The 144179-nt window shown below is 44.0% G+C and overlaps 5 protein-coding genes and 1 pseudogene across 7 annotated transcripts; 4 read left to right on the top strand and 2 right to left on the bottom strand.

Annotated features, from left to right (window-relative positions):
* The first annotated feature begins 7645 nt into the window (after positions 1-7645).
* Positions 7646-52477, top strand: LOC8042059 (MFS-type transporter SLC18B1). Of its 3 annotated transcripts, XM_029972645.4 has the most exons (15): positions 7646-7728; positions 7926-7977; positions 12675-12957; positions 24934-25029; positions 31117-31190; positions 31952-32099; positions 34738-34806; positions 40131-40233; positions 42829-42986; positions 45224-45322; positions 45793-45881; positions 46998-47093; positions 50920-50994; positions 51088-51181; positions 51878-52477. In XM_029972645.4, exons 2-15 carry the CDS (start codon positions 7934-7936, stop codon positions 51965-51967), a joined length of 1518 nt encoding a protein of 505 aa, XP_029828505.3. In that variant the 5' UTR covers positions 7646-7728; positions 7926-7933; the 3' UTR covers positions 51968-52477. The 3 variants fall into 3 exon arrangements, with proteins under 3 accessions (XP_029828505.3, XP_042147188.1, XP_042147187.1); XM_042291253.1 differs by lacking the exon at positions 7646-7728 and having other exon boundaries at positions 7908-7977; XM_042291254.1 differs by lacking the exons at positions 31117-31190; positions 31952-32099 and having other exon boundaries at positions 7650-7728.
* A 29423-nt stretch (positions 52478-81900) lies between these two features.
* LOC121836466 (MFS-type transporter SLC18B1-like) lies at positions 81901-94040 on the bottom strand. Its single transcript, XM_042291367.1, has 4 exons — positions 93967-94040; positions 92729-92876; positions 82141-82209; positions 81901-82056 (listed from the first exon to the last, which is right to left on the bottom strand). The coding sequence occupies exons 1-4, from the start codon at positions 94038-94040 to the stop codon at positions 81901-81903; spliced, it is 447 nt and encodes a 148-aa protein (XP_042147301.1).
* A 1550-nt stretch (positions 94041-95590) lies between these two features.
* Positions 95591-117182, top strand: LOC121836465 (annotated as a pseudogene).
* Positions 117183-117559: 377 nt separating this feature from the next.
* On the top strand, positions 117560-118249 carry LOC121836464. The gene has a single exon (XM_042291366.1). The coding sequence runs from the start codon at positions 117560-117562 to the stop codon at positions 118247-118249; it is 690 nt and encodes a 229-aa protein (XP_042147300.1).
* Positions 118250-118744: 495 nt separating this feature from the next.
* On the top strand, positions 118745-119562 carry LOC121836463. The gene is made up of 2 exons (XM_042291365.1): positions 118745-118789; positions 118972-119562. The coding sequence occupies exons 1-2, from the start codon at positions 118745-118747 to the stop codon at positions 119560-119562; spliced, it is 636 nt and encodes a 211-aa protein (XP_042147299.1).
* Positions 119563-120646: 1084 nt separating this feature from the next.
* On the bottom strand, positions 120647-123209 carry LOC121836358. Its single transcript, XM_042291252.1, has 2 exons — positions 123118-123209; positions 120647-122198 (listed from the first exon to the last, which is right to left on the bottom strand). Exons 1-2 carry the CDS (start codon positions 123207-123209, stop codon positions 120872-120874), a joined length of 1419 nt encoding a protein of 472 aa, XP_042147186.1. The 3' UTR covers positions 120647-120871.
* Positions 123210-144179: the final 20970 nt, after the last annotated feature.

Here is a 144179-nt window from a genome sequence, read left to right as displayed (position 1 = left end):
GATCAATGTCCTCATTGGGAAAGCGCCAAAACGTTCAGAAACACAGTGTTGTGCCCGTTACTGAAAATAAGTAACGAAATAGCGTTATTCTTTAGCGTGGAAAATATCTAACGCGTTACAGGGCTCCGCTACCTGTTTGCAAATGCAACGAAATGCCAGTAACATTACTTGCCATGACTAACGGACGTTACTTTTACGTTAGTTTGTCGTTACTTTGCGTTTCACTGTTAGTATGTGATAGCTGTTTATAATAAACCGACTTTGTAAACTTCGGCAACGACACACTTGTTCCGAGTAATTACTATTTATTTATTTATTGGTACTCTGCAGCGCCGAAGCATTACAGCCAGAGTGGGTTACAGATCACATTTACACGTTGGAAACTCGCACAAACAGCGCAGCCAGCACACAGTACTATAAATAAACAATTCAAAACGTCACACAATAATAAAATTTTTAATTTCAAAAACGTCAACAATACTAACAAAGAAATTCACATTGCAATCATCAGGTTAATAAAAGATTCACTGTCGGCAGGATGATGTAACGTATGTCCTCGAACACCTGACGCTTCGCGAGCGCGATTCGGAAAACTGTCATGTATTTCCTCAACACGTTTATCTAGTCCAGCTTATTTTCTCGCTTTGGCAGGATGTGTAATGTATATCCACGAAATGTGACGCTCCGCGAGCACGATTCGGAGAACTCATCCTTGCCCATAGAACCTGCCTGGGAGGAAGAAACCACTCTGAAAAGAACGACAGGATGCACGCCACCAAGGGACGCAAAATAGACATCTTCATGCAATCAAAGTTAATCTGGTCAAGCAAACGTTATTTTAATCCTTCAAAAAGCAACGCCGCATTTCCAGTTAACGACACGTCAGCACTCTCCAACCGCTGGCACACTTGTTTTAGTTCAAAGCGTGGGAACGTCAACACTTTCGAGCATGGCCAGCTTTCTGGGACACGCTCTTTTAGTTCCTGATTTTCACGACACGTGACTTATCAACATTGAGCAAGATAAACGGAGCATTCGAAGCGCGCGACAGTTATCTGAATATCCTCCCCTGTGCATCTCTCCTTTCTGTTGTTGAGAGAAGGAAAATTTATTTGTTTTGATGAGAAGGATGTGACCAGCTGGGGGGGGGGGGGGGGGGGGAGGCAAAATCGGAGCGTCGGCAGACTGTTGCCTTCTGAAGGGAAGACTTTTTCCAGCGCGACGGCTGTTCCTCCATGGTACTGCTGCGGTGACCTTAGGACACTTAGGGGGTTCCGCGCAGCGACAGTCTCGCAACTTTTCGGCCATATCGTGGCAACGTTAAAAGTTTATTCTGGAGAAGTTTGAAATGACGTTACTTAAAGGGATGCTGAACCGAAATCTGGATTCCCCAAAACACGCGGCAAAAGCGTGCGACGAGATGCTACAAACACCAAAACATCACTCATACAGCGATATGTTCAACGGATGACCGTATTTTTCAAAACAACAGGCGCATTTGGCAGGAATGTTGACGTCATGTTTCTCCGAGAAGGAGAGGGAACGGCCTCGCGTCTTCTCCTCCTCACCGCCTTGTAGGTGCGAAGCAAAGAGAAGAGGTAACAAGATGTCTTGACGTCACGCGTGCGCCTCGTCGTCCTGCTTCAATCTCGACCTCTTTTTTAAAAAATACCGTCGTCCATTTGAGATATCACCTTACGAGTAGTGTTATAGGGATTGTAGCGTCCCGCCGACATCTCCTGCACTGTTTTTTTTAATCCGAATTTCGGTTCACCATCCCTTTAAAAATAGCTTTGTTCGGGTTCCACTGCCACTTTTACGTAGTGTACAGAATAAAAATTATTTTGTTTTGGAACAATCATGCGGCCATTTTTAATCAAAAGTAACGAGTAACGGGTAACGCAATTTGATAGAAGACACCTAAACAAAGAACAACATTACTTTACTTGTAAGTCATTTGGGATTCTAACGAGCACGTTAGTAGGTCAGTCAAAAAAAAATCATGAGCAATTCCATTCTGTGAAGGTGGATGATCAGCGAAGCTGCTTAGCACACGACACACGCGCGACACAGAATTTAGCGTATGCTCCATTAAAGTTGTCCAATTTAGCAGCGTGGTACCTGCGTCGCTTTGATGCGTTCTCAGCCCCGCGACGTTCGTCGGCTTTTCTGTCTTGCCGCAAGCACTAAAGGTTTTGTGCACGATCTTCATCGGTGGTGTTTTCCGCCCGCCACCGCCGCTGCCATTCTCGGAACCGTTCCCGTCGTTGCTCTTCGTAGGCACGTTGCTCCTCGGGAGTCCGGACTATACGCCACCTCCCCATTATGACGAGATAAGTGAAATAGACCTATCGCTAAATTACCCAGCCATCAAGGAGAATGCGGGGAATGGTGTTCCACGCGCCGCACGTGCCGGCGCCTACAGCAGTAACTGTTCTAAAGCAAAAGTCCAAAAACAAACGGCATCTTGCACGCGCGTTCGTCAACGCTTTACTTTGGTCATTTACTTCGGATCTTTTACACGGGGAAGGCGTGCGTGTGCAGCGTGTGCGGCGGTGCGAACGCAGAGTTTTTGGTCACACACAAGAACAATTCATGGAACCTTAGCCATAAACAGCTTCGCTGTAAAACTAACGCGTTACCAGTCTTTGTTACTTGTAACGCGTTAGTTTTAACACTCGGAAACAAGTAACCAGTCAAGCAGGCTAAAATTATTTCAGTTTCGTGAATATTATTCAAATCTTTATTTTGTTTATGCGCATATTACAATTCCATGGGCCTAAATCGGGCCTCTGCATTGTCATTTTGCAAAAACGAATATATGGAGAGAAACTCCAAATCGTTCGCGTATATTTTGCTCAGTACCAGAAACGTTATATTCACTACGCGTGGGCGAACACTGCACTTATGTGATTGTCCTTTTACATTGGTCCCAAAATAAAGAGGAATCAGTCCATGAAACGCAATACTTTATTTCATATCAAACTGCGTAATTCTATGTCGTTAGACTGTTTTTATGCTATGTTTGAAATCGAGAGAACTCAAGATGAAGCAGCGATAACCTTTGACCAATACGTTTCGGCCCCCCTTATACGCAATAAAAACCAAACCGTAATAAAACAAAGGCCTTCATCGCGAAATACATTCGAAGAAACACGCCGGATGTGAAGGTAACCATGCAACGCTTTCGGAAAAAAGGCGCTTGAGCAGAATGGACTTCTTCCAAAACCGACGCGCCCCATCGCGGCGAAATACCACGCAGTGCACTCTGGGAACTAGTTGGCCACTCAGTTTCGGTTTCGACTGAGCAGCTTCATCTCATGCTATCACGCCGCGACCGAACGCGCTGCTTCCGTTTTCGATTATCTGACTTTTCACGAAAGTACAATACACTCATTATCGAGCGATACAAAACGAAGACCGGGGCACTTTCCTTGGTTCCCGAAACACCAGATATTGTGCGTGCGTATGCGAACGTAGTAAGTCGTGGCTTAGTCACCTCACCCGACGAATGCATCTTTGAGCTCAATGTCAGTAATCCCGTCTAGTACCAGTCAACTACAACTGAAATTTGTTCGTCTGGAGCCTTACACGCAATTTGTTTGCCAAACGTCCGCTTCTTGTTACTTCATTGAACGAAAAGCAAGCCGCATCCTCACGGGGTATCAAAGTTGAGGACAGCGTTTACGCATGAACTTTTAAGGAAACGCAATAAATTCGACCTCACTACTGCACAAAAGTTACTATGATGTCTTCCTCGTGTCATCATATATCTCCCACTCAAACTTTATGCTGATAGTAGATTAACTTTCCGCAAACGCTGAGATCGGCTAGCTACGACGGAGGCCCTAACAAGCGTCCCCTACTCCTCGCTAAGCCTTTTTGGACGAGCTTTTACTGACGCCCGAGATCTGTGCCGGGAACGGTGTGTCTGAAATTATCTCGGCATACTCAGGCAGGAAGAAAGCAAACAAATAACAAATATAATGGCCATTAGCAACCGTCAAATACGCTTTGAATTCGTTCGAGCACTTGTCTGAAGAATGTCGCACCGTGCGCCGGACGGGCATGAACCCCAATGCGGTGCGCATATAGGGTTCATGCCCGTCTGACGCACTTCCGGCGAACGGTGCGACATTCTTCACAGAAGTGCTCGACTTTTGCATTCTTAAAACGGTCTGTGTGCGCAAATTCGCCTATATGATTGCAGGATAACTCTATGCGCATACGCGATGTTGAATATTAGTGAAATGCAAGCGGGTGGGGACTTCACTTCGTGCAGTGCTGCGGGTCAGTGCAAATAAGAGATAAGGAGTGTGTTAAAATTGAGCTTTTCAATGGCACCTCCGAGTTTTACCTCGCATACTCAGGCACATTAAGAAAAACAGTAGTTGCAAAAAGTTATATTTCGTCTATGGACGCACGAAGCAAACAAACTTCCTGATCAACAACACTAATGTAAAGGCGCGAGCTCGATGTATGCATACTTATTGTTTGCTACAGCTTGTTGATTCGTTCACAAGCAAGATCCCCGAGCACCCGAGCTTCGCAGCGTCGAGACTCCCAGCACTGGCTCGTCCACATACCTCGATTGGAACGCTAACAGGATGGCTCAAGTACAAAAATACAACAAGCATGTGTTAAGACAAGCTATACATCTCGGGCTTATGCTAAAGCTTCGAGGTCTGACCATTTAGGCTATAGTTTAGAGACCACAAATGACGCTCTCGGGACCAGAAACCAATCTCTTGTCGACGTGTCGATCGAAACCGAAACCATGACACCCTCCTCCCTGGCCAACTAGTTCCCACAGTGCAACGGGCGCCGTGTTGCATGCAGGGCTTTATGGAAGTAGTGTATTGGCGGAGTCGTTACGCGCACGCACAAAAACCACGATTAACTCTCCCTAATGCTCTTAGTATAGCTTGTTATATCCAATGTAAAGCAAAGTTTAACCCACGCCTGTTGACACTGAAGAGCGCTGTGGGTAAATAACGCTGTCATTGTGGGTAAGTGAATAAATAAATAAACATAATAAATCTTCTGAATCTACACTCTAACACTTGTTGACCATCTGTCGACCTTGACAACTTTCGTTTTGGGATAGTGCTATCTCGGCAAGCGAAGGGCACTGACGAACATCAGATCGACTTTTGCGCTTTTACGGCCACTGTGAAGACTGAAGACTGCCCCATGAGAATCATCCAACCATCGAGCACACAGTCCGTGAACAAGATGTTCTCGGAGTCAAGTAGGAGCGAAGCTTCTTGGAGGGGCCAACTTACGCCACTTGGCCTGCCGAACGATCACTGTCGAGCATTGGATCCTGCGACGAACGGACGCAGGCCGGGCCTTTTTCGACGTCTTGTTGCCGCGTGGGTTTGGTGGCATATCAAGTTGCCCGTTCTCCTGTAAAATCACCGCGTAATATCAGTTCTCGCGGTGTTTGTGAGCGTCCGTCCGTCACCTACATTGCGAACCTACACAGCAAAACAATCCACCTTTTTTTCGTTTCTGAGGTTGGCCGCAAGGGCGGCGACACGCTAGGTGGAGCTTGCGAATACACTGCTCGGCGGGGACTGTTTTACTTCTCATACATGACAGTACATGTAATCTAGTTATGAGCGACCCGTGGAATTTCCGGGCGGACTGCCGAAAATGGATCGCGTCGGTATGGAGTGCGGTCGACGGCGCGAAACCGCAAAATGTCCCACTATACTCTTGTCTCATCCTACGATGGACTAAAGGTCAAAGCCACAGGCGCCAGGTCCAATCACGTCGCACGTTAACATTGATCAGGGTGGACGAATAATGCTCCGAGTCAAAAAGTGCTGCATCATTTCTGCAGCTTCAACACTGCAAAGAGCTTTCTTTGCGATGTAAAATTGGTGAGTCACACAGTGCTATTCAATTCGAACCACTGTCCGCCCATTCCCAATGGACGCGGGCACCGACACGTGCATTGAAGCCAAATACCAGACAATTTCCATGTTGCTCGTGATTGGATCTGGTGGTCTGTAGCTTTTGTCTTTAGTCCATCGTAGGGTGTATCCATCGTAGGGAACTATCAAAGTAAAAAAGAAAATGAAACGGTTTAGATTTAGAAATAAAGTTTACAACGCAAAAGTGATCAAGAAGCGAAGATGTAAAAAAAGGAAATCGGTGTCTAGCCGTCAACGTCATTAAAGCATCTAAGGCTTGTTTCTTGATATTCAATGCGTTATCTCTGATGACTTTGCACTTTCTGATAAGGGCATCACAAAAAGGCGTCACTCAAATTAAAATTACAATATGATGGATAGTGGTCCCCTAAATGTGGCGGGCAATCTCTCGCTCATTGAATCTAGCGGAGTTCGTTGACTTGGTACATTCCCAATTCCCATTGGCTAGCGTATACAAGTGATCGCGTGACCGTAACGATGACTAGTGGCGTTCTTGCCATACTTCGTTTCAGCTTCGGTCCGAGCGCGGCCGACGTTATGAGCCGAAGGGCCAATCAAACAGCGAAAGAGGCACAACGTCATGGCGTGCTCTATGCGGTTGATAGGACCAGCCGGTATTCGCCGTCTCTCTGTGCGTGCTCCTCCGCCGGCTAGTCCTATCAAGCAGAGAGAGCACGCCATGACGTTGCGCTTTTAACGCTGTTTGATTGGCCCTTCGGCTCATAACATCGGCCACGCTCGGACCGAAGCTGACACGAAGTTTAGAAGCCGCGTAGTAAGTATCGGTGCATAAACGACTCCTCAAATATTTGCAGCTCCAAAGCACGTATATCCCTTTCGACGATTTTCACAGATAAGATTACAATATTTTTGTTTGTTATCTAGCCGTGTCACTCGCCCAGCTTTCTTTGTAAATCGCGGGTCCTTAACCTACTACCTTGCGCGCAGTGAAGCTGGTGGCTTCCTTTCTAGAATATATAGAGTGATCGGCACTCTTATGCGGAACAAGCAAACTGTGTCTTGCATCGCGGGAGTGCTCTCCAGGCGGCAGCAGAATGGCAGGCAATGGAATAGCTCGAACAGGCAGTGACACAGAAATAGTCAATTGTGGTATGGCTGATCGAGTAGAAACATAAAAGGCCCCCTGATTGAGCAACAGGATGTTTTTAAACACACCGAAAGTTCGACCCTTCAAGATGACGAAATCCGCGAAGAAAAGGCCTATAGTGTAAAAGCGTTGCGGAGGACAAACCCACAAATCAAGCAACGCCGGAAGTGCAACGTCACGGCTTACCTTCTCTTCCCAGGGTACCTTCTTCGCAGCTAATCCAAATAAACCGAAAAGTGCGCCGTCATAATCAGCTTTTTGGTCAGGTTGCTTTTTTTTTGGTGTATGTTTGAGCCTAGGACGGCACTTGGACCCAAGTTGAAACTACAGGAGTGTATGCTGCCTGCTATCTCGGCACAATTTATACGATGCTCGAGTGTGAGAGAGCAAAGAGTATAAAAAAAGAAAACGATGCAGGCCTGAGGTGGAGGGAGAAGGTGTTATTATCTTGTTTTATCTAGCGCCTCTAACGCTGAGCTTAGATCGCCTAGCCGACACAATTGCGCCCGTGTCCCAGGTCGAGTCGCGTTTTCGGTTCCCTTTGTCGGGCACTTTCATTGTGCTGCGTGAAGCAGCCGTTGTCCGTCGGTTACCGGGATAGCGATAGATAAGACACGTTTCGCGTGGTACGCACGTATCCTCTAACTGGACAAAAGAAACGAAGTACGCGGCGCATAGGTATGAAAGGTCAACCTGAATCTAAATATTTATCTTTTGCAGCTTATTGTATGTCTTTGTTTCGTATCCAGCTGGCAGTCACCCAAAGTTCGATTCGCTTCTTTTTTTTTTCCTCTTAGATTGGTGCATGCGCTAGATCCCAATGCCTCTGACGTGCCCACGATTGTAGAGTTGTTGTTTTGTCTTTCTTCCGGCAGTCTCTCTGATGACGTCGTCGTCGCCGCCTGCAAAGTGGAGACCGCTGGAGTGGTAAGTCTCACTTTTTTTTACGTTTTAAAGAAATTACGATGAAAGGTAGTTATGCCGGCTATACTTCTGAGCTAAGTCTTCTGTAGAATTTATATTTTGGTTATGCGCGTTTACTACTACTCAAAATACGCATTGAAACAATCGCCTTGACACTCGCCAATGTCTGGCACGTAATCTGTAGGACGAGAGGAACAAAAGGGTCAACTTTCCTAGTAGCGACACTTATTTTCCCCTTTCTCTCTTTTTGGTATGGTAACGACAGTCGAGCGGCGGACTAATCTTTGCAATTTGCCGGTAGCGCTTCACTGATAATTTTTTGCAGTGTATGTGTCCCTAGACATTTCATTTTTGTATACATTCATTTATGATTCCTTATGAACCCCGGCATGTACACAACATAAAGTGCAATACAAAGAAGAAAATGTTCCTGTCGAACATCGGTATGAAGATGAGGAAAAATATTAAAACATATCAGTATAAAAATAATGTAAAAATATTAACATTGGCAAACGAAAAAAAAGGAAAATAGTGAAAAAGATTTAGGATGCAAACCAAGCGGCGGCCATATATGAGAGCAAAACTGGTTACAAATATTATGAGCAGTGATAGAGTGCAGGTGAGTTGCTAATAAATCGACATCTTCTAGACCCTGAGACGAAAATAACATTTGGTTGCGTACGTCCTTTGTTTTAGAGCGCAGCTCTTAGGCGCCCGTTTCTGGCTTGAGCGGCGTCGGCGCCGCCGCCGGCGTAACCGAGCGCTGCATTATGGGTAAATCACCCCGCTAAATTTAGCGGAAAAATTTCCCCGCTAACCATAGCGGAAAAATTTCCCCTCCAGATCTAGCGGAAAAATTTCCCAGCTAAATCTAGCGGAAAAAGTTGCCCGCTAGATGTAGCGAAAAATTTCCCCGCTAAATCTAGCGAAAAAATTTCCCTGCTAAACTAGCAAAAAAATTTCGCCGCTAAATCTAGCGAGAACATTTTCCCGCTAATATAGCGGAAAAATTTCCCCGCTATATCTAGCGGAAAAATTTCCCTGCTAGATCTAGCGGAAAAATTTCCCCGCTAGATCTAGCGGAAAAATTTGCCCGCTAGATCTTGCGGAAGATTTTCCCCGCTAAATCTAGCGGAAAATTTCCCCGCTAAATCTAGCAGAAAAATCTCTCTGGGGGGTCACGTGACCCGCCTCCCCCCCCCCCCCCGCGAGGTGACGTGACACCCCCTAAGGTCACGTGAACCCCGAAAGGTCACGTGACCCCCCCCCCCCCCCCCTCCCCGAGGTCACGTAAGCCACGCCCCCCCCCCCCCCCCCTCAGTACCGTTCCCTACTTCTCCTCCAGAGCTGCGCTCTAATTTGGCATTACAGGGAGTTGTAAACGGCTTTCACTTTTTTTATTCTTCCCTACCTTAGAGTCTACAAGATGTCGAAAATATGAAAGAGTACAGCATTTAAAATATATATCTATATATTAAAACTCGAGACACATGTGATAGTATGCTAGCTGCAATGTGACTTTCTGTTCGGCCTATGGAAGGGAGATTTGTTAAAATGACCCAAACACCATGCGGCCCAAGTGGGGGAAAAACACGTGAGGCCGCCTGTCTTGCCAACGAGACTCAGTGACCATTGAAGTCTTAATTGGTGGCCATTCCAATTGGTAAAAAGGAGTAGGTATTACACTCTAAAGGAATCCTGCGAACCTCGCTAAGAACTTGACAAAGCCAATCGCGGAACCCTACAAAGGGAGAGTGTCGAATGAGGATACGGAAAATATGCTTAAACCTAAAAAAATATGAAAAAAAAAAACTGTGCTCCACGACATTGAGCTTGAAAAAATGTCATAATCCGTGTCACAGTGCACAGTGTTCTTTCAAGCCTGAAAATATTTTCAACATCGTCATTAGCCGAAATCCCGCCATAGATTGCAGCGATTGAATTTCTGGTGTTCTTTGGGGTAATGTAGAGACATAATGGGCTCTAGACTCGTCAGACATAAAGTTGGAGTCGGAGGCTCCTTGAGGATGCTCATTGGACGTCGGCGACAAAAGCGCGGCGTCATCCCCGCGAGAGTCAAATCGCCGCGCTCCGTAAACTTCGGCCCTAACTTTGTGTTCGACGAACATAGGGTCGCTGATTTCTTAGCGTTTATTCAAGGGTGAGTCAAAAAGTAAACGCAAAATACTTATAAAAGACTACATATACTACGACAGACTGGTGTGCTTCAAATATTCTTTGGTCCTCCATTGAAGTAAGTTGTGCACAGCGGCCCAGCGGCCTTCTAGAAATTGTCACGTGATCACAGCCCACGCGAAATGGCCACCCCCTTGAAAGCGCGCACCAAGGAGGAGCATGCTCCCGGTAATCCGGTTTTTGGGTGCAAAGGGCACGCGGAAATTTTTCGCAGGAAGCAGTATGAGGGTGTCTCTATGTGACTTCGGCAGGTGTATGAGTGGAAGATATATTTTCAGAGCGTAGTGTCAAGTCTGATGGACACACCTCGCTGCGGTCGGTCTCAGATTTCAACGATGCCGCACTCCATGCCAGACGTTGAACGGCTTGAGAGGAAAACCACCGTGTTTCTATCAATGAAATGGCTAAAGAATTGAACATTAGTCACGGCTCGGTGCATCGGATGATTAGCGATGTTCTGTAGTACCATAAAGTGTCTGTCAGATGAGTATCAATACAACTTACAACATACATTAAGGAGCGCTATGTGGACGTGTGCGAGACGCTGATCTGGCGCTCAGAAGCTGAGAGAGATACTTTTTGAACGCATTACCACCGGGGACGATCTTGAATCCACTACGCAGAGCCAAAAACGAATCGCGCAAGCAAACAGCACACTTTGTCAAGGAGACCAAAAAGGTTCCGGGCACTTTCCACTCGAGGCGAGGTTATGCTAACAGTCTTTTGTCACCATGCATAAAGGACCAATAGTCGAACATTATGTGTAGAGAGACTCGGTGTCAAGGCTGTGTCTTATTGTTACTTCCTAGAGACCAACTCCGTGTTTCGTCAGGCTAAAGCGCTATGGTCTGCTGAACTTTTGGCGTTTTTCTGCGGCACGACAATGCCGCTGTTGCACGTGCCCCACACGGCACGTCCGACAGCGGACACAAATCAAGGGTCTACGTATTCAGTGCATTCCGCATCCACCATATTCAAAAGGACCAAGCACCGAGCGAGTTCGCTTTGCTTGACTCACTCGAAGCAGGTCTCGGCAGAGTTAACTCCGTACTGGGAATGAGCTCAAAGCGGCGCCGCACCCCTGACTTCGGAGTCTCCAACTATATGTTTTCTTCCGAGTCACCCACACTTTGGTAAAGGGTTGGCGCAAGCGATTTGAACGCGGGGTATCTCATGCCGAAAATCAGGAAATTTATTTTAATTTTGTCGTCTTTATTATGCGAACAAAAACATATTGCGGTCACCTTTTTGCCTGTGCCTTGTATATAGTCCCTGACAGCCTAAGAAGCTTAGGGTGCGGTGAGTCCCGTGCACCTTGCTATCGGTACGCAGCCGATCAGGTTACACCATTAGCAGATAAAAACTTGGAAGGACGAAGCACGAATCAATGACCCTGAGCATATCAAGCCGCACCTTTGTTTCTTGAGCTCTCCGTAAAAGATAAGTGTTGTTCGGAGGGCAACTGATAGTCTACGGGCAGTCTTAGGTAGTAACGCGTTACTAGTAACGCGTTACTGTAATTTCGTTACTTTTTTGGCAACTTGTAATTGTAACGAGTTACTTTTTTAAAATGTAACTTGTAACTGTAGTTCTATTACTTTTTTTTTAGGTAACGATGAAAGTAACGACGTTACTTTTCTCGTTACTTTCCAGTGTTTTATGAATAATATATCACTGAACGAGGTACAATTTATTTATTTTTTTTGTCGCACTTTTCAAATCGTCTATGCCGACATTTCGAGTGTCAAGTTGGCCTTGCACAAACTTGTGAATGCGTTCTTTCACACGAGTCACGACCCGATTATAGCCACGTGTAGATTTCATGAAAAACAAAATCTAGTTATCTTTACGCACGCGCTTGCACTTGGTGACTGAACACTTACTCTTAGTGCCTTGAAGCACTATTTATGTTGTGGTTTTCCCTTTTTCTGTGAAAACGCTTTTTAATCGGGTGAATCAACCGTGAAACAACAGTACACGCGGAGGGCACTGCGTATGTTTCGTATTTTGATTAGCGCCAGTACCTGCGCATGTTTCGTATTTTGATTTGCGCCACCACTCCGGCGTGGAAATTTTCGAACACTAATTTCGAGAAGCAATTTCTGCTAAGTTACAATATGGAGTAAAAAGAGTACTTTTTAATTTTATGCAATAAATCTTGGTGAGAGGCGTTTTCTAGTTTCTCCTAATTTTTTTGTGCTATAGAAAAGTAACTGAAAAGTAACATCGTTACTTTTTAAAAGTAACTGTAACTGTAACGAGTTACTCTTTTGTTGCGGTAACTGTAACGGTAACTTCACTACTTTTTTTCTGAAAGTAACTGTAACTGTAACGAATTATTTTTTAAAAGTAACTTACCCAAGACTGTCTACGGGTAAGTGAGCTCAGGCCGATTAAACTTAGCCAAGAATATATACGTCAGATGAGATATTGTTACACACAAACAAATTTACTCTGCACAACTTCTGCATTACAACCTTTCATTAATCCTAAGCTTACCGCAGTCTGGAAGAAAAGACACGGGAGAAAGACGTGCCAGCCGATCCCCAGCTGGACAGGCTGTTGGGAAGGATGGACCGAAATCCCACTGGCATAACGACGTCAGCCGCGCAAAATGTGACGTTTGTAGGACTCCAACGAGACGTCGACACCCAATACATGACTGGCTCCAAGATGTACGAAGTTCTTGCTGCACTCAAGAGGATGGCTTGGATTGTGCCGTTAGCGTACACTTATCTATGGACAGCCGCCATCTTTGCCATGTTCCCGCCATTTTATCCGGGGTTGGTGAGTAAACGAACTATTTTTTATGCCGACTTAAAAGGGTAGTGCAACGATGTTGGTCACTTTACCCAAGCTTGCTAGCACTAGTGTGACCTAAATGACGACTGTCACCGAGAAAAAAATAGTAGTACAGATGTAGCGTGAGCGTTCCGTTCAAGATGCCAAAGTTTTAGGACTAGCCTTTATCTTATTTAAACGCTGTGAGCGATAGTCTAAAAGTTTGAATGAGAAATAATGGCCGACGAGGTCCACGAATACCTGGGGCTGAATGGCGTCAGAGCAGGTCCCGTTACAAGATAACTTTTGAATAAGATAACGGTTATTTCTGAAACTTTGGCGATTGATCCCCACCGCTAGCACTACATTTGAGCAAACTGAGCGTTTGGCGATGGGTATTTTACTTCTACCATAAAATAAAGACCTTGAAATTATTATCGGGGTCACGCTATCCTACATCGCATGCAACGCCCGTGAGCAAGAACCTTTGTTTTCACAGTGGAATTTCAAGAATAAAAGCGGACTCTTCCTTTCAGTCTCTCCTTCACAGAGCTTGATGACGTAGTCATGGGCATTGCACTGTTGGCGTATTCACGGGGAGTACCTTATGGCAACAGTATTTTACAGCGGCTCATATATACTACAATAGCACTGCGTGAGCACTCTATTCGGGCTCGCGAGAAGCATTGGCACGACGAGCATTCGGGTGGTGGCTTGTGTCCAATCGCCGCATGCCATTAGGAGAATAGTGAAATCCAAGACTGTCAGAAATTCAACACTTTCCTTGTGCTCTGCTAAAGTGTGTTCATCGTAGCCAGTATTTATCGTAGCCAGCGCGTGGCTACGATAAACATTGGCGGTGACTAATTGGTCGCAAGCCACGCGACCACCTGTTCTGGATGGAAGTTTGACGGGAGGGGGGGGGGGGGGGGGGATGGTAGCGCTGCTCGTTTTCTCTAATATTTTCTTCGCGAGTGCCATTGAGTTAAGAAAGAAAGCTAACGTGTGTTTTCTAGGTTATGGACGTCAAACAAATAATTCTAAGTAGTATTTACTGAAAGTACAAAAGTCGTTGCCCCTCCCTTTTGAACTTGCGTCGTATATGTAGTCCTCGGCTAAATAATATACTTTCAGAAAAAAAAAAAAAAAAACCAACCAAAAAACTCCACTTATCTAAGGTAAGGTTTAGATGGCAGAAAGCCGTCTGACAGTAACGTCTTTTTAGCTTTTGTTTGACTGACAACGGACAATATTAGATAAGACAAATGTTCTTGCTTTTTGTAATATTTACTAAACCTTGTGAGTAAGCAACACACTAAAAAAAGGTGGGTGTAGCCCTTGCACTCCTTGTCATATATACGACACCCCTAAAACTCGGTTGGCCGTAGAGCGCACTGACGTTCAACCGACGCTACCAACTTTCACAAGAGGCTTGATAGCTGAGTTGTACAACTTACTAAAATATTACGTAAGTGTATCTGGCTGTAAAAAAAAGTTATAGGGGTTCTCTTGGCCCTACTGTAAAACCTCAGCGTTTTCTTTCTATACTCTTTGATGCTTACTTTAGTTGTTTAATGTCTTATATCTAGGGCTCCGTGTTTTCGAATAAATCCAAAAAACTCCGAAAAACACCCGCCTGTAAAATGTTTGTCCATTAGGATTTATCCGATAAACTACGAATTGTTATGTTGCAAAGCCACCCCCCCCCCCCCCCCTTCTTTACAACAAGAAAAAAAAAAAGATTTTTTTTTTTTTTTTTCATTTGAGCAGCGCAGCATTAATGGTCTTGTGAAATTGACACCATAACTATCTTTCAAGCCTCGGACCGTTGTCAAAAGAGGGTCTTATGGCTTGTCTCGTCAAGGTTGCTTCAGGGAAACAGGTCAACGTACCATTCGTGTCACGACAAAAGCCACTCTTTTGGTTTCTTTCCAATTTCGGACATGGGATTTGGGATTTAGAGAAAGGAGAGGGTGTGTTTTTAAAAGGGGGGGGGGGGGGGGTAACAGTGGGCCATAGAGATGGTATAAAATAGAGAAGAGGGGCAGTGGAAACTTCTCCATTACATCCTTAACCACTCCACCTAGCGCGGCCGCGGTATAGATTGATGGGATGACTACGGGCTTGCTTGCGGATACCTCCGGCAGTTTATTGATTTTAAGGTATCGACGTTTATCGAAGCCACATTTGTGTGCGACTTTTGTCGTGGGACAAATTAGTATAGCCAATGTCACCAACGCCAAATTCAACTGAAAAAATCTTCATTGATACAAGCGCGTTTTATTTTTTTATCTGGCATACGTTTGCATCTGGTTCTTATGTATTATTATTTAATAGAAAACACTGCGAAATTCATCTCCGGATTTCGGAGAATCGGGGATGTACGAAAAATAAACTCCGATAAACACCGAATTTTTTCTAAAAAATAAACTCCAAAAAACACCCTACGAATTTCACGAAAAATAAACTCCGAAAACACGGAGCCCTACTTTTATCTCGCCGTCATCAAACCTCTCGTAAAAGTTAGGACCGTCAGCTTGATGTCAGTGCGCTGTACGGCGAACTGAAGTTTTGGGGTGTCGTATATGTGACAAGGGGTGTAAGGGCTACACCCTTTGTTGTTATAGTGAAGGGCAGAGTTTTACATCTATGGCTGATATATTTCCCCGTATATTAGGTACAATCTAAATTTGCAGTTTATGAATTGTATCCTGTGTTTGTGTGTTTTTCCTATTCCGCACCCTCTCAGCCAGGGCACAGTACATTCTGACAATCTCCTGCATTCGTGCTGCCCTGCTAGGCTTTCGAAACTCCAATAAACTGCCTTCCTGTTTTCAACTGAACCAATAAACCAATAAGAAGTGCGATCAGTATTATCAAAAATCTACCCATTCCACTGCGAAGAAAAAAAAAGTTAACTCCGATTCGCTATTTACATCATTGGGGCGCAGTTCAGCTGCCCAAATGCAATGGCTGAGCTGCTAGTAGGAAGATCAACGATTAATTCTTCAAATGGATCTCAGCGTGTGGTGTGCACTCGGGATGTCCTGAGCGCGCGACATTAACAAAAAACCTCGATTGTTTACTTTCCCGCAAAGCACTAAAGAGAGTCAATCACTTTAAGGAGGAAAAGGAGCGAATGACCAAGGTGGCAATGTGTTCATAGTTAACAAAGAGCAGTCTTCGCCGTGATGTTGAGCATGGTGAAACGCCATGCTCAGTGCGACAGCGCAGGCATCTTTTCTATTTTGTTTTCTAAGTGTAACGACATTATCAGCTTCAGATTGTTAGAGTGCTTGGCAAACAGTCAAGTGAACATGTTTCACAAAGTGCAGGCCAACTAGGCCGGGTTTTCTTTTGTTTATTCCAGATAAAGTTTATTACGTTTGTGACCATAAAAAGGGGGAGCATGTTAATGACCGCGTGGCGCCTACCTCTGCCTAGGTAACCGGGACTGCTCAGCTAGGCGTGCCACTGCATTCCTCTGCTCCAAGTTTTTATCTACTGAAACATCTAGACGTTTTATTTGCATAGGATGGGTACGTTTTCTTTTTTTTTTATGACGCAGCAGCAGCTATGTAGAAGGCGTTTTACGTTACGGGTCAGATTAAGGGCTGTAGCAGGTCACAGCACCATTGCAAAAACTCCACGGTGGTTTGTAATTCATGCTGCCTACGACAGCAGCCGTCGGCACGTGTGCGCGAGAACTGCGAACGCATGTCGCAGCCGGTCCACGCGATGGAGTACCATCGGCGTGTGACGTCACCTAGGTAGGCTGTGTGGACACAAACAAGAAAAAGAAGGAGACTCGAGATGAAGAAGTTTCGGAGGTAGGTACCCGTCTGGGTGACGAGCGGGTGTCGTATTGATAAACTGCTTGTTTGCTTTTTTTAAGAAAAGCGGAGACGAGATGTTTGTTTGACTACATACAAGCTCAGAAATGGAACCGAGATGCCCCGACTTCAGAAGCAGTTCGGATTGAAGGCTACAACTTAAGTAGCACTCTAGGAATGCTCGCTTAACCCGACATCCTCAACGAGAGCTTCTTCCACATAAATCACGAAGTCGAAAAGACGTAAGCTAACGACAGGAGGACAGGGGCAGGGGACCACACGACAGGATGATTCGACGACCACAGATATGCTTAGCAGTGCGGAGGTGCGCGACGAACACCCCAACCGCGACGATCACCAACACGACAATTTGACGATGGAGGCCAGGGACACCGCGACATCGAGCGACCACGGCTTGGTTCCGGACGGTGCAACTTCCGGAGTCCTTGGCTTTCAAGTACTCATGCAGGCCGCGATACAAACTGCGTTACGCGAGGCCATTCAAGGAGCGGCTCAGCTTTTCCAAATACCTCAGTCGTCAAGGATGGACGGCTGACTACGACCAGCGCCCAGTTGGTGCCAGTATATTAACTTTCATCGGACACCCAGCCTACGGTGGAAGCGTGGCTCAACAAGGTTCACAATCTAGCTGCGGCCTATGAATGGAGTGATCGACAAACGACCTGATTGGTTCTCACTAAGTTTCACGGCGTCGCAGAAACATGGTATGACGGTTTGGCCTCTCTTCAACGAATCCAGGACGAGTGGAAAGTGGAAAGGAAAAAGGCCTTTCCGTCGGCATCGAGTTTTCAACAAGTCTTTAGGGACATAGAGAAAAGATAGAAAAGATGCCACGAGACGATCGAAGCGTACTTTTATGACAAGCTGGCGAAAGCATGACGCAGCAACCTGGATGACTTGACGTGCATCCAGTACCTGATCGCTGTACTAGAAGACGAAGATTAAGCGCGGACCCTGAGCGTGCGAGATTACGTCACCGCAGTCGAGCTACTTCGGTGCATGAAGCGACTGCATGAACGAGTCGATGTGATCAAACAGACCCGGGCCAAAACCTTACATCAACCGCCGACTGATCAACGTCTAAATCGCACTTCAGACAACAACGAGCAGGCGACCAGGGCTCCACGAAAAAAATTCAACGAAACTGGCGAGCCACTTTGTTTTTATTCCTTGACTTACGGGTACTCAGCGAAACCTCGGCGAAAACCGAGATGCGCCAATTGTGGGACATCTGGTCATGAGGCGACAGACTGCTTTAAAAGAATTAATTCAACGAACACGAGCGACAAGAAATCAGCCGTTCTAACCCAACAAGGTAACAAGAGGTGCGACTGCAAGGCACAAAACGAGAAGTATTTCATGCAAGCGATCCTAAACGACAAGCCAATCAATGCTTTCGTCGACATGGAAAGCCAGTGCGTAACGTTACGAGAAAGCGAAGCGCAGTTGATGAACGTGACCTACGAACCGCTGTATCGTCCATTCAAATCAACGGGTCTGGCTCTGGAAAAACGACGCCTTTAGGCAGTTTCCAAGCAACATTGACTGTCAGCCTAGCCAAGGCCAATGTCAAGGTGCACGTGGTGCGCGACGCAGTGCATGTTGTTTCGTTGCTTTAAGACATCCTTTTACTGAATAGTCGCATATTATTGTAGTACGTCGCGAGAACAAACTGCGCATTTTTGAAACTGTGACAGGTCTGATTGTGAGGACGGGACTTTGGCCAGTCTTAAGATATCGACCCTGCCTTCACAACGCTTAAGCCTCCGGGTCAAAAAAGCGGTCGTAATTCCTCCAAGCTACGTCGGGATTATTGCGGTCCGCTCCGGAGAAGTGACACAAAAGACTCACGGCGACGTCTTCATTGATGGCACTATTCACTAATCGTTTGGGCATTACGTCCCAGCCTGGGTTTTGAGAAGAAACGAACTGGAAGAACTGTACATCGCCGTAACTAACATATCGGTCACGCCGCTGATCGTCGCTGAAGACGAACAGATCGCTAGAAGAACATGCTGCACGGAAGGACACGCCAACATCAACCTTGATGCGTACGTAAACTAGAGCGAAAGGAAGCCGACAAGCATGATTGCTACAAAGGACGTAGATGTCGGTCCATCCGTTTTTGACACGCAAAAGAAGCACTCGTCACCACGATTAATAAGTACCGCGACTGCTTCGCTACATCCCTATCGGAAGTTGGGTGCGCGATGGGAGCAGGAATGAAAATAGGGTTGACGGGAGACACTCCCCTGACGTACCGCTCATACCGTCTACCGTACTCCGAGAGGCAGACTGTTCGGGCAGTGATCGATAAACTAAAAGAGACTGCAGTTGTAACGGACTCTACTTATGACTACGCGAGTCCCATCTTAATGGTCACGAAAAAGAACGGAGAGAGGCGACTATGTGTCGACATTCGCGCTCTCAAGAAAATCACCACGAAAGACAGTTATACGATTTCTCTCATTGACGCGCAACTCGACAGCTTCACGAAAATGGTTAACTATCCTGGATCTTTCATCTGGGTATTATCAAGTGCCCATCTCCGAGGAAACCCGAGAGAAGGAAGGGTTCATCACTCCGGATGGCCACCACGAATTCACTAGCTTGCCTTTCGGCCTCGTCAACGCACCAAGCGTATTTCAGCGCTTGATAAACACGGCGTTCGGCCCACTCATGAACACGAAAATTATGGCTTATATGGACGACCTGTTGATTTCATTGATTACGCTTGAAGAAAGCATGGTCGTTCTACGCAACTTTTTTGATGTATTAAGAGACTCTGGCCTCACGCTGCGCTTGAAGAAGTGCTCTTTTTTCCCCAAAAAGATAAGTTACCTGGAATATGAGATTTTGGCTTCGTCCATCAACCATAACCAAGTCAAGTTGAAGGGCCTCTCTGATTTTCCGACGCCAACAAACGTCCATGATCTCCGCCGATTTCTCGGCCTTTGTAGCTATTTTGAACGCTTTGTGGCCGGATTCGCCATGATGGCGAAACCACTCACCACGTCGCTTAGTAAGCCAGAAGATTGGCACTGGACGAAAGATTCAGAAGTGCATTCCAAAAGCTGCAAGGCAGTTTAATAAGCAAGCCCACGCTGGCACTCTACGCACACGGTGCTAAAACAGAGGTACACACAGATGCATCCAAGTTCGGCATCGGAGGCGTACTGTTGCAAGAACAAAAATACGGTTTAATGCATCCGGTCATGTATGTCAGTAGACGCATGACGCGAGAAGAACGCTGCCACTTGTGCGAGCTTGAAGCGTTAGCTGTTGTTTGGACGGTTGAGAAACTTCAGCCGTACTTGTACGGGATCGAGTTCACACTCGTAACGGATTCTAGCTCACCAAGAGCCACACTGTCTGAGCGAGATTTGATGCCACGCATAGGAAGGTGGTATCTGTAGCTGCAGGACTATACGTTTGACATGGAACACATCCCAGGAAACAAGATGAACCACGTCGACGCGCTCAGTAAGGGCTCCTGCTTCGGGACCCGATGAAATGTATGTCGCCACGTGTGTCAGCGTTTCCGCTACAGAGCTTTCTGACGATGACTGATTTGTATTTGCCCAAAAGACCGATCCAACGTATCAAGGAATCAAAAACTACTTACAGGGGTTTCCAAGAATAAAAGTGTCGCAGAGTCTCAAGAGCGAGTTTGTGCTAGCAGAGGGAAAGATTTTTAAGAGAACCCATGACAACGGAGAAGATCGTCCGCTATGGGTTGTGCCCAGAAGAGCACGTTGGTAGTAGCACGACGATGCCATGATGATGTTTGTAACTTTGCTGTTGAGAAGACCATGGCACTACTCACCAAGAAGTATTGGTCTCCAAGAATCCGTCGTTACCTCAAGCGACACATTGCGTGCTGTCTGGAGTGCTTATATCGCATGGTTCCACCCGGGAAAAAGCCAGGCAAACTACACAGTATTGAAAAAGGCGCCGTGCCCTTTGACACCGTTAATACGGAGAACTTAGGCCCATTCGTCTGCAGCGCAAGTGGCAATACATACTTAATAATGGCAGTAGATGGTTTCAAAAGTTCGTTGTCATTCTAGCCGTGCATAGCAGCACTTCGTCAGGCTACGCAAAAACTTTCTAAGGGACCTCGTTAGCATTTTTGGCACTTCATGAAGATTGGTTACAGATCAGGGCACCGCTTTTAACAGGTGACAGTTCGAGCAGTACAGAAGTCTGTCAACGTCGCCTACGTGACAAACGCCGCCTGGACACCCCGACATAACTGGCATGTCGAGAGATACAACAGAATCATAACACCCACAATGGCCAGTCTGTCAAAAAGAAATGATGGAAAGGACTGGGTTGAATCGCTAACTTAAGTCCAATGGGGAATGAAGAACATGCTAAACCGAGCAACTAAAGCAACACCCTTCACTCTGCTTTTACTTTCGTTCCCCAAGCTTGACAGGTGACAAAGTCGACAACGCTGTTGCACAAATTTCGGACGCTACTCTGCTCATACAGCGAGAAAAGACAATAGAAAATATACGTCAAGATCAAGAGAAGCAGAGGAAATATCACGATAAGAAACGAGGAGTCGCGCCAAGTTACAATCCAGGTGATATCGTGATGCTCCAGAGAGAGCCAAGGTCAACGGGCGAGTCGCGTAAGCTGCGCCCCAAATACCAAGGCCCGTATATCGTTGTGAAAAGCAACCTCACGATAGGTATAAAGTTCAAGATCTACCGGAGACCCAACGGTCGTGACGTTTCTACGAAGGTATTGCGGCTGTTGACATGACGAAGCGCTTCACGGTCAACGCCGAGAGTAGCGCTGAGACCAACGAGGACGGACTGTCAACGGAAGCGTAGAGCGACACGGATATAGTAGAGGTAGAACCTCAGCAAAAGGTAGCGTGAGTCGGATGATCATTTCACCGAAACATTCCAAGTTCCAGCGACAAGGAGTCCCAGACGGGCCGACTGGGATGGAGGGTAGCCGTGTTGTAAACGGCAGGAGCCGTCGGCACGTATGTGCGAGAACCGCGAACGCATGCCGTAACGGTTCCACGCGATAGTGTATCATCGGTGTGTTACGTCACTTAGAGAGTCTGTTTGTGGACACAGAAGAAAAAGGAGACTCGATATGAACGAGATTTGGAGGCAGGATACCCGTCTCGGTGACGAGGGGATATCGCATTGATAAACCGTCTGTTTGTTCTCTTTTTAGAATAGGGATGACGAAAATACTGTTTGACTACATTCGTATCAGCTGCAATGTTGTTTTCTCCTGCCAACATATGGTGTCGAGACCGTGAGTTTTGTCGCCTACCATATGCTACAAACGTTTTTTTTTTTCGCCCACCAACACCCCAGTGATTGTCTCACTTTCAACTTCCACTGTCTGTTTCCAGCTCAGAAAGAATCCTACGTACAACCGTACTTTCTGGTATATATACCGCGCTGGCGTATAAATCGCGCTCCCTATAAACCTGTGTTTTTTCAACAAAGTTGTTATATAAGTCCAACATTTGTATAAGTCCCACCTATAGTATATTGGCACATTCGGCACGGTTGAGTCGCACCGAAGAATTCATGTATATTTGCACCGTGATGGCGACATATCCGCAAGTGGGAGCAAGTTTCAACAGTTTGGTCAACGAATTTAACGAAAAATAAAAACCACGCGGCTGGTTTGCATAGTTTTGATCCATACATCTAGAAACAAACGCAGATATGTCGCATCGTTGTATGGGACGCATCGATGGAAAAATCGAAAAAATACGTGACATATACACAAAAAATGCCATAATTTCACAAATTACTGTGGCACTCATATGAGATTACTTGACATTTCCCATTTCAACCGCATGTAAACTAACGCTTTTAAGGCCATTTGGACGGCCTGCAAAATTTGGATTATCAACTTTTTGCGCTTAAATTTACTACTGAGGAGCAAGCAGGTGGTACAAGCTTACCGTGAAATAAATAAATCATAAAAAGGCTTAACTGGTTAAAAAAAGAACACAGAAACCTTTTCTGTGCAATCTACTACTCCACTTTGCAGACAATGCACGCGTAGTGAGAAGTGCTGCGGGCAGATGGCGTACCCCGCGCCGAGAGAGCGCCGGCCCATTCGGGTTCTTCACCGGGAGCTGCTATAATAACTCGAATCGGCCGACGCACCCTAGAGAGCCTAGAAAGAAAGAGGGTTCCATTTCAAACCACAGGAGCGTTGGATAATTAATGGTGGACACTTCGAAAATTGCCAGTGCGCATGGGCTGCGTTTTCGCATAGAAAGGAGGGAAGAAGTATAAAAGGCGGGGACGTTTGCAGACTGTCAACTCTTTCGTTTCCTCCTCGCTGCTGGTATAAAAAAATGGGCCCATGAACCACGCGAAGCCTATCCAGCAGTTGGGTACTCTCCGTAATGCAGGCTCTTTAGCAATCCCTCGACGCGGCGTACACCATCTGTCGGCAGCACTTCTCACTACGCGTGCATCGTCTGCGAAGGGGCGGCGTTGATTGCCCAGAATAAGTTTCAGTTCTTTTTTTTATTTGAACGAGGTAATTTAATCTCTTGGTTTTTTCACTATAAGCTTTCATCTCCTGCTTGCTCCTATGTTGTAAATCGCTATGCGATCCGTAGATAAAACGATTTTTTCGGGCCGTAGAATAATTATTGCGAATATTTTATCTTAAAACTTCCAGACGCTTTATTTATACGCCTACTCATATTTCGTACAGATTCTATATTTGTAGACTGACATACAAAACTGCATGAAACGCATAGAAACTGACTAGCATACAGCACTGCGAGCAACGATTTTAATCAATAGGAGTGAAAGCACTAAATTTTATTATACAATTTTCTGAACATGTTACCAATTGATTAGTGCCTCAAATGCCATAAAACATATACATACGGCTTGCACGATTAATCACCATGTTTTCTGTCTATATGTCCTGCTGTCTTTAGTACACGCTCATCAACCGCCACAGACACATACCTCGTGCACATGCATACATATACGCCTTTTACCCTCCTCATCTGCACTCATATACATACGCTTTTGCCCCCCTTTTCTGTGCATCTGTCGATCTACAATCATGTCCCGGATAATGTAGTTCACATGTGATCTTTAGCGTTGAATAACTGCGTATATTTTCTTTTTGTTCTGTTTTTTTTATGTTTAGGTGTGTGCTTCGTTCTGATTGGATGTTAAGCATTATGATACTAATAATTCCTGATGAAGGGCTTCCCCTTGTCCATGGAATTTTATTCTCATTATTCGTCACGAGCACCCGATTATCTGTGTGCAGTCATTGGTCCAGCTCGCTTGCACCTCTGCATTAATTGCATTATCAGCATAACCTTCAAGTTCAGGCCGTTCACACTTGGTACTAGACTGGTGGCAGCTGTTAAAACCCGTTTGCTCCAGTGACGTCTAACTCCTGGTTAGCTCATTCGTGGAACGCTCCTCTGGAAATGGAGAGGTCCCTGGTTCGATACCAGGACCAGGCGGATATTTTCTGTCGCGTACTAGTCACGTAGCTTTGTTTGGAGATTTCTGTTTGTGGTTGGTCCGCTTCGGTCCCTTTCTCCGGCGATTATTACGATCGTTATTCTTGTCCAGCTCGCTTGCACCTACGCGTTACATGCAGTAGCATCGTTCTCGCAATTTTTTTCTCTAAAGTTTTTCAACTTTATTGAAGTTTTTATATCGACAGGTTTATTTGTTTCTAATTTTGGATTTGGATTGTTTATTGTTAATTTTTATTGCTTTGCAGTTAGTTTTATATTTGTATCGTTTATGGGCCACTCATGTTCTTTTCGTTTGTGCGACTTGGTTCTCATTTATATACGATGTTGTTCCTTTGATGGACACTAAATGCTGGGCCAACATTTTATTGCAAACTAACCCTTTATTACCAAGGGGTCCTACCAACAGTTTTAAAATTTTTAAGACACCTGCCTGAATACATATCTTATGAGTACCTTCTTTGAAAGTGAAAACATTTTAGTTTGTCTTGAAGTGGTTAACGTGGTATAATATTATTTAAATATTTACATAATGGAGACCTAACGTTTTGAAAGATAGAGGCAAATAACCAAGAATTCACATTCTTGTTTTTTCCATGATTTCCCCCAAAGGCTACATCTCGAGGTCTGGAGGCTTGGAAGTTTGGCTTCGTGTTTTCCGCGCTCAAGTGCGGAATGAGTTTGGGATCGTTTTCAATAAGAAAAATGGTATGTACTTGAAATTTATTCCTTGAAATATAAAACAGTACATTTGCAATAGACGTGAATATGGAATAGCCGCAAAACCAATATTGAGTCGGTTTGTGCAGCAGTGTCTCTTACCCGCGAAGTGCGGATTTAAACGCTCCATCTTTTATTTTTTTGTTTTTTATTATTATTATTCAGCTTGAAGAGTTTCCTTTCTGTCACGTTATTTAATGTCAGAAAATGCACTTTCAAAAGCTCCTGAGGGAGCGCTCAATTAAAAAACATGTCCGTAAGTTCACTTCCCTCTAGAAAATGGGGACAGCTAATCACAGCGAGCAATGGCAGGATCCCAGGGGATTAAGAAGCTAACAATAATATTATACCTCAAAACCTGCGATGTGCCCAGAGACAATGCGCTTGACTGGAGTCATTAAATACGCTACGCTTCAGAGTAGCGACCCTTCAGACATCTTGGTGTTTAAGATCATGGTCGCCAGTTATCTGAAGCTTTATTTGAAATTGCAAGAAACGCTTTCCCGTCCTCCCGAAATGTTAAAACAGTTCGCGACAAAGCAAAACATTCTAACCTAAGCTTCCTGCCACCATTTCTGAAGCATATGAAGTCAAATTCTTGATATGTGACAGTCGACAGTTGCGTCTGCTCTGTACTAAGCACCAAGATGGCGACGCTCACTAGCAGATCGGGGAATGGAGTGCCGATACGTAGCTCATTTACTGGCTTTACGCTTGGCGTTTCACTTGCTCACTGTCACTGCGAACATCGCATTTATCAGGTCTAAGCATATTCTAAGCTTCTTATTTGACGGAATTATTTTATTGTGCACCGTCTTTGTATTCTGCAGGAAGTAAACTCATAGACTTTCTTCAGAGTGTTCTACACCAAGATGCAATCGAAACAAAACAACAACAACAAAAAAAGTCTTCCTGTTAAATCGGTTTAATCAATAGGAAGATCGATCATTATGACGGTCCGATGGTTATGTCGTTGCTTTGACAAGGGACTGAAAGTGCAGTTTTACCACAGTGCCTATGACCATTGAAGGATGATTACGATCACCCTCTTGATTTACGCATTCAAATAAAGAAACCAACATTGATTTACGTTTTCAATGCATCGCGGGTCAGTGTACACGCAGAAGCTTTTGAGGACGCATAATCACAGGACAGCCTAAACTTCTCGGGGGCGCGGTCAGTCACGAGCACCCGATTATCTGTGTGCAGCCATTGCGAAGTGAGAAGGAAGGTGCGTGGCCATAATACTGTTTGCGTTTCATTAAGTTGTCCGTGCCTGTGAAGTCGCCGACTTTGACAAGCCGCAAAAGACGACTCGAGCGGCTCGTGCGAGCTCCGGTGCCGCAGGTGCGAGCGCGAGGAAAAGAAATACAAATTAAAATAAATTAGGAAAGTTCTGCATAGAATCACGGAGGTTGACCTGTCTGTCTTGAGCTCGGAGCCCATTTCTCTTGACGACGACAACCAATCGACACATATGGCGCCCGAACGGGGACCCGAGTCTTCAGAAAATTCAAGTAAACAACATAGGGAGGGGGGGGGGGGGGGGGGCTCTGCTCACTTCGACCACGTCTCCATCGACCCCTGTCGCTTGACGGCCAAGGTTTCAAGGTAGCTCCAAGATGGCGGAACGCTCCATCGAAGCTTTCCGAAAGCTGTATGACGACGCCAAGGACGCCGCATATTAATCATTCGTCAGCGACACAGAGATCCTGAAAGATGAGGCGAAGCAGCTACGCTCACAGCTAGCAGAGCTCAAGAACGCGACCTCTGCGCAACCGATCGACCGGCAGGAGGACATATCGCGCCCTTTTGACGACGCCACCAAGAGACAGCTGCAGGCAATACAGAATTTAATCTGCGAACGGTTGGCACCTGTCGTGGGTCGTCTTGATCAGCTGGAGGCAAATATCGGGAGGACATCATCGGCTGAATTGCTGTGCAGCGTGATCTCTATTCAGAAAGTTTCCGAGAACAAAACCGTCAAAAAAAAGAGGCTCAACGCACCCAAGAAGAAAGCTTCTGTTCAAGCTGAGTCAGCCACAGACATTGCAGTCGCATCCGATCGGCCGACAAGGTTGTAGGCCAAAGTGGCTGTCAGCTGGGTTCCTCAGTTAGGCAAGGACATCACCGCCTGGTTTCACCAGAGTAATTTCTGGTTCCAGACGTTCAAAGTCGCACCAAGTGAGGCCATCTCATTGATTGTATTTAAGTTACCATCTAAGGACCTCATGTGGGTGAGGTACACACGCAGGCGATATGAAGAAAACCCGTCATCTCGACCAGCGGCTCTACCCTCTGATGCTACTGTCGGAGTCACTATGGGGGTCAGAAGTGTCGAAGACATCAAGCCTAGCGACGACGAAACTGCGTTCATTTTAAGTTGCCCAAGCCTGCCTTCGCCGGAGGACTTGGATTGTCCCTAATGCTTTGGAAATCGCCAGCCCTAAACATCAACCGTTATCGGTTGAGGGTGTCGCGTTCAACATTGGTTCAACGCTGGCACCTGAAGAGCTTCAAAAAATTCAAGAGCTTTTTGCGAAAAACATGGCTTGCTTCGCGCGAACCAGCACTGACGTTGGAAACTGTCAGCTTGAGCAGCACTCCATTCCGACAGCCAATGCGAGACCTATCTCCCAGAGACTACGTCGACTGTCGTTGGCGCAGCGTGATCATGTCAAGGCGATGATCGACGATCTCAGTGACGCCAAGGTTGTGCAGCTATCGCGCAGTCTGTGGACATCCCCCTTGGTCTTAGTCACGAACGAGGAGAGATCAACACGAATTTGCGTTGGCTTCACAAAGATCAACGCGGTCACTGAAGTCACTGTGTACCCCTTTCCGCGAATTGAAGACGCCCTGCAGACACTGACGGGGAGCAAGTTTTTCTCTGTGATGTACCTAGTTTCTGGTTTTTACCGAATTGCCATGCGGCCAGAAGATGTCGAAAACGGCCTTTGTTTCTCTGTGGGGCCTGTATGAGTTCTTGAAGGTGCCGTTTGGACTCAAGGGTGCTCCGTTTAGCTGTGAGCGTGCGGTAGACAGTATCATCGATAATGCAAAGTCGATAACGCACTTGTCTGCAGGGACGATTCTGTTGTCTACAGGAAGACATAGGACGAGCATATGACGCACGTGCAGAACATTGTTTCGAGGTTCCACGAAGCGAACCTGAAGATAAAACCACAAAAGTGTTTTTTTGTCTTTTGCACGTCAGTCATGTACCTTGGAGACATTGACAAGAAGCATGGAGTTTCTCCAGGCCCGTCAAAATTGGCAGCTGTTCATAGGTTTCCGGCTCCCCGCAACATCCAGGAACTTCAATCCTTCATAGGCCTGACATCTTACTTCCGGAAGTTTATTCTAAATTATAGTGTTTTCGCTGCTCCTTTGCCTGAAATTCTCAAGAAAGAAACGAACTTCCTCTGAAATAAAGAACAATATACAGCGTTTGGCGCCCTCAAGGATGCCCTGCGTGAGCCACCGCTTCTTAAGCTTTTCTCGGAAGATGTACGCTTTGCCGTCCAAGTTCACACACACGCTTCCAAGCTTCGGCTGGAAGCATTGCTATTGCAAAAGGACGAAGACGGAAACTTCAGACCTGTAGCGTACTTGAGTTGCTTCCTCAAAGATTCCGAGTCCAACTACAGTTTGACAGAGATGGAAGCTCTTGCCGTCTAGTAGGCTTTAGATGAGCTTCGCCCTTTTCTCATAGGTCGTACGTTTTAAGTTGTTACCGACCACCATGCTCTTTGCTGGGTGACGCTGCGGTACAAGGAGGGGAACCAGCGCATACTGCGCTGGTTGCGCCTCTTGCAGGAGTTCGATTTCGAGGTCATCTACAAGTCAGGAGCTCTACACAGAGCGACGGATTGCCTTTCTCGGACTCCGCAGTCAACACGGGAGCTAGTTGACAAAGTTCTATGTGTCACATCTCCGGCCTTCCTGCAACGGGCTGAGGATCTTTCACGTGACCAACATGAGGATTCGTATTGCCAGGACATTTTCAATCTTCTGGACGGTAGTACCGGCGCACGTAGACAGCAGAGGCGAGCACAGAACAAGCCCGTCGTTTATGACGGAGTCCCTTACAGGAGAGATCAGGGCCCTGCCAATCAACGTTTTTTGTCTGCCTTTTAGACTCGAAGGGAGCCGAAGATTTTGCGCGAATTCCACGGAGGAAAGTACGGCGCATACAATAGCATCAGACGCACCTTTGGAGCTATTCGGACAGAATAAATTTGGCCGAACTTCTTCAGGGACGTAAGAACTTTGTCACGCATTGCGATTTCTGCCAACGTATAAAAATGTCTTCTGCGGCACCTCTTGGACTGCTACAACCGATTGAAGCCCACTACCCGTTTCACACGGAAGGGCTAGATATTGTTGGACCGTTTAGGACATCTCGAGGCTACAAATACACCATCGTTGCCATCGACTGCCTCACATGATATGTTGACGTTAAGCCTGTGCGGAACATTGAAGTGGTTACGGTACAGAAATTCATCGAGCGTCGAATCATTCTAAAGCACGGTTGCCCAGCAGTGATTAACACTGATTGCGGCACTTAGATGATGGCACGCTCGACTTCGGCGTACCTTCAACACCGTGGCATCCAGCACTCGCCTACGACAGCCTAACATTCTGCTGCGAACGGCCTCTTGGAACTGGCGAAAAAGACGGCCAAGCAGACGATCAATTTGAGTACAGCCGGAGGCGACAAGTGGGCTGACGTCCTTCCCTAAGTTGTCTTCTGCTATAATACCGGATTCCAGGACACCGTCCATCAGTCACATATTTTTCTTGTCTACGGCTGTGATCCTGTGCTCCCCCTTGGTATCGTTTATGGCCGCCAGGAGCTCGCTGAAGTACGTGATACATCGGACTATTTAGTCGTTGTTCAGGAGAAACTGAACTATGCTCGAAACTATCCGTTAAGCACATCAAATTCGCTAAAAAAAAAAAAAATTGCTACTTCGACAGGGGACGCAAGAACGTCACCTTCGAGAAGGGCCAGCTTGTGTTGTTAAAGACACCACCCGTGGGGCTCAAGGCAGCAATACGGTTCACTCGCCCCCACCGTATTGTGAGCCGGCTTTCTCCTGTGAACTACGAGATTGAGCTCATGGACGGTAATGGCCGCAAAGTAGTGCACGTGGAGAAACTGAAGCCGTATCTTACACCAATCGCTGATTTTTCAGTCTCTACCCGATGACTGAACTTTTGGAGTTTATAGTGTGTGCACTTGTTTATAGGGTGCCTTCTCATTCAGCACCTTGTATGCACATGTTTATTCACTCGCGTGCCTATCTCAGAGTGCGTTATTTGTTTTAATCTTGTTTTCTCTTTGTCTCATCAAAGCGCGCTGTGGGTAGACAGTTACTAAAACCCGGGCATGTGACGAGCCACAAAAGACGACTCGTGCGGCTCGGGCGAGCTGCGGTGCCGCGTGTGCGAGCGCGAGTAAAATAAATGAAATGAAAAAGAAAACAGGAAAATTCTGCATGGAATCACGGAGGTTGACGTGTCCTTTCTGAGTTCGGAGCCCATTTCTCTTGACGAGCACAACCAACCGTTGAAGGATGATTACGATCGCCCTCTTGATTGACTCATTTAGATAAATAAAACAATGTTGATTGGCGTTTCGAATGCATCGCGGTTCAGTGTACATGCGGAATCTTTCGAGGACGTATAATCACAGGACAGCCTAAACATCCCCGGGGCGCGTTCAGTCACGAGCACCCAATTATCGCTGTGCCGTCATTTCGAAGCGAGAGGCAAGGCGTGTGACCCATAATACTGCTCGCGTTTCATTAAGTTGTCTGTGACTCTGGAGTCACCGAGAGTTTAAGAAACGCGAGATTTTCTCATTATGTTCGTGCTTCTTGCGTCGTGAACTGTTCTTCGGAATCCTTATAAATGAATCCCACAGTTCTCATTGGTTGGGAAGCAATGATAACGTGCCTAGGTTTACATTGCTGTCAGTGTCAAAAGTGGATGTACAGTTTGTGTTACCATGCACACGAAACAACACTGTTTTTCAAGTAACCCGCGTTCCTACACGCATGCTTGCAGATGACCTGGCTCTCTCCAACAAAGACCTACCTACTCGGCCAAGCTGGGGCGCTGCTATTTTGCCTGTGTTTCGGGTATTTTAACGCATTTTCGTTTTCAAGAGCACGAAACGTAAATCTATGTCTAAAGCAAACACTTCTTCAACTGTTTTTTTTTTAAATAATAATTTAGACGATTACCGATACATCTTCCTCTGCGTGGTAATTCAATTTTATGAGTTGTTTTCCGTGATGAAACGTTAACTGTTTTACAGTTATGATAACTTTCAGACCCGAGTTAAGTTATACTTTAAGGGCGATCTCGAAGGTAGGTAATTATCAGGTCATCATTTTTAACGCAATATCGTTAAGGAAGGAGCTCGTGTTACAGAAAGGCCGGTGTCGGTGGCTTGACGCTAAAATCCTTATTGGTCGATAGGTTAATTATGTCAGAGCCGCATGACCTCGAGCGGAACTTTCAAGCAACCCACAAGAATCACGTGAAACGTGACGTTACGCGTGCAATGAAAGTGTTTAAAACATGACATATGATGCAAATATAAAAGTCGCTGCATGTCTCAAATGTTTTCACTTTATGACAACATTCACCTGCCATAAAGAAAAAAAAAATTGAAGAATTTAAGACGGGATTCGGACCCACAGCCCTTGGGTTGCAAGCGAGACACGCTACTGACTATTCCAGGCAAGGTACGCTCTTAAAGCAAATGTCAAGGCGATGCGAACGGGTTCGATAAAGCTATAACGTTCCACTCTTAAAGGTGAAGCTTAAGCGTTTTCTAAATTGTTTGCAACTCTTTATCTGAAAGATTAATGACAATTTGTTTCTGTGTGCGCAGGTCGCTGTATTGGGCTCCGAGTGCCAATAGCCTGCTGTGGCTATCGCTCTTTACATTTATATTAGGAGGGATTTTTCTCATGATTCTAATTGTTACCATGTATGCCGCCGCAAACAGCGTCTGCTCTAGCAACCCTGGTGTCTTAGCTGTGAGTTATTGAAGAACATTTCTCCTCTACTAGGCATTTTCGGTTGACAAACCTCGTTTGTCGTGCGGTATAGAAACGGTTTTTCTATCAATAGCGAAACTGTCCGAAAAGTTACCAAGCTGTGAGGTATTGACCAACATTCCTCATCTGTTATGCATTTTCGGTTGACAAACCTCGTTTGGTGCACGGTATAAAAACGGCTTCTTATTAATAGCGAAAATGTCTGAAAAGTTAACGTACCTATCGTGGAACCACCAACTGCACTGAAAATGACGGGAATAAAAAATAGCTTCTATTTGACCTATTATCCTATCATGTTTTCTCGAAGCGAATTGGTTATTTTTAATATTAGTTGATTGGGATGCTTATAATTGGATCCATGATCACAATAACAAAAAGACGTTGCTTTCAGAAAGGCATTTCACCTGACACGGAAAGAATTTTCTGCTGTTTCAGCAGTGATTTCTTGCGTCTTTTACTTCTAGAAATAAGAAAACCTAGATAAAAAAATGAAAGACGTTAGGACACTCTGTAACGCCGAAGTAGAGCGCAGCTCTTGAGAAGGAGGACGGGAGGGGTACTGAGGGGAGGGTATACCCCTTCTCCTCCCTTCTCTTCCTCCTCCTCGTCCTCCTCTTCCCCTCCTCTTCGTCCTCCTTCAACTCCTCCTCGCCTAATCCATCAGGCTCCTCCCCTCTTTCCTTCTCATCTCGCCCAGCCCTCTTTTCGTCAAGGGCGCCTCCTGATTTGCCTGCAATACTTCCGAATGAATGACCATATTCTGTATATATACGGCTCTGGGTTGGCCTACAGCTAGCTGCCTTTATCTCCACTGAAATTCTCGAACGTGTTAAAACGCGGAATGGCGGCGTTCCGCGTTTGGTTGTCACATTTGAACGCGTTCGACGGGTGCAGTGGAGACAAAGGCAGCTAGCTTTAGGTCTACCCACTAATCATTCGAACCAGAGCTCGGCGTTCTGACGTCCCCTCGCGCTCTCGCCTCCTTGTCTCCCTCAGTTTCTCGGTGCCTTATTTTCATTATTTCAAGCCATACAGTGAAGGTGCAGTTAATAGATTATGATTCAATTCCCACAGTTAGTTGAAATAAGCTTGTAAATGGGTCTTCGTATGTGGACTTAGAGGCTACTGGAGGACCTCGCAGCACCCATACTTTTAACTGAACTTTTTTTCCGTGCGTGCTCGAGAACAGAACAAATTTGTTTTCATCACACTTCTTTTTAATTTTAGGAGATAAATAGGAAAAAACATCGACGATCGCCTATTGGCTCTAATTCTCACGTTAAGTATATTGAGCGACACTGCTACTGCAAACAAGCAATCTCCGTTTATTTATGGTTGGTATTTTTCAAATGAAAGAGACCATGTGGATACATCTTGTGTGTTAAAATGGGAATATTTGGGTCAATAACTTAAGTGGTATAATTTGACGTCTGTCAAAACGCTTCAAAAGTAAAATGGCAATGTGTGCCAGTGTTCCGTTCGCGCTACCAATGATGCGCAGTACGTCATGCCCCGCAATGAACTCGAACAAATGAAGTCAGTGGACGGCATCGTGTACTAGTGGTGCAAAACTATCGATAGTACTATCGATAGTATCGATAGTCGCGAGAAATCTGAATATCGATAGCAAAGAAAGAACTCTCGATAGTACTATCGATAGTCGAGTATCAAAAGCTATCGATAGTACCATCGATAGCCGAATATCGAAAAACTATCGGTAGTCGACTATCGTAAACCTATTGATGGTACTGTCGACGATATACTATCGATGGTTTTGCGACACTAGTAGTTTGCGTCGCTCCCTCTTCTCTTTTTATCGCTTAATTTTTTCAAATGGGACACCAACTAGCCCAGGCACTTGCCATCCCAACTTTGGTTCAGCTTTCTGTGATGACGAAGACGGGAGTTTGGGCGAGGACAGGAGAAAGGGAGGCGAGCGGCGGTGCGGCAACTGTGTTCGCTCTATAGTCCGTTGCAACTCAAGAAGGTGGGGCGAGGGTAAGACAGGCCGGGGAGAAGGAAGCAGACAAAACGCTGGAGAAGAGATAGGGAAACCTCCTTCTCTCTTTAGCGTTCCGTCTGCTTCCTACTCCCCGGCCCGTCTTACCCTCGCCCTACCTTCTTGAGCTGTAACGGACGCAGTGGTGCAAAACTATCGTTAGCCGCCAGAAATCTGACTATCGATAGTAAAAAACAACTATCGATAGTCGACTATCGACAAGCTATCGATAGTCGACTATCGATAGTTCTGAGACACCGTCGATTGTTTTGGAAAAACATTCGATAGTATCGATAGTCAATGTATCGGTAGTTCTGCATCACTAACGTGCATCCCGAGATTATGCAGCCTCAACGACCACAAACGTGCCTTCCCAAATGGTCACTCTGATTAGGTAATAGAAAAGATGTCAACCCGTTCGGCCACCAAAGTTGCGAGAATGTTGGCGCACGACAACGATCGTCCGTCTCATTGATCGAGCTGATCAAGAAAACACTGACGCCTGGTGTTCCGAGTATATTTCGGGGCGGTTGAAACTCGAAAACTTATTAAAGCTTAGTTGTATACAATTTACGTCTTCGAGCGCAAGTGTTTAATACAATTTCGACGCTTTTTCAGGGAACGATGGAGGCAATTTATGGAATAGGAAATATGATTGGATCAGTCACCGGAGGAGCTCTGATTGACGTGAGTAGATAAGCTATAATGTGAAAATCATTATAGATTATATTGTGCAACCTTTATAAACTCAATGGCTGCTTCGCAAACGCAAGGAATGAATTACCATGGTCACGTTTCTTACTTTGGAATATTTTTAGTGTTCTTATTTACTAATTTTACAATCTCATTGATATAAAGGTGACGACACGATGCTCGGAATGTGCCTTGCCCTGCGCTTCTGTAGTTAACTAAAGTGGCCGACGCCTTAAAAAAGACAGAACGTGGCGATACCCAATCATTTTATTATCTGTAGCTAACCAACTAAATTGTGACATTCACTAAAAAAATGAAAGCCGTTTACAACTCCCTGTAAGGCCGAATTAGAGCGCAGCTCTTGAGGAGGAGTAGGGAAGGGTACTGAGGGGAGGGTATATCCCTCCTCCCTCCTCCTCACGTCCTCATCCTGTCTGCTACTCCTCCCTCCGAGCGGCATCGCCGTCGCCACACGAGGGGCACGTGACCTCACGGGGGTCACGTGACCCCTATGAGGTCACATGACGTCACTGTTGACGTCATCAGTAACGTCATCAGTGACGATGACGATGCGAATGCCGATGACGTCATCAGTGACGATGCCGATGGCGATGCCGTCATCAGTGATGTCACTGATGACGTCATTAGTGGCGATGACGATGACGATGCGGATTCCGATGACGTCACTGATGACGTCATCAGTGACGATGCCAATGACGTCACTGATGACATCATCAGTGACGTCACGCGTCTCATAATGCACCGCGCGGTTACGCCGACGGCGACGGCGACACCGACGCCATTCAAGCCGGAAACGGGCGCCTAAGAGCTGTGCTCTAAAAAAACGAAAAAGATAGAAAAGATAACTCCGAAGCGAAAAACGGTAAAACATGAAGCCATGCCCGCGTGTTTTAAGCTCTCAGTGTCATTCAAGACAGAACAGTCAGTGTGAATTAAGCAGTGTGGATCGCGAGTTCGTCTGCTTCTTTTGCAAGAGGTTGCAGTGCCAACGAACCGTGGGGCTCTGATTGGCTCATATGCAAGAATACTCGGTAGACCTCACTGCTACCTTCCTTAATGCTGCTTGCATTAAAGGACACATGCAAAGGAAAAAAAAAATTTTTAGACAGCTTAGATGGAACAAAGCATGTCATAAAACGGTTTTACAACGAAGAAACAAAATTTTTAGAGCTATATTTACGGCGCTATACGAATTTGTAGTCGGCGCTCGCGGGAGCCGCCGCTGGTCACGTGGTAGGCCCGCGCGCCGCCGCGCTGCGTCGCCGCCGCACGCTGAGCGTTGTGCGAACGCCGCTTCAACGCGTTTCTCCACGCCGCCGTCGCCGCCGCCGCACAAGTTCGTCTGCTTTGGGGCGCCGCCGCGTCGTCTGACCGGCGCACAGGTCTATCACGTCTGCTTGCGCTTTTTCAGGAGTTTCCTTTGGGCTCTAAAAGTTACTTATTCGTCTTGGTTTTTTGTTATACTTCAAACAAAGATGAATAAGTTACTTTTAGAGGCCATAGGAAGCTTCCGAAAGAGCGCAAGCACCACGTGATAAATAAAGACCAGTCACGTGATAAATACAGACCACTTTTCCGCGGTGCCCGCGGGCGCCAACTACAAATTCGTTTTGCGCCGTAAATATAGCTCTAAAAATTTTTTTTCTTCGTTGTAAAATCGTTTTATGGCGTCCTTTTTCCATCTAAGCCGTTTAAAAAAAATGTTTTTTTCCTTTGCATGTGTCCTTTAAGGCAGGCAGCATTAAGAGGTTGCAGTCACATCATACCTTAGGGCTTGGATTGGCTTTTATGCAAAAATAGTCGGCAGACCTCAATGCTACATCAATGTACCTGCCCTACATTTTTAAAACTCACTACACTTTCTAGCGCTATTCAGTACAACGAAATCCATAGCAACTTCGTATTTTTTAAAGTAATTCGATACCTCATATCGTATATATTTTCAAGTATACCAGTGAGATCACAGATATTTGTCATGTGATTGTAGAACCGATTGTTGTAATTTACTCAGTGATTGGCTAACTGGAGATCTACGAAAAGAACGAGACCCACGGAAATTTGTTGAAGTGAACCTGTAACCTGCAATTGGTCGGCCGTTTGTTTCACTTTGGCAGTCGCCACCATTAAACAAACCAAATGTTCGTCGGATGTGGATACTTCGCAGGAACACGACCATGAACAAGCAAAATATAGACTGGTGTAACATAAAAAGTGAAAGCTGCTTACAACTCCCTGTAACGCCGAATTAGAGCGCAGCTCTTGAGGAGGAGGAGAGAAGGGCACTGGGGGGGGGTTAAACTAACCAGGGGGGGTCACGTGACCTTGGGGGGTCACGTAACCTTGGGGGTCACGTGACCCCCAATGCCGATGATGTCATCACTGACGTCACTGATGACGTCATCAGTGCCGATGACGATGCGGGTACCGATGACGTCATTAGTGACGTCACTGATGACTTCACCAGTGATGATGACGATGACGATGCGAATGTCGGTGACGTCATCAGTGACGTCGCTGATGACGTCATCAGTGATGATTACGATGACGATGCGGATGTCGGTAACGTCATCAGTGATGATGACGATGACGATGCGGATGCCGGTGACGTCATCAGTGATGATGACGATGACGATGCGGATGCCGGTGACGTCATCAGTGACGATGACGATGACGATGTGGATGCCGGTGACGACATCAGTGACGTCACTGATGACGTCATCAGTGATGATGACGATGCGGATGCCGGTGACGTCATCAGTGATGATGACGTCATCAGTGATGATGACGATGACGATGTGGATGCCGGTGACGTCATCAGGGACGATGACGTCATTGGGGGTCACGCGACATCGGCGGGGTCACGTGACCTCAGGGGAGTCACGTGACTTCGGGGGGTCGCGTGACCTCGGAGGGGGGGTCACGTGCCCCCACGAGGTCACGTGACCCCGGTGGGGGCTCGCGCGGTGCATTATGGGACATTTCCCATGATGCACCGGGGTCACGTGACCTCGGGGGGGTCACGTGCCCCCACGAGGTCACGTGACCCCGGTGGGGGGCTCGCGCGGTGCATTATGGGACATTTCCCATGATGCACCGCGCGGTTACGCCGACGCCGACGCCGACGCCGACGCCGCTCAAGCCGGAAACGGGCCCCTAAGAGCTGCGCTCTAAAAATACATCGAGCAAATATTGCCGCGCGCGCAGCTGGCCAAGTAGGCAGCGTTAGCGTGGACAAACTATTATCGAGCCTGCCTCCCACGCGAAAAGCCAAGGTTCGATTCCTGGAAGCGACGTGTATTTTGTTCATTCTTGCAATTTCATGTTTTGAAAAATTCGCGAATCCTGTTGCTTGTTCGAGATCCGAATGTTCTACGCGTCGAACTTTCTACACCGATTATTCCAGAAGCCCACGCGTGTACGAAAGGGGTTTCGCGTGGTGAGCCAAAGTCAGTCTCGCCCAAGCTGTAAGATAGACAGGTGGGGAAACGGCCCATAGAAGCCTACCTCAGTGCCGTGATCGGATTGTGTATTCGCCTTCTTGCGGGTACCCCCGATTTGCGGCAGATGGCGCTGCGGCGAGAGGAAAAAAAATCGGAATCGGATTTTCGTGCGAGCACGGCAGTCCTCCATTGAAAATTCACGAGAAACCATCTCCGTCAGTTTAGCCGGTCGCCACCGGTGGCTCAGCCGGTCGCCACCGGTCGCCCACCCGGAGTGAGAGTTCGCGGTGCTCCACATAGATGGCGCCACAGCAAAAGAGAAAACCGAGAGGGACACAATCCGGTCGCTCATTTGGCTCTCGTTTCCCCACCTGTCTATCCTACACCCTGGTCTCGCCCCATTAAACGTTTAGTTTACTTCAGTTTTCGTCGCCTCATCACTTGTCATTCGTGACAATATGAGCAAGATATTTTGCAGTTAAAGAAATCATCTGGGAAGCTACTTAATGTCATAATTGAGTAACACGGACAGGCGGTGTACACCGTAGCGATAAACTCGCAGCCTCCCGCATTCTTTTTCACCAATTGGCTTGTCGGTTTCTGCAGGTAGTTATTTGTCTAAAGAGAGGAGGCCATTCTGCCATATAAGTGTCGCAATCTATGCGGAACGCCAGTTCGTCTGCTTCTCCCTCAGGGGTTGCGGAGACGTCAGAACCACGCCGAGCTGTGATCGGCTCTGATTGGAAGGATAATGGGCAGACCTTAGCGCTAGCTGCCCTGAGGTTCTACCCACTATCCTTCCAGTCAAAGCCAATCGGAGCTTGGCGTTGTGACGTCACCGCAACCCCTGTGCGAGAAGTTCACAAACTTGCGCACCGCATAGTCACGGAAGGCATAGGAAACGCACAGCGTGTCCCGCTATGTTCGAGATTTTGCTCTCGTGATTTTTTCGGGATTTCTATGGGCAAATGCTAAAATATCTTTGGCTGCGAAGCAATAACAAGATGCTCGAGGCACACCATAGACTGAGTTTCCTTAAGCAATCAGCGACTTCACTCTGAAACATCGAATACATCTACTTTCCCGCCAGAGCGGCTGTTAGAACCAATTGCCCCAGAAAGGGGCTTGGCAAATGACGAGGTTGAAGATATATTAGGTCTCCCAAGCGGACCTTCCGACGTGAAACGTGCCGGAAAAATCGGAGCATGCCCATAGAAAGCTTAAGCTTTTACCGTACGTGCACTGATCAGGTCAGTTTTGACGTGTGAAATTTGAGGCCGTAGTTCTTAGCGATGCTATTCACTTGTGGTGCCATCTTCCGTTAGGCACAGCGAGTTAACAACAGAGTGTGACGTCTGCTCGCTGCACCTATCGGGAGATTGCGCCACAAATGAATAGCGTCGCTAACTCGGTCGTCTGCAAACGCGCTCAACCTTAACTTTAGCAATATTTTATACTTTATATTTTTTACGACAAGATATCTACGCTTTGAAATTTCACACGGTAAAAGCGATGTGCGCTGCGCACATACGGGGAAAATGTGAGCCTTCCATGTGCAGGCGCCGATTTTTAAGGCTCGCTTAACAGCGGAAGGTTCGCTTGGGACATCTTATATTTAGTTCTAAAACCAGAAGTCTGCACTCCGACGCTTAGCACTTCCTTCGTAGAGAGCTCCGATTGGCTCTCTCAACTGCTTTGAGGGGAAGTAGATGCGCTGGATGTTTTAGAGTACGACATTGTTTCTAAGGAGTATACATCGTGTAAGTCCGAGTGTCCAACATTTTACACCGGCCGGCATTGCACCTTTCTTTCTTATGAAATGACATTCACAATTATGATCATGTTTTTGCCCCGCAGCTTTGGGCCTTTCCACTGCCGTTTTTTGTGGTGGGTGTGGTTCAAGCTCTGTCTTCACCATTTGTTGCAATCTATGGAATAATTCCCAAAGAACGGCCGCAAGGTAAACATTATAAAAGCGCGATTAAACAAAACAATATTTCCATTGCAATTGCCTTGCGTCTATCGCAACTAAATTTGGGCCAAGCAATATTCCTTTGTGGTAGTGGCTTTGAGACTTAGGATTTTTTAGGATTTTTAGGATTTTTAGGATTTTTGGGATTAGGACATTTAGGATAAAACCAGGGAGATAGAAAGGTCCTTGCGACATGCGGTGCCGCCTCTCAACAGAAGTAAAGCCGACAGTCAATCCAACTCGGGCTACCGCTTCTAAGTCAAGTACTCAAAGTTCCAATAAGTAAAATTAGAGCAATTCCTTCAAGCTTCACGCAGTAAAACTTAACTTTAAGATACACTTTAAATAACAAATATCTACGTACCACGGGAATGCGCTCAGGTTACAGTTTATACAAAACCCCAAGACTGGTGTAAAAATTAGTGTGTAAAAATTACGCGACATTGTTTCTACAGAGTACACATCATATGAGTGCTAGTGTCCAAAAATTTCACACCGGCCGGCATTGCACCTTTCTGTATTCTAAAGTGACATTCACCCTCGTTTCATTTTAAATGTGATTGATCTCTAAGCCACACTAGAACAAAGCAATATTGCTTTCTACTTCAATGCCAGTCCTTGACCCAAATTTGGTTTCGTCTAAAAGGCCAAACATTCACCAGCTTGTTTGCGCCCTAACTTTTTGTCACGTTACTGTTGTTTGATGTTCACGCCAGCCTCTATACATGATATATCTTTTTTAGAATGACAAGATTTATTAAGCATGGGGACTTGGATTATTATTTGTTTAGCTCTAGGGCCACTAGAAAAATGTCAAACTTGATTAAGTGCCATCCTGAGCCCCTTTTGTTCGCTTAGGTTGGATTTGAAGCCGTGTGCAAGTGTGACATTTTCCGCTCTGTTGCGGCCACTACGAATTGTTTAAACAAACATTTTCTCTAACCACTACACCATAATGAGTTCGATCGTATATTTTTCAATTATATTCTGCCTCAAAAGATAAAGATTTCAAAAAGTCGGGAGCTCGTTTAGCCAATTAGGCAACTAAAATCATTTTTAGGCCTAGTTCCAGTAGCCCCGATTGCTTCCAGCTAAGCACCTATGGTGAAATGACCCCACGCATTTTCAAGTCCTCGAAGAAGAAACAAAAAGAACACTTGGCATACACAAGGTCTCCTAATTCACGAGCACAAAGTTTGTTTTTTTAATGAGCATTTTTCGCTTAAATGATGCCAACTATATGTGACCATATGGCTTTGGGAAGATGCCTGCGAACTACGTGCCGCTGGTTTCATTCGCGTTGATCGCACCCTGATTATTCTAAAACTTAGTTCATGAAATTGAGGCACTATGCACACTATTGTAGTATAATGATGACGTGCAAGTTCCACATGCGTGATCGGGGGCCTCCTGTAGTAAGACGACGTGTGTAAGATCCCACACGAGAAAGCTCACATTCTGTGCATTATCGTAGACTGAGATTTTTTTTTTCAACGTTAAATTCTTGGTAAATAAGAAGGACTCGGCAGATCTAATTAATTCGCAAACTCTTTCCTCCCAATGCGGGAAATAGTATGAACAACATTCAACTTATGCCGCAGGTAAATTCAGAGGAGAAATCTTTATTTTTTATATTTTACTTCAGACATGTTAGTTGGCGCAGTTAGCTGTAGCTCCAGGATTGAAAAAAAACAAACAATAACGATGTGTGAAATATTTGGATACGTCTTGCTCGGCCATTTTGGATTAATATTAGCCTGATGCCACAACAACTGCATTGCACGCCAATTTCTAAATGCATACGAGCTTAGGGAGCTGACAGTATTCGTCTAGATTCGGGGTTTCCAAACCCCTGCCCGCGGGCCAAATCTTGACCGCTGAGGTCTTCCAACCGCCCGTGGCTGACGCGGTCCTTCCCATGAACCTGGCCTGCGGCCCGCTTCCATCTAGAGGGCTGGCTGCTAACGGCGCAAAAATAAACGCACGCATAGAAACGGTGCAACGAGTGTTCCTCTCGCCATATTATTCATTTGACATTTATGACCAGCATCACCATTCTGAGTCCCCTTTTTCGTATCTGAGTAACTATGTTTCTTAAAATTCCTTTATGCTCCCTAGTTAAGTTGGGTTTAGGGTGCTGTGTTGTATCTATTCCATATTGTCGACATCCGTTGTCTCCTTCTAATTTATGCTCTGCCATGTGTAAATACGCCAAAGTTCCTATGTGCTTTGACTTATGCCCATGCATTTTCTGAGTCTCAAGTATTGTGTAATGTCATATTTAGCTAAATATAAAGTTTTAAAATGAAGTATAGGTATTTATTCCCCTTAAATATTTTTTTCACTTTTGCTCTATCATGTAATACTGCAATGAAATATTTATCTAGAATTACTTAATAAGTTTTTCAAATTTATATTTACTTACTTATTTTCCCACCCTCGAGATGGCGCAGGTCTCCGATCCGACCATTTAGCCAAAACGTTTGCAGTGCCCTGGTCTTGACGGATGAGCTTCCAGCATGGTTTTTCCATTTAATTTCTAAATAAGAACTAAAACTTACAGACGACTCTGTGTGTTTTCAGATAGTGCACCGAAAGCCCGGATTATGCAAAAAATCGAAGGCGCAAAATTCTGGTTCTTGCTCACTGACCCCGAGTTTTTGGTTTGCGCCATAAGTTTTGCCTTTAACTGGATTCTTATGGGATTCAACCAAACTACCCTGGAACCACATCTTTCGCAGGTAAGTTATTGATAAGAGATGTGGTAATAAATAATTTTAACCGTTTACTGTATGCGCTTAGATTTTAAACGAGCCATCGGTGTTTTTCAAATTGCGTTTCGTAAAATTGCAGAAATTTTACGCATTATTATGTAAAAAATATGCATTTTTATGTAAAAAATTATGCATTTTTTAATGTGTATGAACAAGATTGTGGTAGACTTTTGTTATATTACGCAGACACTTGACAATCCAAATTGTTAAAGTGATTAAATTACAGTCAAATATACACTAGATTTACTAGATTAAATACATTATATCGATTAACTCCATTATATCAAGAGGTGACATATTACATGTGTCACATCTCTATAATAGGGCCGAATCTACCAATCCTTCAGGTGCGGAGGAAGTAGAAGCGGCTTAATATTTTTTATAACATAATAAATAACCTGGTTTTTGTAAATAAGCAACAGTATATCAATGGGAGCACGTCGCGTATAACCGCAACAAGCATGCATGTTCGGTATGCGGAAGAGCGAAAGATTTCCAAGGTCTGTCTTAGGTACTCGTTCTTATTGCAAACAGTGCGAGAATGGAACCATCTCCAAGCATATGTCGTGACCGCTGGAACTCGTGAAGAGCTTAGTTCCCTTATTTCAGAGATATCTGCCAGAAGTACCTAGAGTTGTCATTTCATCGTTGTGTTGTATGTGTTATTGACCTGTGCATTTTAAGCGCGTGTTTTTGTGTTAGATAAATCCACTCCTTTCTTGGTCCTGTGTAGAACCGATAGTATTTCAAATAAATAAACAAAACTATTCAGTGACAGCTTAAAAAGGAAGGGTGGGACGAGCGTCGAGCGCCCCATTATTTTCCTGCAGCCAAAGTGATGGCATCATTAGCTGACGAGAACGCATGATAACAAATCATCAAGAAAAGAATAAGTGGGCCCCCAGTAATTCACTCGTTGGATGGCACGAAAAAAAACTCAACTTTGGATGACGCTATTTCGCGGTTACTGGTGAGCTGCAAGCAGCTGTAGGAGCGTGCGAGTGACACACTCCACAAAAGTGGTCCCAGCAATTCATGGATACGCTACCACAAAGGATGTGCAAGGATATTTGGCCTTATTGGGTTGCAGTAGAAAAGGTGGACACACGCACATACCTCTAAATACCCGTTATTTGCCGCAAAAAAGACCCCGTTTAAATTGTAAATCATTCTGGTACGCCGTTCGTATATTCTTATTGTGTAACAATATACAGTGATAAGAAAAAAAAGCATAAATAAATTTCTTAAAATGTTAAATGTTTTTTTATTATTATGACGGAGTAAGGTTTCAAAAGGGCGTGTCCCCAAACTTTATCTGCATAACATTCAACATTCAGGAATTAACTTTTTTTTTGTCAACGCAGCGGTTCTGAGAGGAAGCAAATGTACTAAACTTTCAGTTTATTTGCTTTGTTAAGCGAAAAGAGCAATTTTTACCCACGATTTTACAAAAATTAAAAAAGAATATGTTTGGATGTGGTTTCGAGTTACAGATTTAATCTATGACTCTCGTTCAATTTGCTCAGACCAAACACCTTATACTTCGTTTCACCCTAAGTCGTTGCGTAGCCCGCGCAAGGCCCCGTTCGTTATCCTTTTTCGCTTTTGATATCATCGACCAGGCTAATCAACCGAATTTCTCGCGCTTTTAATATGTCGATTCGTGTTCGTGTATGTTCTAGTCTAGCCCTTGACTGCGCACCGACGTATTACGAAACGATGTATGGTGCTACGAAAGTAGGACACCCTACTCCATTGCACGTCTCGTATTTTTTATAAATGCCATTTCAAGGTGTTAAAAGGATTCATTTTATATACTCTCCCATGGTACACTCAGAACACCAGTAATCTTTTTTGGTATAATTATTCTTGTCAAAGATAACGGCGAAGCGTTATTATGTTTTAATGCTCAAACGGTTTTAGAGGTAAAAATTCAGGACGGCTTTCTGACACTGGGAGGGCACAGCCATTGGAGGGCGACAACCCTCAATTTTTCATTAAATAAACTAGTTAAGAGATGCCCAACGATGTGCTTTCTCAGTGCATTTAGGAAACGCATACAGGTGACCCACGATAACGTAACCCTAAACTAAAAATCTAATAGAGGTTTTAGGTTTTTTTTAGTAGTCGTAGATAATCAAGTTGAGATATCTGTCGCTCATATGGGTAAACGGCATTGAGATATATTAATGATCTGCCTAAAGTTTCAGTTAAGCAGCACTCATCTTGGTGAAATCTACATGGTGCAATCTGCAGGTTACGTCATTGCGTCTGTGCTTTCTGCTATTTTCTGCAACATGCAGGTAAGTGCCCTCTTCTGTACATTTTTATAAAGTTATGTGTGTATTATGGCCTTCAACATATTTCAATGTTAACCCTACAAAAAATTTAGCGGCTTATGCCATGGTAAAATATTAGTGGTTTCCCTTACTATAATATTTTAAGCACAAAATAAATGTTGCTTCCTTCTGATAGTGTGAAAATCGAGGATGGTATACCGAACAAGGAGTGTTGTTTACCACTTGCCAAGAATTGTAACTGAAACGCCATCAATCATGTTTTGGAGGCTTTCAGCCTCGTTAAGCTTAGTCCTATAGGTGATGGTATATCTAAGGCGAGGTGAGAGCATTTTTAAGGCGCGACAATGTTCAAGTTACCTTTGACGTCGCGCAGATTGGTACGGTTTTTTTTTAATGTTTGGTTAGGTGGCATGGTGATTTCATATCCGAATGAGCTAACTCGAAGGGCAATCTTTTCCTTATGTTTCTCACAGAAGGAACGATCATTTTTGTTCGTTTGCCACGTCATGGCGGTGGTTGCATACTTGATTGTTGGGCCCATTCCGTATATTCCAATTTCACCGTAAGTTACCGTCTTTCCTAAAACTAATAAAATATTTTTTCCACAAACAGAAATCGCAAACGCCTGATTTTAGAGTTTTACGCCAAAATGGAAAAATGAGTTTTCACATGTCGCAATAACTATCTGTAAAGTACGCAAAGATTTAGGGCTGCGCTGAAAGAAAATTAATTTTTATTGAAACAAATAGATCTTAGATTTGTGGATGATGCTGCTTGTCAAAATTAAGCTCTTAAACAATGTTTTATTAATAAAATTATATTCGCAAAAATCAGTGTGCCAACTTTTTAAAAATATTTGTATGTCATAATGCAATATTTGTGAGAGGAGATCATGATAAAAAATATCTCAAAAAAAGAAAGGTTTAATATTCAGATGCTAGATGCTATGCCGGTTACCCGATGACGAAGTATGCATAACGCTCAAAATACCAATAGTTTGACTGGTCGTCTTCGTGCACATCTGCCACTCCTTGTTCCGATATCAAGCAATAAGTTGCGTCGCAAACAAACTAAAAAAAAAAAAGAGAAAACAAAGAATATCATCTTTGTAGAAATGCTTTTTGTCTCTCAAAGGTCGCCAAACCTTCATGGCGCACTTTAGCTCAGAATTACCACTATTTTTGTGTGTTTAATCTAATGCAAAACACTCATGAAAAATAACGCTGAGTTCGTTTTTCCGTATTTATGCTGCACTTTATTCTCAGAAACTCTACGCCGGTATCGGAAAAAGAAAAGACGAAAGTCATATATGCCTGGAAGTATTTCGTACACACATTGCTTCGACGTTCATTTTTTTTCTTGTTAAAACTAAAAAAAAAGCTACGAAAACTACACTGATCTATGTATAAAATCGTTTGCAGAAATGCTCGACAAAATTAGTGAAGACTTGTCGCTCGAAGCGTCAGCGCTGTACAGAAGTATTTTTTGGAGTAAAATGATAACTCTCGCATTGTAGAAACATAAGAATTAAGTGACGACCAAGGATGACATATGGGGTCCAAAGCATGATACATGCGGGTTGTGTTCGTTAAATCATTTTAGGCGTGAACTAGTAAATAAATATTTTGCGGCTTGTTTGTTTTCTATTTTCATGTTTAATTTTTTTTTTTTTACCAAGGAATCTATGGATGGCAGGCTCGGCGCAATTGGGCATTGGAATCGCAACGTCTGCATACTTCGTTTGTTCCAGCTGTCTTCTAAATACTACGGCATTGTGAGTTAAAATATTCTTTCCCACGTTACACGAAAAAAGGGGGAGGGCGTAATTAACCCAATTTCCACAACGTTACACAGGGAAGAAAAGAGTGTGTGTGTGTGTGGGGCGGGAGGAGAGGGGGTGGTGGTAATTGACTGTATAATACGAGAGCGCACGACACTAGAGTGCCGACGGGAAAGCGCTCGAGATGATAGCGCCACGACAGCAAAGCGCGCGACTGTAGAACGCCACTACATGAGAGCGGGTGTCATTAGAGCGTACGTCACAAGAGGGCATGTGCGCGCCTTGGGAATGATCGATAATGGGGTCTTCAGACATATGTTCTTAAGGAGCTGAAAATATGACACCAAAGGAAGTCGTATTTTGAACGTTTGATGTCATTTGACCAGCATGAGTACGCAAATTAAGCTGGGCGAAGTGGCTCACGCGTGTTGAAAGTAGCGGTCTAAAGTCACACCATTTAAGATAAAAAAGCAAAAACAATTAGGTTATCTGTCCTAACTTTATACATTACCGCGCGGCTGTCATGGCTGCCGCTTAAAGAGTTTGTGAAATTGGTGACAATTTTCGATCTTGAGACAATTCTACTTGTCATTTTTGTTCCTCAGAAACAAAAGTTCGATTTGACATATCAAAATGGGTGAAACAAAAATCGGTTTGGAGATGAGCTTTTTTCCGGGAGTAAGCATTTTAGTTCTCTACTGAGAGTAACACTACAGGAGCCTACCGTGCATGCAGCTGTTATATTATTACCATGTTTTGATTCTGGCAAACCTGGGGATAACGTTGTATTGGAAACGCGCTAGAAATCAATCCGTTCGTTATTATGGAGATTGACGATATATAAAGCTGCACTCACATATTGTTCAGTGCAGGCTATTGCGTAGCAGTTAGTTCAATGTATAATCACCCAGTTACTACAGAAGGGGATTTGATACTTGAACGTTCTGCCACGATGAAAGGCACCTTAGTGAATGCAGATATTGTTCGTCACTCTCGTGATGCGCGCTCTCGTATCGTGGCGCTCTCCTGTCGCCAGCTCTCCTGTCGCGCGCTTTGCTATTGTGGCGCTCTCCTGTCGTGCGCTCTAAAGCCCTGGGAAAAGTGGCGTCAATCATTGTTGTGGAAATGCTCGAGACACGTGCCGCGCGCCACTTTTTGGACGAACATAGCGTGTGAAATCTAGCCCAGTGCTGCGCTGTGCCGCCGAAATCTTCCAAAGGGCTGCACGTTGCGCGTGTCTTGTGCATCGACGCTCCTTGCGCTACTTTTGAAGCATAAAGGGGCTTTAGTGCGCTTTCTTGTCGCGCGCTCTGCCGTCGGCGCTCTCGTGCCGTACGCCGTCGTGCGCCATACCCGGGGTAAGTAATTTAATTTAAGCGGCGACTTTCTGAAACAGATCAGGTTTTCGCTTTCTATGTTTTCTTTTAATTTTAATTCAGAGCGTTTCTGAAACGAAATTCTAGCACCCAGTTTACTGCCCAAAGTTTAACCCTATGTTGGGGTAACACCACAAAGACAACGATGTTTATTTGAAAAGACACCAGAACGTTGTTTTAAGAACATATTACCAAATTGCATCTGGTGCATGTTTCCTAAGCTACTGGGAATGTCGTTGCGTCGATCGTCCTAAAAAAGCAGCGTCGCTCCGCGTAAGTACGGCGCCAAGCTCCGAGCGTGCTCAGCCCGTCAAACTTTCAAAGCGGATTTTCCTTCTCTCCCTCGCGTACTTCTGCCACTGGGAAAATTTAAAAGAAAAAAGACAGGGGGTTTGAGACCGAGAGGAAAAGGCCAGTCTAGTCTTGAAACGTAGGTGGCTCGGTACTCGTTTTGTCCAATCTAGTCATCCTAGGGCAAGTGTTTAGGCTGTGATGCGTCAGTGCCACCAAGTGACGGAGCTATACCAACGCCAGCCTCGCCATAGCCTTGCATGTAGAAAAAAAAAAAGTTACGTCACGAGTGCCTCGTAGGCACCGGATCTCCCGAGACGCATCACGTCCTCTGACGGAGGCTCTTCGAGTGCTTACCAAAAGGGGCAGTTAGAAGAAAAAAGTACTGTCATCCGTTCAAACTGCATGTGTGGGATTGTCATTAGCAGATGTTGTTGATATTGTGAAACTTATTTCTGGACATGGAAGGTATATTTGAATTTCTATTTGAGTATTCTTTTATCTAACGAGTTTACGACACTGCATGTTCCAAGGAACATGTTCAAGGTGACCACCTTAAGGATGTTGTTGTTCATATTGCATTTTGTCAGCAACGTGCTTGCAAATTAGAAGGAGCCCTTGATTGTTTTGTAATAAGCTAAACCAAAGTAATGACTAGCAAAGTCTAAATGATGCAGTCTCGCCGGTAAAAAGTCGTTTGCTTCTTTTTACACTGAGACGGCCAGGATAATTAGATAATGAAACCGAGAGCTTAGGCAAAGCTGATTAAAGACCGACTAATACTTGCTACAGTGAGGGCATGTCAGTGAAGCAATTACTCAGGTACTTTGGAGTGAAGGACGAATATTTATAGTCTCAAATGCACACATACCGGGAATGCATCTCAGAGCGCACATTGATTTTACCATAACAAATCGAATGCATTCCAAGCAGCGCATAACGCGAAGTGTTCCTTAGCTTGGTATTTAGAGTAAAAATGTACAAACAAGAGTGCATACGCCACATGTCACAACTCAGATTGAAGAAAAAAAAATATATGAAACTCAAACAATACATTGCCTTTGATATCCTTACAGCCTTAAAAGTGTATATCATCTACAAAATGAAGTCTCCCTTCAGTTATTCCAACTAAGATTGAAATTCATAGATCTACGAGTCCCAACAACGTTTGTCCGCTTTTATGAGCCAGACACTCGGAAATCCGTCAAACCTATTCATTTCATTTCATTTCATTTCATTTTGTTTAATTTATTTACCCGCAGGCCATAGTGCACTACAGAGGGGAGTGAGGAACATTGAGTCGCTATTGAAAGGACATATGGGAAAAAAAACAATAAGTAGCAAGATCACCAAAATCAGGTAAAGGGACTAATTTACGCCTTCTTAAAAAGAACACCGTCAGTCATTAAGGCGATGGAGGCCTGAAGGTGGTTTCATTCAAGGAATGTGCGTGTAATAAAGGAATAGTAGAAAGCATTGCTATTAGTATGAGGGACACGCACCTTATATATATAATCGACTGGCTTTGTAACATAGAAAGGAAGTTCGAAGAACCTATCTAGCAGAGTAGGGTAATGTCATACATTTTGTGAAATAAGCTTAACCGAGTGATATTTTTGCGGACCAATAGGTGTGGGAGTAAAATATTAGTCTTTATCAAGGAAATACTTGACGTTCGATAGTAGTTGAAGCAAGTGACACGTAGCGATTTGTTTCTTGTTCTTTCAAGTGACGCATTTAGTGAAGAGACAGGACCCCAAATGGACAATGCATACTCTAGTTTCGATCGTAATAGTGTTTTATACAGTACAACCTTTACTGATTCTGGTGTCAATCAGAATTTTGTCTTCAAATATACCAGCCTGCGTTTTGAATCGTTAGTAACGTTTCTATGTGAGATTTGGATGTTAGATCCGACGTGATATGGAAACCAAGGTACTTGTGTTCTGAAACCGACAGCAAAACATTTCCTTCAATATAACATTCTGTAGGCACTGTCATACATCGGGATACGCGCAAATATTCATATTTATTTAACATTAGGTGCATGGACCAGGACTCGAGCTAGAAATGCCTCGTAGTCTCTCATAACACCAATGATTTGTCGATGCAGTATTTAGTGTGGACTTAAATTATAATTTGTGTCGTTACAGAAGCCGCGGATGCCCGGACAATCTTCAAACCACTAGCTTCGTGTCGAGCGTTACATTCGGATGTGCAGTACTTTGGTTGGTGAACACTTCTAAATAAATATCATTACGAGAGTTCTATTCTTAAGATTAATAACCGAAATTTTATATGTGCTGCATTTTTTCACCTAGTGCTTGCATTACGGCGCCAACTGCCGGCTACGTTTCGGGGACTTATGGATACAGAACAGCCAGCATGGTCCTTTTCGGAGTACTTTTTGCCTGGGTAAGGAGAATCCCCGCCTGCCTTTTTAGATTGTGCAGAGACTGTTAGCAAACATACACATTTAGGCCTTCATAGAAGCTTCATGAGTGTGCGAATAAAGGCAGATTATTCTATACTTATCTCTTTATATATTTTACCTTTGTTGCACATCATCCTTTTCATGTTTACTTGTTTAGAATAGCTCATAAGAGCCACAAGGTTAATAGATCTAAAATAAACCTATAGTGCTGATACGTATGAATTCTGAAATCGTTTCACTGCTATTATTAGCCCAATTTATTCGTTTTTTCCAGTTTGACTGATACTGTAGGATTATGTTATATACCAACCTATCTTTCGGGTACTATGTTTATTTACGTAGGAGTGTAATTTTAAAAAAAAGTCATCACGCATTAATATACAGAGTAGAAGACATCTAGAGTAAAGTACTTATGCAAGTCCAACGCAACAAATGCATGAATGGTAATCAAAATGATAGCAAACAATTTATAGCTAAAAACTTGTATTCTCATAGAGACTAATTAATGCCAGAGACATGTGTCTTTTATCTATCGTCAAATTTTCTCACGTATGGCATGGGTTCATAAGAACAATGTTGCTTATTAATATAGCCTCCTTGCCATACCGTCTACAGCCATATTTATTTTTGTCTTTTTATATGGACTGTCTTACGCTTTACGTTGTTTTCTGTTCCAGACACCAGTCCTCTTGATCTTGTGGCTACGACCAAGTTTGTTGCGAGGATCAAAAAGATTCCGGTATCCCTCGCAAGAAAACTACATGTAATGATTGCATAAGCTATACCCGTAAAAGTTTCTTTTCTGCTAACCGATCTTTCTGGGTCAGCAAAAAGTTCATTCAAATTCTAAAGAAACAACTTTACCGGCTTTTGATCTTTAAAATTTATGCCAGATTGGAAAAGCCTGCTGCAAGAACTATCCGATGTTGGTCTAGGCGCTGTTGCAACTCTTCGTCCCAATCCCCTCTTTTAGAATATAAAACTAAATAAATATAATATTTATATTTATCTATATACAGTGCGGTCTGCACAGGGCTTACGAGAAACCGCAGGTGACTGACTGCCTAGTAAAAACAATTATTTGTAGGGCACGCACCTGGCAACCTTGAGATACCTGTTCGACGAGCTGTCGGACTGCTAAAGCCAATTTTGAGATCTATAGAAATGCACGCACCGGCTGAAACACTTTGGTAGAATACATGACGAACAAGAAACAACAAAAGAAACACTTCCATTGAAGGCCGACGGGAAACCATGAATAAAAGAACTCTCCCTAATTTCGTTGTCTCTATTCGAGAAAGAGGAAGACCCTCATACTTTCAGCTGGATGGAGCTCAAAAACACGCTCCTGTGGAGGAGATTGAGAGAAGAGAGCGACACAGGTAATTGGAGAGAAGGAACCTGGGAAGCGGTTTTCTTTCCAGCAGGAGACGATTCCGTAGGTCCGCCTCTAATACTGTATTTGCCATAATTTATTTATACCATAGGTGGTGTTCCGGGTATTTGCTCTTGTCCGGTTATTCACTTTTGTTTCTTCCTCAATATGTTCTTCCTCTTTGCCCGTTACGCTCGCCTCTCCCCAATAGGGTGCACGTGCAGGACAGGGCGAGCCTATTATTAAAAATAGCTAAAAAAAAGTTAATGAAAAAAAAAAAAACAACAACGGTGAGAGGTGAATTTGAGTGTATTTTTTTCCCGTGAATTTGACTATTTTTTATTTTTATTTAATTTTATTTTTATTTACATGCCCAAAACAACCATGCAGGTCTCCTCTTTGGTGCATACATATATACATACGAACAGGAAAAAAAAAACACAATTGCAGGTTTCAAATACAAAGCAACAAACACACAATATTTAAAGTTCGGCAACAAGCACATTCACTTGGTTCCTGAACGCCTTAATGTTACTGTATATATCAAGTTCGGCATTTTCAATATTGATAAACATAGATTGTATCCGTAAAGGGGAGATGACTTACAGATGATGTGAATGCTGAAAGTAGTGCAGGTCCTAGTGGAACGAGGAGGGACCTAAATGTTTACATCACGTAAAAGCGAAGCACTCTGAAATACGCTATTTACAATTTTGTACAGAAAAACTAAGTCGCGCTCTGCTTTTCTATTGGTCAATGGTATCAAAGAAATCCTATTAAGCAGAAAAGTGTAGTGAAAATAGAAACGACGTTGGAAGTAGCGATCATAAGCAATACGCATTAGTTTGTGTTGCACATTTTCGATGGTGATTGCTTGTGTTTTTGATAACGAATTCCAGGCCACAGAGCCGAACTCGAGCCTAGACCTAACTAGGGCACAAAATAAACGAATAATGGAGGCCGGGCTCTCGAGTGGCTGAGTAATGTCGCATATAATACCCAACATTCTCGTCGCCCTACCAACAATAAACGACGCGTGTGGAGTAAACTTGAATGCATTATTCAGATACACGCCAAGGTTTTCTACAACAGATGCACGCTTGATTGTCACTCCGTTTATAATGTAATCATAGTGTACTATACTGCGACGCCTGCAGAAAGACAATACATTTGTTTTCAGTGGATTCAGTGATAAGCTATTTGCCGAACACCACTGAACAACACGTACATCATCATGTTGCAGAGCATGACAGTCAACAAGAGATTTTGCTCCCATAAAACGCTTGATGTCATCGGCACACATCAGTAACTCAGCACTATCTACAAGGCCGCTAGATTGTTGACGAAGATTGCGAACTAAAGGGGGCCAAGAATATATCCTTGAGGGACAGCAGATGTTGAGAAAAAAAGGTCAGATGAACTGTTATGAATACGAACACTGTTTGGACGAGAGGACAAGTAACTTTCGAGCCAGTTACACAGCTCTGAACAACAACCGTACGGCGATAGTTTGTGTAACAACAGTTCATGATTTACTTAATCGAAAGCTTTTGACATGTCAAAATAAATACAATCAACTTGTCCTCTGTTTAAAACATTGGGGGCAGAATAGTTGAAAAAAGTGCAACGATTGGTTTCAACCGACCGGCCTTTCAGTAAACCATGCTGACAAGTCACAAACTTTTGGCTGAAATAAAAAAGAATTCGGGAATGCACAGTCCGCTCAAAAATTTTAGAAAACCCCGACAATAAAAATGTGGGGCGATAATTACTTCTGACGGAGCTATCGCCTTCTTTTAAGATAGGTACCAGAACCTCTTTGTTTCATAGTGATGGAAAGACACCGGAACTCAGAGAGAGGTTAAAGATATGTAACAGAATGGGTGTGAAAATGTCACTGCAGCCCTTTGTAATAAACGGTTGAATACAGTCAGCGCCTGTAGATAACTTTGGTTTTAACTGTTTAATTGCTTCTTCGATTTCTTTCGTATCTACTCTGATACCAGTCAAGAAGTCATGGCAGTTCGTTTTAACTTCTTGAGGCGGAGCAATATCCTGGCTGGTTGAGTAACAGCTACTGAAGTAAGTAGCAAATATATTCGCTACTTTTAAATGAGATGTAACATACCTCACATAGTTATTTGTACGCAAACAAATGCTTTGGTTAGAATTGCGAGTCTGCTTTTTTGCAAATTGCAAACGGTTTTTGGGTTCCGGTTCAAGCTACACTCTACCTGGTCAAGGTGTAGGCGCTTGACCGTCGAATATAATTTATTCGCTAAGGCTTTCTATATACTGAACTTTGTGTGATATAAGGAAGAGTCATTTTGTTTGAGAAGTCTATGAAAGTGGTCTTTTTTCCGCATGTACACTTCCAACTCTTTAGAAAACCACTCAGGATATATTCAAGATTTTGCAATGCATTGCTGCACAAATAGATCAATTCCGTCTTTAACCATTAAAGAAAATATTTCGGTCACCAGTTCGATATCAGTCATAGTGAGCAGGGCGCTCCAGTCACAGTTTTTGAAGTATTTATACATAATCAGGTAATCGCCTTTAGATTAATAGTAAGTAGAGTAGGGATACGTTGCTCGCTTTTTACGAGGAAGACAGAACTCAACTGTGAATGGAGGGAGGAAAAAATCATCCTGCGCAAAGGGGGTTAAACTAGGAGCTACAGAGTCAACCGACATGCTGGACAGAACAAGGTCAGGAACATTTCCAGCGCAATTCTCAATTCTGTTAAGTTGATCCAAGCCACAGAAGCTCATAACGTCCAATAAAAATAAAGCCTTATTTTTGTTATGAGGCTGCTGCTATTAACATCTCCAACTGACCAATCTACAGCCGGGAGATTAAAATCGCCATACAGCTGTACCCTGTACCTGCTGAAATCGATGTGTTTTTTTTAAGATTAAATACTATTACTATCTTAATGTTAGAGTAGTAGTCATATACATTAACTTTTATTACTAATCAATGCGTTTTCCCTGAAGATGTCTCTCAACGCCAGAAAACACGGAAAACCTTCGACCAGTTTTTACGTCATACCCACTTCTTTCCGCCACCAAGCGCGCGTCGCTCGTGTGGGCAGCGTGTACAATTGCAGGCTTGCCAGGTATATTCCCCCGCACTGAAACCAGTCGTGACGTCTTTTTCTTACTTTTTTGAAGAGAGCAAGAGTGGGCGTGCATAACTTTGATAGGCGCTGAAGAAGCACGAGAGCAGAGATTACGAAACCTCCTCCAATGACGTAACGCTCCGGGTAAGAGGACTGCAACGGTACATTGAAAATGATTTCGTGCAGCCTCCGTGCACGACATTAGGAAATAGTCTCGACATTCGTGATTCTGGAGGCCAAATGAAGATGATACAAGTGTTTCTACTCAAATACAGATCCGCTTAGTTTTGCAGACATCCGACGAACTGTGACTGTTTGTGTAAGATGGCGAGTCGAGCCCTTTCGCTTGCTTTACTAAATCGCCCAGATGAATCACAGTCATTATCTTGGGCAGGGGGGGGGGGGGGGGAAGGGGAGGTCCGCGTTATCTCTATTACCCTTTCTCTAGAAAGTGAGGGGAGATTTCCCTAAATAACTTGATAACCAAATGGCGCATCGCTCTTCGTTAAGGCGTGTTCAGTGCAAACGCTGCTGTGCAGCTGTACTGGATGGATGGGTGAAGATTTGGCATGCTCAATCCCGTAATATTCAAGGGGGCAACCCTGAAGGCATAACACACGAATGACGTTCTCCAGACAGAGACCACCATCTAGCCTTACCAGTGACGCAGTACTTGATGGTTATTTGCGAGACTAACAAGGTATGCCTCTGACTTTTTGAGAACAGCTTTGACTTCATGCCACTTTGACGAGTTGTTCCTGTCCACAGATGGGTTTGTTTAGAGTGTAAATTTTCACGATGAATTGCCAGTGGTATATTACAATTACTTTAGAGGATGGGCTTCCTGGAAAAAATCTTCTTACGTTTAGGGTTTTTCTAGTGTTTCTGATGTTTTGCTCGTTTAGCAAATATGCACCACGCAACATGTCGCCGAAGGACACCCCTAAAACACGATCATCAGATCCTTCTAGCGATTGGTTCAATACATTCACATACTGCGTGTTGTGTCACACGTCTTTTTTAATTGATTAGTTATATGATTACGCTGTCTATCAGAAATGGTCGCTTTCACGATCCAATATTTATTTTTTTCATTAGATATAGGTTGTTTAACATTTGTAGAAACCTTTTTTTTGGCATTCGAGCCAACACGAGTGCTAAAGAAGGCTTTATTATCGACTCCAATAAAAATAGTCACAGACACCTTAATTCCTTCCTATAAGGCCTACCCCGCCTTTAAAGGGGCGCTGACACCCCAAAGGTCGTATTTATTTTTATTGTCTAAAACGATGCAAGTTGCAGTCATAGACACGCAAAAAAAACCGCATCGCGAAAAAAAATTTTCTTGCGCGCGCGCGCGCCTTTTTATTTTTGGCGTTTGATTTTCCCGCCTCTCGCCTCCTCGCTTCTTTTGATCGGTGACGTCAAAAATCATGAAATTTAGAAGCTTTGTAGGCGACATCTCTATAACATTTAATTACGGCAATCCTGAAACATGTTTTTTAACGCAATTGCGAACGCACTACGGCCCTTCTTTTTGAAATACCAAAAATCGGGAGTTCGTTGTGGTGCCGTCTCCTGGATTTGTATCCTCCAACGGAAAACAGGCGACACCGCTCAAAACCGGTCCGCCGGAACGCCGCCGCTCGCTCCTTTCCTCCTCGCTTTGGGTCGCCATGGCAACCGCAGGGAGTGGTGAAAAAAAGTGAACTCTCAGGAATCCGCAATTTTTGACGTCAAGGCACCGGCGCCGATCGCGCGGGAACTTCGAATTCGGCATTTGGAAATTGTTTTTTGACTTCACGAATACTGAATTCCCAAATTTCAAATTTTGAGGGTAATGTCCCGGCATCGTTTTCAATCGTTTCGGATAATAAAAAAAATGATTTTGATGTGTCAGTGCCCCTTTAAGATAGGAGTAGGCCTACCACACTTCCCTATCTGCCTCCTTTCAAACGAGCAGCAAAGGTTTATGAAGAGATTACACCCTTTATTTGACATACGACGTGTCGTGATATCGTGATCGGAGGTCCACGTCACAAACACACCCACACACAGACACACAGGCGCGGACGCACACACACACACACACACATACACGCACACGCGCATTTTTCTGAGCTACTTCGTGTGTACACCTTGACCGGCTTTACATTCAATTTCACTACAACTATTTTTCGCAAGAAAAGCAATGTCTCTCTCAGAATACGAATATTGCTATGTACTTTTTCCTGGCGTTTCATCAAAACAAAATCCTTAATTTTAGCTTTTTTTAGTGATATGCACGACCGCTATTACTATCCAATGAGCATGCAGTTTCGGTGACAACTAAGTGCTCATTTATTTTACCATTGAAGATGTTTCACCGCGGGAAGATTACATCGCTCGCCCATTCAATTGGCTGAGCTCATTAGAGCAAGGTTAGTCATGGGCGTTTCAAGTGAATAGCTGCAATGTATACAACCAGGGACTTATGAGAGTGCAAACTCTGATGAAAAGCTTCTGTACGTCTTTATTCGATAACGACACTTTATTTTTCTTGAATACTTTTAAACCACACCAGCATGGAACTTCCTTTTATATGTATGTGACTCGAGACGGGCATCGTAATATAGATGTTCAATCGTTAAAGGGAAGATGGCTCACTTCTGCATTTGAGAAAAAAAAAACACTTGAATTCTCTTCATTTCGCCTTTAGTATAACAGATATCACAATTATTTTTCAGTGCGACGTGCCGGAGTGCCATAAGAGCAATTTCAACATAGGGCTGAACCTCCGCCTCCCTAGCCTTGGGCAGCCAAAAGATCCGTCGTTGACGTCACGGACAGCGACTGTCTTTCGGGTTTTTTCGGGTCTAACAGTATTTGCGCAGTAAATGGTTTGGGTATTCGGGTTCACGGGGTAAAAATACACTAGAATTCACTTCAAAGTCGTCGCGAAAAAAGCTCCCAGAGGAACCTCGCATGAGAGACCTCGGGTGGAGGAGCTGGCAAAAAGAAAGGAACAGGAAAAAAGGCGAGGGCCGGTTTTGTAATTTCCGTTTGAAACTCTTCGGGGGACCACGTACGGGCCCTCGAAAAGAGGGGACAGCTTCGTCTTGTTGGGGTGCCAGGCAAACTGTAGGAGGACGAGCGCACCCGCGGCGGGGTCAGCAGCGACGAAATTTTCTCGTAAATGATTTCTTTCTTTCGGTGGACTTCTCCGAATTTGTTACGGCTTGCTTCCTGGCTTTCTCAAGAGTGAGGACTGTCTTGCGAAGAACCAGCGTCACGTGTAGGGCTGAGCCCCGGACATGAGGAATCCAGGTGAGAATCTGGTGACTTAATTGTGTGTGTCGTATTCTTCAACGACTTCTTGGAGAAGCTTGGGCCATGGTGTTCTTGGTTGTTTGCTCATCTTGAATTTGAGTTTTGCGCCGATGGTCTGGTTAGTCCTTGCATTAGTTCAGTTGCACTGCTGGCGTTGCGTGAACGTCATGGGTTTAAGCATGCCTTGAATTTTCGAGAATCTTTTGAATTTGTTTCTAATAAGGCCTATTTCTAATAAGTGGTAATGTAGGGAGAGCAGACTTAGCACGTTTTTTATATCGACGTTACCGTAGTCTTTGTGAGTTTTTCTGATTGCTTTTTGGCGTAGCGATTCGGGGCGACTACTTTTTGTAGCCATTTTCTTTTCATGGCAATGATGCCCTTGTCTTCGTAGCAGTTTATAAGATCTTTCGGATGTTCGGTTTAAGCTTGCCGAATGTACTCAATGACAATTAGGTCTACGATGGGTGATCTTGAGAGGGCGTCAGCCTCTACGTTGTCAGCACCTTTCAAGTGTTTGATGGAGAAGTCGTACATTGAAATCCTTATGGATCGCTGTATAAGATCTTAATAGAGAAGGATAAGAAAATGTTTATGTAGAATATGTACACGAAGACGTGAATTTCGGTGGTGAGCTCATGGTAACCGTTACGCTCCGTCTTCGTCAGTTTTTTTTTGTCCCTTTTCTTGTGACACAAAAGTTTCTTCTTTGCGTGCTTAGAATCGGGTGAGCGTGCTATACCAAATATTTTCAATCAACATCTGATCCCCTCCCCCCCACACCCACACAATGAGCAGTTTTTTGCTCATTCATTAGGAGACTAGTCGGTAGAAGAATGGGCTAGGTTGATTGCTAATCTTACCGTATGGTAATCTCTTAGAGCAAGACATTACCTTGCCGTCGCGCCTCGGGAACGTTTGTGCAGCCCGACCAATTTTGCAACACTGTTGCAAAGCGAATGTTCATGCAAAATAACAGAATCACACTCCTTAATACTCCATGATGGGTTAAGGCGAGAATGATGAGCAGTTCGTAGTTCGTTAAGGTACCTTCTCCATCTCCGTCAAAAGTAATCGGCACTTTCTGCCTCTTCTATCACTTTCTTTGAATGTCAGCAGAGTTTGAATTTACAGCGATAGGATGTTCGCTGTGGGCCAGCGTTGTCAGTCGCTTTCCTATAAGGACTTCTGCTAAAGTGAGAGGGTATGGTTCTGAAATTTCCCAATAAACGAATGCCAAAGGTCGGGAGTTAAATATGGCCTCAATTATAGTTAATATTGTATCCAATTCTTCAAACTTTAAGAAACGGTGTCCCAATACCTTCTTTAGAGAAGTCTTCACACAGCAAACCATCCTCTCCCAAAAACCTCGGCACCAAGCGGCTTTCTTCAATTATAAAGCGACACTCAACTCGAAGAGACGCGAACATGCCAGTGACTTCCTCACTGCGTGTTCAGTTTCATAGTCCTGTCAGTTCACGCTTTTCCGTAGGAATGACATTGCGTTATTTGTCATTATTACATGACACACGCCTCTGCGAGAAGTAAATACTCTGAATGCTAAAATGAAACTTTGGGTCGTCAAGTCACTTATGAGTTCCGGATGTGCAGCCCCGGTCAGAGCGCACGTAACTACAACAATGTAGCACTTTGCGACCTTGCCGCCGTCTTTAAAGAAGAGACGACCAGCGAAGTCCATGCCAGAGACTTCGAAAGGACCAGCTTCGTTCACTCTCCAACTCGGTAGAGGGCGGGCTCGCTCGCCGGCTTACAGTGGAATCCATCACAAGCTACACAGTGGTTGAGTATGTTTTTGGTTGCTTGTCGAGCTCTTATAATTCATTAATATTCTCGGGGACGCGTGAACGTGTCACGAAGACCAGCGTATAGAGGTCGCTCATGAGATCCTTACAAAAAAATTAGTAGTGGCCAGATCTGAATATTTCAGATATGGCACATAAAAATGGGCCACATATAACCTAAAATATTATATGTAGCGGATATAGCCTCATAACGCCAGATATACTCTGATATCCCTGGCTAGGTATGGAAATTCCAGATCTGAACAGGCATATCAAAAGAAGCACACATGCCTGAAATCAGCACTTTACATATTTTAGTTGTCTACAATAGATCATCTACTAAATCCTCCAAGTGCCCCGGCTCGCACTCGAGGAATCACGGGAACGGCGTTCTTTGAGCTCCCTAGGGATTGGCAATTTCGACCATTTCCATAGTACAAATTTAAGTGTAATTCGGAGTCACCCTGAACAAGCGTCCTATAGAGCCCAAGGACCTGTCACTTTTAAATTTCTTGTCAATGCCAGCGTTTATGATACTTTGCATACGATTCACCTTTCAATCTGGCTGAGCCGCAGAATTTTTTTACAATATTAACATTGTCGTGATTGTTGTTTTAGCAGGAATTGCTTAAGTAGCCGAGAACTCACAACAAACATAACGCGGATTTCCCTAGGAGTCAGCGGGGCTGTTTATAGCAGTTTTAGCGTTTCCAACGTAATATAAGCGTCTTTGAAGCTGTATGAGAATGAGTATAATGTAAGAGATGCCTGCAGCTCATGCAGGTTGAAGGGTGGACAGCATGCACTATATGAAAAACGCTGACATTGACGAAAAATATTGAAAGTGATATGACAGGTCCTTGGGTTCTATACAGCGCTTGTTCAGGGTGACTCTAAATTACACTCAGAACTCTGTAATCATGGGATTCGTAGAATTTACCGATCTCTAGGGAGCTGAAAGAACACCGTTCCCACGATTCTTCGAGTACAGTCCGGGGCGCTTGGGGGATTTAGCAAATAGTCTAATGTTAATAATTCAAAATAATTAAGTTAAATTGAAATCCTCGTAAAAATTAGCAACAAAAGCCCGAAATCAAGCTTGCCTAAGCTCACGTTTTTTTTGTTTTTTTTTATTTGTGCGAATATTTAGCTCGCGAACAATGAGTCATTTAAAGTTTGCTAACAAAGCACTTTTTTTAGTACTTGTTTTTTTTTTACTTTTTTATTTATTGAACAGCGGCCGCCAGAGAAGGTTGTGTATACGCAAGATAACAAAGTTTATATGTCAGATAAGGCTTTATATTTGCCAAGGAACGGTGTAAATACGCGAGATAAGGCTGTATAGGGCGTATATAATCATAAAATGTTTGATATTGCCAAATATGCTCCAGATATACGATTTCCATACGGGGTGGAACGAATTAATATTTTGCTGAACATACGTGCGTTAGGAAGACTGATTTAATGTCTTTTTTCCATCGTGCGTTTCGTTTTCTGTATTCTTCCTCCAACTCCGATGATGCCAATATTGTCGAGAATTGGCAAAAGAGAACGTAGAGGTGAGGTGCCCAGGGTCTTTCCCTCTTTGAGAGTGATAAGCTCTTGGCCGTACACTTCACCTTGCGTTTGTCTTTTCAAAACAGTTTCGGCATTACTAAGTTCTGCAGCCGTCAAACTTCCTCTTGGTAATTTCTTGAAGTTACTCAAAAAGTGCAGAACTCAGGCTGTTTCACGAAGTAGACAATCAAAATTATTGTGAAGTACAAGATGGACTGGTGGTTCAACGATAGGAAGAGCGACGCAAGTCTTGGGCCGTCTTTTTAAAGCTAAGAAAATCGTCTCGTCCATTTTTTCGGGGTATATCGAGTATGCAGGGCGTTCATTCTGTGGCCTCGTTAACCACTGACGGCCTGTCGCCCATCTGGTGGCTGACAGAAAGGAAGAAGTGGAATCTCTAGTCAAAACATCCGCAGCGTTTTCACAGCCAGGGCTGTGTCTCCATTGTAAAGGTTCCGTTATTTGCTAAATATTTGTGACTCGGTTGGCCACAAAGAGGTTCCATTTTGTCGTTGAGCATTTCATGCAATACAAAATGATGTTTGAGTGTGTCCAAAGAAAAACTGAGTGTATGGAGACGTCGGAGCTGACGATGAGAAATCGTTGTCGTCTTGCAATCTTGGCAGAGTGAGAGTCTGCAGTGTGGCTATACCCTGGTCTTATACATGATCAAAGATGCCGACACGTGGTTTCCACTTTGGTTTTGTGGTAGGTCACTTCACCGCATGCTTTAGGACTAGCATCTGTAAATACATGCAACTCGACAACTGTATCATCACAAGCAGCACCTTACGACCGGCTCAAGCTTGAGCCAGACTGGGTAGCCAGGTAAGTTTCACTGGGCCTATATTGTTTTGTCCCATGGCGCTAGGCAGCCCCATCCTGGTATGCCAGTCTGGCGACCACCGGCAGTTCCTTGTATAGCCATGGACAGACTCACTACTGGAATTATGGCCTGGGACAGGCGGGAAGCTCAGTGGTACCCCAAGCTTGGCTCTTTATTGTATATACAGCATGGGCCAGGTTAGTGGCCGGGTGATCAGCCAAGCTTGACTAGACAATAGAAATTCAACCCGGACCAGCAGGGCAGATACCTGCCCTATTGAAAAATTTTGCAAACTGGGGCAGTTCAAACAGGATCATTGCCACTGCTTAAATTGGTTGAACTGGAGAAACTGAAACTGTGCGTACTGGTCTTACTATGAAATTGTGCATAGCGGTCTTACTGTGAAAATGTGTATACTGTTAAAACTGTACAACTGTGTATACTGGTCCACTCCATGCAGCTAAACCAGTTTAACTGGTCTATCGACAACTCAGGGTGCAAATGAATAAAATTCACTTTATTTCCAAAAAAAAAACAAATACATAGTGCACAACGCAAAAATAATCATAAAAACATATTTACAATGCAAAAAAAAAATTGTCATGATATTATTCATGTGTCTCAGCCGGTTGACGAGATTCTCCATACCTTTTGGAGTGTCGGGGTTCCGGTGGTGGCTAACAAGGCATCTGAAATAAGAATAAACATCAATAACTAGAACCATGGCAGATTTATTTGCAGCCGCACTATCATAAGCGGTATGAGAGGGAATATAGAAGCGTGTGCCATTCGTACATGTGGTGCCAGTCTCGCGGAGATTAAGTAGAAACCGCACGTAAGCGATTTGACGAGCCACGAGACATGCGACGACGATCCGCTTCACTGTCGTTCGGTCACTCGCGCGACGCGAAAAACCGCATGAAAGCGACGGGAGCAAGCGACCAAGGAGATGAGCGACGATTTCTAGAAATCCAAAAACCCAGCGACGCGACGAGCGACCGCGGGAAATCTCCACCGCTTTTCGCTCGCTTAATCGGTTGCATGCGGTTCAGCCTTTACGCAAAGCAACGCTTAGGAATAAAAAGATACTGCTGTGTTACACCCTTCCTGCTCCCCAGTCTGTCGTCCGCTATGCAACTCGCAACCACTCTGGTAGAGGGTCTCCGAAGCTACAGGTACACTGACGGTTGTACTACTAGCATAGCTGTTCCAAATCGTGTTGCAGAAAGGTTCAGTTGCACTTCCACCTGATTATGAAAATGAATCCAAATGCTCATGCCTGCTTACTGGCTCGCTGGCGCGGAGACAGAAACAGCCATTGCCCGCGCTGCAATCAGGACGGAGCGAATTCCGAACACGCCGTTCTGGGATGCAACCATTTCGCCCGCGAGCGAGTGGAACTCAGGTGGAGGACGTCATCAGCCACAGGAACCATCGGCAGAGGGAGCACTCAAGGCTCCGGTAAACTTTATTTTACAAACACAGCTTAAAGACAACTTGTAACCTCCCCCAGCAGAACAGCAGCGGGAACAAAGACCCAAGTCACCCAACCGTCACGCCAAATCCGTTCTTTTTTTTTTTTTTTTTTTGTCTCCTGGAACTGTTGCCAACGCCGACTCAAAACTGGCGCTTCGAGCGGGCTCGAGGGCTGCGCTGATTGGCCCGCGCACTCCCTGTCCTGGCACTTAAGCAGCTTCCCCCTTTCAAGGCATCCGCGCTACGCGCGGGGACACTGCATCATCTCCGATCCCGGGGCACTGGCGCATTCCAGGCGCCTGACTCACCTGCAGATGCGGCCTTTTTCCCGCGCTTTTCCAACATCGCGGGGGAGGCTACCAGCCTCGGGCACTTGCGCTTGAAGCGGCTTGTCGGTGCAAGCCAGGGTTGATAAAGGCCGTAGTAAAAAGCGGGAATGTAAAAAAATTCAAGTGGGGACGATTGGCTGGGAGAGGGATATGAACTCCTTCGAGGCGAAAGCATTACTGAATTCTCGACCTCTCATCAACTATTGCTGCGAGCTAGGTACAACTGTACACGCGTCAAAATAAAGCTTTTATGTGCTCTTCTAATCTGTTATGCGATATCTACATAGAAGAAATGTACTGTAAAAGCCCGACATTTTCTCTGCTAGCTGTGGCATGATTCATTCCAGAAACACATCTTTGCACATGGAATTGATAAAAACTTGTTTTGTCAATTTGTTGTTTTTTCATTGTGAGCCGTTTGGAGCGTAAAAGCACAATTCGTTCATGTAGAAAAAAAATGAGATTCAAGTGGTTTTCCCGCTTGGGAGTTAAATTAGAAAGAGTGAAACCAACTCGATCCAAATGAAAGAAGACACTTGAATGGATTCCAATGGTTAATTATTTTAAACTGGGCATACTACTAGCATGACCAGTTCAACGAGCTCTTTCTCCAGTTCCGCTGGTATGACTTGTTTAGATACCAAGAGACCAGTTTCATTGCCAGTTGTAAATATTTGGCTGTTAGTTAGAACATTTCGACTGCCAGTTCAAACTGTTTGGCTGACAGCTTGAACATTATGACACCAGTGTTGCCAGTTCAAGCTACCAGTTTTGCCTGGTTAACTACCAGTTTGAACTGTACAATTAACAGTTCGGCTAACTCAACTGCCACCTTGGCCAGTTCATTTTCCAAGTTCGACCAATTTCGACAGTTTGATTTCCATTTTGCCCGGTGCAATTCTACTATAGCCAGTTCATTTCGGGTTTCGCCTGTTTATATCCACACTGTTTTCAGATCGTTTTTGTTTAATAGGGAAAAAGCGTACTTTTTTATGTCTCTAGCTAAGACAGCCTTCTCGGACTGAAACGTTGCTTTCTAGTGCGAAGGCTCGTGCCACAAGGCACCGAAAATATGTGAAGAGAGCGTTCATTCGAATAAAAAAAGTAAAGTTAAACGAACTATAGAGTAACAGTAATTCTGGGTCCAATGAAATACGAGCCTGAGCCAAGGAACAGTGCATAGCGGCAATTCCCTGCCATTCCTTGGCTCACCCTAACTTTGATCTCGCAACATGCCCGAACACTGGCTGTTTCTTGTATTGAGTGGACCAGGGAATTCCTATAAACCACCACTATCGCAAATACCTTTGAAAAAGAACATAGCAATGAAACAGGGAGATAGTTCCCAACTTGCGAAGTATCCCCCATCTTATGAATAGGAGCAACAATAGACTCTTTCCACACAGATGGAAATATACCCTTACTCAATGAAATATTAAATATATGCCCTAAAGGCCCGTTCATACGATGCATTTTTCTTGCGCATCTAGTGTCGCGAAATGTATGTTCGCGAAATGGTTGCGCCGTCTGATCGAGTTCGAAAAGGACGTGCGCATTTAAAAATAAGTTGCGCGCACACCTTGTTTCTGGAGCGAGCTTTTGCTGAAACTTTGCCGAGTCCTGTCAATCACTCTGAGGGCGCCGCCAATGGCCGCTCAGAAACGCTCTCACGTGGCCTTTGAGGGAGGAGCGAGCTGTTTGAGAAGACCACTTCACTGCCGGTGTTGTAGCGGAGCCAAATCCGAACAAAACCGAAACCACGAACGATGGATACTGCCGGCGCTTCCGCAAGCACGTCAAGCACCACTGAAGGAAAAGTGAGTAGCATATCGGAAAAAAATCCAGCGATGGACGAAGAAAATTAGCGGGAGTTGGCGAGATTAGAATAGTGCTCATAGCGTTGTTGTCGCGACGATACCGCTGGATAAGAGACCATCGAGTAAACTGAAACCAAGTTTGCTTTGTTTACAAGCGAACGTGAAACCATGTGCGCTCTCTGAAACAGTTGGCACAGTAAACTCGGGGCAGACATGGGCGCCGAGAAGTAACCAGATTGGGCACGTAGCGTTTCTATGAATACCATGTGCATTGATAGGAGCTTTGGCAATGAATTGGCTACGTAAGGGCTCAGCGCCGGCACATGTCCTGCACGTACAGGTTGCCGCCTCAATCGGCTTAGCGCACACACGAGATCGCTCCAAGTAGTGCAGTATGTGAGAAAGAAAAAAATTAAAGTGAATAGACTGCATAAAATGCGCAAAGCAGGTCCCCAGATAAATAGCGATTTGTTTCGGAGCTCACTCAAAACGGTGCATCGGTGTGTGTTTTTGTTGCACGTGAAGCGGTACGTGTGAACGAGCACATTTCGCGAAACTTGAGTGTCGCACTGTTGCGCGCCTAAAAGATGCATCGTGTGAACAGACCTTAAGATAGGCGCAAAAAGATTCGAGCAACCTTTAACAATAAAGTTAGGCACATAATCTGTACCAGATGTTAGTTTCGGCTTCAGTTTCTTTATAGCCGCCAAGATATCGCTAACAACTTTGTCGACTGCACAAACATCAGAGTAGACAGGATCATCAAGACATGCACTATCGTTAGGAGCATTAGAGGAAAACCAACCACTGAAGTGACTTGAAAACTAGTTAGCGATATCCTTCAGGTTAGACAGATAATCAGAATTTCTTCTGAGACAGACACCGCGTGTACTACATTTTGTATGTTGTCTAGCAAATTTCCAAAGCTTATCTAATTTGTGGAAGACTGTTTTCTACTGCCTTGAAATGCACACACACGTCATGAATAAATAACTTTTTAAAAGAGACCGGTAAATGCCGAACTTTGCATACCACATTTCCGATCCATTTCTTTTGTACGAATTGTGACACTACTATGTGTTCTTTATGTCATATATTATATCTTTAGAATACCACGAAGGATACTTTTAGGTTTCGATGATCGTTTTGGAATAATTTTTTCCATTCCATTTTTCACTACCGTCGTAAACGACTTCGCCGCTGAGTCGACTGAATCGTCCTTTAAAATAGAAGACCAGTCGTAATTTTCAAAAGCCTATAAAGACCAAAATACTCGCCTGTGTTGAAAGAGTAATACGTCTGCTTTGGGCGAGCTGCAGATTTCGACGAATGAAGGAAATCAACAATAAAGGGTGTGTGAAAAGCGTCAACCTTAAAAAGTGAAACATCGGCAAGAGTTATGCCGATGATCGGCACATTTGAAAGACAAAGATCACGGACGTTCCCAGCGCTGTTTCCCGTTTAATTGACTAAGGCCATTAAAATGTATAACATTCAATAGGTGAGACGATTTGTTTGCTGTTATACTATTTTGACTACTAACGAATCCCGACTGCCAGTTGGCACCACGTAGGTTAAAATCACCATAAATGTGCACCCTGAACTTTCAAAAGTCGATTTCTTTTTCCAATGTATCAAAGTGTTCATTAAAAATACGATTATGCGATAGGGGAGGGAAATAATAATTTCCAATCAGGTAGTTAAGACCATCATTCGAAAGCAATTCTATTCAAATGCATTCTGGGTAGGGTTCAAGGCCAAATTTGCGATGCGAGGTAACTGACTGATTTACGGCGAATACCTCCGAATTTCTGGTGAGTTAAAGCATAGTCACGGTCACGACGGTGAACGGTATAAGACGGCGGAAAATAGTCTGCACTTGAAATTTCCTCGTTGAGCCATGTTTCAGTCAGACAAATGACATTAAAATTGGAAGAGACTATATTTGGCAAAAATGTTTCCGCTTTCGTTCGTAAGCCACGAGTGTTTTGGTAGTCAGCATTAAGTGTCTGCCTCATTCATGATTGTCATGATTTTTTTCAGATGTGCTCGTACGCGAAACGTCCAACCATGGACGTTTCGTGGGAAAAAAAATAAAAGGTTGTTTTCAGGCGCAACTGCTCAACTGGTTGTCCTTTATCTACCGAAACAGCTTCCTATCAAGCTCATTTTATGCTCGTTCTGCGTTTTTAGAGCAATATCTGGTATGTGTTCTTCGTCCATTCGAAATAATGCAGGGCGTCTCTGTTGCCACGCGACACTTTAACGTCACGTGACCTAATGATGTCTTGTGACGTCACACTGTCACTCGACAATAGTCACATGATGTCATGATATAACGCAACTACGCGAGTAGTCACGTGACATAATCTAGCTGGATAGTTTTCTTGTTATGGATGAGTGTGTCATACTCACGGAAGATATTGGCGATGGTTCGACCAAGTAAGTTGCGAGTACACAAGGATACTTTAAGGTTCGATAAGGTGTTATAGCTATCACTGTATCTGCAAAGAGATCCTAGCTTGCAAAGAGGGGCGTCCGTCTCAAACCATGGAGAGCGTTTGAAATTTAATCATGGAGACTCCCCACGCAGATTGGTTGCAAGTGCGCATGCGTAGCGTTCTCGCATGGTGAGGAGCAAAGCAGGAAGAAAGGAAGAGATGTTTTGCAGACGACCAACGCCAAAAGTTGCCAACACGCTCATCACCTGTGGCAGTGCTGGTAACTCTCAAAAAAGTTTTTTTAGATTGATGTTCCACATATTATAAAGCACAGAGTGCTTACAAAGTTGACAGCTCTGATTTTGTCATGTTTATAAACATGACAAAATATTGTCATGTTTATAAACATGACATATGTTTATAAACATATTGAAAATACCCTATTGAAAATACCAGCTTAAGCTAGCCCCAGCTTCAAGCTTGGTTATTGCCCCAGCCTGCCCAGTTTGGCACTCTGGTCATGGTGGTTGATCTGGTTATACCGGTCATGCTGGTTTATCTGCTCCCAGATTCAAGCTGGGTTATTACCCCAGCATGACCAGTTTGGCATGCTGGTCAAGCTGGTTAAACTAGTCAGGCTTGTGGACTTTCCAACCAGTTTAACCTGTTTAAATTAATACACAGGATAAACAAGCCAAGCTTTTCAGGGAAGCCAACTTGGCATCCAATTTATTATTTTCGTAATTGCAGCCTGCTCCCACCCCCTTCTACTGCGCCCAGCAAGAGATGGCCATGCATATGAGACAAAAAAAACTTCTAGGATTCTAATCGAGAATATTATATGGCCACTCCTGGTCAACAAAGGCATGCCTATGACAGACTACAAAGTAGCGTATCGAAAGAAGCCGCTTGAAGCCACTGCATCGCAAAGTAATTCGCGTCGAATTTAAAATTAATGGCTTGGGGTATGTAAAGAATCCATGTTGGAAGTTGGAATACCGAATATACCAGGTTGGAAGAAGGTTAAAATGTATAAATAAACCGGTTATTTTTCTTGAGATTCTATTGGCTGTTTACATATCGATTAATTTGCATCTCAAGATGAATAACTCTATGCGATATCTTGTGCTACGTGTTACAAACACTAGACGCCTACTAGGTAACTCCCTACCTCTTGAATCCGCACCTAAAACTATCACAAAGTTTATATAAAAAATGTCTGGCCCCAATCCACACTGCGAAGGTGGTTGGACAGCGAAGCTGTAAACGACACCTACAACAATTACCCATTGCAACGTCACTTGAAAATTCACACATGTGGCTATACAAAGAGTGAAACGAGAGTCAAGTGAAATGCACTTAACCACACCCTTTATTACCTCTCAAAGACATTCACTACTTTATGATTAGTGTGATACACACTGAGATTTAAAGTTCTCACTCTACAGATATTCCTTGCTAAGGTTAAATCAATGCATGATTCATGAACAGCTTATGCAACCATAATCTTCACTGGGAGACAGATGCGGGGAGAGGGAACGTGCTTCGCAATGTTCGCAGGCGCCGTGATCATCCATTATTCAGTTTGCACTTCACATAAGGGCTTCGAATGGCGTCAACCCCTTTCGAAGCAGCTGCAAACCTAAACTTTACCGGAACGCGTGGGAGGGTGTTCCTCTTGGTCACACGCGCCTTATCATCCATCATGTAATTTTGATGCTTGTTTCGTGGTTTTCTTTATTAAGACGAATACTGAGCTGTATGTTCTATGCCTGGTTTCAAAGGAGATATGCTGTTTTGACTTCATTTGTTTGCCGGGAGTTTTTGGCTTACAACGCCAACGACACAAACATTTCCTTGACTGGTAGAGGTATACAGCTTCGCTGTAAAAATTGCGAAATCATTACGAGGTAGTCGTAACTCACCGCCATATTTTTTCTCCATAAAGCCAGGGTCACACTGCTTATTCATCACACAAACAATACAGTCTTCATACATATTCGAACGCAAGTCACAACGAGATTCTTGCTTCGAATGCCGCATGGCAACGAGTTTAATGAGAAACTTGGCATGCGGTATACAAACTACGGATATCGCGGTAACTGATGTCTGCAGGCTGTTTTCTGTATGATGTATAAGCAGTGTGACCTCGGGCTTAAAGAGGTACGGAAACGAAATGGCGTGGCCGCAAGCTCTCTATCTCTCCCTTCAAACTCGGCCAGCGAGAAGTGCATAGCGTATTGCGCTCGTGACGTCAATAGCTCCTGCACGGCCAAGGGCATCCAAGAGTGCTGTAGTTCCGAGTGTTGCCGCTTGGTCGCGTCAAAGCGAAACGATATCGCCCTGGAGTAATATGCGAGGAATGTACGCCATTTGGCCTATGCTAGCTTGCCCTAACGTCATTCGTGGCCATGGCGGTATTCGCGTCTCCAGCTCGACGCTCGCCCTCCTGCGGCGGAAACGGGAAGCGCTCTAGTGAGGGTCCCCCAATTCTCCTGCTGAGCGGGCATGGCGGAACTGCTCGCGATCATGGCTCGCGAAATGTCGTTTCCGAATGCAAACAACATTCTTCACTGTCCCAACGTAGTGCTGCAGCCGGTATGGGATTGTACCTTACTGGAGAGTTTTAGTATTGCGCATAGAAGCAAACGCAAGCGGTGTGCGTTTGCGTTAGAGTTGCGTGCCCCACGTTGTGCGTGCGCCTCCTCGCCATGCGCCATCCAAGACTGCAATTTCGGGCTCCGCGCACGCGCAGTGTGGAACGCGCAAAGCTAACACAAACACACAGGGCTTGAGTTCGTTCGTATACGCAATATTAAAACTCACTACTGTTTCACCGGCTTCCAACGCCAACGAAACGTGCTGCAGTGAGCAGATGTGCAAGCAGGTAGGCGTTCCTTCGAACTGGAAAGGTTGAGATTGGCAAAACGACCGCGAGCAAATACAAGAGTAAATAAATGTTATGATAAAAAATAGTAATTAAAAAAAGGCTTTTTTTAACTTTTGGGCATTTGGTCTTGAAGTATATTGGCGGCGACTTTGGACGTTTCGGCGATTGATTGATTATTGATTATTAGGTGTTTAATGGCGCAAAAAGCAACATAGGCCATGCTGTGCCAAAGAGATAATTAAACGACTCTATAGTAGAAGGAAGGAATTACTATGCAGAGGATCTATAACTGGTGCAGGTAGCCAGTTTTTTTAAGAAAATCTAAAATGTGACCAAAAGGAACTAAAGGTTCATCTCCCAGTAAGAAGGCTGGATGAAATGGAAGATATCCAGAAAGTGAAGGAAAACTCGTCCGACGTTCCTGATCAAAGAATTTGCAGTGCCATAGAATATGCAGTATAGTTAGCGATTCACCGCAATGCTGACAGACTGGGGTGTCCTCACCACAAAGAAGATGCCGATGGGTGATACGTGAATGTCCAATTCTCGAGCGACACATTAAGACTTCATGGCGACGGTCTCTATGGTGCGAACTCCCCCATAACTCCAAACGTGGTTTGATAACATGTAGCTTATTATTTATTTCTTTGTCCCAGTCTTGCTGCCAGGCATAATAAACTACTTTTTTGAGAACCGGTTTAAAATCTTCTTGAGGCAGCTGAACAGGTGTTTCCAGAGCATCCTTATCAGAGGCTGCTAGCCTATCCGCCTTTTCATTACCTGAAATTCCCACATGGCTTGGTACCCAGCATAGCTTGATATTGTGTCCCATTTGGGAAGCCAGGTTTAACTCTACCTGTACTTGTTGCACGAGCCGATTCTTAGCATCATGGAGGGAACAGAGAGAGAGGATAGCACTCTGGGAGTCCACAAACAAAATAGCTTTCCTGATGTTGTTGCCTAATATATATTCAATAACCATGAGCACACCATAAAGTTCTGCAGTAAAAATGCTGGCAACAGAGTGAAGCCGTCGAGCTTTTACAAAGTGCTCTGAATATACAGCCGAACCGACAAAGTGTGGAGTTTTTGCACCATCAGTGAAGAATTGTGCATAGTCCTTATACTTAGCTTGCAAGGTCATAAACTCTTGCTGAAGGACTAGTGGTGCAACAGTTCGCTTATTGTATTTCGCTAGTGACCAGTCACAGGTATAGTGCACCGCCTTCCAAGGAGCAATGCTTCGAACTTTTGTCATCACGCTACGCTCAGGTAGTGCAAGCTGCAGGGATGCAGACATGCACTGAATGCGGAGGCTTAAAGGCCGTACTATACTTGGCTTATTCTCAAAAATACGAAAAAAAGGAGATACCTGCAAACAACGGAAGGATGGGTGTTCAGGGTCAGATTTGACTTTATAACTATAGCATAGGCTGAGGAACTGTCTTCGCTTTTCTAGTGGCATTTGGTACGTCTCTGCATACAAACTCGGGACAGGCGACGTTCGGAAGGCCCCCGTGGCAAGTCGAAGTCCAAGGTGATGCACAGGATCTAGCATTTTTAAAGATGACGGTAGTGCCGAGCCATATACAACCGCACCATAGTCGAGGCGGGAACGAACCAGCGAGTTGTAGAGTCGCAGGAGGCATCTCCTGTCAGAACCCCAGGACATGTGTGCAAGCACCTTGAGAACATTGGCAGATTTAAGACACTTTCGCTTCAGTTCTTTTAGATGGGTCTGAAAAGTGAGCTTCTTATCAAGAATAACACCCAAGAATTTGTGCTCATGCCTAACGGTTACGTCAATGCCATTCATCTGCAAGCTGGGATCTAGCGACAACCCTCGACGTAATGAAAAAGGCACGCACACTGTTTTTTCTGGTGCAAACCGGAAGCCATTTTCATCGGCCCACTTACTCATCCTATTTATTGCTATCTGCAATTGGCGCTCACAAATTGACAAGTTGCATGAGGAGAAAGCGATCTGGACATCGTCTACGTACAATGAATAAAAGACTGATGGTGGTATAACTGCAGCGAGGCTGTTGATCTTAATTGCAAACAAGGTGGACGTTTCGACGATTGTCAAAAGTCGCGACTCCGATAGCACAATATACTTTACCCACAATTAATGTAATTTTTCACGGATTTCTCACATCAGCTAGAATGTTTTCATTGATTTTAGACTATTTTTATTTTATTTGTAATTAAAATGCAGCAATTGGAACCAGTGATGATAATTAGCACAGTTTTCATTGTCATATTTCTTCGCGCGTTTAAAATTAGATCATAAGCAACACATTATATTGGAGCTTGAAGAATTACTTCTTCAAATATGTGTATTTTAATATTATTATTACTAATACAAATCGCGACAATGTATGCCCCTAATTAACGCCAAGATCATGAGAATACTCTACTTAACCATAATAGTCTTTCCAGAAAGGTATAATTCTGTTTTCTTTTTAGCATATGAAAAACTCGGACATAGTTATCAAGATAGACAGACATTTAAACGCTGGCTGTAATAAGAAGTCCTACGCGTCACGGGGTGCTATAAAAACACACACACAAACACATTTCAGCTGTCTCACTCGGATTCCGTCGTGGGTTGTTGCAGTAAGAGCAGCGTTTATTAGTTTATGTGTTTCGTGGACATATTGTAAAAATTGGAATTATTCTCTTATTCTTGTGCTGGGATAATTTTCATTATTTCCCATGACAATTATATGAGCAATAAAAAGGCAGCGAGAACGCACAGATATCAGCACAGATTTTTTCAACAACTTCGAATATTAGCCTGGATCGAACTGTATGTCACAAAATAAAGTTTCCGCGAACAACCTTTCTAAGTAAATAATTACGATGTGAGACACATCTTGAGTCATGAAAGAATCCGAAATTAAGACCTCTGTCAAGAAATTAAATCCAAAATAGAGGTAAGTTTCGGTTTCGCTCCGGAATTAAAACGCGCATCCTTCCGTAATTATTACGCTAAACACCGTTCTTGTTTTAAGGTTAAAGAGGTGACCTACACTCATAATACATTAGCTTTCTCGTATTACCAGAAATAATTTATACCGCTCAGTGAAGCCAGCACACCAGACAGGCTCAACAGCGGCACGCATCTCTGACCCTCACTGAACCCGCCATCTTGGAAAATGAGTGGCGCCGCCTATAGTTAGTTGGAGTCGCGAATAGTATATGCCACGAGCGTTTGGTTCACTGCGTTAGTTTCACACCGCAGCTAAAAAAAACTGTAAATAGAAAGAACCGTCAGTACCCAGCAATGGCGACAGGTGCAAGCTATGTATTTAAGGTATTCACTGGGTGCCATATTTGAGCGCGTTCACAGCGCATCCCCGATGAAAGGTGGAGGGGATTGTCTCGGCAGGGGTCTTCGCATCCTCAGGTCAAGCTCCTATTTAACGTCTGCACAAAGAACTGCGATCTTGACGATGTGGAATGCACGTTGCGGAAACACTGGGCAAGTTAATATATGCAACGTAGCAGACTTGTTAGTGTTCTCCGCGAAGTAATATTCAGGACTAAGTAACTCCACGAGAGAGCCATATTGCCGCGAAACGGCGCTACTTTTTATAGGTCGAAGACGTGGCGGCATTCCAAGGAAGCTTCGCAGACCGCGACCAGGTGCAATCTTAAGATATGCTCATTTGTTTTAAAACTTGTCTCCTTGACTTTTCTGTCGGCATCCTAGAAACAATATTCTGAACCGTGTTTCTGGGCTGCCACCAGACAAAGCCCTACCTAAACAAATAAATAAAAGCAAAAATGTATTATTGGTATACCTTTAAAGGAGTCCTCTAGTACAAGGAAGCACCGATATATGATCTGCATAAATAAGATTATAAATAATAATAGTAAATAAAAGAAGGATAACACAACGACGGCACCTTCATAATACACAACCTGGTGCTCAGGCTCAAGGAGATACGTCAAAGTGCGAATATTTTTAATAAAAAATGCAGCATGATAATTTTTATTTAGGCAAATCATAATAGTTTTGTACGGAGCTAAAAGTTTCTAGAGTTTTATACGCGCTGCAGATTGCAGTCAAATATATTAAAAGCCGCTCTTGAAGCGCCCTATCTGCAGATAAATATTTAAAATTAAATAAGCATCACAATTTGTCTATCTACTTCCGCAGAGCAGCTTTTCGCCATTCTACAACAAAACATGAAAATCTAAAAGTCCATGCTCCAGTAACTCGACGTAACACGACTCTTTCTTAGACCCTTCTCCCTTGCGCCGTGCTGAAACCACCGGAATGGCGAATTCGAAGCCTGGGTTGAGAGCGCCTTCCCGCGGAGAGACGCGCCTCCTCCTCTCTTTTCGCTTGAACCCTGTCCGCACAAATGGGACGGCCGAAGAAGCGTGCGCGGGCTTCAGAATAACGGAGGCCTTGATTGAGGTAGTGAGAGAAGTTCATCATACGCTCGGCTTCACTTCATACTTGTCAGATTTGCGAATCGGCGTCGCCGAAACTAACCACCCTACAAGTCTAGTGAGTGCCTGCAGATAATAAGAAAACAAAAATATGTTTTGAACATCCAAAAAGCAAGCTTACGCCACATTATTAACGCAACTTTTGAAATGTCTAAATCAAGACTGAGTAATAATTAATGCGAATGAAGAACGCAGCCTCACCAATGTAGTTAAGATTCCAAGCATGATCATGGATGCTTTCCTGAAGCCTAGTGTCCCGACCAAGCGACCAGCGATTGGTGGCATTATTATTCCTCTGGAATGAAACATCACCGCAATAATCATGTGAAAATTTTATCAAACTAAGAGCCCGCACACGGATAACTACTTTTTCATGCACACCTCAAATTATTATGGATTAGAATGCCAGAGATGTTTCGTAAACCTCTGCTAGAGGTGTTCAATCGACCCAACATAAATTTACACTCGGAAGCATTGGTACTTAATGTGCTTTTTCAGTCTGCCATCTTAGAAAGTGAACTGATCATTGATATTGTTCTGTGGATACCCCTAACATTATGAACGTATTTTACATAGGGGCCCTTCTTTCGTACATAATATCGTGTACGCATCTATTACTAATATTTAAAAAGTTCATATTTAATATTCAGTTAACGTAAATAGTTCAATGAAATACTCTATGGGTGATATCATCTCTAATTGGCCAGAGTAAGTCTGGGTAAAATAGCCAATCTTTTTTTTTTTTTTTTTTAAGAAAAAAATAAAATTTTTCGCGCACACTTTTTTATTTTAAAACCAAATTTCTTTTGCTTTGCAAAACTAAAGCAAAATACCAAAACAAAAAAAATCAAGTGATAAAATGCATAAGCTTAAATACGACTGAAAAAAAGAGGAGTACCGACGTACCATCAAGTGTCAAACAATACACTACTAAAATCAACGGTCAAATGAAGCCATCCAGAATCACTCGTGACGGGGTTTCAAAGAATCAGTAAGTTTCTCATCGAAAACGCATTATCAAGATTCTGCGTGCGGTTGAATGAAAATCATGAGATTGAGGAAAAGCGATTCTTGAATGCATTCTCGCTGCTTACCCGAGTACCTGCGCTGTAAATACTGTGCTGGACAAAAAGGCTTTTGTGTGGATGGTGTTCGGATAGCCTCGGAACCTGATGGATACAAAGTTTGTTCTTAATATTCACCATGGAATGACTTTCTAAACGCCAGCTTATTTTTCCCTCACAAAACTTCTGGGTCCACACCGCTGTTTCACGCACTCAGAACAAAAATATTAAATATTTTTTAGTGCGGGGTTTTGTGTCTGTTATGTATATGTTTGGTATCTGTTATGTCAGCGCCCTCAGTAACATATTGCGCTCGAAAACACCCTGTAGAATTCACTATATTCACCTCAGAATAACTTCCCCCTAAAAACAAGATGCCACAGTGTTCAAAGGTATCCAAACGATTGGGCAGACGCTGACTGTGGAAGCCACTAAAGAAGCAGTTCAAATGTCTTCAGAAAAAAAAATCCTATATTTTCGAAAAGAAGTTTTATGCTTTTAACAGGCCCGACTTTAAAGTTTTTCAGAATCAAGAAGTCCGCCAAACACACCTTACAATAAAAGGATACCGGTAAATGATTTAGCTGAGTTTGTAATTAAACCAAAACAAAATGCGATGTTAACAGCGCATTTCACAGGTGTAATCATACTTAGAGCTTCGTCACTCGGTGAAAACCTTCTATTGTTCTTCGTCACCGGTCGCCTGTGTGTTCTGCGGAGCAGTGATTTGAAAAAAAAGTGTAATAAAAATAATTTTTATACTGCACTGGCAGGTAATTGCTTGTAGCAGGATATCAATAACGTTATGGAATGCATCTGTGATTTCTGATCTCATAAAATGAGCACGGATGTTAGTCAATTTATTACAAAAGAAAAAAAAATTAACAAATAAAAATATTTAGTCATTTTATTTAGCTTATAAACATAATCAAGTCGTACCAGATGTGCTTTTGACTTACCCCACGATCTTAAGAGCATTATAATATCCACAAACGAACATTAAAGCCATCGATAATCCTGTTAAGACTTGAGACAGGTAGATCATCCAAAGAGATCTGCAGCAAACGTAAAGGTCCCCGGATTAAATATAGGTATTTTGTCAATATTTGGGGCCCACTTAAATCTGCGTAGAGCGGCAAATAAAAAAGAAATATACAATACCGCTCGAACAAAATGAAAGACGCGGGCTCCAGTACGAGGTAGGCACAAGCGCCGAAACAATGGCCAACAACAGCACCAAATGCGTCTGCCTGAAATTAGATAAATAGTTAAAATATAATATATAGTCACATCCGTATCAAAACCTTTTTATTTCTCATATTAAAATCATACTCTATAGTTTGAAAAATTCAGGTAGTAAGTTGGCTGTTCATAAAGCAAGAAGCCAGGAACGAAAAAAAGGAAGAAAGCTTAGCAAAAGACGCACGCAATTATTAAAGCGGCGCTAGTTTTAAATGAGGTTGCTTGTAAACAATAATGAGTGTTACAGTAAAGTTTACGTGCAACCCGGACAACACGCAGTATGGCGCCAATATTGGCGTCAGATTGGAGAAAACGGGCGAATATATTTCTGATACTGCCGATATTGGCGCTGGATCGTAAAGATCGGGCCAGTATTACTGTGATTTGCCGATGTCGGCGGAACACCACTTGGGTCGGCTAACGCCACGCTGATATACAGTATCGAGCACCGTTTTCTGGTAATTTGTCGGTTCTGAACCGGCTGTATCAGCTGGTGTTAGGACTTCTTGATAGTTTCTAAAGTGGCAACAGCGGCAGCCGCCACTATTGCCATGGGCCGCGCCGAGGGCGCGCTGGGAAATCAGCGGCTGGAACTGGGTTTTTCCATACAAACAAACGGAAAAAAACTCTTTTTGTTGCAGCGTTCATTGAAATTTAGTACAAAACGGGGGGGCAGGGGGGGGGGGGGGCGTGATGTTTTCTAAAATCTTCAGTTTACAAGGTTTTGTAACACAATTAACATTGTTTTTATACAACCATGTCTCAGCGGTGATTTCAGGTAGCGCATGCCTACCTAGGCGCATCCTAACTTCGGCAGTAATCCGCGAAGCGTCCGCTCGGGAGTCGGGGGTGACACCGTTGACGCCCCCTTTACCGTATACGTTTTGACGCTAAACTGGCCGATTAAAGCCAAAATAGAAGTCACGTGCAGTTCCTTCAGTCGCCGGTGCGAGAGAAATGGCGGCGTTGCGATTAGCTCGGTTCTCGAGTACGGGTCGGTGCCACTTCATCAGAGCAGGCTCTATGGCAATTTTCCAACTGGGTGGTTCTAGTAACGTTGGCTTGGCCTCAAGTTCACTGACACCGCAGCGGCCGCGGCCATGTTAACCGATATTCGCGCATATCTGCCCAGCATCTATTAACATTGCGCCGGTACTGGCCCATTTTCAAAACGATCGTTCACCGACACTTGCCCATCTCTGCCAAGTACTCGACTGATATCGACGATTCCAGCCCATTTTTAGAACGATCGTTAAACGATAGTCGCCCGATACTAGGTCATAGGGTAAAACATAAAACTGGGCAAATATTGTGAGCAATATTCCCCCGACGCTGGCCCAGTGTCGCCATGCCGCCTGGGAAAGAGCGTGTCCTCACCTCCAAATGGCAGAGCGCTCCCGCCAGTAAGGCACCTACTGAGCAACTTGCAAACTGTGTCGCAAAAACTTCCCCCATCTCTTTGACCCCGAGTCCAAACTGCAACAAAAAGCATAGCCAAAGATTCACGTTCCTTTAGGCACGTCTGAGAGTATGTTTTATTTGCTAATGCGCTCCACCGCGCTTTAGTCTGCCGAGCAACATAGGCACAAACATCGGCACAATTCAGTGCTTCTGGATTTTGGCAAATCATTTGAGGTTCTACCTTTTGGGTTTCGGAAATATGTATTTGCATTTTGGTAAAACCGGTAAGGTTTTATAAAAAAGAAAAAATAAAGGTTTATGTAATGGACAAAATTGTATCTGAATTCCAAGGATTAAGCGGGGAGACAATGAATGTACAGCGTGTTTCGAGATGGGCACGGAATTTGTTTTTGAGCTTTTCTGAGCTCATCGTACATGCAATGCCCACGACGGTCACATGTTAGGAAGCACTATGGCCGCGTGGTCATTATGCCACCTAACATCACGGTGTCAAGTCGCGATAACATGTGACGTCAGGCCACGTGTCACAGTGTCACTCAAGTCCCAATCACACGTGACGCCCCAGTGTCACGGGAGATTGCAATGGCCCAAGACACCATGAATCTAGGATGTCAGGTGCCACTGTGGAGTCGCGTTGTGGTGTGTCATGACAGAGTGTCCCATGACGTTGATCAATGTCACAGTGTCCCATGGCACTGTGTTTCCACTGTGTCATGTCACTGCTTTACAAGACGTCACTGACGCAAGAGCGTGACTCCTTGGCGCCATGGGACCTGACGCTCCCGGATGTATTCACGTGGTGCTACGGTGTCACATTCTGACGTGACTGATGTCATCTTGCCACGTTTTTATTATAACGTGATCACGTCATACTCATGGCGTCACGTGACAACCATACATAGACCGGCTGTAAAAATATCGGCCGCTAGCCATTCAACGCGAGGGCGCGGCCTCCACGAACTCCCAACTGTAGAGAGGCCTACTACTCGAAACTCACTTATCATTGATTGTAATTGCCTTCACGTAGCTGCAGCTTTTTTAGTAATAAATATTAGCATAAATCTAAACATTATAAGTTATATTGTTAAAATTTTGCTTCTTTAAATTTCTAACTGAATGCAAAATGAAGTTGCGGCGAATAAGTGATGAGCAGCAAGTTATAATTTATAACTCGCTGCACAAAACTGTTTCGCGTGATTTTTATTTTTCAGTCAGTTAGAACTCCATGATTCTTTCATTGTATACTTTCATAAAAACGTAGATCATCGTTTTTAGAATGTAAATTCCTCTCCATCTTAGTCGGTTGGTGAGGCTAAAAAAAAATACAGTTTCTACAAATGCAAAATATTACGGAACTTTATTGACCAACCTCTTTAAGACTTGGCTCCAGAGTTGGTTCATTGTAACCCAAAATTATCCATGCAGTCATTACAGTAACCATATTATTAAGAAACAATGGATCTAAGAGAAGGCTCCAATAAGATTTTCCGTCTTCTCTGAGGTCACCTTCAGAACACGATGTGCCTGAGAACAGAAAAATAATCAGAAATGCGGCTCTTTCAGCGTTCGTTGTTCATATTGTTTTTGTTGCTTATTTTTCTGCAGAAAACAATACCTGGATCTTGGTTGAATGTTGCTCGATATTTTACGATCCACGGAATTGAAAATATGATGAGTGTCCCCAAGACAAAAAAGGGAAGTGGATAAGCCCATAGCTAGGACAGAAAGAAAAACGTCAAGAGCTCAGAGACAGAGAATTACACTTCCGCACAAAACATTTTTGTATTTAATTTTCTCACATCAATCAATGTTCCGCCAACTGCGGAACCCACCGTGTTCCCAATCGCCCAGATGAAATCCAGGAATGCCTGAAATAGATATTTAAACTCCTGTATTAGACCATCCCTCTGCTTCTATCGTCGGTAAAAGACTGACACGCTCATGATCTGAATCGATGATATTTCTGTGTAATGATAAGTTGTACAACAATATATAAGGTTCGACTTAACAATTTTCCTTTAATATTGACATAAATATAATTAGGGGACCGGTACCCAGATCTGCCCTTTTCTGTTTGATATTCCTAAAAAATCATATAATGGAGACGAATATAAATCTACAACGTGTCCACACACAAAAAAAAATTAGAATGTTTGTTTCACAGTACAATTAAACTATGCATCGCGGAACGCCCATTCTCCGCCCAAATGTAGCTATGGAAGTCCGAGCTAGAAGCCAGTTTCAGGATTTTCCCGCGTTTTCGGTAACTGGCGCAATATAGCTTTATGTTTTCAAGGGTGCTATCGGCCTTTGTTTTTATTGAAAATTTCAGAAAATCACATAACTTTTGAATAGGATAACGGTCGGTGCTGATGCTTTGGCCCCTAGTTCGAACCTCTAGCACTACTTTTGGACGGAGAACGAGCGTTAGGCTGTGCATAGTTTAGTTTTGTAATAAAAAAAAAAAAAAAACTGTAATTTTTTGTGACACTGTGTAGATAAGACTATAACAATCACGTTCTCCAGAAAACAAACACCAAGTATAATTTGTCTTATGTGACTGACAATAGTATCCCCAAAGCAGTCTCAGGCATGAAATGTTACGAAACCCTAAGTCCTGGAATTTGGTCCTTCCGTCCTTCAGTGCTATTTGCTAAATTTAGGAGGGTCGGGGGGGGGGGGGGGGGGGGGAGCGGCTTGACGTCACGTGACCTATACATCAATTCGATTTCCTAGCTAAAGTAACATCAGGTTACCTATTGACCAATTTCGTTTCACCCCTAAATTTAGAGGAAAATGCGCCGTCACGTGATCTATAGACTAATTTAGTTTCCCCGCAAAAATTTTGCGGATAAATTGACACGTCATATGACCTATACATCAATTCAGTTTCTCCGCTTACTCTAGCGGGAAAAGTGATGTCATGTAACTTATACATCTCAAGTCACGTGACACCGCTTACCCATGTCTCCCCTCCCTTCCTGCTCTTCCACCCCTCACCCTCTCTCCCCCTTCTTCCTTCCTCCCCTTCCCGTTCTTCTCTCCTCCCTCCCCCTCCTCCCTTTACCTCCATCATTCTCGCTTCCCCTCCTCCTTCGATGCACTCTTTCGGTGCAACCAATACGAGGCATTTCCATCCCATCATCTCATCAAGTAATATCGCACCCTCAGTCTTGCTGGCTTTAATGTCGAATCAAGGCGATTTAAACAATAGGTTCTTTACTCTCATTGTGGACTTTTTATATTCTCATAATATAATATAAATGATCGCTTTTTAAGTACTGCATTTCGTACCTTAGATAACTTCAGATGTCCACAATTTTCAATATAATAACTTGTGGGTTTTTCTTACATATCCTCGTTGTGTTGAAATCGAAATGCAGGTTACACCGCTGCAAAGGCTTGCAAATATTTGAGATTCCCACTCCGGTACACTGGTAACTTTCCAAAGGTTACGTGGATATTGCAGCAATCAAATGTGCACTCTATATTAGGATATGCGTGCATCATATCAAAAGCTGTTTCTAATATTGACAATTCTAAGCTTAGAAAAGTACAACTACACTGTAAAAAGAAGGCTGGAGCCTTACATTCCTTTGTCACATATCAGACACACCAAAACTTCAGTTCGACGCACGGCGCACTAACGTCGAACTCACGGGCCCAACTTTTACGAGGGGCTTGATAACGATGCAATAGAACTTACTGAACAGCTAAAGTGCGTATCAAAGACTAAAAAAAAAAAAAACCAAAGAAAAACATTGGGGCTTTGCAGTAGGGCCAAGAAAAACCCCGATTATTGTTTTCCAGTCAGCCACACATACATTAGCCAATTTAATAAGTTGTTCCACTCAGCTAGCAAGCCGTTCGTGAAAGATGGTACCGTCGGTTTAACGTTAGTGCACTGTACGTCGAACTGAAATTTTTGAGGCGTAGTATATGTAACAAGGGGTGTAAGAATATACACTTTATTCTTTGAATGTAGCAAAATGTTGTTAAAAAAACGTCCAAAAAAAGCGAAAAAAACATATTAGTCCTACGCGTTCGAAATAGGCGTTAAAACAAGATACACTCGAGTAGCGCAGAGCAAAGCTTCGTTTAAATCTATTCCAGAGTGCACGTATATCGTTCACAATATGGTATCCTGCGTTATTTATCGGAATGTGCGGATTATACACAAAACTTTCGCGAGTTCACATCCGCAAACAGTTTGCCGACGGAATCGCCTGCTTTCGACTGTGGTTAAACTCATATGTAATGATGCCTTTATTTTGCCTTGGAAAGTGTCATTTAACTGATGAAGCAAATAGACTACGGCTGTGTTAGGAGTCTTGGGTATTGTGGGTTTTGTTCTGAGAATGTGATAATCATATTTATGGTACGGAATCAAGTAAGAGTAGAAGGATGCGTAACCAGAATCACTTGAAATACGTTGTTTGTGTTAACTGTTTTCGCAATTATATCCCAATTGTTTTGTTCTTTCAATCTCAACAAAGTATTGTTATAACTTCATGTTAATGTCAATATTAAAAAAAAACACTGTTATGTTTTATAGCGCTCGGGTTTCTTATCTTGAAAGTACTTCAATCTGATTATTTCCATTATTTCTTTTCACAATTACATTATATTCCGTCTTTTGCCCGTATAAACCCCAGTTCCCTTTATTGTCGAAAACGTGCTTGGTACCATACAAATAAAAATATATATAAATATATGAATAAATATATAAATGAAAATATAACTTTTTGCAATCCGAGCACCGCTTAATTAGAAGTGTATGAGACATGAACCCAAAAGGTTAACTGCAAAAAAAAATATATATATATGTTCGTGCAAAAAATGTGGGTGGTCGTACATTTTCAAGGAATGAAGCAAAGCGCGAATATTTTTAACTGGCGCTCAAAGTAGGAGTGGGCAGGATGTCTTGTATCTTTGAGGTTGTTGCCAAAGACAGTTTTCATGAATCATATTTTGCATAGTATCTTATATGGCTTCTTATTACACTGAAATATATATATAGTCCATTTTTTGTGTAAGCGAAGTATAAAGTCCAGACGTACGCTAGATTTCAAAACATTTGTATGTCAATAATAATCACAGGAGAAGCGGAAGAAAGGGGACAAAGAAAAACACAAATCTCCGAACACACCTATAGGTGAATGGCGCGCGACCGAAAAAATCCGCCTCGTCCGAATATCGAACCCGGGACCTCTCCCTTTCCAATGGAGCGCTCTACCAACTGAGCTAACAAGGAGTTAGACGTCAGTCGAGCTCATGGGTTTTATCAGCTGCCACCAGTCTAACACCAACAAGAGCAAACAGCCTGCATTTTTTTAAGGTTATGTTTAAGATGGCAATTAATTCAAAGCTGCAAGCGAGCTGGACAAGAAAGGCAATAATAATCTCCGGAGAAGGGGAACAAAGAGGACAGAGAACAAACACAAATCTCCAAACACAGCCAAACACATGTTTCTTGTCCAATGACATTGAAACATGTCCTCAAATTTGGTCCCGCGCCCCAAGGCTGAATTGGAAGCGCAGGTGAAACAGCTTGGTAGTATGTACGAGCTAGTGCAGAAACTCGATGCTAATATAACCGGCCTTGCGGCGGGACAAGCTGCCCTAAAAGCCGATGTTGAGGCGATACTTGGCAAACAGGCTCAACTTGAGACTTCGGTGGCGGCGCTAAATGCAAACTCGTTTCATTCGAAAAAGAAATCTTGTCTATCACGCAGGTCAAAGCAGATATCTGTAATCTGCAACATTCCGTCGCTGTGCAGTCCACTGCAACTGAAGTTATGCTATCTCGACTTGATGATTTTGAAAACCACTCGCGACGGTGTAATCTTCTATATTATGGCATACCCGATGCTGCCGGCGAGTCATGGTCTTTGTCCGAACAAAAAGTTTTAGAATTTGCAAATTAGAAACTTGGTGTCACTTTTGATAGCTCTCAGATCGAACGTGCACACAGATTGGGAACCCAATAAAGAACAGGCCTATTATTGTAAACGTTTCTTCATACAAAACAAAAAAAAAGAAAAAAACAGTTACTTTTGTGTGGACCGAAGCTGCGCGGCCTCCCTTTTTCTATGTCTGAAGATTTCTCGAAGAAAGTTCGCGTTGCGCGTCAGAGACTTCTTGCATTCGCCAAGTCACAGGAAGCTCTGCATAAGCTGCGTTTTGATAAACTACATATGGGTTCGTATGTCTTCCTTTACGACTCCGTTTCAAATTCTGTGGTTAGTGCTTCCGCATAGGCAGACGCTGGGAGTGGGAACAAACGCGTTGCTTCCTCCAACTCTAACTTACTTATACGTGTTTTATACTTAAATGCGCGGAGTTTAATACAAAAGCGTGACGAATTGTGTTCTCCCATTTCAACCTGTGATGCTAAGATAGTACTGATCACTGAGACCTGGCTTCATCTTGATATAAACGACAATTTAAATACTGCCGAATCATTCAAACTACATTTTATCGACGCGATCGGAAGGATTGTCGTGGTGGTGGCGTTTTAATATCCATTGATAAAAGTATCATAAGCACATTTCTTTTCGTTTCCATGTCAATTGAGGCCATCTGGGTCTCAGTGAAATGTGGTTTTAAGTCAATCCTGGTTGGCGTGTGTTATCTACCACCAGATGCGTCATCTAGTTTTGTAACTGCTTTGCATGATGAGTTGTCAATTTTGTTAACACAATATCCTGGTCATTCTGTTTTCTTAGTAGGTGATTTTAACTTCCGTGAGATAAATAGAAATTTATCAGATCTTGTTGGTAGTGGAAGTTTTGGTGAGTGTCGCAATTTTATCAGTCTCTGCCTGGATTTTAACCTTCCCCAGGTGATTTCTTTCCCTACCCGTGTAACCACCATATGATCAAATATGTTAGACTTGCTTTTGAGTAACCATTCAAAGTCTATTACCTCTCTTACCGGTTTTGAAGGCATCAGTGACCAGAAAGCCGTGCTCTTTAACCTAGCATTTCAAGCACCAGAACCATTCAGGTTGACCAAGCAAATAAGGCTATATAATAAAGGGAACTACGAGCAGCTTAACCGGGACCTCTCAAGCTATTTCTCAGTCTTCCTGGTGGGTTTTGACGATAGGAATATAAATGAAAATTGGTGCCTTTTTAAAAACAAATAACTGCAACTCATCGAAGCTCATGTTCCAAATATTAACATCGGTTCCCGGTCTTGTAATCCTTGGTATTCGCGCTCACTAAAAACCCTTAAAGGTGCCCTCCGGAGCTTTCTGCGATCGTCTGTTTATGTTGTTATATTGCGTAGTAGGTGCAACCCTACTGAAAAAAACCATTTGAAATTCAAACGGGTGGCAAACTGGTCGGCCGTTTGAATCAAACCTGTCGATCCGTTTGGATCAAACGTGATTATGGGATACGGGTACCCGTTTGGAAACGGTACCCGTTCGAAACGGTACCCGTTTGATACAGGTGCCCGTTTGATACGGGTGCCGTATGGTACGAGTACCCGTTCGACATGGCACGTGACCACACGTTTCAACGTGCACTTCGAAATGGCAAATTATGCGCTAGCCCTAAATGGGTATCGTCTGGGAGGTTGGTTATCTAAACATATTTAAGACGTCCCGAAACTCATAAACGTATTTATAACATGGAGAAAACACGTAGAACAAATGCACTCGCGTAGGTGCTTGTAAGTGGACAGGAAAACCGACACAAAAGATTGTTTTCAATTCTCCTCGAAGTTTATTACCTCTTCTGTAGACAAGTACAAACGTGCAAGCGATCTGTGAACACTATACAGGTAGACTTTCGGGGAAATTATTCTCCTGGCTGCCGCGCGAATAGGCGCTGCATAATTCTTTAGATAATTTAGAAGAGTACGCGTAGAAGAACGGTCAATCGTTGCCAACACGTAGGTTGCAGTGCACTTACCATAACAATAGCAGACTTGAAAGAGGTAATCCGTGATATTTGTCGACACGGTCAAAGCAGGACAACCACACAAACACAAACGAGAGGGAACGGCTCCTTGGAAGTTTCAACACGATGCGGCGCACAAGCTGTCATTTGCCGAACCCAACCAAACCGCGAGAATTTGCGACTTCTTTGAAGAATCGCTCGTTGCCGACATACACGTGGGTCTTTTCGAACTCTGATAGCTTTGGTGCACATCCAATACGTTGTCGAGAGACATCCCAATAAGACCGCAGGGTTAGGCGACAGATTGAAGCAGGTAGGACGAGCGAACTTCGAGCAGCAACTGACAACAAGCAGACAAAGAAAAAAGCGGCTGCAAGGCGCGCCCTTCCGGATCTCGATGCTTATCAGCGTGTAGCTCGCGCGCTGCTGTGGGTCACGTGACAGGGGTGACAAGAGAGGAGGGAGGGGGCGAGGTCAAGGAGCTGGGACCACCGGGACAGCCCCTCTCCCTCTCCCCAGGCATTCCAGGGAGATGCGTTTTTGTAGTCCCGAAGAACAAACGCGCGCGCGCGCGCGCGCTCGAACTTTGGAAATGGCGGCGGGGCTGCCAGAAGCTCGGCTTGCGCCCGAGCGAAGAAAGAACTCAGCGCAAGCTCGTAGTTTGAGTGCTGCAACGGCGGGCGTGCTCTCGCAATGCTCGATGTTCTTGCAGTCGCGTGTACGCATGCCACCTTCGCTGCGTCTTGAATTAAAGTGAAACGGAGTCTAGACGTACATTCTTTCACGCGGTCGCGTCTTCTGCGAGAGAGATTCGAGCTGAAAAGTAAATTGAGGCAACAAAGATGGACAAAGTATTAAAGGTCTGTCAAAAATATCGGCTCACCAACGTCGCGCGTTTACGTAATACAACAAAAAAAAAAAAGGTGTTAGTTTTAGTTGCAGTATAATCGAAAATCAGCGCAATTGAAATATAAATATAATTACTTGCATTACGCGGACGATCTGAAATCGATGAACCGGCGCTCCCAGTCTTCCGGAAAACATTGGCTGCCACGGCTGAAACGCTAGGCGTGCCCACGCCGCCGATCTGTACGTTCAATATCAAACGGGCTCCGGAGAGCCGTTTGATTAAACCGGTGCAGTTTGCAACATGGTCGCCGGTTTGAGCAAACGTGCGACAACTTTGCCCGAACGAGTCGCCCATTTGCCCAGACGAGCGACCCGTTTGCCAAATAGGTGACCGTTATGGCTCATACGGGGGACCCTTTTGAGCCATACGGGCGACCCCTTTGACAAACTGGTGACCAGTATGGTTAAACGGTTACCGGTATGGACCCGTTTATTTTCATATGGGCGCCAAATGGTTTTTTTCAGTAGGGAAGTTAATATGTATACAAAGTTTTAGATTACAAAACCGTTTATTAAGCAGATGGCAGTAGAAATATATCGGGACTATTTTCTCCTGGAAGACAATGCCCCATTCCCTGCCCATCGCTAAAAATTGACCAATGGAAATGCTGCGTCTCGCGGTGAATGCGAACGTTATTATTACAGCACTTTTTAAGCTTGTTGTACATTAGAGCTTGAGAAAAACGTGAACTGATTGTGGTGCGGGAAACATAGTCCGCAATTATTGCTCCAAAACCAGCGAACTATGTTTTCTCCCCGCAAGCTTGTTGCTAGCGTGTGATGCGTCGGCGTGTCGGCTCGTCTGCTTCCCGGGGCGTCTGCAGGCGTGCGTTTGCGGGACACATGTTCCTTCTTCCCGTGGATCCCGACTCCGAAGCCAGCTTTGCGATCCTTCCACGTCGACGAGTCAAACTTTTCCTTGTCATCTGTGGGATGCGACTGCGTATTGCAGTGGCAGCGCGACATTGCGGTGCGACGAATGACGACTGCCGAGCACAAAGTCCGGGTTCCTTGACGACGGTCCGCGCGTGTTCGAGAGATTCCTCCGCGGGTCGGCGGCGTTGGTGACGCGCAGTGACGCCGGGATCCTCCGCTTGCTATTGGCTGACGCGTAAAGAGATGCCCCTCCCGTTTTCGGGGGTCATCTCAGAAAGGGGGGCGTGCCGGGGACTTTGATAGCAATTTTAGTAGGGAAATCCGCCGCGCATGACCGTAATTTTATGATTTTTAGGATCCTTAGGGCCTGCAGATTGAGTTACCGCCATAAATAGACCATCGCAGAACGCTCCGGAGGGCCCCTTTAACAATAAGAAAAAACGACCATTTCGAGTAGCCAAAAAACAAGACACTGCTTTATCCTGGTCTAAATATCATGTATGCGCCACTGAATATAAAATTATGTTAGAGCAGCAGAAGCGTAAATTCTACCAGGAGACCCTTCCATCTATGCTACTAAACAACCCGCGCCAATTTTGTAATGTTGTAAACCATGCACCTTACTCCCCACTAGCGCTTATTGATGATTCTGAGATTATTATCAAGATTAATCAGTGTGCCGCAGTTCTTAATCATATATTTTCTTCCCATTTCACCGCCCACTGTCCCTTAACACTGTCCTTACCTATTACTAGCAATGTTTTAACTATGGATCCAATTTGTATTGATTACGAGGGTATTGTTAGTATTATTAAGTCACTGAAAATGTCCTCTTCCTGTGGTGTCGACGGCATAGATTCAAAGGTCTTACAAGGCACTAAATATTCCTCAAGCCTATTTCTAACAAAAACTTTTCAACAATCATTAGATACGCCGGCGGTTCCTGAGGATTAGAGAATCGGCAAGGTCATCCCGGTCCACAAAAGCGGCGATAAATCTCCTTTAAACGATAGGCCAATATCTCTAACTTCTGTACCTTCTAAAATACTCGAGCACGTAATTCACAAGCAGCTCTCTATTCACCAATTGATCCTATCTCCTTCTTTTAATAAAGCACAGCACGGCTTCCGTCGAAACTACTCCTGCGAAACACAAATTCTCTACTTAACAAACGACCTGTTCGCAAACCTTGATTCTGGCTACCCCACTGACGCTGTATTTCTCGACTTCGCTAATGCTTTTGACAAAGTTCCGCATAACAGACTGCTTCTAAAACTATCGCTATTAAACCTCGGCGTTAATAATTTTCTCTCCTGGATTGAACCTTTTCTCTCTCAGCGTCATCAGTTTTTTCATGTTAATAATTGTTCATCTACTTTAGCCCCCGTAACATCTGGCGTGCCTCAGGGAGCGGTGCTTGGTCCGTTACTTTTCCTCAGCTACATCAACGATCTTCCTCTTCAGGTATATTCACCCATGTGCCTATTTGCCGACGACTGTGTCCTTTACCAAAAAAATAACATCCCCTCGTTACGTTTTAACACTACAAAATGACCTCGACCTAGTTCAGAGCTGGTGTACTAACTGGCAGATGACGCTCAACGTCAGCAAATGTAAATGCATGCGCTTTTCTCGTTCCTCTTTTCAAACCTCTTCTGTTAATTTTCTCAATGGCATCCCTCTTCAACCCACGGATATGTATAAATACCTCGGCGCTCTTCTAACTTCAAACCTCTCCTGGGAAAACCATATAAATTCAGTGTTGAGTTCCGCTAACAAAAAGATTGGGTTTCCTTCGTCGCAATTTCAGATCCGCCCCTTCTCAATTAAAACGGCTCCTCTATCTTGCCCTAGCCCGGTCTAAATTAGAATACGCATCTTCAATCTGGCACCCTCATCAAGCTACATTAAGAGACTACATTGAATCTGTTCAAACCCGTGCTACGCGTTTTGTTCAGTCTGATTACTCCAGTTTTTCCAGTGTTTCCCTCATTAAATCACATCTCTCTCCCCCATTGCTTTTCACCCGTCGAAAAATATCCCGTCTCTGCCTTCTGCATAAAGTTTTTTATTTACCACTTTTAAATCAGTCTATTCTTTCCCCACCGGCTTATCTTTCCTCCAGACTCGATCATTGCAATAAGATAGCCAGGCCAAAGTGTTTTTCCACAGCACATCAGCACGCCCCTCTTCCTGATGCAATTGTGGACTAGAATGACCTTCCCGAAGACATCGTCACCATTCAGGATCCCATCAGATTCCGAGAAGCAGTATCAACTATTGTACTTAACACCTATTCCCCTCTCTAACGCCTTATGACCCTGAGGGTATTGTAAATAAATAAATAGGTGACTGGTGCGCGACCGAAGAAATCCACCTGTTCCGGGAATCGAACCCGGGACCTCTCCATTTCGCGCACTAGTCACCTATAGCTGTGTTTGGAGATTTGTGTTTGTTCTTTGTCCCCTTTGTTCCCCTTCTCCGAGATTATTATTGCCATTCTTGTCCAACTCGTTTGCACCTTTGCATTAATTGCATCTTAATCGTATGTATGTCTTTTAGGTCTAAATGTTTGCGTTACGTTTAAAGATAATGCAACAAACGGGTTTTATATTGACTATTTAAAGGCGAGGAGAAGAAAAACGTCCTTGAGTAGCTTAAAATATATTTAGTCTGACATGGCATTACTTACGATCACAACGCCTTCGCTCTTGGGATACTGATTAGTAATAATGCTGTAGGCACTAACAAGATAGAGCATGTTGGTGAAGCCTCCAACTAAGACAGAGGCAATAGAAACCCCAAGGAAGGTGTTGCCGTCTGGAATCCAATACAGGCAGCTGAAAAACGGTGATGTATATTATATGAGTACGAAAAGTAGTCGCAATACCTAATGGCTGTCTAAATGATAACTAAAAATTGAAAGAATTGGACATGCAGGTTTACATGTTTCAAATTCAGATTGCAAAGGCGGTTGCAGATCAACCAAAGGGTGCGCCCATTGGCTTTGCTACGTTTTCCCCCTGTGTTCTGGTTTAATATCGCAAGATCAAGAGAAAAGGGATTGCACTTCTTCCAGCCTTTAGGTCGAGTCGGGCCCACGGCTCGTTCACACATTTGCGTTTCACTTGACTGGCGTGCTTTGCGTTTTCGTGTAACCTTTATCAACGAGCAAACACACTGGCATACTGGCACCAGCAGTATTTGCGAGGTAAAATCTACGAATTATCAATATTAAACTATCGCTTATAATGCCTTCAGAATGACTTGAAATCTACTGCAAAAGAATGATGCGCAAGAAAGCATATTATTCTATTCGCTGAACAAAATGATTCCAGCGCTACCTAATTAATGGCGTCAATGTGTCGTTTTAAACGGCTACAAGAGAACGCAACGTACGCGAACACAGTCAAATGGAAATTTGTGAACTAGGCTTAAACATACATCAATGCGTCGCCACTATTCCCGGAGCCGGGCTGAGATATGTTCGGTTGACGAAAGTATTTGTTTGCTTTTGCTGAAATGTTTGTTAAAATCTGCTATATGACTCTGGGCACGACGTCTCCCTTGCCGACATCCAGGCCAGCGTCGCATCGCGGACTTCTGATTTGGGTCCAGTCATATTTTCGATATCTTTGTTCCCCGAGCTTGCTCAGTAGATAGCACTTATACGTTGTCCGAATGCTTTTGCAAAAACTTAGACTGAAGTGCATTTTTGAGAGTGAATGTCACGGAGGTGTTCATCCATTTAAACACCTATAGCGCAGCTGCAAAAATCTTCCACCTTGTGAACGAGAAACCAAGCTTTTACTCGTTATGACTTCAGTTTTGTCTCTACGACTATTCACTAAGTAATTGCTGCTTAATATGCTAAAAAGGCTAGGTGGACCTAGAATTGAACAGAAAATAATGAAGGTTATTTGAGCTTACCCGAGAATAATATTAAATAGGAAAAATCCGATCTGACCAATAAAGTAACATGTGGTGGGGGAAGTTCGTTTCATCTGTCAACAAAAAGGTAGCATGAAATGTGATTGTTATTCGGCGAAGACGTATAAACAGTAAAGGAACAATTAGTAGGATTCCTCTCAGCACTCATTTATTTTTGTGAATACCATGCGCACGTGCCAACAAAACGAATACCGCACTGGGGTTCAGTGCAAATGAAATATCGCATAAAATATATATCCAAATATATTCAAATGAATTCACTTGAATGTTATACACCACAGCAATAACTATTTTTGTGTAACTTAGTCGATTACATTTCAAGTAAAAGTAACAGCATTGAGTGCTTTTCGTACATGATATTCAATATTAAATTCTAATGCTAGATAATTCACAATTATTGTTTTTGTTTTATTTATGCCAAAACGAAGCAACACCTGCAGTTATTTCAGGCTCAATATTTTGTTCAACTTAACATGATTATACCTAAGTTTGAACGAATAAAATGACAGCTATATTTTAGCGTTTACATGAGCTAGGATTGCTAAAAAATGTTACAGCAAAATAAAAATTAAAAAAATATGCCGTGGCGTTATAAAACGAAAGTCGTTTAGCTCACTGTAACGCTGGATTACAACGCAGCTCTTGAGGATGAGGATGGAAGGGTACTGAGGGATAGGTGACTCCCTGAGGTCACGTGACCTCAGGGGGTCACGTGACTTCAGTTGGTCACGTGACCTCAGAGGGTCACGTGAGCTAAGAAGGTCGCGTGACATGAGGGGGTCACGTGACCTGAGGGGATCACGTGACCTCAGGGGGTCATGTGACCTGAGGGGGTCACGTGACCTGAGGGGAGTCACGTGACCTCAGGGGGCCACGTGACCTCAGGGGGTCACGTGACCTAAGGGGGTAACCCTCATGACCCTCGTGAGGGTAACCTTCCTGAGGGCAACCCTCGTGACCCTCGTGAGGGTAACCCTCCTGAGGGTAACCATCGTGACCCTCGTGAGGGTAACTTTTGTGACCCTGGTGAGGGTAACCATCGTGACCCACGTGAAAGTAACCCTCGTGACCCTCGTGAGGGTAAGCATCGTGACCCTCGTCAGGGTAACCCTCGTGAGGGTAACCCTAGTAACCCTTGTGAGGGTAACTCTCGTGACCCTCGTGAGGGTAACCCTTTTTAGGGTAACCCTCGTGAAGGTTACGAGGGTTTTCAGGGTTACTCTCGCGAGGGTGACGGGGGTAACCCTCGTGGTCCTCGTGAGAGTAACCCTCGTAACCCTTGTAACTCTCACGAGGGTTATGAGGGTTACGCGCGGTTACGCTGACGGCGACGCAGCTCAGGCCGGAAACGGGCGCCTGAGAGCTGCGCTCTAATAAAAAAATTGCATTCCAAGCATTTTACACAACCACTCTATGCTCTTGCACCAGCAAGCGACTGAGTGTAGGCGTGAAGAGAAAGATTAAATTTAAACCAGAGTAGTTTCAGAGCATACTACGTTGCAAGCTCGTAGGCCTAGTAAACATGGGTATGTAGTTGCATCTAATATATTCGCGGAATCTGAAGAGATATTTTTTTTTATGTTTTCACTGACCCCAATTCAAGATGAAGAACGCCACAGCGTATTTGTTCATTTCAGGATGGTTGGGACGCACTCACTTTTCACGTGGAACGTGCTTCGTCTCTTCAAGGGAAGTGGGGGAGGGGGGGGGGCCTAACAATTTGTGAATCCTTAAAGCGAAACCACCGATTGACTCGATGCTTATTGGCTGAGCCGGGTGATGACGTCACAGCCCCTAGCCCGACGCTGATTGGCTTGTGAATGTGCAATCACTCACGCGTCATCGCTCGCCCGCCAGATGGTGGCTGGATGACGTCGGAGAAATATATACGGCTTTACTCCACTTCACCTTACGTCCGAGCGCAACGGATGTTACGAGCCATAGGATCCAATCGAAGGCCTTGCCAGTGTCACGTGACCTTGGAGAGGGGGCACAGCGACGCGCGGAAAGGGTCTCACGGGCTAGGTCCATAGAGCGCGATTGACTAGGATAGCTCGTAGTGTCCGCTGCGTCCGGACGCAACGTAAAACGCAGTATATGCAGGGTTCTGTAAGAGCGCAACGGGTTTAAAACCAGGATTAGTGCCGGTATCTCCATTTCAGGAATCGCTATCGAGTCTACATCCCAGGCCTTAAGCCAGTGGCTAAACTAACCGATGAAGAACGTCAAGAGCGTAGACGTCCATCCCAGGGAATCAGGCTTCACAAAGACTACAGGCTCAGCAGGCAATACGTACGGCTAAGAGATCCCTCGATGCTACAACTGAATAAGATCGGCGTAAGCGAAGGCTACTTGCTCAGCGGGCCAGACGAGCCGCACGTTTCACGTGCAATGCAAATGCCCAGCAATTTGTTCTTCATTTTTATGCCTCAACGTTTGCGGTGTTTTTCACCAATTATAACGTTTATGTTTCATTATATACGCCACAAAGTCAGCAACTAGGAGAACGTCAAAGTCTTATCAACTTGATTTCAGGGGAAGTATTTATAGTCTTGCGTAACATGCAATACAAATCGCAGTAGTAATTAGGTGTTCTCTAGGAGGCCAGCCCATTAGAGCCTGCACCTTAAGGGGCCAAGACATAAATATTAAGCAAATCAATTACACTTTATATGAAACACTCATAGCTTAATTAAAATGAAGCGCAAGCTTTGTGATTCATTTTGCTGTACTAATTTTAATCATTATATTTCAAATTCGAAACATTTGCATCTGGCTACATGGTATGTTATGCAATGATTATCATAATTAAAGACCAAAATACTTATTGGTTTATTGACGAAAACATCTCCTTTCCAGACTAATCCTCAAAACTAATTGCCGATCTTCCCGTGAAATGAACGCACACTACGCCTATTACGCAATTAGGCAATGACACATTTATTCCTTTCTTTCTAGTGTGGCACTTACTTAGTGAAGCCAAACTAATACGACTCTCACCAATGGTTGCGAAAGTTGAGATCCAAACAACATGCTTATCTTGAAGACAGAAAACACGAATCCATATTTCCCGGCAGGGAGATTTCTTGAGGTGGCCTCAAACATGCAAAGAGGCGAAACTAAGCCAGTTACCACCCTGAAATTACGGTTCTAGTCGCGCTTAGAGTTGGCGGTCTGCAAGCACCCTAGAAAGATCTGAATTATGACAAATCAGATTTGATTTAGAAGTGATAAATCTAAGTGAGCTTGTTTATATTTTACATACATAATTTTGGGCTCGAGTAACCAACCGCGTAACTTTAATTTCAATTATCATACCAAAACACATTTTTGATTCATGTTGTGCGAAACTCTTATAGGGAAGCAACGAATCAAAACTTGAGGTTTGACTTTGTCATCTAATATTCATAATCTGTATAAAGGACTTACCAATTAACTCACGTTTTCTCTTCTATAGGTCAATTTTTTTATGACTGGGTTGTTTATCTTTAAATTTCTAACATTTTTGTCCTTCGTATATCTCAGTCGGACATTCAGGATATTGCCTCGTGGTATTATTCTTGAGAATGCAAATTATTGAACTCTAGAAAATGCCCGGTAAAAGGAATCTCCCGTAGAGCTAGGCATTTTCTATCACTTGCCAAATATTTCTATTGATATGGCTGTCTATTATAAACACCAAGGTGTTCACATAGCATCTGAACTAACATTAGAAAATACACCGAGTACGTCATAAGCTACTGTGATTGTATCCTTAGGCAGATGGGACGCACTTGTTATTAATGCGAAAACCTTATATGTCCCATTATGCGAAAAACCGTCGGCGTTGTACCCGAAAGACGGCCATAAAAATACCTCGTCAAGCACGTGCCGCTCTGGGTCAAAAAGACCGCGCCTCGGATATAAAACACAAAGAAAAGCACAGCACCGCAGATGCTTCGTCCCGGAGGCCGTGAAGCCGGTGGGGACGCCGCTGCTCAAGGTAAAAGCGGACGCGCCTCAGAAATAAAACACGAAGAAAAGCACACTAACGCAGATACTTCGTCAAGGAAGCCGTGAAGCCGGGGGGGGGGGCGCCGCGCCTGCGCAGTGGCGGAGCGTGTTGTAACCGCCGGAGCGCTGTGTGCAGAAGGTGCGCTTTGAACTTCATCTGTGCTTGTTGTGCTCCGTACGATGGACTGTGGGCCGACCGCGCGGGACTATAATGCTTTCGCGTTCCTACACGTAAGCAGCGTAAAGTGTCCTCCTGTAATGCTCCCTTGCTCTCAAATGAAACTTTTGAATTTACAAGACAGCGGTACGATGTAAGCTCGAAGAGGCCGACTCAGTCTAGCATCCTGATATATATATATATATATATATATATATATATTTATATATATATATATATTTATATATATTTATTTCATCAGCATTTGAAGCCGTTTTAAATCTGTCAGCACGTTTTATATCCTCTAAGTATCATCGTACGTCAAGTCTCACGCCAAGAAAATCTAATCTATTATTTGAACTCCTATTTTCATCCGACGTATTCTCTATCGTCTATGTGATCATGAACTCTATTTCTATGCGAACATGAATGTCTATGGGAACATGAACTGAAATCTATATGATAATTCCTGTTGAACACCAAACTAATCGATGATCCTATACACATATATTTATGCCTACACCACATACCTGAAATGTTGGAATAGGACTTGTGATAGGTTTAAGGCTATACTAGCTAAACAATATCATTTTTGTAGGCTTATGAAAACTTTTAATTTGGTTTGTAATCCCAGAATGCCGTCCCCTTTGTAAAAATGCGGCCCGGAGTACGTAGGAAAAAGAAACTTATTTGTATTTTAAAATGTTTCGTCCCGTGCATTACAATAGCAGTAAAAGTTGTTTGTTGGGGGCATCCTGTCGAATAACTATAATATCAAAGTCGCTGATGCATTTGTTGCATAATTACAAAGAACCCCGGAACTGAGACAAGAGGTCAACACAAACGCAAAATCTCGAACACAGCTGTCAAGAGTATCCGCATGCAACATGTAGCTGTACTACCCGTTTCATTTGGATACATACTAGAATATTGTTTTTGTCTGATTCTTCTTTTTTTTAGGATAAGTTTGATTAAATAACTGTAATCTCGTCGTAATATTTTTCGCACTCCGGCTGCGGTACCTTCAATCAATGAGGTCGCACTTTTTGTTTATATGCAGTTGATCACGTTTTATTTCAGCTGAGTTAAAATAGTATTAGGTAATCAAGGAGCCTCTTTGGTCAATATGGCGTTTTAAATTCTCACTGCAGGGTAATTTAAAGTCACCCTTCAGAATGATCCATCCAAAGGTATAATGAGAACATTTTATATAATATATATGGAAAGTATGAATGAAGAATAAAAGGAAGTGGCTTACCAGTATTGGAAAGAAAGGCTGCATGAGAGAGTATGCAGCCGAAATCCAGAACTCGCCGTAAAGAAGAGGCAAAACCCCAGTGTTACGGTTTACCCATGGTAGCAGACGGCTTCGCACGTCTCCTTCACAGGTTCCCGTGGATCGCAATAATGAGATTTTTCTGTCGCATTGACATTTGCTGTTACAAAAGAACCTTTTGATGCCCTGCTGTGGTTTCTGAATGCATTTTGTTCTTTCGGACGGCGCAGACGTCATGTTGGCTCCAGCACTGATATGCTTACCATTTAGTTACTATTTTCACCTAGATGCGGCTTGGTGTAACTGGTAAACAAAAAAAAAATCACCTATCATTAAGAGCGCCAGGCAACGAAAACGTTTTACAGTAAGTATTGAAGCAGGGCGCTGTTTTTTATCTCCATAATTCCACAGTCGAGAAAAGGCGCTAACTGTAAAACAGTCCCATACGCTCTCTAAAGTTGAGTGCGTCTTCTTTGCCTCAATCGCTGCAATCTATGGAGGGAACTCGGCGTAGGAAAGGACGGTTAGTGTGTCTAGTTTGAAAAAAAAAAACTGCGTTGTGACAGTGGGCACGACGTAAGCATGTGGAACGTCATGCTTGGTGTCAATGCCCTTACTGTTGTTTGAATCTAAACGGATTTTCTACCTCGTCATTGGCCGAGCTTCCTCTGCAGGTTGCAGAGATTGGCGCTCCCAAGAGTTTGATGGGAAAGTAGACGCACAGGATTTATGAGGGATTATGGGCAATATTAGGCTATTTATCTAGCATCCGTAGTCAGACCTGCCATTTAAAAATCTGAAGTACACTTTCATATTATAATGGTCACCAAATTATGTAATAAACAAACGCGAGGTCAGAAGCGGCGTTTAAAATCATTTGGAATGACAAATAGTGACAAGTATTTCCTTTCCTGAGTATAGGGCAACTGGATGCGCAGGCTCAGCCAACAGCTTTAATTGCCGCCCCTCTCATAGAGCACCGAAGTCTGCATGAAGAGTTGACACGTGTCGTATGAGTTATCATGCATAATAACTAAAGGTCAGCGCATTATATCTTTTTTGTCTCTTTCAAAATATAGACGACTTTTGCGAAGGAAATCTCCACCGCGCGCCTTGCCGCTTTAAGAACTTGCATTTCATCAGGCCTGGGCAGAAATCGTTTACAAGTAACAGATAACTAGAAATCTGTTACTTCTTTAAACAATTTTGTAATTTCCAAGTTGCTCTCTTGCGGCAGTAATTGGTAATGTAATTTCGTTACAAATATTAGTAACGGATTACGTTAATAACTTGTTACTATTTCAAAATATTAACATAATACACAAATCGGAGCAATATGAGCAGGCCATTTAACAGCATAAAAATAGCAAGTTCAGCAACATGAAAAAAAAGACATCGTGAAGAGAAAAATAACCAAAAATAAAACATGATTTTTTGTATGACCGGTCACTAGAACCACAAGCAAAATATGCAAAACATTAAAAATATGCAAAAAACAAACAAACCAACAAAAGAGATCAAGAAGACAACGCCGAGTAGGCGTTGTCTTGATCTCCTACCAGAGGTAGACTCTGCTACTGTGTATGCGCACTGCTATAGCTTTGTCTCCAAAATTCATGGGTTCATTTCCGATCGCCGTAAGCTAGCCCGACGGCGGGCGTCGTTGCAACGTTTGCTGCCTTGGCAGCCTACAGGTAAACGGAGTGCAATTACAATATCTATCTTAAATACTTTAAATGCAATATTTTATTTTTACAAGGAGTACCATATTCGGGCGCATGAATAAATGAAAAGTAGTGTTGCACAACATGTTTGAAAGCACCATTCTAGTTTTTGTTCTTTCCTTGAGGTCTGTACAGGTAAAGTAACGTGAAAGTAATTTGTAAGGTAACGAGTAAAGTAAACCGTCACTTTTCACTGAAAGTATTTTGTAACGGTATTTTATAACATTGGAGACTCCATAATCTGTAATATAGTCCGTTATATTTTTCAAGTAACGGGCACAAGTGTACATTTCAGCAAGACCTAAGGTGCATGTTTCAGAAGGTCGTCCACGCGAGAACTGCATTCTGACTCTGTGTTGAAAACAATTTCGCTTAACACACCGTTTCGTATCTCATACTTGCTAAGTTCACGCGAAAGCCGGGGGACGGGGAGCGTTGAAAAAACATAATCTTTATTTGAACTTATTTGTTCTCTTTATTAAACGGATGTAATAAAATCATCTTGAAATAAGGCAGATTTTATAAATTTCGCGTACATAACATATACTAGACTTTGCAGATATCAATAAAATACTAAATTTGTTTCCGGCTAATATCAAGCAGTCAACACAAGCGACTCACAAATTGGCTTTGGGGACAAAATAAACAAAGCAATTTGAATGTATACACGCACCATTCAAAACTAAAAACTGCTCTTCCTTATGAATGAATTGATATGATTAAAAGTGGGATCTGAAACCTCTCAGTCACGTGTTTTTTAAAATATATATATATATATATACTTGTTTTTTAAGTGAATCTCCATATCCTGGCCAGCCACTTCTAGTGCGTTGTCCCCGGATGTGACAGGGCAACAACAAGCGGATGTGTTGACTCACTTTCTGGTTAATGCCATATTTGCCGGAGCAAGAAATCCTAGTCACAGCTGTCGAGAGACCTGCTGACCGGCGGCAGGATGCAAAAGTCACCACTACTCGCCTGCGTGTCATTGGCCTTGTCTGCAGAGCTCCGGATTTTGTAGCAGGTTGCAGTGAGCGTCGCGGAACGGCGCTAACAATTTAACAAGCCGTTACAAGGAGAATGAGCCGAGGTAGTTTGTTATTCACTCCGGGTGAAACCAGCTGAGCATAGAAAGAAAGGAGATAAGGAAAGAGAAACGACCGCTAGACTAATAAATAATATTTAAATACCTCTAGTAATGCCGTTTCTTTTCTCCTCATTTTTCTTTATTAACACTTTTCTTGCCCACTTCATCTTAAACATACTGAGCGAGATATGCTTGGTTCCCTGCAGAAACAATTTTTTTTTTTATGTTGCAAGGTGATTGAAGGGAAAATCATGTAGTTATCTTCTATTCCTTTGATAGCAAGGGCCTCCGGCATCTCCCGTGCGATCTCGCTTTTGTGGTGTCCGAGGATGTGAACTTTCTCGAGGTTTGCTTTAGACTTGCGTGATCGACAATGGATAGCGAGGTGCCCCAGTGCCGCTAAGTTCTAAGGTTGGCTGCATGTTCTCGTGCTCAACTTTTCATACAAGAGTTGAAGTGCAAACATCTCAAGCTACGCATTTCAGAGAAGGTAGGAGGGTTCCTGGTTATTACATCAAATTCATACGAAAAAAAGCCCCCCAAGGACATACACAAAACTTTTATTTATATTGGAATAAATCAAACCATAGTAGCAAAAAAGCCATTTTAAAAATTTTCAACGAAAATTAACGATCAAAGCAGCAACGTACGACACACTATTTGTGATCTTAACAATCAAAACGCATAACACAGTTATATTTCTGGCTTTTGAATCAGAAAGAGTCACTAGGCAAGCACGTGCATAACTTTTTTTTGGCCAAATCACTTTCCAAATTGCAAATAGAATACCCCTTCCGGATACCAAACTCGGAGAAGGGATAGCCTTTCTTCAAGAACAAGGGCACTTGATTGGTTCTATTTTTATTGATGTACTCGACATGTACTACTCCATTCTGCTCAGCAGCATCATAAAAGTTCTCTAATCCACCATTGAAAAACAAGGTATTTCAATGTTCCAATATTCAGCAGGCATAAGCTGAAACGCCTTTTTGGAAATTTTAGGGTTCTACCTCTTAGCAACTATAGTGGCCCACCAAGATCACCATCTTGTGCAAAAGATCGGCGTAAGCATTGGTTCCCAAGTGGCTCCCCATCTAAGCAAAGTTTTTGATGCTATGTGGGGAAACATAATTCAATATGCCATATAAAACCCGCGACTAGCGGTTATCATTAGATACGAGGTAGATTCCGATTTTTGTTCAACAGACATTGATGAAAAAGCAGATGAATGTCTAGATACCATCATAAAAGAATTCCAGAAAAGTGACTGGAATATCAAGCATGACATGCTTGCTAAAATATCAAGCGCGATCGGGGAAAGTATATCATCTATATGCATCGGAACCTAAATAAATGCCAAGCAACGAGTGGCCCATACAGCTCTTTCATCATGACTAAAAGAGACCTGTCCACACCAAGTCAAACAATGCTTACAAATATAAATTTCTAGGCTCCACGAAGCCCGGCATCCAAGATCATTAGTGGCCTCCATTTGAGAGAACATCTGTCGTGCCGTCAAGAGGAGGAATGATCGTAACGAATGCACAATAAAGAAATGAAAGAATCTCTTCGCGATGGTTAAATTCCTGGGGTCAACCATAAAAAAGGAACCTGAGAGACATCCAAGTTGTGTGTTCGGCCCCCAATAAGGCCTACTTAATGTGCCGCAAAATCAGCCAGTCACAGAGCAATAAGAAAGAGGAGTGCGGCACCACACACACACTAAAAAAAACAATATTTCGTGCAAAAAAGCAGGCTTTTAAAACATACAGCTCGCATGTGGGCGCTGCTACATCGGACAAATGAAACTATGTATAAACAACCGAGCACGAGCACATGCAGTCAACATTAAAAACCTAACGATCCTAACCACATGCACGTCTATGGCACCTAACGACGTAAAAAAAATTTTGCACTGACGAACCCGCTTACACGGTAGTGTTACATCACAAAGTTGTGAGTCTCAAGACCTAAAAATATAGGAGAATATCGCGACATTTAGTCTTCTTAACTACAGCAGTGGAAAGGTGTGCCTAGCCTGTAAATGTTGGAGAAAAAAAAAAAACATCGGTCCCTTCCGCAGAACAGCTTTCACGACTAGGGTCAGCGAGGTGAGCTACATGTGTATATCGAGGAATGTTATGATTTCAGCAAATGAGAAAAGTTCGAAAGGAACTGAATCTAATGGAGGTGAACACGATATTTTTTAAACTATAAAGCAATAGTTATGACATTGTTTTTTTTATTTTAGCAGTGCAATTTTAAATAAACAGCAATAAGTCGGTACAAAGGTTTTCTAAAGTTATAAAGCGGAGAAAATGACTCACCCACGGGTAGAAAGCTCAGTGAAACGTGCGCAGTAGTGGTGACAATTATCTGCAGAAAATCGAAAAAAAAAATTGACAAAAGATCATCTACAAGTCCTACTTAGCAACCAGCGTATGTTTGGTTTGAACAAACGATTTTACAACTTTATGACTACATTTCTAAAGCGGGCTTCTGACTTTTCGGGGAGAGCTTTGTTTCAAGACATTTGGGTAGACATCACCTGCTCACCTAAATTATTTCCTAACAAAAGCTACAGATTTAAAGCTGAATGTTGAAAAGAGTGAGTTTTCACCTTGGGTAGACCGAGTTCGCGGCAATTTTATGCAGATTTTGGCACATTTTTCAAAAACCGCTCAAACCTTACGGCAATACCAGTGGACATTTTGTGCGACGTTTTCAAGACATTTTATGAATAGTATTAACGATGCTTGAAAAATTAGATTCCTGGAACAGACCAAACTGAACCCTCTTATTATTCTACCGCTTTACACCCTGCTCTGGACGTCCGCAACATCCGCACTGATTCAGCCGTTCTTTCCTTCACCGATAAATGAACCTACCTCCACGCCATTTTTAATGTCTTTATTAAAAAAAACTTCAGGCTGGAATGAATAATCGTAAATACCCTAAACTGTGGAAACCCGATCGGTACCTTCACATACCAAAGTAATATTTAGCGCAAAGGTTTATGTTGATGATCCGTTTCACAATCTGAGAGTTTGAAAAAATAAAAAAAGTTTATATTTCGCGAAAAACGAAAAAAAAATATTCTCGTATTATATGGTAGCACCTTAAATTACCACGCTGTAAAATGAGCCCGAAAAATCGGCGCCTGCTCAAAAAAGGCGGACACTTTCCCTGAATACGCACTGAGGAGGTAAATTGCACCATGTCAAATTTATGGGAGTAGATTTTCTTCCTGTAAAACGTTACAGCAACAATTTTGCCAAAGTCAACGTTGGGTGCGTTCACAGGCGACCGTTAGCGAGATTATGAAGTCGTGGCGCTATCTTCCGTTCAACGGGACGAGCAGACAATAGAGTGCGTCGTCTGCTTGCTGCGACTATGAGGAGATGTAGCGCTACAAGCTAACAGCTATGCTAACTCGATCGTCTACGAACGCACTGAACGTTGGCTTTGAGAAGTTTGTTGCTCTCTTTTTTAACCAGAAGGAAACCACGCCTTGATATTTACACAGTAAAACTGACCTGATCAGTGCATGTTTGGAAAAAGGTTCAGGTTCGCAAGCGAAACATTTTCGGGCTCAGTATACAGTGTCGGATCCACTTGTGACACCCAATACCAGGTGCAGAGGCTTTCAAAAATTCCTAAAACTGGGGCGGTTCAAGAAAAAAAAAAAGGAAACTATTGCCGGGAACAAACTCTCAGTCTCCGCGGACTTCACTAATTGCAAGGAACAAACTAATGAGCAAATACATGTTTTACAAGTAATTAATATTTTCAGCGCTCTTCATACGAGGTCGTTTTCTCTACAGCCACTCCTGTGGACGTTTGAATGTGTTACTTCGGTTCAGTTGTAACTACAGTCTAAAAAATTCAATGGCTGCCCAACAGGTGATTTGTACGAAGAAAAGATAAGGACGCAGAAATTCGTTTTTTGTGCATGTCTGGTGCCGATACTTTGTGCAGATTATAGAGAAAGTGTTGTTTTTTTTTCGTTTCTTTTTTTTTGGCGAATGAACTGTGTATTTTATGAGATGCCAAAGTTCAAGGAACGACGCACAAGCGTCAGCCAGGAAGACTGAGAGAAACGCTCGTCCACGTCTATGACTGATGACTGCATTGAACGTGAACTTAAAAAGGCTGCGTCGAATAGACAATACATAGTGTATAATGTAAAAAAAAGTATTTTACAATCAGCCAGGGTTCTGATTATGCAACAATTCAACACTGACTTGAGTTTTGAAACGTTTTGGGTTATACGAGCTCTAAGAGTCTGGATAAATTTTAAGCACTTTCGTATAACTTACGTCAAAAACAAAATCGGTAAAATAAACGCATAAGTTGTTCACTTCTGAAAATAAAGCGACAAATGTTTGAAGAAAAATTGCTACCCTCCTTAAAATTTAAATACCTTTCAAAATAACTAAATGCCTCTCACGCGTACGCTTCCACGGCTACATTCCCTTTGTGAGATCTAGACATAAACGACGGACAACAAGAAGTGCTGTAATAGAATGTCCTACCAAATTACCGCCTTTCACAAAAAGTAAATGTTAACCAAACACTCAATAAAAATGCCGCAATTCCTCCATGAGGATAGTATATATAAAAAGCCCTTTACTCAGTTGAGCATAAATGTAAATTTGATCACAAATGAGAACACAAAAAAAAACAAAAAAACACGCAGCTGTTGGTTAGTTTATTTTAATTCGGGGAGCTAAACTACCAGAAGCATAATTCGTACAGCATATTTTTTGGACAAGACCACGACGGACACCGCAACCTGATTTACAAGTAAGAACGCGTCTGTCATAGGTTTTGCAGAAAAGGTGGCTTCTGCTGACCAGAGGCGAACAGTGTAGTTTATAAAAAAGAACACACTTTGGTAGCACTTGTTTAGAAGTGTTACGAATACGATATCGAACGAATACTGAAGTTTTCATATTTACTTAGAATGTTTCGAGCAGTTCGTACGATATTAGCGGAGCCGAACCGCAGAGCAATGTCGTAAACCCGTGGTATCTGGAACCTTTCTTGAAAATTTATCTTCCACACCCGCCCACCTACATATCATTAAAACTTGACCATTCATGCAAGATCACCCGTCTTAAGCCATCAAGTCAAGCACACCATGCATTCCTTCGTCCCTGAAGCAGTTATGGACTGGGATGGCCTCCCGGACGCCAGAGTTACCATACCTGACTCCAAGCAATTCCGACCAGCCCTTAAAAACCACTTGTACTGACCCACTGCCCTCTATAACGCCCCCGAGGCAATGAGGGTATGTACAAACAAACGAACAAACAAACAAACAAACAAACAAACAAATAAATAAATAAATAAATATCTTTATGAATGGACACTAGAGTTCCTGTATAGGCTTCCTACGGGAGCCAGAGTTGCGCGTTCATCCCCGTAGCGCCGGCTTTCCTGCACAACTTTCAGAGTCTGCTCCTCGGCAGGAATGTGGCTTTGGCACCCCTGAGGGGCTCCCCCTCCTGCGCTGAGGCCGAGGAAGCGGCAATAGCTTTAGCCATATCGACCACCCAGTATAGAGCAGACTTTGATTCCACTACCACGGTTATCGTCATAACCGATTCTCAAGCCTCGTGCAGGGCTTTGGCTGGAAACTTGCTTTCCACCTCGAGTATCCAAACTCTGTCCAACCTCGATCACACAAGACTGCCTCTGGTACAGATGATCTAGACACCCGGCCATGCCTCCCTCCCGGGCAACGAGAGTGTAGACGCCCTAGCCGGAGGATTAACTATCCGTGCTTTGCATAGGAAAGGGACGACAGTCGGGGACAACACTAGTCGCGAGGACCAGTAGGAACGCGAATCACAGAAACCGCACCTAAAAATCTTAAATCCTATCACCGAGTACTACCGCTCGTAGCGAAAGAAGTAGCCCCCACCCCACCAGGACCTTAACAGGCAGGAGACCTCCGAATGGAGGAAACTCCAGACTCACTCCTTCCCGAACCTCCTTGACCTTTACTGATTATTTCCTGACAGATACCGGAGCGTATGCCCGGGCTGTCAATCACCTAAACCCTCCCTCTACCACTGTACCTGGGCATGTCCCTCCACTGTTAGGGTAGGAGTCATGCCCGTTCCTAACCCCACTACAACCTCCTGGGGGGCCGCACTACTCAGCACACGGTCTAAGCGGCAGAGAGCGCTGCTCGAACGGGCTAGACGGGTAGCGGTGGCCTACGGGGCCTTGGATTTAGGGACCTGACCCGGGGGGCTTCATCACTGAACAGGCTCAATTAAAGTTTTTACCACCACTACCACCTCTGCTCCTCACATGACTGAATTAGACGAGTAGCGGCGCCTCGCGTTCAATGCGCTTGGCGCGCTCAGAAGCAGCGGAACGTACACCGGGGCGCGTGCAACGTCTACTTTCCTGCACGGCATTTGAGCCTGCTCCCTACGTGATCGGATCTCGGCGAATAGCGGCGCGGCGGCACGTGGAAAACAGACGCGCAACTCTGGCTCCCGTAGGGAGCCTATACAGGAACTGTACATGGACACCGCTAGACAGCTCCCCACTCGAGAGACGGCGTCACTCTTATCTGCTCTCTTCTAAACGCTTTGTTCTTTGCTTGTTGTTCCAGATCTTCCAGCAAAATCTGGTAGGTTTGAAATATGTCCAAATGCATAAAAAAAGGATTTGAAGTTTCATTTTTTTTTAATTTTTTTATACGCTGAAATTTTGTTAGACGTTTAACGATCAAGTATTTTAGTCTGCGCAAGACATTTTAAAAAGTTCTTCAAAGATTTGGTGGCTATAGGTACATTTTAAGCACATTAAAAACATGCCTAAATACATAAGTTCAATCATAATATATTAAAAATGCACTTATAAGGCTTATCAAATTGTAGAATTTAAATGCATTGAGATTGTTCTACAAATGTAATAAATACAAATTGCTCTAAAGTACATTTAAAATATATTTAAAGTCAATTTGGGCGCTCAATACCATTTTAGTAGATTCAAATACGTTGCAAATATTCTTCTGTAAATATGAACTTAATGTATCCATAACAGTTTTGAAACCCAAGGAAAATGAAAGAGGTTTACAATTCCCTGTAATGCCGAATTAGAGTGCAGCTCTTGAGGAGGAGGAGGGGAGGGTATGCCCCTCCTTCTCCTCTCCTCCTCCTCCCTCTCCCCCTCCATCCTCCTCCCTTCGTCCTCCCCCTGCTTCTCCCGTGTGACGCCACTCGTGACACACGTGACATCGCTCGTAAACGCCTCGAGAACCTCCATGAGAGAAGGTCACATGAAAGTCGTGACCTTCGTCATGACCTTCACGAGTGACCTTCGTGACAACACTTGTGGCCCCCGTGACGTCACACGTGACGTCACGTGTGACGTCATTATGGGAGGCGTCCCATACTGCAACGCGCAGTTACGCTGACGGCGACGGCGACGGCGACGCCACTCAAGCCGGAAACTGGAGCCAAAGATCTGCGCTTTAAAAAAACAGGGCAAGGAAAATACTTCTCCGTCACTTATTTTCTTCTTTTTTTTTTCCCACGGCAGCGCAGCCAACTTGTCATGTTTCACGACCACTTTCGGTTTTGCAAATTGTATGGGGGACTGGTGAATCAGTGCAATATTTAGTTGTATTAATGCTTTCTTTTTGTACTGAGACCGTTATAGCATACCGATTATTTCCCATCTACCTTGTCGTGGTGCATACCGATCCTTTCTGGTATAAACGCTTTTGTTATTGGCATTGTTGGCACGATGCTTGTACCCTGAATGAGTAGTCACCAATCTATATCCTTCAACCAAGTTTAATGTAGAACTGGGTTATTCCTTTTAGAATACAACACTTAGTTGCCACTGACTGTAGACGGGAAGTAGATATTTTAAAAACAATAAATGCTTGTTTGGTCACGCCTGGGGATAATCAGGGCAAATTATTAAAGAGCATGCCTACCTTTTTATTAAAACCCTCTACTCTTTAAACACACACAACTAGCTTTAAAAATTCTAAAGCCTAGTCGAATCATGTCCAATAACACATAGCATCTTTACTCCATATTTAGAAAAAGAGAAAATGTAGTTTATTTAGAAGGCGATAGGGTAAACAGAGTACGTTGGGCAGAAAGGCAAAAGGATAGTTCCCTTTTGCACGACATTATTGCAGGTGCTCGCAAGGCAAAATATTCTCAACGACAAAGCAGCCTCCTGCATCATCATCAAGCTAACGGTGCTCGAGAGTCCCACGCTCACATTTCAGCAGATAAAGTGGGGTCAGCCGAGGCACAGTCGGCTATTGCGTGGTATGACACGGTATTACCGCTTTTACTTCTTTGCTTAATCTAGTGAAAAAGCCATGCTGCGTAATGTCGAAAGTGAGCTTTTCGCTTCCTGTTCAACTTAATCCTCAAGCAAAACACCCGTTTCCCTTGAAAAAAAAAGTAGTTGTATAACCGTGAAATAATTTTAAGCTATTTTTTTACGCTCATTTTCGCTAGAATTAAAAGAACAAACTACCAGAACCACTCCGAATCCTGTATAAAATCCTTTACAGAACTGCTCGACGAGATTACTGAAGTCTGTTTGCTGGGATCGTCCGCGCTGTTCAAACAGCCCTTTTTTGTGTGATAATAACTTTGGTGTTACTGTAGCAAATTTCAAAATGCAGGAACATTGGAATTAAGTTACACCTTTGGATGGCATGGAGTTGCAATATGATCTGTTTGGATTGTGTTTATTAAATTTGCATTGACGTGAACTAGCAACTAAATATTTGACTTTTCATTTGTTTTAAATTTTTATCGGTATTTATCCTTATATTTTTTTTTCTAATCAAGTTATCAATGGACGGCGTGTCAATGGACGGCTGATAAATAAATATTTTCTTTATAAGATTCCCCTTTGTGGCATCCGACAAACAACAAACTCAAGAATGTCTGGTATTCAAACAGTTAACTTCTTTGATTTTACTGGAGCGGTGGATGCCATACACAATGAAATATGCCTTACGTTCCTGCAATTCAGATTATATTCAATGCAGTTAAAAGGTGCACACGCATTTTGTTCGCTTTCTTAAAAGCCAGAAACTTAGTGATCTGACAAACTTTTATTTTCCTAGATTCTAACAAAACGCGTGTTCTGTCAAAGCAGAACCCACTGTTGACCTGAACTATAATCTATGGCGTTACAGGAAGCCGTGGATGCCCGGACAATATTCAAACGGGTGCTGCACGAAAGCACCCGATGTCAAAAGCCCCGTGTTAAATGCCTCGCGGAAAATGCTCCGTCATTTTCGCCTCACTTTCAAAAGCCCCAGTTTCAGAAGCCCATGACGCAAATCCCCCGTGCCAGGGGGCCACGTTCTCAACGTGACGGCGGAGCATTCTGCTTTTAACTAAGAGACAGTAAGTATATACGCGAGCTTTTGTAAGTTAATCATGCAGAACCCGGGACTCAAGTAAAAAATAACTGAATAAAGCTTCCCGTTCTACAGGCCTGTCCTAAACACATTCACGTCTTGCGACGTTTGAAGTTTCAAATATTACCAATAAGCACTGAACGGAAGCTTTCGCCGACTCTGAAGCACGCGCGGATTCACAGTTCCGACCAAGCAGCTTCTGTCAAAACTGTTAAACTGCAGCTCTTGGCGCCACATTTATCACAGCACCAAACACCAGTTCCATTCTTCTTACGTCATTATAAAAAGAAAAAACATATTTGTACTTATCTAGGTAGAAAAAGTCTAATTCTGCGTCTGAGTCACGCCTCCATGACAGGGGAGTGCACCGCTGATGATACAGATTTATGCAATTGGCAATTTGTATGTCATTAAGTTTTTCGGCAGTTCAAGGTAGCCTTATTTTGTAGTTCTTTTTTACTTAAAAGACCCTTCGTATACCCTGAAAATATTATATTAAGACATAAAACAATGCTGGTCGAAGCACGAAGTGGGTAGAACGGGGGCGCGGGGTTTCGAAACGTGGGGCTAATGACATGGCGCTTTTGCGGCATGGGTTCTGCACTCGGGGAAAACGTGCTACACCCATTCAAACCACTAGCTTCGTGTTCAGCGCGACATTCGGATCTCTGATAGTTTGGTAAGAGCTTCGAATTATAATTCCTTTAAAAGCTTGAGTTCTAGTTTCAAGATTTATGAAACAAGTTTTGTATATGCTTTATTTTTTTTTATCCTAGTATATACATTACGGATCAAACTGCTGGCTACGTGTCGGGGACTTTCTTTTATAAAGATCAACCAGTATGGGCCTCTTGGGAGTACTTCTTTTATGGATCATCCCCCCCACCCCCACCCTTTCTACCCTATAGGTTATGCAAGTATTTTAAACACGCACAATTATTTAATAGATTCATAGGAACTTTATGAACGTGTGGATAAAGGCAGATATGTTATCCAAAACTCTGAGCCGAATTTGTTTTTGTTGCACGTCATCTTTTTAGTTATTTCCTGATTTTTGAACTATAGTAAGCAACTGCGGATCATTTTAGATGAGCCATAAAACTAGGGAACAAAAAGTTAGGGCGCAAACAAAAAAAAACAAAAAAAAGGACCGGAAACGTTTGATAAAAGAATCTATAACAATCATAAATCATTGGAATGCTGTAAATAAGCCATCCCTCAGATTGGATACAGAAAAGAGAAAGTTCATACAAATTTGATGCCTTGGCGCGGTATACGTCAAGTGTTTCGTTGCGGACTAGGAAGTTTTGGTTGCTTTTGTCCGATTTCAAATTTTATCAAGATCAGTTCGCTTTGTGTTGGATTCCTGGTTGTTTTGCTCGTTGTGTCTGTGGCGTGAGCCTCCTTTGAACATCACGCTTTCTATAAGCGAGGCACGTCACGCGCGTGCCTTGGGGCCCGTGGCCCCAAGGCACGCGCGTGACCGCTTTGTTCTCGGCTGCGAGACAAGTCACTCTCGGAAGCTCTTCAGTTAGACGCTGCGGTCACTCTACTTCCGCGCTTGCCAAGGCTCGAAAGAGTGTTCACAAGCAGCAGCAGCTGTTGAGAAAGACCGAAGCGCAACCGCCTGTCAAGACTCAAGACGCCGCGGCTTAGACGCAGTGGCGAAAGACTTGTCATCTAAGCCTCGTAGCGCTCCATCTTCTTCGAATGCGAAGCGAACCTCACATGCAAAACAACCAAGCTCCACGTGCGGTTATTGCGGAGGATTGCGTCAAGTTTTTTCTGAGTGCCCTGTGCGAGCCGAAAAGTACGCTCGATGCGAGACCAAGGGTCCTTAGGCACGTGTCTGCAAGAAGATGCCTGGAGGAACCAAAGGCATTTCCTCAGTGGAACAGAATCCAACACGGGCGGTTTTTCTCGGCGCCGTCGGGGAGTTCGGTAGACGTCCAGACGCCAAGTTCGCGACGATAAAGGCTAGCCCACATGGCGCGCTTTTCTCTGCGTCTGCGTCGCGCCAGCGCCTGCGCTTTGACGTCACTTCTAGCATCGGGACGAAACGCAGCGTTTTTTGGCGCATTCCGACGTATCTGGAGGAGCCAGACATTTTGCGTCCAGGAGTCGCGTCTACCGCTGTGTCCAGTAGGCAACAACTAATGAACGGCAGTGTTCACTGGTTGGAAGGAGCGTTTGAATTTTCTCCACTGTTTTCGCCGCTTTAAGACTGTAGTATTCGCCACGGACCTTGCGACAATGGCGATAATAATAATAATAATAATAACTTTGATTTGCACAGATTGCGATGCACACTCGCCAGCGTGCAAGGCTATACTTCGATTCAGCTTAGGTCCGAGCGCGGCCGATGTTATGAGCCGAAGGGCCAATCAAACAACGAAAGTGGCACAACGTCATGGGGTGCTCTCTGCGGTTGATATGACCATTCGCCGTCTCTTTGTGCGTGCTCCTCCACCGGCTAGTCCTATCAAGCGCAGAGAGCACGCCATGACGTTGCGCTTTTTGATTGGCCCTTCGGCTCATAACATCGTCTGCGCTCGTACATAAGGTGAAACGAAGTATAGGCAGAAAGGTTGAGACCCTTACGCAGGTGCGCCTGCTAGCCCACCGCCAAGTGGGCAAGGGACACGGGAGAGGAAAATAAGTACAAACATTCAAAACAGAAAGATACACGCACAAAAACGGGTAACAAACCTGTGCCATTCCAAGGCAGAGCGCGCACACGCACGCACGCACGCACGCACGCACGCACACACACACACACACACACATACACGCACGCACACCCGCTCGCGCGGAGTTTACAAAATTTGCACGCCCGCGGCCTTCAATGAAAACGGCTTAGGCCCCGCCAATGCTCGCAGCAGGGTGAACATGAGTAGCTACGTCCTTCCCCCTGCGGACATCAGCTTACCATGCCTTTCGCACAAGTCCAGGGACTCCTCCCTGCCCCGCGGGAGAGGCTGGCGCTCCTTCAGCGGAACAGAGAGGAGTTAGTGAAGTACAAAAGGGTCCTGCATTCTGGCAGGCGAAATGTAAAGAATACAAAGACACCGAGAGACAAAGGTACAAAATTAATACTATCGACAACCACGCAACCTTGATAGCGGCCAGCTGCAAATGTTTCGGCGCGGGAGATAGTGATGCCGATGGCATACCGACAGGTAGATGAGGCGTATGCACTAAAAAGGATGAAAATGAGTGAAATTGAGCTTCATTGCAATTGCTGTAATACATATGCGTGCTTACTATTAATAAAATTAGACATTACGGCATGTAGCCATCATTTAACGCGCTATTTCTATTAAAAAGTTGCTTTTGTTTCTTAAGCGCGTCTGGCTACGTTGGGCAGACGCTTGGGAAACACGGATGCGAAGCGCTGCCCGGTAACGCTGCGTGTGGTTTGACTGGGCGCACGCGTCTGGCTTAGCCAGACGCGCCTCTAGACGCCCGGAAAAAACGCTCCATGTGGGCTAGCCTTAACCGTGAACAACATTTCACTTACTGCAAAGATCGACACCACACTCTTAGAAAAAAGGGTATGGATAGCCCTCCCTTAGGGGAGGAACGGTCTTGTAACCTATGTTCCTTTAGAAAGAGAGAAACTTTCGTCCCTGAAGCACGGGAGCAAAGTTCCTCCGTCGCCTGCATCTCATTATGGCGGCCCTGAATCGAGCAAATCGAGCTCAATAAGGCTTAACGAGGACGCTACGTCTCTTGTACGGGACGAGAGGAGCAGCAAATAAAAGCGTAACACGAGCTTTCCGCGAACTGTGTTTATTTCCGAAGCCAGATTCTCCCCACAGGTACAGAAACTTGCGTTTCGAAAGCAGTTACTCGGTCTTCTCGTCGACAGCACTGCGATGTTCAACGGAGACAAACGATACCCAGTTACTTCGCGCACTTTGCACCTTACCTTTGCTGTTCCTCGAGTCACAATTCTTTCGCCAACCGCACATCACGGAGAAATGGCAAACCAATCCGCGAAACCAAAAGCCGCTCTTGAAAGAACGAACTCGAAGCCGCTGTTTATCGCGTAGCGTGAAAGAAGGTTAAATCGCTTGCCACCAGATGGCAGGGTCAAGCAGAATAATTCGAAGTTGCTAGGCTAGGTGGCGCTAGGTACCGCCCAATAGACCGATCTCACCGTGAGTTGCACTACGCCACCGCTGCCGCGGTGAATTCTGGGACCTATAGTTCTCGGGAGTTTTTCGACCGCCTCGGCAGCCTCGGTGCGCTCTTTGAACGCGACGTAGTTGTTCTAACCGGTGCTCATTCACTGTGCCCAATGGGTGGCTTCACCTGTTGTGTGCCAGGGTGCAATAACAATAGTACCCGGCAAAAAGGCATCGGGTTTTACGTGTTCCCAAAGGAAAAAAGCCTGCGTGAGACGTGGTTACGAGGACTCAACAGAGCTGGACAGAGCGGAAGATAAGACAGCTTTCCTTCGTCTGCATTTAACCCATCGCACGTTGACAAAAGAGCATAAGCTTCCAAGGTACAAGGCATGAAGGGTGTAGAGAAGGACGCGCTGACATGCTCTTTGTGTTTGGGATCTGTTTGACGCTCCGCGCACTTGCAGCGGAGGCGCGACGTATCGGCCTATCTCAATCGTGATGTCGGCGCTCCTTTCCGGCGGTCGCTTTCAGTGCTCTCTTTGTTTGCCCGGTGTATTTCTGCGGTCCCGTTTATGATGTTGGACGTTTAGGTAAGACAAACGGACTAAGCGACAAGGTACACAAACAGAGGACTCTGTTCGTGCAAGCAATTTTCTTTCTTTCTTTTTTTTTTTTTTTTTTGCGCGGTCTCTTTTAAAATTGCCAACTAACGGACCCCCTGTGGTTTGTCCCTATTTCAGCTGTCGCGACGCATGAACCAAATCGTAAACGTTTCGTGGACAGAATCTGTCGAATGTATCACGCTTTCCGCTCCAAAACGTAACTCAAAGCAACGAGCGCAACAGTAGTTAATGGTGCAGAAAGTGACGATAAAGTCGTGCTGACATGGTTTGTTTTGAATTTTATCATGCATCAAGCATTGGCCATGTAACCGTTAACTTACCAGCTGAGCAGGGGAGACAGAGCCAAGCTTGTCTCTAGATGTTTGCCGCTAATAAAACCAAAACAACGCATAATCTCGATAGTTTGTGAAGGTTTTGGACTGTTATGTGAAATGAACATTTAAGGTAACGTTGCGAGAGATACACTTGAGCTTGCTATGTACAAGCCCATTTTGGTGTTCCTGAATAGACAGTGATTGAATACTCCTTCAAAAGCGTCAGGTTGCTCTAAAGGGCCCATGTGCTTTGCAGCATATGACCATTTTTTTTCTCCCAGGTTTTCAAAGTTTGTGCCAACCACGGGCCACAGAGTGTGTGGGGCACATTTCCAAGGAGGGAAAAAGACTTACATGGTGCGGGTGCCGACCATCTTCCCCCTCCAACGAAAGAAGGTGGTGAAAAGGCGTCCCTTAACACGAATAAAGGCATGGTGTCCAGGCCAAGCGTAGCCTAGCAAAAAAAGCTTCCTTGGTGTCTCTCTTTTTCTTAAAGGAGGCTTGCCATTTTATGCAGCAGCTTTTAGGTTGGCAAATATAGCATACCAGCCAGGAGCATAGAAAGCATTCAACAGTGCTGAAAAGTTTAACTCGCACATGGAGAACTCTTTGGCGTGACTAAAGAAACTCAATGATTTACGTCAAATAATTAAAATATTAGAGGATACAAGTCTCTTTACATCTGAAACAATATGAACATCTGAGCTGCAGGTATGCAGGAACATTAGAGGCATTGTCATCCCATGGGTTAAGTGCATTACATAGAATATTAAATTTATTGTTCTTTTGTTTTTATTTGTGCTATAATCAGCCCACTACACTCAACGGCTCAAGTATGCCAGCGGCCCAGCAGGAGGCCACCACAGGAGCTGCAGATGACGTCGACCCTGGCACCGCCTGCTGCAGCACCGTAGATGACGAAACACTGCCAGAGCTCAACCCACTGTCAGATCACACCTACAGTGTTCATAACAAGAGTGAGACCGAGCTCCTCAGGAAGATCTCTAGCCTGAAGGATGTGATTGGAAGCTTAGAGGAGGAAGTTAAAAAGGTACAAGCTCAAGTGATATCACTGAAAAGGCAGCTTGACAAGAGCCGCCAAGAACAGGTTGACTCAATGAAGCTGTGCGACCGAGTAAAACAAAAAAACAGGTCGCTTAAGCTTGATCTCTCGGCCACGTACAGGCGGATGAAGGAAGCGGAAGCTAAGGGAACGACAGAGTTTCGTTACGAAGCCATCAAACAGGACCACAAGAAACTGAGGTACTACACAGGCTTCACGTCACCTGAACGCTTAGACGTGTTTTGGTCCCTTCTGGAGCCAGATGCTAAAAGATTGCAGTTTTGGCAAATGAAAGAAACTGAAAACGAGGACCGCAGATTTATTCTGCCTCTGAAGACTCAGCTGATTTTAATACTCCTTCGTCTTCGATTGGGGCTTGACGGAGCAGACCTTGCTTTCAGGTGGGCCATCTCCTTTGAAAACCGATATCCTTTTATTGGCTGCGACAGACATGTTGGTTAACGTATGACCGTAAAAATGTTAAATGTGAGCATTCAAAATGTGGAATGGCATGTGAAAAATCTGTATAATATTTGGTCTCGATCTACATAGACGATTCTCGATTTATAATCTGTGCACAATGCTTTCTACAGAGTAAATAAAAGTGTAGCAAGTAATTATATTCTCGACTCAGCGAGTCAGATAATGTTGCCTTAATTTAAGTGCCAGTGCTGCTGGGCTATGCAAGATAGATCCGAACAACGACTCCTTATTCAACTAAACAAAAATTCCTATCTTTGCATTTTGGTTTAATAGGTAGTAAAATCTCTGCCGACTGTTATTAATGCTACCGTTGCAGTGTTGGTGGCAAGAAGATCATGCATAGAAATACCTGAACTTGCCTGTTTACAAGTGTGCACGCTTTTAAAATGTAGGTTGGCAGTGACTCGTGATTAAAAACAATACCATAAAAATATTTTTAACTGGTTTGGTGTGTCGCAAAGTACGGTGTCCCGAATGTGGGTCACTTGGCTGGACTTCCTGGACAACAGGCTTCGCCAGGTATGTACGCAGACATTGCCTGCTTGGATGCTTTTCTCAACTCCTGTCTTCTAGAAAAATTAAGAAATATCAAGCTCAACAAGCTTGGCAATCTGCTTTCACACACTGGATTATTGTTTTTCTCACATAGAGAAAGAAAAGCCCAGAAATTACTTCTACAGTCTTCAAATCATTTTATGCAGGTGCCAACATGGCTGCCCCCTCACCTGTGTGATAAATACAGGCCACAAGCCTTTGCAGACAAAGGGTATAACACCGTGGATGGGATCGTGGATTGCACCGAGATCTACATAGAGACTCCATCTTCATTTCGAGTGCAGAGTGAAACATACTCGACATACAAGAAACACAATACTGCAAAGGGATTGATTGTCTGTAGCCCTAACGGGTTCGTCACCTTTGTGTCGGACCTTCCACCTGGCAGGCTGTCCGACAAGGCACTTACGAAGGCTTGCGGTGTATTGGACAAGTTCACCCCTGGACGCAGCGTCATGGCGGACAGGGGCTTCACAATATCGGAGGAATGCAAGCAGCGCTCACTCCACCTGAATATTCCGCCATTTATGGAAGGGCGACCCCAGCTCTCGGAAGAGGATGAGCAGGAAACAAGGCACATTGCAAGCGTCCGTATACACGTCGAGAGAGTTATCAGAAGGGTAAAAAATTTCAGAATCCTCTCGCAGACTTTTCCAAACAGCATGTCTGAGCAGCTCAACAAGGTGTGGCACGTTTGTGCTCTTTTGACAAACTTTGTTTATGAGCCCTTGTTGTAGGTAGTCCGTTGCATTGGCACTGCTAAAATAACTATGAAGTAATGCTGGATTCAACAGTTTCACCAACTGCATATCACATAGCAGGCCAGAAAAAGGAGCACATGAGAACACAGAGCTAGAAACGTTCTACTGTGAAGCTCAAAAGATAATACCAAACTATTTTTTTTTAAGTACTGAACACCGTTGGCCCCTTTTCTGTGGCACGAGTTTCTAGTCGAAAGGTTGGGAGGACTCTCGTTTTACTAACAGCCATTTGAAATGTGTTGGATCTGAGGAGTTCATGTCTCGCGGCGAGATGGTGACCATGTGCGATTGTGTACACAAGCAAGTACCTTGTGTGCAATAAAAGATTGCTCTGGGAGAGGGATATCTTTATGCTTGCCTACATGATAAGCAATAAGATTGTTGCTTATCGTGTTGAAATACTATTACACATCACTGAATGCTTGGCGTGCATACACAATCATTCTCGGCTTTTCATTGTCTGATGTTGGGACAAGACAAATGTTTCCCTAAGGCTTCCTTTCAGCTGCAGTGTTCACAGCAACACTGATTTATAGGCTAAAGTGCTAATTCAATTTAATGTTTCAGCTAATAAGTGCCATTTACTGAGCAATTGCTTCTTGTGGACACCTTGTATGCAGAGACTGGCAGCCACGTGTCAGCTTATGCTTTCCTACTAAGGCTGCTCACATAGCATCCCCCCCCCCCCTCTTAATACCACGGCAGCCTTTTAGTACTGTTATATTTATTTGAGAATCTTTTGTGTACTACATTATAGTGTAAACGACTTAATTTTTGAGAATCGAATGTAGCTTCTGTAGTGTTCACATATTGCCTGAATTGTTTGCTGGACCTACTTTTCGATTCGTAAAAATTAGGACCTCGCAAAACTGTATTCGTGTACAGCAATCTAGAATTCACTTGAGTTGTCACGTGCAAAGTGTTTTAGTTAGGCATCCGGCCACAATGAAACAAGGAAGAAAAAGGATATGGCAAAGTGTTTATTTACCTCTGCAAATCATATGGCACACTAAACAAATACATTCAAAAGATAAATAAGTACACTGAAGATCTGAGGCGATTTGCTGGCACAAAAATATAAGGAATAAACCGCCAACGAGTAGTCTATCTTAAACAAAACACATGTTATACCAAGCACCATGTTAGAACACTTAGACAATTTTTTTTTAATACGTTTCTTTAAAAAGAAATTTGCTAAATATGCATCTGACACCAGCAGTTCCAAATTTAGTTCACCACAGAAACAAATAGCTTTTCAGATGAGTATGTTTTGCAATAAAATGTCCTAATATCTAAAACAAGGCAGAAAGTATGTGTCGTAGAAAAACGTACAACGCTCAACCAGCTCATGGAAATATTTCTCATCGAAAGAAACTGAAACCTGCCGGTAGTCGTCTTTGCTGCAGTACACAAAGAGGATGCACAACTTCCGTCCCGTCACGCCCATTTGCATCTGCACCTGTGCATAATGTTTGCTAGTGGGTTTAAGGTGTCCATCATGCAGTTCAGACTTAGAAAATGTTGCCAAGCTCCGCGGACATTTGATCTCAATGAGCCGCTTCTCGCAGCAGCTGCACGAGACTATCCCGTCTGGGCTTGCACCCAGAAAAGGGTGGCTCTGCGACAAGAAGAGACCACTCTCCTTCACGTCAAGATCTACATGGCTAGCGTTTTTCTCTTGAAACAGTGTTCTAGCCTCAGGTTCGAGCAAGAGACCTCTCTTCATGTCATTTGTTGCGCGACATTTCGTTTTGCCCAACACTGCATTCGAGAGAGACCGAGGATCGTGGGGTCCCATTTTCGTTCGACAAGTGTGCACCCCCGTGTACACTCTATTCGCAAGTGAGGCAGCGATGATGCCTTCTCTATAGTGATGCCACAGAGGACACAAGCTTTGCAGCCTTGTGCCCTCCTCCACAGCCGCTACTTCTTCGGGCGTGTAGGCAGTTAGACCTAGCTGCTTCTCTACTTGATCCAACCACCGCGGTGGTACCTTTTCCGTGGCTTCACTGTCACTTTCTTTCACTTTGTTAGGTAAAAAGTCATTAGCCTCGAGCACGTCCGCAAAGCAGTGAAGGCCGCTCTCGTACAGTTTGCCGTGCAGGTGAATGAGGTCCAATGGCTGCAGATTTAGCCTGTCACCCTTAGGTGACGAATATGCCACTCGCTTCTCATGGTGCTTTGGAGCACTGCTCATTCTCTGACAAGTGTCTTTACAAAAGACCACAGTGCCAAACTGTTCGCTAACTTTTCTGGGGTCTCTTGGCTTGTACCATTGCCTTTCCGTCTCGGTGCATGCAACACCTGGTACAACACTGAGGTCATGCTGTGCGATGTACATTAGCCCGTAAAAAACGCAACAAAGGTGCTTGCAGACGGAACCCTTTCCTGCAACACATGAGCAGTGGCCAGTAATGATCTCCCCATCACACTTAGCCAGTGCAGCATTGACTTCGTACGAAGTTCTTATTGACATAGATGCCAAAACTTGAGCACGTACAATGGTGTCCTCAGCCTCCCGCGTAGAAAACTCCAGCTTCTGCAGGTGGCCTGAAGAAAACAGTCGCAGGCCAGCCTCTCGGTGCTTTGTGGCTCCTTTGGTTTCCATGTACCTGCATAATAAATATTGGAATCAACATATTGCATGAATTTTTTTTTTATATTTTAACAGCACAACATGTAGAAGTGTTCAGATTGAAGTGATTCAAGATACCGCCAGCATGTGAAAAAGCTTTCTACATAAAAATATTTTGTAGTTATGTGAGATAGCCGGCACCTACGCCAGCAACGAAACTTAACTACACAAGATGCTGCCAGGCGATTCACCAGTAGCTACCTGAAGATTACACTTGATGATGCACGTGGCGCAGGTGTCAGGATCGCAGTCGCAGAAAACCCTGTAGTTTTTCTGCGACTGTCATTGCTTGGAGAGGGAAACTACTGTCCGTATTGTGGGCCATTCATGTCAAGGACTCGTTCCGAGTAGTATTTAGCGAAGGTAAGAAATTCATTGCATGACCCATAGAAATGTCACCTTCGTGACTTGTTTGTGTGAATCGGGGCACAGGCCCATGCATAAGCTCACGACGTATTGGGTCTCCTCTGGCAGCACTGTGAGGCCAACAGAGTCTAGGTAATCAACAATGACGGCAAGGGCTTTTTGCAGAGTCTCTTCCTAACAAGCAATGGTTTCCCCCTCTGGTCTAGACCATGATGTCATCAGCGTAGACGGTAAAGCCGAGGTCTAGGGTGTGGGCCAGGCAGGGAGGCAGGTTCGCCATCATGAGGTTAGATACAGTCAAGGACAGTACTGCCCCTGCTGCATGGCGGCCAAGAAAATGAAAGACCACCAGCAAATTGCAAATGCAGCTTTAAGCACAACCGGCGCAGCACCAGTTTGGCACTCCAGGCACTTTTCCTCCATTTAGACTAGAGGGCTCATTCCGTGCTAAATAATCTGAGTACTCCATCGGACAGTGACAGCACATAAATGCTTCTTAAATCATGGTGTTTCTACACTGGGTCACATACCTGTAGGTCTGTTCTTTTCCAAAGAACGGATTCAGGGACTTCGTCTTGGAGGTCCATTCCTGCTGGTTAGGATCGACCACTGCACACGCCATTCCGATTTCAAAGATACCTGAAAAGAAAATGTATTGTTTAAGCCCAAATATTAGTTTCATGGCTTTCTGTATTAGTTACTGCAATAGCATATGTTTCAAGCCTCACTATGCTTTAGAAGATCAGAACGGGCACTATAACAATAAAGTTAATAGAATCTCGATAATCATGGCCTGATATGAGACCTACTTCCTTAAAAAAAACACATCATCAGTTGCTAAACACAATAGGAAAACATTGCAAAATGTAATTTGTAGTGCAGCTTGTACTAAAAGAATCAGTACCAAGATGCCTCACACACACACTGGACTTGTTTTACTTAACCTATTAAGTTGCGACTTTATTTGACTGGTGTTACAGCTCCAACCAGGCTCAGTAACGGCAACCGAGATACAGGAGAAAAGATCTATCAGGCGACTGTTAGCGCTTGGTTCCACGCAAATAGAACAGAAAACACACATAAGTGCATGCGAACTCATTTCACCTACATTTTTAAATATGGGACATATACCGTTGCTCCTTTTTTAACACACACGAAGCGCATTCCTTGTTCGTATGCACGCTTGACTTCTGGGCGAGAGCTCGCTTGTGCCTGGCGTACCCATATGTCAGCTGGCACTGCCGCCAACTAATCAAAAGTTTCTCCGCGTACTCGGGAACCCCGAGAAAACCAGTCTTTTTGTTTTACAGCGGTTGCTGCATTTATTTCATTCTATAGATTAATCGCGGCGCACAAGCCTGAGCAGCGGTAATGTCCGAGCCCACCGACGCGTTTGACTGTTTTGCGGTGCTCTCCGGAGCCGATGCTCCATTGATATGCCCGCACAGTTTGCCCGCACTAACCGCTCACTCATTTGCAAGTTCACCGAGACAGCCGTGCGGCAGAGTACTCACGTTTTCTTGTTTTGTTTCTTTTCTTTTCGAGGAGCAGAAGTGGCAGTCTCCATAAGCCTACGACGCGTAAAACCAACACCAGCGAACGTCGACGGTGACTACTCTTTTAAGCTTCCCGGCAAACTAACGTATCACAAACAATATAATTTCATGGAATACTTACATGACCGGCACTAGTGGTGAAGAGAAGTCGATCCCGGGGCGTCCAGAACGGTGATAGTATGCAGCCAACCGAGACACGGCCGACGGCAACGCAGGCAGGACGCGGAGAGGAAGCGGGCTGATGACTACAACGAACATGGCGACGGCGCAACTTCCGGAATGTGCGCGCCTATTCATGTTCTACAGAAAATATCTTTATTTTTTCAGGCCAATTTTGCGCTCCACTACACACACATTAGGTTTAGTACAAGCATCAGGTGAACATACATTGAGCACATACACATACATGGCACATACAAACATCAATACAGCGGCACACCACACTAGCCCGAACACTACACCCGTGCTCTGCGTTTCCGTCTTTTATACTGGTCGTTTTGAACGTACGGAATTTTTCGGTGACTGAATAAGCAATAAAAATATTACCAGCATGTTGATCTTTTCCCAGCAATGTCACACCTCTGAGAGTATTTTGAATGGCTCAGGGGATGAATCTCTTATTAAAAAGCAAACGCTCGATCACGCCGTAATTATTTGAAAGCAATAAATCAAGCCGCTCCAATGCGGTTCGAAGCCATGAGTTTGTTTCCCCGCACGGCGCGTCGTAGCCTGTATTTCTATTGTAGTGTTTGTTTTTCTATTTGTGCTGTTCGCGCAAAGCTGCAATTGCCGTCTTGAATTAATCTCTGTAGAGCGGATATTCACTCAGCTGGAAGTGATGCTTCACGGGCTGAGAAATCGCATTTCGATCAACTTGAATGCAGTCAAAGCCGCGACTTGCGGCAGGTGTTAAGCTACGCCGTGGCGAGCCCTAAAACTTCTAGCGCTTCTTCTAGCGTGCCACTTGGAGGGCAGTTTCTCCAGGAACCGTAGTAAATATTTAAACAGCAAAATAAATGGTAGCTTTTTTGTTAGATGTTACCTACTATTGTTTTTTAATGCTAAAATTCCACACTGTAAATATACGTACTTTCCGTCACGATTTCGTACTGTTGTCCTTGCCCCAGAGCGCAATCGCTCTCGGGGACGAGACAACCGACAGTCACATTGGCCAGTGTACGATAGGAGCTTATATACTGCTCAGACCAGCGTTGCAACATGACTATCCGCACGTTGATCGATTGCACGTAATCCCTCAAGTGGTATTAAACTTTTTAATGTAAAGCAGAATGTCAACCTGCGACAACCCGCCCACTCCAATCACGGCCCGACCAGCGGCATCAATGCCCGACAGTTTACGACATCATCTTGTTGTTACACCACTGATACGCGAACACACGGTCACATCGGCGATAATTCCAGTCTTCCGTTCACAACCCACAACACTGCCATCACGATGTTGCAGCTATGTTGCTGACACGCACAAATACAGAACCACGTTGAAAGCCGGTTGCACTCGGCATCGGAAAACAGAACCGAACTCAGCACGGAAGGCACCCAGGCAGCCGGCAGCAAAACCTGCCTGTCTTGGACGCAGTTCCTGCGGTTTCCATAACGTCGAGAACGTCGACACAGTTCCGCGTGGTTTCGCTACTGTAGTTCCGTGCCGCGTGAGTCCCGCAATCGCCCGCGATCCGGAGACGGCCATCCTACCCAGTGTGCGTGGCGCTGCTGGAATTGCTTCGGAACTTCGCTGTTTCTAGCGGTTTCGTTCGCTCGTTTAACAAAATTAGTGATAAAAACGTCAATGCAACCAAAATGTTCTGCACGTTTAGACTAGAAGACGGAATTACAAGCGGCCCTCGCTGCCGCTGAAGCTCAATCAACACAACGTCTATTTATTAAACAACGTGACCGACCTGCTCGAAAAACGAAACCGAAAGAAGATGAGTCGGGAGGGCGAAAGCTTTCTCCCGTCTGCCTGGAGAAGGAGAAAAACGTTTCGTTCCTCCCCTATTCTCGTGTCCGCTTGGGGGCGCGTCAGTAGAAAGGAGGAAGACACGCCGTTGCTACTTTTTTCCTCCATTTTTTCTTAGAGTGCAGTGCAGAGGTCTCAGCGGTCCCAGATATATTTTCGGGAATACCGTCTCCTGGCCTGCGCTAAGCAGAAGAGGTTCTTTCGGGGCCCAGTGGACATGCTCTGAAGGTGTTGGGGAAGTTTGACGCTGTCATGAGGTGGAAGAACAAGTCTACAAGGCAAGAGGTTTACGTCATACAACAACTTCGCACTGCCATTCTTGGGTTGCCTGCCATACAGAACTTTGGACTCGTTAAGTTTCTCTGCAGCACCGAACGCCTCGAGAAGCGCTTTGCTAGACTCTTCAACGGCCTTGGGACACTTCCAGGAGAGTACACCATCCGACGAGACCCAGCGGCGGCGCTTTACTCGCTGAGCGTCGCACGTCGCGTGCCCATTCCTCTGAGAGATGCAGTCGTTCAAGAACTCAGAAAGATGGTGGATCTGGGCGTCATTCGCCCAGTTGAAGGTGTCACCGACCGGTGTGCTCGAATTGTTCCAGTCCTGAAGCCTTCCGGTGAAGTAAGGATCTGCATTGACTTCACACACCTCAACACCTCCGCCCGACAAGAGCGCTATGTCCTTCCAACGGCGGAGAAAACACTTGGCCTGCATGCTGGGGGCGGCTCCAGTGTTTTCGAAGTTGGATGCTAATTCCGTGTTCCATCAAATCCGTCTCTCTCCCTCGTACCAAGAGCTGACCACATTCATCACCCCGATTCGCAGTTTTTGCTTCACACGACTATATTTTGGGATAACATCAGCTCCGGAATATTTCCAAAAACGCATGTCGGAGATCTTGAGCGGACTCCCCGGAGTTCTCAACCTCATGGATGATATACTTGTTTTCGGCAAGAACCAATCTGAGCATGATGCAAATCTATACAAGACCCCTAAAGCGCCTACGGCAAACTGGAGTCACCATCAACTAAGCCAAGTGTGTCTTCAGCACAAGGAAAGTTGCCTTCCTTGGATGTATTATATCCCGCCACGGTGTTCGACCGGACTCAGCAAAGGTCAAGGCAATGAGAGATCTTCCGGCTCCAGAGGATCCCGCCGGCGTCCGTCGGATCCTTGGAATGGCGAACCATCTCGCAAGGTTTCTTCCAAGCTTTGCACGAATTACGGCGCCGCTCAGAGACCTGCTTCGAAAAGCGAAAAACTTTATGTTACAGTGTTTCAACTTTTTTAATCTTTTTTTTTTTTTTTTTTTTTGGGGGGGGGGGGGGGGGCTGGCGGGGCACTGCCGGTGCAGACAATGATGAAAAAAAAGTCTTTTGTTTCTGTTGTATAAATGAGTTTGCTGCATCTCAGTCCTCGTGCAAAAATTGCCTTTCTTCTGTTGTTGTTTCTTTGTATAAAGAAGGTCACTGGTCGTCGGTTTTATTGTAAAGGTTGCTTTGTTGTACTGCTTGTGGCATGGGATTCCCCATCTTCCCCTCTCTCTCTCGTCCTCGTCTCTAGTGCTTTGTGTAAGATTTGATGCCTATATAAACCCCTCTCGTTGTCGAATAAATTTCAGCTGTGTTAGAGATTTTGTGTCTGTCCGTCCCGTCTAGTCCCAGTCTCGGAGTTTTTAGTCAAATGTAATAAAACTAGCACTGAAGGTCTACAGCAAATTCATTTAAGTATAATACGTATCATTTATGACAGATTTTTCTTGCTATTACGAACCTAATGAATTGCTTCCAGTTTGTTTGACTGCCTAATATTGAATAACTACTATATGTCAATCTCTATTTCAGTTCCTATGTTTATTCAGGGGTGCACTTTGAAAGCACGGCGCAACGCAATTTGATACACGAGGGGAAAACTCTACAAAATACGTAGGCGAGTTAAAGGAAACAAATTCGAACATCGTAGCAAAATTGCAAGCGAACAGAGGATTGGTAAAAAGTGTACAGTCTCGTAAAGGGTAATTAATGCGCTGTGTCATTAGGGAGTTTTAGCGAGTCGTTTTCGAGCCCAGTGTTCCGAAATCACGAACGGTGCAGCTGGTCCGTTCCGTGAAATCTCACGTGAAATTTGGCATATTTTAGCGAATCGTGAAACTGGAGCAACCGTGCAAACGATGATGCTGTCTTTGACCGGTGACGCCATCTTCTAGTAAACATGTGAAACATTCTGCAACCTGTAAATCCGTGGCGGCTAGTGTTTCCGGCGTACGACTGATGTAAATAAGACGGCCGACGTAACATTCGCCGGTAAGAATTCCAATAACTGCGAACAGTAAAAAGTATCTAAATAACCATAAAGGTATGTGGTGTGTCTCCGTCATCTTTAACTTGAACGATCGTTCACGTTGTGTGCCGTCGAGCCAAATCATTTCGGCTGCTCGCGTTTGCCACGGCGTCTAGTCTGCCCTCAGATCGCAAAAATTTACTAGCATGTGCACTTTACAGCATTCACGATCGCTTACCATTGTGAGCAGTCCTCGAAATGATTTGGTTCAACTTCTCAAATGAACCAGACTAACAGGGTGGCCAAATCGCCTCCCGCTGTCCTAAGCCTAACGCTCGGCTGGGTCGGCGAAGACCGTCGCGAAACCGACCGCCATCGTTTTTTTCGTTTTTTTCCCGAGTCGTGAACGTCGCTGGCTGCGTTGCGGTGACGACTCCAGCGACCGGAATAGGAGAAACGAACGAGAAGAGCGTCCCAACGCCGCTAACGACTCGCGCGCGCATGTCTGGTGGCGTCACCGATGCGTTTGAGGACGAACCGTTGTTGTGGAAACGACCGGCTAAAACTCCCTATTAATCTATCTTGAAAATTCCTCCCGAATGACTTAAAGACATATGAACAACGTTAGTTATAAACATGGCTACATGCCAAACCTAAACACAACTCTAATTTTATAATATTTTCTGGGTGATGCTTATACAACGCATTGTTTCTTTTTTTTTTTTTTTTTTTTTTATGCAGACATTAGACGTTTTGATCCACTGGCCACGGCCAGCTTTCTTGCGATGATAAAAATGATTCGGTCATCTTTCGCCAGAGAATAACACGTTTTGATTGCTTGAGCTGCGCTGAAAACTTAATTTATTTTTTTTTGTGCTCAGCGTGTAATATATATATATATATATGTATATATATATATATTATTGAGAGATGCGGTTTTCTTTTCTTCTACCAGGTAACTTTATGCGAAAGCAAAGAAAACGACCCAACCAGTTTCTGATGTTTAAAATTTATGCCATTTTTTGTCACCTGTTGTAAGGAGGCTCGGACGTTGATGAATTAGGTCATGTTGCAGCTCTGTTTCACAGGCTCCAATTTAAAAGTATAAAGCAAAATAAAAAAGTAAATATTATTTACTGTGCAGTCTTGCATATTTCCAGAAGACCAGTAGTCGAGTGGCAAGAGACATCAAAAGGTTTATAAGTTACACCCGAGTTAGACGAACGTAGTTTGCCGCTCGGACCGAATTTGTTGAGGGTAATCATAGTTTCCAGGCATTTTCTTTTTTTAGAGCTGGAGGAATTTCCGTACCGTCTAAAACAAAGTTCAGTATTATGGTGACAAATTATAGACATTGCGGCCCGCTCTAAGTCCCGCCCACAGATTAGTGGACCCGCCCATTACTACTGGATTGGCTTCTCTTCTCGTCCGAACACGCTGCCAAGCGCACTGTCTCCCTTTCGCGACATCCGGTGCGTCTAGTGTGGAGTCTCACGCCGCCTGGTACTTGAGCGAGCAAACGCGCCGCAACCTCTGGCATCGTCTGCTATTCCACCACCACCTATCCTCGTCTGCAATGTCCGTAAGACGAGGACATGAAAGTTGCGCGTCGGCGTCCGTTTTTGCCTCCGTCCGTCTGCTATTCCGCCCCTGACAAATAAACTTCTGCAACACTCGGAACACGCGACCATGAAAGCGGCGTTCTAACGTTCCATCATTCACGAGGCACGATCAAATAGAAGCATTTTTCAGTGTCTGTCGATCTGCGCTACAAAGCGGGAGAGAGGACTGAGAAAATCAATAATATAAATATGCAGTCCTACCAGCGTTTCTGTTCTTGTTATTTTTTTTTCGCATGGCATCCTCGAACAAGGTGGTTGAGCGTCATGACACACGATTAAAAGCCGACCAAAAATATCCGCTCTGGCAGGCCAGGTGCATTGTGGGACTTGAGAGCTACTTGCCTTTTGAAGCGAAATGACGGGAGCATACCTCGAAAAACTTGGTGCGAGCCGAACGCCCAACTGCTTCCAGCAAAATGGCTCGCAAATTCTTATCTGTGTAGGTATCTTCTCGAGGATTGAAACCTTGGTTTCAATCACGACGGTTGTACAATTCACAAAGCAGCGGAGTCGCATTTACGGGAACCAACATCTTTATTCAGCATCAACACGAGCAAACGAACAAATCAAGCCGCGGACCAAGAAACATAAATTTGACGAAAACAAGCACCCGGACAGCGCTTCTGAAGGCGCTTGCTTCTGATAGTTGTTTGCTGCAAACTAGGTCGGATGAGGAGATATTCCTCTAAACACCTCGATGAGCGCAGAACGACTCGTGCTCATAGAAATGAACGAGCTCAACGAGCTGCGCTCCTTGAACCCGTGGTGCCTGGAGCGCGTCTCCGACTGGTGTGTTTAGCGTCCTATCCCGCCCATACATCAAGAGTGGTCCCAAAGTGGCAAAAAATGACGTCACGGAAGACGGAGTGTCACGCTGTCGGATGTCGCGATCTGGGCGGTCGGTCGTAGAAAGTCTGGCGAAAAGCACGAGAAAATGCTAGCATCGCTTTCGTCGCGGCATCGCAACTTCTGGCTGCCGAAACTTCCGTGTGCTGTTACACTCGAGAGCAACCTGCAGAAGAGAAGGCGCCTGCCACATTCACCACAGCTGGTGGGACACCGCCAGGATCGCGACCGGCGACAGCATGACACGTTTATGACGTCACAAGACGGAAATCGAGGAACGACAGTTTTGGACGCGATACACACAGCGGTCGGGAACGCGTTCCCGGCACCATATTCACGGTGCAAACGCCGGCCGTCATCTTGTCCAGGGGACGCTGCGAAAAGGGACTCATTAGGACTTAATGTGAGTAATACAAGCTTGAGCGTCTCAAACTGCCACGCGTGTAGAAGCTTGCCTGCTCCGGTGCAGATTGCGAGGTCATGAGAAAAATATAAAGACACACAAAAATGCGAATGTCGTCGAAGCACAGGTCAATGCCAAACTCCAAGACCGTGAGCGAAACGACACCATTTCACGCGTTTACAAAAAGAATTTAAAAAAAAACCGCGTCAAAACGTTACATAATTTGACGTCATCACCAAGAGATAAGAGACCCGAACCCTAGGGGCGGTGGCATGAACCTGGTACTGTCGATTGCTTTGCGACATTGAATCTTGCCGATTTCAGGTGTCGTAAGGTGTTCTTTCCTTCTTCAGCACTACACAGAAAGATAAAAGCTCAGTGAAGGTGCCATAAGTAATTCGAGGCCCAGTCAGTTGAGCTTGTATACTACCCGAAATAAGAGCGCCACTGTTTGATCAAAGCTTCAGCGCACGAGGCCTATATTTTGAAACCAAAAAGGAGAAACAGTCTGGAAATATTTATGAAAACAATATTGACTTCATATAGATATTTGTATATGGTCGATAAAAAATACTATTACGGCATACAGAAGCAACTTTACAACGAACATTCCACACCTCAATCACCTTAGGAATTAGTGACAGCCAAAAAATGGAGCGTATATATTAACAATACGTTCCTGGGCGGGGCCTAGGGCGGGCTACCTTCACCTAAATTCTGTCAAACGGCGTGAGTATTGCGCAAACAATATGTATTTTTTCCTGGAAAAAAATTTAAACATATATACATGTCCCACAAATACTATCTTTTTTTTCTTATTCTTTTTTTTACATAGCAGTAGTTTTCTAATATTCTACCACCCATAACCTACATGTACCCCTAAGTGGCGTGACAAGCCCTCTGGCAATCTGCCCTATTTTTAATGCGAAAACACTTTCAAAGAAAGGGTAGATTAATGATGTTTTTATTAAGTTATCAGAATCCTTTACACGCATCATAGGTATTACGGTCAAGTTGAAGTGCAGTTTAAGGGAAAACGAGGTGCTCATTTGCATTTAAGGTATTGTGACTGTTTCATCGTGCGACGACATCACTCGCTCATCTTAATGGCTGAGCCTGTATCACCAAAGCCAGTGATTCGTGTTGCGAGTGCATACCGGTGAAGTATACAAACAGGGACTTTCTAGAGTGCAGACTGTGTTGAAGATCTATATTTTATTGGATCAAAAACTTCATTTTTAACTTATCTAGAAGTGCATTAGCATTAATGGTCGAAGAACTTGATCAGTTGTCCGGCATCATTTCATAATTGTCAAATTTGCGAATCGGCGCCACCGTGACCAAGCAAACAACAAATCGAACGAGGGCCTGCAGGTAACAAGAAAACAGAACACATATTTTTTATATGCATAATTAAAGTGTACATAACACTGCCGGTTTAACATTTGAGACACGTTGAAAATATTACATAAAGTCGGAGAAATGACGAACGTGTATGAAAAATGCAACCTCACCAATGCAGTTAAGAGTCCAAACATGTTCCCCGATGCCTTCCGGAAACCTAGTACACCGACCAAACGGCCGGCGATTGGTTGCATAATCATTCCTCTGAAATACATCAGCGTAAAAAGTATATGTTACCAAACGAACAGCCGGCGCACGGACAGATACTGTCCTACACAAGGCTGAGATTAACTGCCGGGGATCAAAATTTCAAAGACGTTTCAGTAAATCTCTGCTAGCTTGGTGTGACCAGCGTGCCTAAATTTGCATGCTCTCAAGCGTAGTTATTGCAACGGCTTTTTCGACTTACAACTTTGAAAGTAAGGTGATCATTATTATGCTTTTGTAAAATCTGCTAACGTAACAAACATACCTTAAATAGACGCCATTTATTTTATTGTGTACGACTTTAATACTAATCATTTGTAAAAAAAAGTTTATCTTAATACGAACTTAACGTAAATGGGTCAACGGAATACTGTATTTTCGATGTCACCGTAAACTAGTCTAAGTAAAAGAGCTTCATTTTTCATTTTTACAAAAATATCATGATTTAGGAACTCCTTTTTAATATAAAGAACGAAGACACAAACTGCGCGTTTTACTTTTGATTCTTTCAGATGTTACTGGTGTGTTACGGTACGCGGTTACGGTTCCACAAAAGCTGTCAGTTTGTGGCTGAAGGGGTTACATCAGGAGTCTGCTGCAAGGCTGGGAACCCAAGGGAAAATTCCCAGATTAAGTTAATATTCGGGTCTATGTGGGAATAAGGGGAATCTTGTTAGTTTGAGAAAAAGTTTGTCTACCGTATATATCTGGAATTTTATAGTAAATTATGGTGTTTTTTTCAAGATAACATCGAATTTCAGCGGTTTTGGCTACTATTGGGTTATTTCCTCGAGCCATTTAGAGATTTGTGGTGCGACCATCTGGCAACACTGAAGAGTACCAGGCTAGTTGGGTCCAAATTTTTTCGGCAAAATCAGTTTTTATCGGCCCCTAAAACTATGAAGGAAGGTACCAGCCAAATTGAAGATTATAAATACGGCGCTGGCGCCTTCCCCCCCCCCCCCCCCCCCCAAAAAAAAAAAAAAAAAAAAGAAATCGAGGGCACAAGAAGAAATACAGCAACGTCTAGACAAATAGACTCACCATGGCTAATAATATTCGGTGAAGTGCCGTCGCGTTCCGTGTGTTCGAGAACTCTCGCCTGTTTTGCGCCTTTTGTTTTGGACTGACTTTTATAAAACGCGGTAATGGAGTTATTAAAGCAGCATCATGTTCTGATGATGTGCCAAACATCTAAGGCAAAGATAGGGTTTTATTCATCAGTTTGAATCTGCCGGTAACACTTCCCCTCGCCAGATCTGCTTTGGCCACGTTTTTGACCCGATAAACTAATTTATTGTGAACCGTACGCGAGGCGTAAAGGCTATGCGTAGAGCAAGTCGTCCGCTTCTTGCGCAGCGGTTGCGGTGACGACAGAACGACGCCGAGCTCTGATTGGCTTTGGTTGAAAGGAAACTGGGTAGAACTCAATGCTAGGTTCACTTGAGCTCTTCCCACTATTTTTTCCAATCAGCCTAGAAGAGATCGGCGCTCTGACATCATCGCAACCTTTGACGAAAAGCTGACGAACTCGCGTACCAAGTATCATAAATTTCTCAGTAAAATAGAAGTGATGCGGAAAATAACGAATATTTTATATTATATAAATACTTCCACAAGCGAGAGAAATTTCGGTAGAAATTGGGAAATTTCAGGCGTCCGCTAGGGAAATTTTGACTTTTTGTGTTGGCAGTCCTGATTCTGCGGCGAACGGTAAAATGGCGGACGTGAGAATGAGTTTTGATGCTTACCCGAGTGCCTGCGCAGTAAATACAGCGCTGGATACAAATGCTTTTGTGCGAATAGTGTCCGGATAGCCTCGGAGCCTGAAGGATATGGAATTTCATTTCTTTCTTAGTATTCACCTCCGAAGCAATATTTAAAATGCTAGCTCTTTATTCACTCACAAATCTTCCGTCATGTATACCATCCAAAATGCACACGCAACACTGAAAGTTTGTCTTTTTCAGGCGGTTTATCCGAGGGTGTTTTGTGACTAAGTTCAATATCTATGCGCTCTCGGTGTCGCGAAGTGCCCACGTGTGAGGTTTGAGAAAGTAATTCGACCGTAATTGTAAAATACTTCTTTATTGGTGGAGTTAGTAAGAACAATGAGAATGATGGATGTTCTGGGTACATCGCGGTGCAGAATGCGCTAAAGCAATTCTGAAAGTGTGCTGTTTGAACTACATATTTTTGTTAGAGGTATGATTTAAATGCAAGCTTTTTCAATCACAGTTGTACCAACGAGGTAAATATTTAATTTTTAAAGAGGTGACTTAGCACTGGTTATAAAAAAATATAACTCCAAGCAGTGACAATCAAAGCTGCCCATTTGTTTGATTCAAAAATAAAAGTAGAAGATTGCAATATTCAAATAGTGTAATTAATTTGCAATGAAGGGCATGCATGTACGACTTGTGGATAGTTTTAAGGTATGTTGGCCACAAACAGTGTAGTGCTTTAATGCATTTTTAGCAACATAGTCTTAATGCGATAGTAGCGTAATCCGCTGCCCATAGTTCACATACAGGTTTTTGTGCCAGTTGCGGCAGCAATTACGGGAAGAGAGATATACTTTCGGTTCTTCTATGCTTACCTTCTGTTTGGGTGGGTGTGAGTTGATTCTGTGTTCTCTAACGAGCAATTGCGTGAAAGCGATACTCATGAAATACTCCTGTATCGTGCTTCTGAGTGGACGACTACCGCCGGCACGGTGGTAACTGCCGTGCCGGCGATTACCAAACAAATTAACAAAATTAACAATTAACAAAATTTCACAAGTGAAGGTCTTTTGATTCTCTCTTGACGAAGGACGCCAGTGACGCCGCCGAGCCTAGGACATTGCAGGGCGGCGGCAGTGGCAGACGGTGCGAGCCTACTTCGAGGTGGTGCCGACAAGCGGTGGTGGCGAACAGGACAGAGTACTCGACCGATCCTCACGCACATCTGCGTCAGGCAGCCATGACAGGGACAAATACTCTCCGAAAGTGAAGTTTGTCGAGCTACAGTCGATTCCTGGTCACTAGAAAACTCTGGAAGACAGCGGTGGTGAAAGATGCAACCTTCGCTAACGCGGTTCTTTACGTCTGGCACCGCGAGCGAAGTCCTAGAAAGTCAGCAGCGTGATATTGGGTGGCAGGCCTTGGGTTGTCACGGTATGGCTGCCAACGGTGCAGTTCAGGTTGATCTTGTGTGATCGTCCTTTGAGGCCAGGCAGGCGATCAGTAAGATTAACCGTGGCAGGCTCCTCCGCCTCATGGGTCGCAGCCGGAGGGCAAAAGAGGCTCTTTGTCTACACTGACATCTCTGGATCATAGAATTGGTGGAGGAAGCGGCTGTCCCAGTTGGAAAAGAAGTGCGGCTTTTTCGCAGCCCATATGATCGCCACACCATATAAAAACTGGGAGAGGGAGGTTATGGCCAAACAAGAGGAGCCGCTTTGGTAACAAAAACAGTCCAGTCGAAATCAGTGCTGCAAGTTTACTATCAATGGAAGCAAAACATTTGGGCAGAATCTGCATTCGATGATAATAATCAGGGCAGCCCCCTGTCCTTCGAGGCTCGTGCAAGGGCTCTACAAACACAGGTGCATCGCAACGCTTCGACCATATTATAGAATCATCAGTGTGTCGTGTATGCGGCGGAGCAGATGAAACGCTTCAACACATCGCACTGTCTTGAGCCGGATAGCAACAAGTTCAACCAGCGGAGTGCCAGCAGGTCACCCGGGAGTGCTCACTGGCGGAGGCTTTGATCCTGCTCAGGAACCAGCCTCTACTGGCGGAAGCAACACTAACCAAGGCGCTGACACTGTGCCGAAGGCCACTGGAGAGAAGGAATGTTGGACCGAAGGCCATTGGAGAGAAGGAGTGTTGGACACTACTAAAAGCTTTAGAACCTTGATGGACGTGAGTGAAAAATAGCGGTCATGTAAACCGAACAGGGTAGTTTCCAAACGCTATGGGGCAGGCCGGTTAAAACAAAACAGTCACAAATCATAATCATCATCATCATCATCTTTGAGGATACGGCGCTGTCGGCGCCTCGAACGATTATTTCCATAAAACAATAGGTGCCAACAGGGTCATTGGCACGTACAAATGCATGGTGACAGAGTGTCCTAGGAAACAAAACTTTAATACCAGAGCAAGTCAGTCAAAACAGTAGAAAATAGTGCCTTACATAAAGCCTGGCGTCGCGCTGAAAGAAGCATAAAAACTTTGGGAAGATTGTCTGCTGAAACAATGACCCGACTCGGCGACCACTGCGAGGAATCTTGGCGCGTGCCTTTGGCATCTGGGGGTAGGTAGGTGCCCAACGCCGACGCCTTGCCGCTCACGAAGTAGTTGAACACTTTAAAGGAGTTGATAAGTTTTATGTCGACCAGGTGGCTCAAAGAGGTAGTCGTAAAGATGGGTTCACGATAACTTCGACATATTTTATGTTTTTTTGAGAAACAAGTGATATCTGCTTTCATCAAATGGATCAGGGAGGCGTGTAGATCCCATATATGTAAATTTAAAGAGGTATTAGAGTTGGTCCCCGGCGTTGAGACTTTAAAGTCCGAGCTACTAATGCGGGTCCTCAAAAACAAGAAAAAAAGTATAGGCAACCGGAAGCAACATACTCTCCCTCAAAGTTCTGTCATGGTTTTTTTTTTTTTTTTACCTCTGAACACCCTGTATTTATTTAACGATGACATCCAGAAGCGCGACACCGATAACATGAACCTTGCAAAGCGTTGCGGCTTTTCTACTAAGAGAGTGTGCACAATCAATATAAAGAATGGACTGTATATATTAAAAAAGAAATACCTCCCCTTATTTTCAAAAAAGAACAGAAAGCTTGTGGAATATTTGAGTTTTAGAGAATATTGTAAGTATTGGTGCAGCAACTGACATTTACACTGGTATCTCACTTCAGGACTCAATGGTAAGTAGCTTAAATGTTTTTACATGCATGTTTAAGTTCATGTGTACACTTTAAAAAGCCTCTGCCCATTTTTCTTCAGTACACGGAGACAGCCAATCACGGCAAGCTATCGAAAGATTACAGCGAAGGACAAAACTCAGTATATAACCTGACGAAAACAAATGCGAAGTGCGATGGCAGAATGAGCAAACATTTCAGCTGATCATTATCCGAACGCTAATCGCATTTTTTTAAGATCTAATCGCTTTCCGGTCTTAATCATCCACTTGGGTCATTCTATCGTTCGCCCCCTTTGGCTGCCTCTGTGTTCTGCAGAAAAGTAACCTCGCATGGTTTCTTTAGAGTGTACCTGCAGACGATTTTTTTTCTAGCAGAATATCTTGATGAATAAATTTATGGAAGAAATGATTGTAATTATTATCTTCATATTCTGTGAATACGTAGGTAACTTATTTATTGATACAATGCAGAAGGAAATGGCAAAATTAAAACAAAAAGAATGAGCAAGTTTTTTTTTTACTTAACCCTTAAACTTCTGCAGCAATTAAAGTGTTTAATTGGGCTAGTGGGTTCACAGTTTAAAAGTCTAAAAGCGTGGAAATCAAGGACAAAAACGAAGTAGCAAAATACGAGGAACAATCGAAATTGTTGTCTATTCGGAAAGAACACGCTTATGCGGGCTTTCCAAATAAACAGGTGCGAGTTCGCCGTGAGTTTTGTTACTTCAGTTTGGTCATTGTTGTTTTTGGAACTTTTATACTTTTGAAACTAAAGATATGGCCTCGTAGGGAATTCGCGGTCAGTGCTGTTTTAAACTCACCCCACGATTTTCAGTGTATTGCAATATCCACAGATGAACATTGAAGCAATCGACAATCCTGTCAATATTTGAGACAGGTAGATCATCCAAAGGGAACTGCAGCAGATGCAAGAATACGGAGATTAAGTTTTTGTACTGAATTAATAGTTCAGGTACATTCTTATCTGTTAAGACCTGCAAATAAAAAAAAAGAAATGCATACAGTACCGTTCGTAGGGGATGAAAGGTGCGGGCTCCAGTATGAGAAAGGCACAGACGCCAAAACAATGGCCAACAAGAGCGTAAAACGCGCCGACCTGAAAAAAATAATACAAATATAATGTATAGAGGCACTAGAAAAAAGAGGACTTAGTTCTCACATTCAGGTTATAAATATCTATATTTTTTTTAAGCCTTACAGATTTCTATAAAAAGACCCGTACACGCTGCACTTATGCGATTTGTGTAGGTGAGTTATAGGGCCAAGGGGACATAATACAGGGGCTAATATAACGATCAGTCGGCTAATTGAGTTTAATTTGTTAATTCACTTTATTTAGAGAAAATATACGCTTGGTTCCAATACGGAATGCAAGTTGGTCTGCTTCTTTAGCAGGGGTTGTGTGACGTCAGAACGCCGAGCTCTGATTGACTCTGATTGAAGGATAGTAAGTACACCTAAAGGCAATCTGCGTTGAGGCGTACCTACTACCCACTATCTTACTATCAGAGCCGATCAGAGGCCGGCGTTCTGACGTCACCACAATGAAGGAGACGAACTTGCGCTCCACATTCGAAACTTGCTGGGCGCCCATCGAGAACCAACAAATCAACTCTTTTTAGAACTATATACGGCAGGGGCAACATTTTACGGCGTTCTGAAAAAAAAAAAAAAAAAAGCACTCTGGACGCGTTTCTAGGTTTCGGTCTCTTATGGGAGCACATCTTAGCGCCCGCGGTCCCACACCCCGGTTCTCGTGGCACGAAGCCACCGCCTCGCCTCCCTCGTGTAGAATGCAGGGAAGTATAGCGCACGTGTGTTGCGCGTCTCGGCCACTGGTGAGCAGCACCGCGGGCGCAGAGATGCGCTCCGAGAAGAAACCGAAACCTTGAAACACGTGCAAATTGAGCGTTTTACGGAACGCCGTAAAATGTTGCCTCTGCCTTATATATTTCTAAATATACTTGATTTAGTGATTTTCAACGACGCTCAGCAAGTTTTTAATTGAAGCCATGTGTCTATTTTCTATAATTAAAAAGTTTATTATCAAAGTTTCCCTAATTATCCTACTGATCGTTAGGATTAGCCGCCTTTATTATGTCCTTCTGCCCGTATAACTGACCTGCACATACCGCAGTGTAGCTTTCACGGCTTTATTTTTCAAACAAATCTGTAAAGCGTAAAGAAAACACTTCGTATATAGACTTTAAAACGAGTTGGCAAAAACACCATAGCAAGAGAAGCCCGCACGTGTTAAATAAATGACAGCTCATATAGGTTTCGTTTTTATTTATTTTTTTTTTTTGTAAATACAGATAAACCTTGGAGATTTGGAACCGAGCCAATTGGGGAAAACCACACGGATTGAAGTTTTTCTTCACTGAAAAAAACCCAAGCTTCTAGGAAACAACCTAAACTAATCTTTTTTTCTTTATCTTGAACACAGCCATATTGAACTGCCCGCGAGACTGCTTCTTTTCCCACGCAAACCTGACCCCTTCTTGTGCTTCCTTCTTTCATTGGTGCCGAGACGCTTTTATGTAAGTATTTTAGGCACGAGCATGTTCTCTGCAGGTTGGGTGTTTCCATGCCTGTGTCTTGTTTCTTTGACACACTGCCCGATAAACAAAGATCTCTTGTCCCAACACCGAAAATTAACATCGAAAAACGCATATTCTGGAAAAAGAAATACCGAAAAAACATTCCCCATTGCGAAAGAAAAATCATCCTCGAAAACGCGTACCCCAGCTAAAATATTGAAGCTCTTTTTGAAGGATTCTGATTTTTACAGTAAGAAAAGATCACACGCGAAGAACATGCGCTCACCTCGAAATAACAGAACACTCCCGCCAGCACGGCACCTACTGAAGAGCTTGCAAACTGTATCCCAAAACATACGCCGATCTCTCTGACCTCAAGTCCAAACTGCAACAAAAAGCAGATACGAAGTTTCATGAGGCTTGATATATATATATATATATATATGGGAGTTTTGTATGTCAATTCAGAGGCGGGTTTAGGGTAAAGTTCTGAATTTTGACCATTTTCAGAATTCCTGGAATTGAACGAGGGTGATAATAGCAAGTTTGGTGGAGTTTTTGTCTCTCACCTATCGGGGATAGCATGTTTGACCGCTCGCTATTTTTTCACCTCTCAAAATAGAGCACTAGGCTAGTTTATATCCCTTCAGAGATGTATTTCATTACGATTAAGAAATTGCAAAAAAAAATACCGTATATCATCAAATAAATAAAAAATCTGAAACGTCCTCCTTCAATGACTTTTTGCACGTTTACACTTGCACTCTTGGAAATAGGAGGTGCAAAGGGGTACATTCCTGGTCCCAAATGTAACACCCCAAAACTACATTTGGACGTTCAGTCCACTGACGTCAAGCTGGCGATGCCAATTTCTACGAGCGGCTTGATAGCTGTTTAATACAACGTACTAAATAGCTAATGAGCGTATCAAAAACTAGAAAGAAACTAAGATTTTGCAGCAGGGCCAAAAAACCTCGATTGTTTACTGTAGCCTTTAATGCGTACATTAGCTGTTTTAATACGTTGTATCGGTCGACTATCAAGCCGCTCTTTAAAGTTGGTATCGTCGGTTCGACGTCTGTGGGCTGAACGTCGAATTGTTGTTTTGGGTGTTACATATGGGGCAAGGGATGTACGCATATAGCCCCCCCCCCCCCTTTTTCTTAAAGTGTACGAACTATTCGTAGTTTGATAACTCGCACATCAACTGAAATCTCAAAATCAACCATATAGGTGATTACAAAATCATAATTAAATGTGCAAATAAAATGATTTGCATAATTTTTAATGAACGAATGTTTCGTATACTTATATAGATCAAAATCGATTTTTCAATATATTTTATTTTCTTAATTTTTGTATGGGCATCAAGGAATAATTCTGGTTTATTAGAAATATAAAATAATATATTGCATTCTGTTTATATGACCGCAATTGAAACTTGAATCTTTTCAGACGTTTGTTGAAACACGTCAAGCTTTTTGCAGGGTCGAAAATTTTCGAATCAGATCAAACATCGGTTGTTTCTTTTTTGTTTTTTTTTCATACAAATATTTTGGAGGATTGGGAAAAAGGCAACTACGTCGCCCGACTCATCCCCATCTAGCAGCACACTTGCAAGGAAAACTATTTCAAGAAATTAACCTAACGGATTGTAAATTTTAACAAATATATACTGCTATTTGATATTGAACAAAATATTACTCTACATATACTAAAGGTTCAAACATGCCAGAGTTATTTCAACTCTTGTAAAGCTAGGATATATATATATCTATATATATATATATATTTAAAAAAAAGCCGTGAAAGTTACACTTATGCTGCTTGTGGAGGTGAGTTATACGGCCAGGGGGACATATTATAGGGGGCTAATCGCAACGATCAGTTGGCTAATTAACTAAAATTCGGTAATTAACTTTTTAATTAATGAAAATAGACATATGGTTCCAGTTAGAAACTTGCTCAGCGTCATTGAAAAGCACTAAATCAGTCATTTTCAGAAAGAGTTTGAGCGCGTGAGAAGCGTAGTAGTGCACTAAAGTTACCACTCGTGGAGCACGTCTCTTATCTAGCCCCAGCCTTGTACCTGCTCCACGAGTCGTAACTTTAGTGCACTACTACGCCTCTCACGCGCTCAAAGTCTTTCTGAAAATGACTGATTTAGGGGTTTTCGGTGACGCTGTGCAAGTTTCTAATTGGAACAATATGTCTACTTTTATTAATTAAAAGTTAATTAACGAATTTTAATTAATTAGCCAACTGATCGTTACGATTAGCCCCCTATAATATGTTCCCCTGGCCGTATAACTCACCTGCGCAAACCGTATCAGTGCATCTTTTACGGATTTTTTTAAATAAATCTGTTCGAATTAAAAATGAACACCCGGTATATATATATATATATATATATATATATATATATATATATATATATATATATATACCGGGTGTTCATTTTTAATTCGAACAGATATAATATATATATATTTGAAATGGCTTTCAATCTGCGCATTGTTTCGGAGCCTCGGCGCGCCAGAGATGCGCTTCTCAACGGTCCAGCGCTATCGCTTCGTCAGATAGCGCAGACATTCCTTGCAGATCACCCGAATTGCCACTGGTCGCTACGGCTTCCCAGCTCCGGGACTGCGGGTACTACTGCGCAAGTGCGGCGAACCAGGCGAGCGCGCGCCCACCATTCTGGTCGGGCTACCCTGGCGCGAAATCGAGCAAAACCTATTTCACGACGCCGCCGCCGAAGCGCTCCGGTCGCCATCGTTTGCGAAGGCTACGGTGAGGCGCCAGGACTGTAGAATGGCGGCTCTCCGACGACGTAACGTTAGCATGGCGCGCGTGCGCGCACGCCCGCGTTACGTCGGACTATATCGAGCCCTGAAAGAGCGTCTGAAAGGACACAACGCGGCGCACAACGGAAACGCGACCCAAATATACCTGATTTCAACCTCCAGGGGAACTGGGCACTGCCGGTAAAACAAATCATAGAAACATCAGTTCGTGCCAATATTATAACTATAATTTGCTGCACTCTATTAATTTGCAAAAACTTGATTTCTCAATCAGACCCGCGTGATAATTTTTGTTTGTTTGTATATTTTATTTTATAGGAACCGATATCTTCCTATTCAGAATCTACAGAGTGAAGCGAAAGAATCGATGGCTGTTTGAAGGGATCGCATAAATCGTTCTTTGAACGTGTCGTGCTACGATTTTGCGCAAACGTGGTCCAAAAAAGTGCATTAAGGGTTTACACATTTAACTGAACAAGCCTCAATGAAATGTTGAAAAGGAAAAATAGTCTTAAAATCCTTACCTATAGCGGCCGTATGCTAACCAAAGTCGTCTGATTATATATGTCGGCAGTGAAGGCACCGATTACCTCATTCTTCAGCGTTAACTTGTGGTATTTATATTGCTGCTGTCCGACTCGGAATAAGACACAATTCACTCGGTTCATGATTATTGACTGTCCACGCCGGGAGCTCAGATCCAAAAAGTCCATCGCGCTACTGCGCCGGCTTTTTACCAGTGGCGGAGCGCCGCTCGTGTGGCCTGTTACGCTTTGCCACCTCGCGGTATAGGAATCTCGATAGAAGATTTGACATGCGGGCAAACTGGTCGAACGCTGCGAAACACGCAGTTGCCCACTAGCTTCGGTGATGACACCAGTGTTCTCAGTGCCTTTTTTAGGAGGTGTCACTCCTTCTTGGAGAGCGCCTCGCCCAGCGTAGAGTTGTAGGGGAGCCACGAGGTCACAGCCTAAACTCAGTCGGAAGCGTGGGG

Source organism: Ixodes scapularis, unplaced genomic scaffold (assembly GCF_016920785.2).
Source record: "Ixodes scapularis isolate PalLabHiFi unplaced genomic scaffold, ASM1692078v2 PGA_scaffold2__306_contigs__length_199485367, whole genome shotgun sequence".
Classification (NCBI taxonomy): domain Eukaryota; kingdom Metazoa; phylum Arthropoda; class Arachnida; order Ixodida; family Ixodidae; genus Ixodes; species Ixodes scapularis.
This window is presented reverse-complemented; position numbering and strand designations above follow the sequence as displayed.

What these genes read in the sequence shown, in the direction of transcription:
- LOC8042059 (XM_029972645.4), top strand. Translation starts at nt 7,934, where the DNA reads ATGACGTCGTCGTCGCCGCCTGCAAAGTGGAGACCGCTGGAGTG. An exon ending in AAGTGGAGACCGCTGGAGTG is followed by an intron (nt 7,978 to 12,674) that starts GTAAGTCTCACT and finishes AGCTTACCGCAG; the next exon opens with TCTGGAAGAAAAGACACGGG. An exon ending in CGTTTTCAATAAGAAAAATG is followed by an intron (nt 25,030 to 31,116) that starts GTATGTACTTGA and finishes GCATGCTTGCAG; the next exon opens with ATGACCTGGCTCTCTCCAAC.
- LOC121836466 (XM_042291367.1), bottom strand. Translation starts at nt 94,040, where the DNA reads ATGAAACGAACTTCCCCCACCACATGTTACTTTATTGGTCAGATCGGA. An exon ending in CTATTTAATATTATTCTCGG is followed by an intron (nt 92,877 to 93,966) that starts GTAAGCTCAAAT and finishes ACCGTTTTTCAG; the next exon opens with CTGCCTGTATTGGATTCCAG. An exon ending in AGAGCGAAGGCGTTGTGATC is followed by an intron (nt 82,210 to 92,728) that starts GTAAGTAATGCC and finishes TATCTATTTCAG; the next exon opens with GCATTCCTGGATTTCATCTG.
- LOC121836464 (XM_042291366.1), top strand. Translation starts at nt 117,560, where the DNA reads ATGCCAGCGGCCCAGCAGGAGGCCACCACAGGAGCTGCAGATGACGTC.
- LOC121836463 (XM_042291365.1), top strand. Translation starts at nt 118,745, where the DNA reads ATGTGGGTCACTTGGCTGGACTTCCTGGACAACAGGCTTCGCCAG. An exon ending in TGGACAACAGGCTTCGCCAG is followed by an intron (nt 118,790 to 118,971) that starts GTATGTACGCAG and finishes CATTTTATGCAG; the next exon opens with GTGCCAACATGGCTGCCCCC.
- LOC121836358 (XM_042291252.1), bottom strand. Translation starts at nt 123,209, where the DNA reads ATGGCGTGTGCAGTGGTCGATCCTAACCAGCAGGAATGGACCTCCAAG. An exon ending in GGAAAAGAACAGACCTACAG is followed by an intron (nt 122,199 to 123,117) that starts GTATGTGACCCA and finishes TTTATTATGCAG; the next exon opens with GTACATGGAAACCAAAGGAG.